This window comes from Zeugodacus cucurbitae, chromosome 3 (genome assembly GCF_028554725.1).
Source record: "Zeugodacus cucurbitae isolate PBARC_wt_2022May chromosome 3, idZeuCucr1.2, whole genome shotgun sequence".
Taxonomy (NCBI): Eukaryota; Metazoa; Arthropoda; class Insecta; order Diptera; family Tephritidae; genus Zeugodacus; species Zeugodacus cucurbitae.
Genome location: NC_071668.1, coordinates 21,806,775 through 21,950,953, shown reverse-complemented (window position 1 = coordinate 21,950,953; position 144,179 = coordinate 21,806,775). Strand labels below are relative to the sequence as shown.

Sequence of the window (144,179 nt, the reverse complement as noted above, 5' to 3'; positions counted from 1 at the left end):
GCCTTTGCGTAGCGCGTGCAGAAAAGCTTATTCATTGCATTTAGTAGAAATATTCAAATGAAACAAGTAAGCACGGGCTAAGTGAGAGTGCAACCGCATATTTTATGCGAAGTGGCAACGTTGAGTGTATTACTAATACCAGTTGATGCCAAATACGCAAAGTAGAATATTGGAGGGTTTTTTGAAAATAAAATATATTTAATAGTTATGCTCTGGTAGCCTAAAGCATTAAATGATTTAACCGTATTTAAGAGAGAGAACTCAATTTAATATACAGTTAACTAAGCGGAGATTATTATATTTATAACAATACGTTTGTCTTGAACGATTTCTCCGATGGATCTTAAAGCTTAAGTTAGCGAAAGGACATTGACCTCGATCAAAATTTAAACAAACGCCGACTGAAGGTCACTAACCTTGACCAAATGTAAACAAACCTCTGTTAAAGGTCAGTGACATAGACCAAAATATAAAAAAAAACCGTCAAAGGTCACTCTATCAAAATGTAAACAAACCCCGTCAAAGGTCACTGATCTAGATCAAACATCATCCGAAAGTCAATGACTTCGACCAAAATGTAAGTAAACCCCGGTCAAAGGTCATTTACCTCGACCAAAATGTAAACAAACCCCGTCAAAGGTCACTGACCTAGATCAAACTTCAGCCAAAAGTCAATGACTTCGACCAAAATGTAAGCAAACCCCGGTCAAAGGTCACTGACCTAGATCATACTTCAGCCAAAAGTCAATGACTTCGAGCAAAATGTAAGCAAACCCCGAAAAAATGTCATTTTCCTCGACCAAAATGTAAACAAACCCCGGTCAAAGATCACTGACCTAGATCAAACTTCAGCCAAAAGTCAATGACTTCGACCAAAATGTAAGCAAACCCCGGTCAAAGGTCATTTACCTCGACCAAAATGTAAACAAACCACACCAAAGATCATTGACCTCGACCAAAATGTAAACAAACCCTGTCAAAGGTCATTGACCCTGCCAAATTTGTTTGTTTATGTATCGAAGGGCCACCTGTTTAGAATATTTTAAATTTTGGGGAGTCACGTGATCGGGTTTGCTTACATTTCGACGGGGTCAATGACCTTTGGGAGATTTGTTTACATTTTAAGGGTTCACGAGAGGTCAGATCCGTTTCTATTTTTAGCAGCCTGTTGAAATCGGATATACTTATATTTGGGGGGTCGCGTGAGCAAAATTTTGTTGACTTTATCAGATCAAATTTGTTTAAAACTTGAAGATTTATGTGAGATAATTGGCAAGGCTCGCCTGAGTATGTTTTTTGTACATATCTCGTAAGCTATTAAAGCTTTGTAAACCCAAACTCACTCGACTCTCTTTCAGTAAATATAAAATGGAGATAATCTCGTTGGCCTTTTCACCATTTACTTTTCGCGGTTTGGAAGACTGTCTCCAATCACTGTCAAACCGAGTGGAATAATAAAATGGAGTTATTACCATTTATAATGAATATTTCAGCCTACACCTTTAATCTCGCGATAAATAAAGCCACACAAATTGCCTGAGCAAAAACAATAAGAACAACAAATTATGCAAATGCTGGAAAAATAATAATTTCAGTGTGGAAGAAACCTGTTTCTTTTCTCCAACAAATAGCCAACGGTAATTCTTGTAATGGATTTTAAATGAAGTCATCAAACTCATCTCGGCTAAAGTGCGCCTTCACAGCCAGTCGGCAGCGGGCTTCAGCGAGCGAGCGTTGAAATGTCGCGTCACTTTTACTTAAACTTGTCCATTAAACATCCTGTCAGCCAAGTGAACCGCAATCGATTGCATAGCTGCGCCGCGCTTCTTGAAATCATTAGAAGTTGAAGTGCCGTTATCTACAGCTTTGCGCCGCGACGCAACATCGACAGTGAGTGAGGCAAGCAGGCAAGGAGCAACGCTTCAACGCTGATCAAATTTCTTCTTGCTCGCATTGCAATCATCGACTGCCGTCATCAACTGCTTCCGGGCTTGGTTGTTGCTGTTGTTGTTTTCGCGTATGCCATCATCCGCTTGCCGCTCCCCATCAACCGCCATCAATCGACCGTTGGGTCGCGTTGCTTTTGTGTTGCTGCTCTGCAATGTGATGCTTTATTGATACTCATTTGCATTTGATCCCCGGAGGGCAACCGCGCGATACGAATTGATGAGGATAAGATGAGCTCTGCTGCGGTGGCTACCAACTACCAGCCAGCTACGACAGCGACTTTTGTTTTCAAGTACATACATATATATATACATATACATATAGATATATGCATTTATTGTTTTTGTTTTCTTATATGGCCGCCACTTGAGGCTTTTCGACAAACAACATTACAGGCATATCATTTGACTGCCCTTTGGGTATTAGAAGAGGCTTGAGTAAATTAAAAAGTGATACCTTCGGTGGTGTGATAATTGGAGGTTGACGTCGGTGAGTTGCTGTCACTTATAATTGACTAGCTAAATACCTGTTTAAAATATAAGCGAGTCGAAAGGACTTCAAGGCATAGATCTATATTAATATATACTTATAGTTTTATACATATGTAGTTATGAATAATTCATATTATAAAATGAATTCTCCGGAAATCCATGAAATAGTTTGCTGACAGTTTGTTCATTGAAATTTTCCATTTATTGAACAAAAAGCTGAATTCTCAGTATTACAACGCCGTTAGATTTAATTTGAAATACCATTTCTGAGCTACAATTTATTCAAAAAGTTCGCTTTGACATAAAATATACTTTTACTGCGAAATATTTTAGTTCGAAGTGATTTACTGATTCTCTGAATTGCCCACTATTATACGTTATATGGGAGGTTAGGGAAGATTTGGGCTAAAACACATTTAATATAACTTAACTAGCATTCGTGATATAATTTTGACATGAAACTGCTTTAAGCTTGGTAGTAAAAATTATGCAGTGCAACGAAATTGTGTTACGCAACGAAATTCCGTCACAATCACAATATATGTAGATAACAAAATATTTTATATTGAAGGACTTACCAAAAACCACTGCAACGAAATTGCGTTACGCAACGAAATTCCGTCACATTCGCAATATAGATAACGACATACTTTATATTGAAGGATTTACAAAAATTAAAATTATTTTTAAATTGTTCGATTTTTTTAGAAGAAGAAAAAATACGACCAAAGTTGCCACCTATTTAAAAATTTCTGATTTAAATTATTCAATAAAATAAAGACGCACTCCTGTATCGATATTAAACTTGAGAGATTTTGGACAGCTTACGGGAAATTAATATTTTTTCTGTGCAGCGTTGCCACCCATTCAACATACTAGTCTTTATCATATACAAAAAACCTATAATAACTGTAACTGTAAGAATTAACTTTAAATTAATTAACAAACATAAGTTTAAAATATTTTATTGAAAGCGTTGCCATCCGTTTGAAATTATTTTTTATAAAATGTATTAAATAAATAAACACTGCATTATATAAATATATATGCATATCAAACTAAAATTTTTGTAAGAAAGCTAAGAGTTTAAAATTCTTCTAAGACAGGTTGCCACCTGTTAAAATTATTATTATTATTAATTATTATCAATTAAAATTATAAAATAAATAAGGTATTAAAAAAATAATAAGTGGAATATATAAAAAAAGAACTCTTAGACTCCATCACTACCTGGGACTAACTCTAGACAGGAAGCTCTCATGGAAATCAAACCTTGAAGCTAGGGTAAGGAAAGCTGCTATAGCACTCTACATCTGCAAAAGGATGGTGAGATCTAAATGGGAACTATGTCATTCTTTACTTGCTGCCTATTGACTTGTTTTGCAAGCAAATGGCAGTTAATTCTGCTATTAGACTGAGGGAATCTTCCCTACTAGTCATTCATAACCAGGGACATTCTAATATTCTTAGTAAATTCCCGTTTCAACCCAGCTCCACGGATTTCCTTAATCCACTAGAATTAAATCTACATACGTCCCTCAATATTGCCTTACCCACTAGAGAGATGTGGGACAGAGGTAGACAAGGAAAAAGAAGTATTTTTACGGACGGATGTAAATTAGATAAACGAGTTGGAGGTGGTGTCTTTTCAGAAAAATTAGATACCAGAATCGACTTCCGATTACCAGATCAGTGCATCGTCTTTTAGGCAGAGATTACTGCAATAAAAGAAAGACTAAACGTGTTGTGTTTACTATACGATAAACTTCCAGTGGGCTCCTGGACACAGTGATATTCCAGGTAACTGTAAAACAGACGAACTAGCCAGATTGGGCATGACTTTACAATTGGATCCCAGTAAAGGGGATATATGCATGCCGCTGGCCACTTGTAGACACTTAATCGATAAGCAGGTCATAGACTGGGCCGAATCCCGGTGGAAAGAATATGTGACTTGCTCAACTAGCAGGAGAACGTGGCCTGATTGGAATAAATGCCGCATGTGCCGGCTACTGAAATTTAAAAGGAAGGACATATGAACTGTAGTTGGAGCGTTAACTGTTTATTGTCTGATAGAGAGACATGCCGACAGACTGGGGTTACCAAACAATGACTACTGTAGGAGCTGCCAAGAAATAGAAAAAGAAGAGACTGTGGTACATCTTCTATGTGAATGCAAAGCATTGTACAGGAAAAGAATCGCAACAATCGGACACGGTTTTCTCGACGATATCTCAGAGATTGCGAATATCAAACTGGTTGAGTTTCCAAACTTCTTAAAAGCCACAGAGTGGTTCAACGAGGACATTCTAGGGGGGGTAAGGGGATTTGAGTGGATGGAATATTGGGCCTTCTAAAGGCCTAGTTGCGTCATCGGACATGCACTTTACCTACCTACCCTAGACTCCCTCACAGAAGAAGCTAGAGAAAGCTTACAACTGACATTATATTTTTACGAAGGCAAATATTGAAGATTCTCTAAATTCAATTTTTAATACAAATTAAATATTATCATAACATAATTAAGGTATAAATATGCTTTAGTCAGACATCTTTTTATTAAAGGTTTGCCAGCTATTTAAGAATTGGGTGACTAAAAGTTAAGCTATTACTACATTTATGAAAAGGACATATTTTAAGACATCTCACGGATCAATTTTGATCAAAAAACTTCTGCAACAAAACGCTAGAGAACTTTCAACTTTTTTTCATTCCATCGGCAGCCATGCATATCTCGCCCTCTACAAGAACTATACTCTTCAAAGAAGCTATGTTTTAACGCTTGTATGCCGCTATGGTAATTGTTTCGAACTTCATTACCTCTTTATACATTTATGGATTTATGCTAATTTAATAACCGCTTATGCCAAAGCTTTTTTGAAGACGTTCAACCATATGTGAAAATAACCGTCCACTTATATGGTATATTAACTGACTCTGATTGTGCGCACAAAGATAATTAATATGAAACGGAAACGTTTCTTAATGAATGCAAATGAAATGCGACACTGTCGCTTGTGGCAATGGACATAACATATATTATTTACAGTGGCTACAAAGTAAAGAGGTGAAAGACGTCAACATTTGTTGTCAACTATAGTTTTTATTCGTCAAGTGCAGACAGGGTTGCATTGTCGTTGGATAGCTACTTAATTACTACAACTTGAGCTACCGTTGCATTTATAAATTTTGATGAATTGAATTTTCATTATTGAATATCATTGGAAGGGTCAGCCAAATGGCGATACAGCGATCACTGGCTATATATTATTTTAAGTTAACGCTGTCTTAGCTGGTTATTCTTAGAGCTTGAAGATAGGTTAAGCTAGGTTGTAAGGCGGTTTCCCAAAGGGAGACACACGTAGACGTTAAAATATAGTCCTTTGTGAAGCCTGGATCCCCCCTAACAATTAGAAGTCGACAAAGCGCCCTGAACCTTCTACAAATCTACAGCTGTTTTTCACTTCTATATTCGCTATTTCGCGAGCGTGCTCTAAGAAGTGAGATCCAAAAAAAACTCTTTCTTGATCTCGCAAAGGCGGGACACTCCAGAAGAAAGTGATGACACGATTCCACCTCATCCTCCTCCATGCAGCTTCTACAGCTAGTATCCAGTAAGATTTTTAACCTTACAGCGTGGATCCCGACTAAGGAGAGGTAAGGTTTACTGAGGGCAAAAAGTTCAGTAGACCTACCGCGGTTTACCTTAGGACAGAAGGATCTTGCGTCTAAGCATATGTTGGTGACTGACCAGCGCCTACCCAGCTCAGCGGAGGCCCATCTGTCCATTAGCAAACCACAATAGGACCACGGTGCTCCTACATGATTCCATGTTTCTAGTAGTGAGTCCGTCGTTCCCGCGATTCCGCAGTGGCCAGGAATCCAGACTAATCTAATTGAAAAGTATAATGATGCCACCGACCGTGAGGATATGCATTCCTTAACCAACCCTGAGCGCATGGTCAATGAACTCAGGGCTAGTATCGCCGCTCTACTCGACACCTCTCTAAAGATTGTTGCGCTTCGAAGCAATATATCCGTCCTGTTTTAATAGCAGCCACTTCCGCCAGAAGATAGTATGAATTATTTTTCTAGAGGAATAACTGTCAAACTCGCTGTCATAACTAAGAAATGTTTTTAAGTTTTTTGAGTCTTAGGAAAATTAATATATAAGTCTTATACTGATACAAAGTTCGAGAACCTAAGTTTAATTCCAAGAACATTTCAAATACTTTTCAAAGGTGAATGACCTTTGCCATAACGGGCACCCAGGTGCACGAAACTGCCGTGTTGAACAGCACTGAAGAGAATCTCCAAACTCTTTTACAACAAGCGAAAGTTACTGTCTGGTTTAGTTTGGAAGCCGTCGAAGGGATTATTGATCGCCATTTTTTGAGAGCTTGCAATGAAGTTAACGTTACATTCGCCAGTTACAGGCGAAATGCTGGAACGAGTCATCGAAAATTGGACTCAACGGACTCATCTGAGACGTGTTCTTTCAAATGATAATAAACATTCCACATTAAATTAAATTTACTGTGTTTTTTCTTTAAAAAGTATGGAACCTCGAAATGGATCACCATTTATAACATGTTTGGGAGATAGGACCATACGTAGAAGTTGACGCAATTAAGGAAAGCTCTGACCGTCATTCACTTGAGAGTGGCCACGAACGATTCTTTTGCATATAGCTTAAGCATCTCACGATTCCTGGTCTGAGATCAAATATCCTCTGTGTAGCCAATAGCCCGTTTGGGACTGATGAGACGTACTAGGAGTTTTCGAGAGATAGGTTTTGCGGAAGATTTATGGTCCTCTAAACATTGGCAACGGCGAATACCGGAGACGATGAAACGATGAGTACGATTTATACGACTCCATAGACATAGTTTAGCGAATAGAAGGACAGCGTCTACACTGACTAGGTCATGTTTTTCGTATGGACAAAAGTTCTCCAGCTTTGAAAGTGTTCATTACAGTACCCATTCCGTTGGAAAGACCAGGTGAAAAACGACCTGGTATTTCTAATTGGCGCCAAATCGTCAGATAAAGGAATCGAGTTCACCTTGGTAGGTTCTTACCTGAAAAGTACTATTAGCTTGAAGATAACCCAGAGAATTGAAATTTGCCTGAAACGGTTTTCTAAAAAGCGGCCTTTATATCGGAAGGAACTAGTCAGAAAGGACTGAACTATATAGGTTGAAATGTGACCTTCAAGTTTGAGTTACTTCTCTGTCGATCATAGTGTGGGTTGCGTTATTCTATTCCATGTACAAGTTACCGTTAATGCGGTATTGTAACCCCTTCTAAACACCCTTCGCGAGTATTCCGCGTAAATTTGGAGAATTTTTTTCTGCATTTTGCATGTTTTGTAAAATAAATAATGTTATGTTATGCAATAAAGTTTAGTGTCTATTATTAATAAAGCATTCATATTTGCCAAACATTTTACGAGTGCCGCGCAGTCAATAACTCAAACAACAATTTTTGTGCGCTTGTGTGTATGTATGTATGAGTGTGTATGTCTGCGAAATCATCAAGAGTTAAGCCGCGCGAAAATTCAAATACCGAATTCCACGACGCAGCAAAATTTGAAATTCTAGGACAGCAAATTTATAACAGTAGACTACGCACACACACAGCTGCACATATACATACATACAAGTATATTTATTCTACTTTTTTTATTGAGAAGCGATATTTGCAAATTTTCAAAGTTCAAGAATGTTCTTATGTAGGGTTATTTCGGCTGCGCTTAGAGAGAGGGTGCACAGTAAACGCGAAATTTCAACCGCGCACACACCCCCTCAGGGCAAATTTACTGCCATTCCACATCAACGACTTTGGATCGATCAAAATTTGAAATAAATTGAAAATTCCTCAACTTGCAATATTCGCTGTCATGGGCGCCGACTGATTGACTTTCCATACACTAAACGGACTACTACACTTGCGAACAGCTGACATACATACAGTTATGTGTAGTATATAAGCAGACGCTCATGCATATAGACATACATACACTCATATGTATATATAAACATGAATGTCTAGCTGTCATCTGTCAAGCAGCTTTTCGTTTGGGGAACACAGCAAAGCGCTCGAATTGATTGTCGAAGTGCTTACAGTGCTTGAATACAGTTATAATATGTGTGTGAATGGGTGTGTATACTATGAGACTGAGGTTTCACTGGAATTCCACAAATGTTGTTTGCTTAGCACAATTTGATTTTTTATATGTTTATTAAGTATGCTTTATCGATGCAGCACAAGAAAATTAACTGCAGACACACGCACAGACACACAATACAAATACAAAACCAATATATGTAGGTCTTCGAAAATTTGTTGGAATAGTCTCTGAAAAGGGTACCCCCCAATTACCCTCGTATCAGAAGTTCGCATTAAACACAGGTGTATTCCTTTTGAGTATTCAAAGTGGCATTGATGCGATGCTTCACTGTGACTCATCCCGGATTGGTCTCGGTCTAGTCCATTTAGGGGTACTATAGTGTAAAGAAAAATCAACTTGTTTTCTTGGTTTTGGACCAAACCATTGTTTTCAGGTGGTTCAGTAATTTCTCCACTTTCGAAGTTAGCTTCCAATATCGAAATATTTATCTTTAAATTTCGAAATTTTTACAAAATTTTTTTCGAAATATTTGCACAACTGAACCAACCCAATATGGAAATTACTTTTCGAGTTATTCGACAAATAACAAAGAGCGCTCAGGCACTCCAATACACTAGTGTCAAACTTTAAATGCGTTTATCTCAAAACTATGTTTTTTTGAACTGGTGACAACTGTAACTCGATAAGCGCTCGGTAGATTTTAATGAAATTCATACAGCTTTTAGAACACATAATAAACTCAGGCCTGATCCGAAGGATTTTTTTCCAAAAATTTCGATTTTTTAAGACCATAAGACCATAATCAACAGTTATTTTTTCCCGAAAATCTATTTTTGAAAAAAAGCTTCAGATCAGGCCCAGGATTATCTATTTATGAAACCATTTTTTTTATTCGATTGATTTTAGATGAATCTCCAAGGACTTATGATTGTCATCTTTTTTTGAAACTGGGTCAACACAGACAGCTATAACTTTGGAAAATATAATTATACACTCGCAACAAAAGTTGCTAAGAGAGTATTATAGTTTTGTCCACATAACGGTTGTTTGTAAGTCCTAAAACTAAACGAGTTAGATATAGGGTTATATATACCAAAGTGATCAGGGTGACGAGTAAAGTTCAAATCCGGATGTCTTTCTGTCCGTCCGTGCAAGCTGTAACTTGAGTAAAAATTGAGATATCTTAATGAAACTTGGATCGGTTCACAACTACGCCTACTTCCCATATAACTCAATACATCCTTCTGATTCGTTCACTTTATAATGTATACATAAGGAACCGTTAAAGGTAGCGAAATAAAACTTTACACAAATACTGTAATTGAGCTGTGACATCACTTGTGGAAAAAATTGTCAAAATCGAACCATGACTTTTCAAAGCCCCTGATATCAAACATGAAGAACTCAGTATCTAAGGGTAATTTTTCACCGAAAATATTGGTAAATCTCTAAATAAATTGCGAGAGTATAAAATGTTCGGTTGCACCCGAACTTAGCCTTTCCTTACTTGTTTTTTTTTCAAAATTTCGTGACTTTAAGTCAAAACCTTGTATAATAATGCCATATTATTACTTTTCCATATTATTCGTGTCTCTGACTACCCCTAACCCCTTCAAAAATAACGGTAATTTTCAATTTAATTTTCAAAAAAAATTTTATGAAATTTCAAATTTTACAATTCCCGTTATTTTTGAACACGCTCAGTTGGTACATATGTATGTAACTTAAGAATTTTTGGAAAAAGGGGTCCACCTTTCATATAACGCTATTTTATTATTACTAAAAATGTATCTCTGAGTAGCGAAGTCAAAACCGGAAAAGGATTATTAAACCGATTCTTAATTGAGCAACTAAGCTTATTTTCGAAATTTAACTACTAATTGTCATGCAATTAACTAATTGTTTCATTTATATTCAATTGCCATTGGCATTAGTGCATAAGTTCCTTTGCAACTCTATGAAGACTCTATATAAAAAAGTACCAATGATTACAATAAAAACAATATATATGGAACACCTATTTCCAACTGCCTTCTTGAGTTTCGAATAATTGCTAAAATATTACTATTTATCTTCATAAAGCTAGATAGTAACAGATGCGAATTTAATCATTGAAAATAATTCAGCATTTGTTACTTATGTCGATATTTCTGAAAACCAAATCGTGATTTCTACTGACAGCTGACAAATACAAATAATTTAAATAAATTATATAGTAAGGTTTAGGATCATTGATTTGATATCATCCACTTCAAAATAAAATAATAATAATATTTGCTTAAAGCCTATATTAACATCTATCTGAATCATTTGCATTGGATTTTTAGCATAATTGCAAATGGACGAATTTGGACTAACTCAAACACAACCCAAGCCACTTAAAGGCATATAGCAAGGTCAGTGATTATCGTTCTCGCTTCCTATTCCCAAATATTATCCACACCTCTGTTTGATTTTATACTGTATTCGTAATATGTGAGATGTCTTAAAATATTATGTGGATCTCTTCATTGTGATTTGAAAGCAATAATGAACATATAATATTGTCATCATCAGCTTTAACACGAGCTCTACATACAAAGGATATTTTTGAGAATATAAGAAAATATATGTAGTTTTAAATCACAATAAAATCGCAAATATAATATAACCGTGCATTTTAATTACTTTTTGTGTAATTTCGTTAAGATCTTTAATATTTTCACCTATTTAATGACTGCCGAACTCTTTGAAAACAAGTGCCAACTGAAATCGCACACCGGAACAAGCATTTCAGCAATAAATCTAAGAGTTTACGAGGCGTAAAACTTAAGACTCCTCTTCAATGCTTGGTCGTATGTGACAAAGGCAACATCGCAGCTGCCAAGTGTCAAAAAGTAAAACAGATTGCAGAGATTTGCGTAAGAGCTATTCACATTTTTATATAAATAGTTCATTTACATATAAAACCTGTAGTAAATAGATGGAAAAGACAGGTAAATTCGCGAAGGGTTTGATGAATACGTGAGAATTGATGCAAAAAAGGATGCAAATTGAGTCAGTTGATAATCATTCGGAAGGAAGCAGCGAAAATGTGGTAAACGCGCCTATATGGAAAACTAAAATATTAAAATCAGTCTGAGATTGGCAAATATCTCCCTTCCGTTTTTTTGCTCAATGCTTTATAAAAAGTGTTACAGTGATCGGATTTAGTTCAAACATGTGCCCTTTCGTTCGATAATCTGTTTCCATCTAGACGGCAACTTCATAATACCCCCCTTGGACAGCCACTTTTAACAAGCCTCTTTTGAGTTAAACTTTACACCACTAAGGGCGTTCGCCATGGACAGGAACGGTGGGTAATCACTTGGCGCTATGTCCGGGCTATATGGTGGATGCGATAAAACCTCCCGAGCCCCCCTAGCTTCTGACGAGTCATCAACAAAGTGTGTGATCTGGTGTTGTTCTGGTGGAACACTACACACTTCCTGTTGGCCAAGTCTGGATGCTTCTGGTCGATCGCCTGCTTAAAACGGTCCCTTTCAAACCCATCAAACACACAGAAAAATCTTCCTGGGCATCAATACCGGCTTGGCCACTGTTTGGGACAATTCACCGGTCTTCGACCAAGACCGTGTTCGCTTGAAATTGTCGTATGTGATCCATTTATCGTCGCCAGTCACCATCCGCTTCAAAAATGGGTCGAATTCGTTCCGGTTCAGCAGCATATCGCAGGCGGTGATTCGGTCCAGAAGGTTTTTTGCGTCAAATCATGCGGCACCTAAGCATCAAGCTATTTTATGTATCCATCCTACTGCACATGGTTTAAAATGGTCACGAGATGCCACATGCCGGTCTAACTCGATATTTTCCATGAATTGATCGGTATTCGTCTTCACAGGTCTTCCTCCGCTGGCTTATCCATGGTGTCGTTCTCACCCGATCTGAATCGTCGAAACCATTCCTCCGTAGTTCGAAGTGATAGAGTACCATCCCCCAAAACACCATTCATCTCACGGAACGTTCCTCTAAAGGATTTGTCTTTAACGAAGGAAAACTTTAAAATAGCTCGAATTTCGGCATCGTTTTGTAGGATTTGACAAGACCTTTCAAAGATGTGTCGTATTGCCAGATACGAACTCTGTAGCGCTTTATACATATAATTGGACCATATGCACCTTAAATCTATTTGAGAACGACGACATTAGACAAATTTTTGTTTTATGCAATTGAATTACCACAACTCGAACTGCTATGACTCGAAGTTATCCATAACTCAAACTCTTGAATTGGCAATATAAGTAAAATTTCATAGAAATTACCTTCCGTTGCTCGAAGTTTTATTGAGGATAATGATGATTCGATGAGTTCAACTGTAATTAAGACAGTGACGAGTCAAGTCAATCTCGAGTCTGTATGAGACTTCTGAAAATCGATCGGACAATTGTTGTTTCGATTGATTGCCACAATTAAAAAGGTTAAGGCAGTAGTCGCCTCAATGGGCCGTTGATATCCGAAATTTATGGATCTAAAGTAATTTAAAAGAAAAGGTTGTTGAGCAAACCTATGTGAAAATTGATCGGGTTCAGAAAATTCAGAATTGACCGTTACATAGTATGAAATAGAGGTATTATACCCTACACTACAATCGCCATTTTTTTTCATTTTTTATAATTTTTTTTTTTTGTTTTTACAAGCCCCTCTTTGGTTTAGAATATCTGCATGCCTATAAAATGCCGTAATAAAGGTCTCAACACAATTGTTTACATGCAAATGTCCCCTAAAGGACGATATGTGGCTTATTTGCTGGCAGTCTTTTTTGAGTCGCATTGTTTGCGCTTTGTCTCTGCAACATCCTATTGTTGTAATCACTGCGGACCAAAACAAAAAAAAAAAGAAAACACAAAAAGAAGCGGTGTAATGGTCAGCTATGGCATTGTGCTATCTTTGATATATTGAATGTCTGCAATAAAAATAGCAGAGATATCAAATATAACCATGTCTGGGCGAACAATGCAAGCCTTTGGTGAAATTTACGCGAAATCGCATACAAATAAAATTTGTAGAGTCCTAACAATTAGAATTGTAGAATTGCATGTACCCATTCTTTCTCATTCATTGTGTGAAAATAGAATTGACTTTTTTCAAATGGTATTCTATGCAAATGGGAATTCATTTTTTTGGTGGTAAGATTCTTTTTATGTGTCCGAAGGATTTCGCTATTGTCTGAAATGGACTCATGGATGAAATTGCTATTACATGACAATTTTCTAGCTAACAGGTCAATACACTCATTCTTAAAATTCTTTTATAATAAATTTTCCTATAATTCTATGGGTCGAGATGTCTTGGACACTTATCTGATATCAACAGCACCTTCGTTTGACCCGAAGACAACCAAGTCTAACAATATTAATAAATACCGACAGCATAAATACTATTTTTAAGAGACGATTAAAGCATAATATTCCCCAGACTATTTTTAGATTATAAAAAAAATATTCTCCAATTTTGAAGAAGTTTCATCGAAGATAGTGAAGGAATGCTTTAAGCTATTAATAGTACTAACTGACTATATCACGTTAAATCTTTAGTGGGTTCCAAGACACAGTGACATGCCAGGAACATGTGAAGCGGATAAACTAGCCAGACTAGGAACCACCTTACAAATAACCCCGATAAATAGGGAATATACATCGACAAATCTATCGTAGACATAGCCGAATCTCGGTGTAAACAATTCCTGACTTGCACAACAAGCAGACAAGGCTTTGCACACGAAAAAAAATATATCGATGGGTCACGATTTTCCTGACAATGTCTCCGAAATTGCATTTATATAACGTGTTGAATTGCACAACTTTATTAAGACCACAGGATGGTTCAGTGCAGACATGGCAGTGACACACAATGGGCCTCTCAAAGGTCTTAGTACGTCGTATGACATCCACTTCATCTACCAAACTACCTGGTTATAAGGAATGGAGATGCAAAGAAGAACGTAAAGTGGCAATTTTAAATCCAAAAATGTATAGGACCTCTATATGAAATAAGAAATAGTGGTTCTAACATGTGACAACATTAAATCGTTTCAAATCGTTCAATAGTTTCGACTCTTCTCAACACACCGATTAGTTTGGTTGATGCAGTATTTATACCAAAAACCCGATGAAAAGAGTTTACATCTCTCCTTACAGTAGGTGCACTGGAATTATTTTCGACCTAGATGTAGGAAAAGTCCTCTCTAGACGAACCAAAATCAAACTCTACAAGTCGCTTATCATTCCCGTCCTGATTTAGGGTACAGAAGCTTGGACGATGTCAACATCAGATGAGACGACACTAAGAGTTTTCGAGAAGAAAATTTTGCGCAAGATTTACATTGGCAACGGCGAATACCGCAGATGATGCAACAATGAGCTTTACTACTACACTGACATATGTAGTTCAGCGAATAAAAAGACAGAGGCGATGCCTTACGTGTCGGGGAAGCAGAGGAAGCGGAAGACCACCACGCCGTTGACAAGATCGGGTGGAAAACGATATTTCCAATTGGCACTAAATAGCAATATATATGTATATATGTATGTGTCCCTGTCTTTAAGTGTTTTTTATATTCTCGCAACAAAGTTGCTAAAGAGAGTATTGTAGTTTTGTTCACATAACAGTTGTTTGTGTCACCAAGAAATAAAAGAGTGAGATATGGGGTTATATATATACATGATCAGTATGACGAATGGGTCTGTCAGTGCAAGCGATAACTTGAGTACAAATTGAGATATTTTAATGAATCTTGAAACACATATTCCTTAGCACTCCGAGGAGGTTGGTATTGAAAATGTGCGAAATCGGATCATTGCCACGCAACAAAATGGCGAAAACTAAAAACTTATAAAGCGTCATAACTACGCCATAAATAAAGTTATAAAGGTAAAATTTGGAACAAAGGATCTCACTAGGAAGGGGCATGTTCGGATAATTTTTTGGGGAAGGGGGCGTGGCCCCGTCCCCAAATCGGTTATTTGTAAACCAAACCAATTAAAACATATAAACCAAACTACCTGCAGTCGGTTCTCTTACGTACCCCACCACACACCATGAAAATAGTTGAAATCGGATAATAACCACGCCCAATTATTTCAATTAGGTTGAAAATTACTAAAAGTGGGTTAACTCACTAAAGAAAAACGTCAGAAACAATAAATTTTACTGAAGAAATAGCAGAAGGAAGCTTCACTCAGATTTTTTTATAAAATTAAAAATAGGCCTGGCATTGCCCACTTATGGGTCAAAAACCATACCTCAGGAACTACTCGACAGATTTCAATGAAATTCGGTATATAATATTTTCTTGACTTCCTGACAACACGGATAAAAAATGGGCGAAATCGGTGCACAACCACGACTACTTTCCTTATAACTCAATTTTGAATTTCATCTGAATACTTCTCTTTATAATATATACATTAGGAACCAATGAAGATAGCGAAATAAAACTTTACACAAATACTGTATATGATCTGTGGCATCCCTTGTGAAAAAATTGTCGAAAACGGACTATAACTTTTCAAGGCCCCAGATATCGAACATGTTGAACTCAGGGACTAAGGTTAAATTTTAACCGAACATATGGGTAAATATCTCAGATAAATTAATGTAATTCAGAGGAAATATTTTTCTTCTAATAGTGTTCTGTTCCAAAAATTATTAAAATCGGATCATAACACTCCTAGCCCCCATATACCTAATTATATGTTTTTCAAAAATACGGTGGGCTTTATTCCGCATATATGTTTGGGTTAATATGTGAGATATCTTAGCAAAATTAAGTGAGCGTGGATATAGTGTACCTTACTGGTGAAATAATTGAATGAAATCGGTTCAGGAATTACCTCAGCCCACATATCTATATATGACGATTTTCGTTTTTCTATTGGGCTTTATACCGAATATATGGGTCAAATTGTGTGTTATCTTAATAAAAATATAGCAATAAATTGCGACAGTATAAAATGTTTGGTTGCACCTGAACTTAGCCTTTCCTTACTTGTTTTACTTAACTTAACTTAATGTAATACAGTGTAAATACATCTTAGCAAAAGATAAGCTAGTACCCAAAAATTCGAACTATTTATACCTAAGTGTACTGCGTGCTGAGCATATATTGACTTGGTATTTGTTTAACAGAGAAAGTTGGATTTTAAGAAAACGAAAAGGTGAGTTTATTTGTTTGTTTTAGAAAAGTTTGACGTGTCTGTAAAATTGAGAAAGTTCACTGGAGTCGTTGCTACTTTTAACAACAAAATGAAGAAAAGAAGTGCGAGTAAAGGAGTGCATACGACACACGTGACACAAAAGTATGAGGAGAAGTATTGGACTTCTCTAACTTCAAACTATTGCCGAAATAACAAAGTAAGTAAACTCAAAGTATTTAGATCATTTATTACATTTAAACAATAATTTTTACTTTCACCCATGCGTTTAAGTCTATAAAGAACTCACCAACATTGTACACGCCTTAGCGTATATCTGCTCAGTGACTCATAAAATCCGCGGCTTTCAATGCAAATGTTTTATTATGACAGTCAAACTTAAAACACAAAAAGCCCAAAAAAAAATATTAAAATAATGAAATGAAATCCCACAATCTAACGCTACTTTGGTAAACATTGCGAATATTCAGATCATAAAAATTTCAGCTTCGTGTTCATTGCTTAATTGCCTGTGAAATTGCTAAACATTTTACTTTACTTTTATATTTGTCAAAAATATTTCCAAATGTTGATTTTTCGCGCATCAAAGAGTTGTTCATAAATGAACAAAACCGCGTACAAACCGCTGGCCACAGTAAACGGTTATGCGCATCTGCAGAATATATGCCTTCATGCTGCATGCACATCACCACCAACAACAACACAGTTGCACAGTTGTATATTTGCTTGTATAAATTTCAATATACACAATAGTATACATTTACGTAGCGTATTTAAATAGTGTTGTGCATAAGTTTAGTTTAACGTGATAACCCAGTGAGCGAAAGGAGCTAGAAACATTGAAAGAGAGAGATGAGTATAGAGTTTCCTAAAGGAATGGCTGTCAAATCAGCTGTCAAAATACACACATGATCTTTGACATTTACGTGCAGTACACGCTGTCTTTATGCCGAGACTTACCACGGTAAAACGGAAAAAATATTAAAAACTGGATATTCCAGATATTCAATTTCCTAATATCGAAAAAAGTTACTGCCCGGTGTAGTTTCCCTGCCTTTGATATTATTGTTTCATTATTTTTAAAACAGAAGCTCGATCTATTGTAAAAGTCGGTGATAAACTCTTACATAATATCTTACATAATTCTACTAGAACGGAACAACAATCCATACACCGCATAAAACCAGCACAATTTTGTAACGAGCTTTTCGTGATCAAGTCTCACTAAAAAAAGGGACCTGTCCATCGGTGAACTGGGTAAAGTAATTTTCCTCCTTTAGACTACTTTTTGTGAGAGTGTTTTAAGTCAGTACATTGAAAGCGTACAAAATACAGCTTATGTAAGAACTGAACCCGCTCGATCTTCCCGACCGACGTTTTCGAGCTAAATTCTGTTCACTGATGAGGCCCACTTCTGGCTAAATGCCTGAAATTGAATCTCGTGATCTCGGCGAAATTTGGTTTCAACTAAACGGCGCCACTTCCCCCACATCGCACCAATCAATGGATTTATTGAGAGAACACTTCGGTAACGGCATCTCAAACTCATTGCATACCGCTGCAGCCGAAACAATTGGTCTACGGCAACGCCAAAAAACCAGTTGGTACGATGAGAATTGTCGTTCCGCAGTGGAGAGAAAACAGACTGCCTACCTCGCAACGTTGCGATCGACCACAACACGTTCGGGGTGGGATAGATATCGAGAACTGAAGAGGGAAGCGAGACGCATTTGCAGACGTAAAAAGAAAGAGGCCGAAATGCGTGAGTATGAAAAGCTTGAAAAGCTGGCCGACATGGGTAATGCTCGAAAATTTTATGAAAAGATGAGGCGATTAACAGAAGGTTTCAAGACCGGAGCATTATCATGTAGGGACCGAGAAGGTAATCTGGTAGCGGATGTCCAGAGCACACTGGGATTATGGAGGGAACACTTCTCCGACCTGCTCAATGGCAGTGAAAGTACAACACCAGGAGATGGCGAACCCGATTCCCCAATCGATGACGATGGAATAGATGTTCCATTACCCGACCATGAAGAAATTCGAATAGCAATTACCCGCTTGAAGAACAACAAAGCGGCGGGGGCCGATGGATTACCGGCCGAGCTATTCAAATACGGCGGCGAAGAACTGATAAGGTGCATGCATCAGCTTCTTTGTAGAATATGGTCGGAAGAAAGCATGCCTGACGATTGGAATCTTAGTGTGCTCTGCCCAATCCATAAGAAGGGAGACCCCACAATCTGCGCCAACTACCGTGGTATAAGTCTCCTCAATATCGCATATAAGGTTTTGTCGAGCGTATTGTGTGAAAGACTAAAGCCCACCGTCAACGAACTGATTGGACCTTATCAGTGTGGCTTTAGACCTGGAAAATCCACAATGGACCAGATATTCACCATGCGCCAAATCTTGGAAAAGACCCGAGAGAGAAGAATCGATACTCACCATCTTTTTATCGATTTTAAAGCTGCCTTCGATAGCACGAAAAGGAGCTGCCTTTATGCCGCGATGTCTGAATTTGGTATCCCTGCAAAACTAATACGGCTATGTAAGCTGACGTTGAGCAACACCAAAAGCTCCGTCAGGATCGGGAAGGACCTCTCCGAGCCGTTCGATACCAAACGAGGCTTCAGACAGGGTGACTCACTATCGTGCGACTTCTTCAATCTATTGCTGGAAAAAATAATACGAGCTGCAGAACTAAATAGAGAGGGTACAATCTTCTACAAGAGTGTACAGCTCCTGGCGTATGCCGATGATATTGATATCATCGGAAGCAACAACCGCGCCGTTTGTTCTGCGTTTTCCAGACTAGATAAAGAAGCGAAGCGTATGGGTCTGGTGGTGAATGAGGACAAGACGAAATATCTCCTGTCATCAAACAAACAGTCGGCGCACTCGCGTCTTGGCTCCCACGTCACTGTTGACAGTCATAACTTTGAAGTTGTAGATAATTTCGTTTATCTGGGAACCAGCATTAACAACACCAACAATGTCAGCCTTGAAATCCAACGCAGAATCACTCTTGCCAACAGGTGCTACTTTGGACTGAGTAGGCAATTGAAAAGTAAAGTCCTCTCTCGACGAACCAAAATCAAACTCTATAAGTCGCTCATTATTCCCGTCCTGATGTATGGCGCTGAAGCGTGGACGATGACAACATCCGATGAGACGACTCTTGGGGTTTTCGAGAGAAAGGTTTTGCGCAAGATTTTTGGTCCTCTAAACATTGGCAACGGCGAATACCGCAGGCGATGGAACGATGAGCTGTACGATTTATACGACGACATTGACATAGTTCAGCGAATAAAAAGACAGCGGCTACGCTGGCTAGGTCATGTTGTACGGATGGAAGAAAACACTCCAGCTCTGAAAGTATTCGATGCAGTACCCGCTGGAGGAAGCCGCGGAAGAGGACGACCTCCACTCCGGTGGAAAGACCAAGTGCAAAGTGACCTGGCTTCACTTGGTGTTTCCAATTGGCGCCAAAAAGCAAAAAGGAGGAATGAGTGGCGCGCTCTGGTGGATTCGGCTATAATCGCTTAAAGCGGTTCCTACGCCAAATATATATACTTCGGTGAGTAGATAATTTCACGTTTTGTCCAGCAAGATCTTCAGCTTCTGACGAGTCATCAAAGAAGTGTGTGGTCTGGCGTTATCATGGTGGAACACTACACCCTTCCTATTGAACAATTCTGTTGTTCGCAGTAGACGGTGGAATTAACCGTCTGGACTTGCCTGGGCGCAGCTCATAGTGGATGATTACCTTCTAATCCCACCAAACACACAGCAAAACCTTCCTGGCCGTCAATACCGGTGTGTATGTGATCCATTTTTTGTGCCCAGTAACCATCCGCTTCGAAAATGGGTCGAGTTCGTTCCGTTTCAGCAGCATTTCGCAGGCGTTGATTCGGTCCAGAAGGTTTTTTTGTGTGTCAAATCATCAGGTCTTCCGCTGGCTGGCTTATCCATGACGCTCTGAATCGTCGAAACCATTCCTCCGCAGTTCGAAGTGATAGAGTACAGGAACGTTTCTCAAGCGGATTTCTCTTTATCGAGGGAAAACTTTAAAATAGCGCGAATTTCGGCTTAGTGAACTCCATGTTTACACGTCTATACCTGTTGAACTCAATATCCAAAACATAGCGTCGTTTCGTAGGTTATGTCAAGACCTTTCAAAGAAGTATAGTATTGCCAGATACAAACTCTTTATTGAATAGAAGCGAAATTCAAAAGACAAAAAGGCGGAAGGGAGATATTTGCCAACCTAATAACATTATCAACGGTACTAAAACTGAGATGACTGAATATCAAATACTCTGGAACGCCTAGAAGAGTCATCTGTTTAGATCGTAGAACTGATAAAAAGTTTGTTATAGAAAAAAAAATATAGAATGAGCTCATAAATATACTATTCCACCGAGCAACAAAGAGCATTTGAAAGATGTGTCTTCTTTTTTACTTTTGTTTGCTTTATCATGTTTCCATTAGTTTCACTCTCCAGCAGATCATTCTCCCAAATATATTGTGCGCTGGGTTCTCGCACTCTCTCTCTCTCTCTCTCTCAGTGCACACACTAGCAAATAGTGGCCGTAGCCGCTAGTTTGCCATGGCTTCCGCCATAAAAATTTTAATACACTACGCATTGTATTCAAATTGCTGGCATACCATGTTTATGTACCATACATATGGACATACAGTTGTGGTAGTTGGTAAATGTATGCCAATTCGTCCGTAAATCCCCTAAAATATTTAACGTATAAAATATTTTACGCAAGTACGAGTACATATAAAGAGTGAACAAAAAAACATCACATGTTCACGAGTACGACTGCAGATTCTACTCTAAACTACGTATGTACATATATCCATATGTCTGTATTAAAATATGTAAAAAATGAAAATATTTTTATGGCGCACTTTTATGATATCCGTTATGCTTTTACACATGAAAAATGCACAAGAATATTTAAAAACAAACGTTGAAATAAAGGAAATCATAAAATTTTAGTTAGGAAATTAGCAGACATTTGACATTTTGGTATTAAAGAGAGTGCTTCTGAAATCTCAAGATTTCTCCTTTGATTTACTTCAAATATTTTAAATTTCTAATATCTTTAGCTAGAAGTTCAAATTATTTTTATAAACCAACCCTATCAACCTTTCCACATTAACTCATAAGGTACATGCTACAGCCTCAAAGTTAGCAGATGGAGCACTCAATATTCATTGAGCATCGCGAAGCTGTAACGTATGGTATACAATAGTAGAACCTACGGACTCTGAAAGACCAAAAATTATTCAGCTTTAGTATTCTTATTTCTACCAGGAATATGCGGCTTCACTTCTACTGGGTGCCAGATCATAAAGATATGGAGGGAGATCATAGACGGGATTGCCGATCAACCGGATTGTAAAACCGAAAACCGCAGCGAATGTCCAGAGCGAGGCACCAAGGTAACATGGAGTATCTCTTGTGCCCTTATACTCGAGGAGATATCGTTAATGAGGCCTCATAATCTCTTAAAATTCAAGACAAGCGCTTGTATCCTAAAGGATGACTGAAGGCACTTTTTCTGGTATCGCTAAGGACACTCTTACTGGTCTTGTCAATGTGAAAAAGTTAAGAATTTAAATTTCTAAATCCAGTCTTACTTGCATACCCATATCCATGCCAGCTTAGGAGTACCATATGTTACTTGAATTCTCTATATATATATATATATATATATTTGGCGTAGGGACCGCTTAGGCGGTTATTGCCGAATCCTCCAGAGTGCGCCATTCATTGCTTCTTCTTGTTTGTCTGTCGCCAATTGGAAACACCAAGTGAGGCCAGGTCACTTTATACTTGGTCTCTCCAACGGAGTGGAGGTCGTCCTCTTCCGCGGCTTCCTCCAGCGCGTACTACAACCACATCGAACACTTTTGATGATTTTGTTTTCATTCATTCGAACAACTTGACCTAGCCAGCGAAGCCACTGTCTATTTATTCGCTGAACTATGTCAATGTAGCGACTTGTAGAGTTTGAATTCTAGTCCATAAAAAGATACTAGTGAAGTCTGAGACAGCGCTAAAAGTTCATCTTCTCAAATCCTTAGTCAATCGGATTCAGTCTCAGTGCCATTACGTACACTGTATCTTACTGCATCCTGTTACCAAACTCGCGCTAGATGGTCCATTCGAATGAAAAATAGTCAACAGAATAGTTTAAAATCATAGCGATCTAAGTATTCACCAATGGTCCAAAATATCAAATGGGCAGAAGAGCTTGATTATTCTGTGGCGGATTCAGACTACATGACTACGACTTTCTATTTCAAGAGGGGTATAACTAAAGGCTCCGTTTTAGCTTTCTCGAGGATCGTAAGACTGAAATCAAGGCGATTTGATGAGTCAACAATAAATTACGTAAGGTTATGTAGTCAAGAGAAATTTTGAGATGAGTTCAGTAAACAATAATTGGTTCGGGTCCTGGTTATACGAAAGGGCGTTCATGCTATCGGAACTTTGTCACTCTAAACTGCTCTACACCGCTAAGCTTCTTTGATGTCTATTCAAGCAATGGAAGATAAAAATATAACTTGGAATACCATCAATCAAGGTGTACCAGGAAATTATCTAGGTCAGAGGGAGTTCAGCAATATGGCTGGAATTACCCCATGTCATTTACTCCTAAGGTCTCTCTTTACGAAAATAGGTAAAGAAACCGAAGATGATGAAACAATGGAGACGGAATATCTCCCAGAAAGCTATGACTCAATATAATAGAACTGATGCTACAAAGTTGGAGAAACTGAGAGTTCAACGAATCTAAAGATGACCAAATTGATGATAATAAGCTATAGCAAATTTGAAAAAAATTTCTTCACACGTTCGGGCCTCCGAACGATATTGAAATAATGAAAGAACCAAAGGATAAGGTCCAAAGCTCGAGTTTGAGGTGTGTTTCGGGCAATCGGAAGAAGATATGGTATAAGTGCATAATATCGAATGGGACTATTGATATAGACTAATAAATAAATTTTTTCGTTATTTTTTTAACACACCGCGTAATAGAACGATCGCCACCTAACGCCATAATATTTGGTGATAATATAGTATAAAGTATAGTAAGCATTCTTTTTGAAGTCATCTATCTGTCGGATTTATACTACGCTTTATTGGATAAGTGGAACGCTAGTTGAAATAGTTAGTTGAGATATACTCGTATAGGTTTGTGGGGTCTATGACTTATTTCCAATAAATATTATAACACTATTTTATCTTTGTGCAGGATTACAGTACGAAGGATGAAGTATTGGTTATTTCAGTTAAAAGACCACCTAAGTTCCAAGAAAATTCCACCTTCCTTCATAACGAAAAAAAGCAAGTTTCTTTTATCTACTTAATAAAAAACTATGAAATACGACACTGTCAACACTTGAAATTGTTATTGTCACCGAACACGCCTACTCTATATAGCGCACCACGTCAGCAGTTCATGTCAACGTTTCGTGGCAAAGCTATATTTTCAATTGATTATGGCGTTAGTACGAATTTGCTGCGCTATTTATTACCCACAATCAAAACTAGCAGTGGCGCTGCACCCAGAACGCCAGGCTATTGATGAGTGTCGATTCGTGCTAGAAAGCGATTAAAAGTGTTAAGGAAATCGCCACGAGCGAATAAATCACGCAAAGTCGTGCATGGGAAATAGCAAAACTTCAATAATATCGCATTACAAGCGTGGGAGACATTGAGGCAAATGTCTTGCTGACAGGATATCGGCACATCAAAGCCATTAATGGCAGCGAATTTAGGCTATACTTCGTTAAGCGTGCAATAAAATGCGACACCATGGAAATCTTTTGTCACCAAATACAAACAACAACAACCACAAGCATATGACATTTTTTTTTCATATTAACTAACGCATATTGATTTGCTAGGTGTTTAGTGTGTCACTAAAGTTGCGTGTGTTGAAACAATGCTGTAATTTATTGATTATTAAAGAAGTGATTGTAGCGTTTTCTAAATATAAAATACATACATGCTTTAATACATATTTGAAATAGCGTAAGAAAGGACTGCGCATTTAGAGACGTTTTTATTCATTTGGAGGAATAGTATTTCCTGGTGAGTTAGCTTTCAAATCGGCTGCCAAAGTAAACTCATGTGTTTGACATACGCACAATATATTGCTGACTATACATTCTCTGACAATTTATTATGCACAGATTTACAAGAAATCGATGTTCATAAATCGTAGAAATATATTTCATAACCTCACTTTCTAAGAGACAAACTTATAAAGTGAAACCTCTCTTGGGCGGACAAAACTCACTCGACTGTGAGAGTCCGCCTAAGAGAAGGTCACTTGTTCTAAGAATTTAACTTGGTGCATGAAAAAACGTTCGCTCAAGGGAGGTGTCCGTCTAATAGCGGTGTCCGTTAAGGGAGGTATTTTATTTTTTTTATCGAATCATATCCAACTGAGAAGCAAATCTCTAACCTAACCAAGTAAAAATGCAGTAATTAGTCTACAAACAAACTTGAGATGATTCTCCAGGCTCGTTTACATCGATCAAAGGTTATTCTATCGTAAGGCTTGCATCTCGAACGCACTGAAACTACATATTAACTGAGCGTGGAACCAATGTTACAGTCAATGGTGGGCGGAGCGGACCAATTATTCCCGACTTCTCGGGAATTGAGCAGTGCAGTGGTTGTAATGAGGATATTATAGCTGAAAAACCTACTTTTCAATTACAAGCCAATAGTAAAATTAGTAAAACAGTTTTAATTTACCATATTCATAGTATTTATTAGTGCTCAGGAAAGGACCGACACATGAGGTATGGAAATGTATTCGGTTATTCTATGAGAAAAGGTATAGTGTAACAAGTAAGGAAAGGCTAAGTTCGGGTGCAACCGAACATTTTATACTCTCGCAATTTATTGCTATATTTTTATTAAGAAAACACACAATTTGACCCATATATTCGGCATAAATATATTTCACATATTAACCGATTTATAAGCTATTAAGCTCATCGTATTTTTGAAAATCCTATAATTAGGTATTCTCATATATTAATATATAAGGGAAGTTATGACCCGATTTTAACCTTTTCTGGTACAGAGACACACTATTAGAAGAAAAATATTTCCTCTGAATTAAATTAAGATACCTGAGAGATTTACCGAAGTTTTCGGTGAAAAGTTACCATGGGGCACTGAGTTCATCATATTCGATATCCGGGGCATTAAAAAGTTATAGTCCGATTTCGACAATTTTTTTACAAGTGATGCCACAGATCATATACAGTATTTGGGTAAAGTTTTATTTTGCTATCTTCATTAGTTCCTTATGTATATATGATAAAGTGAAGGAATAAGATGGAATTCAAAATTGAGTTATATGGGAAGTTGTCGTGGTTGTGAACCGATTTCGCCATTTTCCACACGTGTCATCAGGGTGTCAAGAAAATATTATATACCGAATTTCATTGAAATCTATAGAATACTTCCTGAGATTTTTGAGCCATAAATAGGCGATGCCACGCCCATTTTCCATTTTGTAAAAATATCTGAGTGCAGCTTTCATCTGCCATTTCTTTTTTGAAATTTAGTGTTTCTGACGTTTTTCGTTAGTGAGTTAACCCACTTTTAGTAATTTTCAACCTAACCTTTGTATGGGAGGTGGGCGTGGTTATTATCCGATTTCAACTATTTTCGTGGTGTGTGGTGGGGTACGTAGGAGAACCGACTGCATAAAGTTTGGTTTATATAGCTTTATTGGTTTGCGAGATACATACAAATAACCGATTTGAAAAAAATTACAACCAAATATGCCTCTTCCTAGTGCGATCCTTCGTTCCAAATTTTACTTTTATAACTTTATTTATGGCTTAGTTATGACACTTTATAGGTTTTTGGTTTTCGCCATTTTGTGGGCGTGGCAATGGTCCGATTTTGCCCATTTTTGAAAGCAACCTCCTCAGGGTGCCAAGGAATACGTGTTCCAAGTTTCGTTAAGATATCTCAATTTTTACTCAAGTTATCCGTTGCACGGACAGACGGACGGACAGACATTCGAATTTATGGACATATTTGTATACACCGATTCCATACATTATCGAAACACAAGCTATTAATCGATTTGAACTACTATATATAGAAGTAGATTTGCCACATGCCAGTTTAACAGTTACTTTAGAAAAGTAGGTGCGGTTATTCTGCGGTTTTTCCCAATTCTAGATTTCAAATATATTTGAAAGCGTTGGTACTACGCTCATGGTCCAATTTTTGCAAAGATATATGTATAGTGTATTTTTTCCAGAGAGTTATCCATATTTGAGCAAACACGTTTTGAAGGAGGTTTCACATATTAGAATGGTTCCTATTGTCTGTGGAGAGATAATTCAATATTTATGCTTCTTCGACAATTCTCTATTTTTTTTGGATTCAGAGGGGTTTGAGCACGCGTCGGGATTCAGTAAGGTTAAAGGTGGACGCCAGCATAGAGGTTACTCGTTAAAACCCCATGAACCGTGTTTCCATCGGCGAACTGCTGCTGAAGCCCAACAAAATCAATCCATTCGAGCGATGAAAAGTGGATCACTTACGACAATGTTTAAGGAAAACATTCGTGGTCGATTCGGACTTGAACTGTTAAGAATAAAATGGGCTGAATTATGTAATCGGCCAGAAGCGGTTAGCCAATGGTAACAAAGTTGGGTTCCATCAGAACGAATGCCAAACCACCCACATTGGTAGTGACTTGCCAAAGCTTGTTTGGGAGGTTCTTGAAAACTTCCTAGAAGGTACGATGTTTTCGAACCAAATTTCTTGCCATGAGGCCAATTTGGTTCATTGTGTATGTAAATAAACAAAATAGCCGCATTTGGGACGAAGAGCAACCTGAAGAGATTCAAGAGCTGCGATTTCTTCAAGAAAAGAACAACGGTTTGGTGTTGTTTGTGGACCTGTGGAATCATCGATCCATATTTCTTCATAAATGATGCCGTTTTCACCGTCAATGGGGACCGTTATCGCGGCATGATCACCACACATCGCATCAATCAATAGATTTATTGAGAGAAGACTTCGGTGAGCAGATAATTAACACGTTTTGGGTCGGTGGATCGACCACTTACTGCCTTCCCTAAATAAAAGCGTCTGCGGCAAATGACTGTCAAAAAATCCTCATGCCCATACAATTTGTATGGCGCATACCGAAATAACGCGACGGTGACGCTGAGCGGTTGGAATTTTCTATTTTGACAGAGCGTTCCGAAGTAAAGTTGGCTGCGAAAAACGAAGTTTCTCTGTACAATAAAATTCCACAACAACAATTCAAGTAAACATTTTGAAATTTGACGTAAAGTTGCCGCTTTTATTTAGGGATGGCGCATCGACGTTAACGCTGAACTGTAAAAAACAGTTAGATCGTGTGATTTCACACCGTTAGACTTTTTCTAGTGGGGATATATATCTAAAGGCTATGCGGACAATCACGCTTAGGATAAAGATATAATCTTTAAAAAATAAATGTGCTCAATTGGTACTTAAATCATATGCTGCATGACGGACAAAGGATTGTTATATTACATTACTAACAACCTAAAACACTTTGCAACATGTTGCCAGTACAGAAACATGTTGTTGAGCGTCAAAGCCCAGCATAAACGCCATATAATTATTGGATTTATGCAAGCAATAATCCCGAATTTCCGAATTTCCAACTGCAACAGTTGCCATCAACAAACGCAACACTAATATCCATATAACTCCGGCATGTTGGTGCATAAATCTCCAATGCAGATGCGTGCACAGCCGTTTTGTCAATGCTATATTGCTAAATTTTAGTTGAGGATTTCATCGGAAGTGTTGATGCATACAAATGGTGGCGCAGCAATTGGCGCGTACGCCTGCCGAGCAATCGCAAGTGTCGAAATGGAGCACACACACACATACACACACGCAAATAAATGCATAAATGCATAAACATAAATATGCAAAGTGGAAATGAAATGGCGCGCGGCGCGGTGGTGTGTTGCCTTCGAGTTGTTGATATTACCGATATTCGCTCTCGCAAAGCGCATTAGCATAAATGCAGTTTAAAATTTGAATTATTCATGAGCGCCAGCCATTTGACCACTTGTGGCATGCGATGCTGCAATGCTGTGCAGCTGCCGCCGCCGCCACCGCTGCTGCTGCTGCTGATGCTAACGGGCAAAGCAAATCACTCTGACAATGCGCAAACCTCACCATCGCACGACGGCTTCGCAGTTGCACGAAAGGGTGTTGTAGGACGTGCGTGGCGCTGCATACCTGAAGGACATTAAATCTGCAATACAAATGTGTGGGCGGTGATTTTCGGCAGCAATGATGTTGTACTTGTTGTTTTAGTGATTTTTTTTTGTTTGTCCTTCCTACTGCCAACGAAACGAACAGCATGGCAGCGCCAATATTTCATTTATTGTTGCTATATTGAGTTGAGTGATCATAGATTAGCGCTTTCTTTTTCAAAGATTAATCAAAGCACAGCGCTACTTGATGCTCAAGGTCATATAAATTGCTCAACAAAAGAACAGGAGTTGGTTCTCATGTATTTACAGAGTGTCTCGAAAACATCAACAGTGTGTTGCGATATTGTAAATCTATTATTTCTGGTTCCACTGGTTGGCTGAAGATGTGAGCTCCAAAGTATTTCAGCATTAAACTCGAAATTCTCGAAGACAGTCAAGAAGGTGTTAGGATGATACTACCACGTCTTCTTCGAAACAACCTATACAGTTAGTAACCGTTTAGATAGTGGTCGACGAAGACCATTGCATATAAGTTAATTCAGACTTAGTTAACAACACCAACAATGTGAGCCTCGAAATCCAACGCAGAATCACTCTAGCCAATAGATGCTACTTTGGACTGAGTAGGCAATTGAAAAGTAAAGTCCACTCTCGGCGAACCAAAATCAAACTCTACAAGTCACTCATTATTCCCGTCCTGATTTATGGCGCAGAAGCGTGGACGATGGCAACATCCGATGAGACGACTCTTGAAGTTTTCGAGAGAAAGGTTTTGCTGAAGATGTATGGCAATTTCAGCATTGGCAACGGCGAATACCGCAGAAGATGGAATGATGAGCTGGTCGAGTTATACGACGACATAGACATACATATGTAGTTCAACGAGTAAAAAGACAGCGGCTTTGCTAGCTAGGTCATGTTGTTCGAATGGATGAAAACACTTCAGCTCTGAAAGTGTTCGATGCAGTACGCGTTGGAGGAAGCCGCGGAAGTGGACGTCCTCCACTCCGTAGGAGAGACCAAGTGGAAAGTGACCTGGCTTCACTTGGTGTTTCCAATTGGCGCCAGAAAGGATGTAGAAGAAATTAATGGTACGCTCTGATGGATTCGGCTATAATCGCGTAAGCGGTTCCTACGGTATAGACACTCGGCTATACATCAATAACTTATGTCAAAGGTCATATATCAGTAATGCATTACCATTATTTCTGAAAGCTTCCACATTCCTTTCTTGGTTATCGTCGATGTATAATGTTTTTGATTTTCCCAAAGAATGGAACATCTGATTGACATTCGCCTTAATAAATTATTTTATAGCGTCCGTCTCCCTAAAGATCCTACAAAACTCTGCAGATCCAAAGGCTTTTACAGCGGTTCATAAACTTGTCTTGCAAAAAAGAGTTTGATTTAGTAGTTGTGTGACACCGAATTTGCAGTCATGCAGTTGTCATCGCTCTAAACTTGGCACCATAAAGCTAGCTGAGTATACACCAGAGCTCCGCGAAGATAGCGGGAGATTTTTTTCATAACCTTAAACCTATTTGGTTTAGCTGAGAAATTCCCTTGACTACTTTCTATACCCACCATCGAATCAGACGAATGTGTGACTAAAATCTGAATCTCAAGTCTCAAACCGTCAGGTTAGACTTCCGGTATCATCCAGCTTGGGATATTAAAAAAATCCCTCTTGAAAATTTGAAACACAGAACCGGTGTGATGCAAAAATTTGGATGAAGAAGTGTCTATCATTATTATACTAATCAGTTTGCCACGGTTCACCGAAGAAATTATTTTCAATATTTTAAAACCTCAGTCTAGTGAGCGCTACACAGCCGCAAAGATTATACAAGTAATTATTATAAAAATTATGATAACCTTAACCTCTCCAACTTTTCTGATGTAGTTGTTATCGATGTGGGAAACCCAAAAGTGTTGATTCATTTGTCTGTATATAAAATTATTGATAACGACGGCTATGACTCTTTCCCACATCTCCAATCTCAACATCTCTGACTTTTCAGTTGTAGTTGTAACTTTTTGGCGATTACACGATTGTTAATGATGTGGAAAACCCAAAAGCGGTGACTCATTTGTCTGTCTATAGAATTATTAAACTATTGATAACGACGGCTACGACTTGTTCCACCATCGCCGAACTTAACCTCTACAACATCTCTGCTGTAGTTGTAAATTTTTGGCGATAAGACGATTGTTTATAATGTGGGAAACCCAAAAGTGTTGGTTCATTTGTCTTTAGCGCACACCATTGATAGTCACGTTGGCGCCATGGCTCAGTAATGAAAACATTGAGTTAAAAATAACTTCAACAATCTCTTCAAAATGAATTTAAAGGTCAAACACGAGTGTTTACTTTGACGACTGATTTGATTAGCTATAGCCAATATAAAAAACTCAAAATTTACAATCTATAAAAATTCTCACAACTAAGTGAGTGTGTCAACACAATTGATTAACAATGAAATAATTTTGTTTTCAAATTCATTAAATAAAGTACTCACCGATAACGGCTCTGTTAATGATTTCTTATAATCGCAACTTGCAGCTGAAGTTTGTTAGTGTGTATAATGTATTAAGTATTGTCTCTCGGCATTACCTGTCATGTGAGCGCGCTGAGTATTTCGCTTGAATTAAGGTTACAACCTCACTGATAAGGCAAGCGCGGATAGATTAAGCGTCGCTATAATATTGATTCAATAAGCTAGTCTTTACCCGGACCTACGCTTGTTAATACACACAATTTCGGAAGCAAAATTTTGTCAAAAATGCAAAAATTATACGCCGTGCTCTCAGTCGGATTTCTGTGCCTTTTTATGTGCATTACTTTCACGAATGGACAATTGCTGCTTACAGCTGACCGCGACACGATTGTGACATTAACTCAAGTGGATCTAGAAAGTCAAGATAATGAAGCGGAAATTGTACAGGATTATATTGTCGACAAATTGGAGTTACCTCAGCTACGTTGGCGTGTGCTACAAGCCAGAAGTCCGGAAGACAAACTTATCATATTCGAAATGGCGAGTGTCGATGATGTCAAGCAAATATATGAAAAAGCTGCAAAGCTGGAAGATAAGAAAATTGTTATCCGAGATCTCAAAGCCAAAATTTAAAACAGTAATATTGAAAGTGTAAAGAAAGAATAATAGAGAATAAAGAAATTCAATGAATTAATGAAAAACATATGTACATATGTGATTTGTATTTTGATATGCTATTAGTCTAAATATTTCAAGTTAACGAAAGCAACATTAAATCAAAGTAACATACATGAGCTAGTGCAGCATTTGTTGGAAGAGCTCAGCAATGTGAGCTAGTTGAATAGCGCACTCGGTATTGAAAATATAACGAAAATTTCAAAAATTCAATTTTTTTCAAGTGTTCAAAAAATAACGGGAATTTTAAAATGTCATTTTTTTCAACAGTGTTGAAAAAGTAACGGGAATTTCAAAAATTCAATTTTTTTCAAGTGTTCAAAATATAACGGGAATTTTAAAATGTTATATTTTTTTTCAAAAGTGTTAAAAAATATAACGGAAATTTGAAAAAACGCTTATTTATACATACATACTACAATCCCCCGAAGTACGAAAAAATTCAGCCCTATTCATTGCACACTTTGTCTGTAACAGCCGCTGAGATTAGATGTCTTCTTACGAGTATGGCGATTTGCATTTATTAAAAGCTCACACTTCGTTGCTTGTTCGTGAATTCTTGGCCAAAAACAATATTGCTTCGCCAGTTTCCATATTCGCCAGACATGACTCCGTGTGTCTTTTTCTATTTCCGAAAATAAAGAGAACCTCAATGAGAACGTCGTTTTACAGGCATGCGAGAAATCGTTGAAGAAGCCAAAGGCTATCCCAAAAATCCGAGTTTGAGAAGTGTTTCGACGATTGGAAGAAGTGCAGGATATCGAAAGAGGACAATTTTGGTGAAAAAATTAATAAATATTTTTTCCAAATTCCCGTTATTTTTTGAACGCACCTCGTATATGCCTAGGAACTCTAAAAGACTTAAACTTAAACCAGATTAATTGCCTCAAAGTTGGATACAACATTTCTTTCAAATAATTTCCGTTATAAGCAAAGAATTTCCAAAAATACAATTATTTAAAGAATTCCTCACAGTAGGACTAGTGAATAAAATACAATATTTCCGCGATTCCTCACTAAAAAAATCGGTTTTTCCATAGCTACCTTAAAGCCTCTGTATGCTAGAGCGATTACATAATTAGGGAAGCAAGCTTTTACGAAAGTGCAGTTTTTATTTGCCTGCGAATAACACAACTTTCTTCAATGACTTTACATGCAAAAGTAATTTCCCATAAAATTCTGTGACGCACGCAATTTCTACATTTGCAAACACACGCACACACACATACACAATTATAACGGTTACTGCATCGACATTATGCTCATTAAAACACCCACACCTTGGCGACTACTGCCATTTGTTTCAAGAAACGAAAAACGAAACTCAGCAACTCATTTCCTCAGTCAAAATGTCAACATACAGCACAATTTCCTTTCATCATAGATTAAGTTTTTTTCGGTAGACAGGAAGCTATTGTGTAAGCACAGGCGGCAGTGCGGTATTTTTGTTAAAGTCAGAGTTGCATTGTCGTGATTTACCGTAACACAAATTTAGCCAACACACTAACTGCTGAGAAAATTTATTGTGTTGTGTCATTAATATATATTATAAGAAAATATTTATTAGTTTCTATTTGAGTTTATTAGATTTTAGGCCGCGCTGCTGTGCATCGAATGAAGGGCGCTATTAAAATTAAGTCGGAAAAGCTTGTTAAATCCATAGTATAATCGTTAGTTTGTGTTTGACTGCCGGAGCAGCTGCTGCTTAAATCAATAATAATGAAGATTTAAGGTTTACTGTATTTTATGGGATTTGAACCTACGACCAATCGTGTAACAGTCACGCACTTAATATACTTTCAATTTCATACGACTACTATTTTGGTCAAATGCTAATATTTTGTAAAATAATAATTCTAATCTGGTCATCAAGTAATTACCGAGACTGCGGAACTATTGGTCATTAAAAATTACATTAAGCATAAAGTGGAAGTGGCTAAGCGTTAAGCAAATTCATTTCAAGAAATTGTTCGTTATTAGTAGGGTAGGTGGGTTGAAGACTAATTGAAAAATAAAAGGTGCCAAATAATTTGTTAAAGCAAAGTTATTTAGAGTGATATTGGGGTTGGTGGTGAGTTGGAATTTGTAAAGTGTTCGTCAAGTCTTTATATTATATATTTAACTGGACAACAGGTAAGCCTGGAAAATATTTATTGAATAGCTTATAAAAAGACTGTACTTCTTATTAGAATAAAACTTATTTCAAGAAAATGAATTTATTTTACAATTTTCAGTTTAGTTAAATTACAACTCCAACGAAGCGACTGAATCTCTAGCGATTTACAATGAGACACAAAGTGTTTCGGAATTACTTTAAACTTATATACTAGTTTCGTGAGAGTTAGAAGATTCCCAGATATGGCGAAATCTGCAATTTATACTCTAGAGAACCTATTCAACTTCAAAGTGAAGCATTGAGTTCTGTAAGACAAAATAATTAAATGAAGAAATATTTCTTCAATAAAATAAAATCTGTATATGTGATGTCAAAACAGAACTCGGGAACACAATTTTTGAGTTCACTTGACTCTATTTTTAGTTTGTTTAGTTAGTTTTCTTTTTTAGAATTACAGTAAGACCCTGCTTAGCTCTATTTCGTTCTGCTCTTTTATTTCACGGCTTATTAGTAAGCAGGAGTTTGAAAAAAACATACGAAAAAGAAAAACAACATTAAGGAAATTTTGAAGAAAAAAACTACAATATAATGAAGAGGGTGGTAATGAGATAACAGTTAGATCTTTGACAAGAGTAAGAAAAAATATTTGTCCAAATGAAAATAAGATACAGTAAAAACCCGACTCGGCTCTGTTTGTCTATTTTATTCTATCTAATTTTTCAATTAAATCGCACGAGCAATGAAAATCCTTAGCATTACTGAATGGGTGCGATAAAGAGAATATTAAGAAGTGGCTAAACTGCGATAATAAAACCCTAGAATCCAAATATTACCTGATGAAGAATTCAAATACGATTTGCACAGAAAGCAAGGAAAATATGATGAAGCGATGATGAAGAAACTGGTGATATATTTCACATACATATATCACCAGTTTCTTCATAATCGCAGAAGCTTTTGAAGCCCTAGATGTTGGTTTTAAGTGGTTTGAAAGACAGGACGAATCAGATCTCATATAGAATTTACAATTGAAGCACTTGACCAAGATCAAATTATAATATTGTTTGATTTGCTTTGAAATCCATCACCCGGATTTTCGATTATACGGATTACCCCTGTTTTTATTTGATCCGGATAATCGGAAGTCAAACTGGTTTAGAAGTGGTATGTGGGGAAGATGTATAAGAAATAGTTCAATAAACAGCAGCTAGTCTTTCTAATGATGCGGTCAAGGAATCACATGTACTAGAAAAATGCAAAAGTATTAATAATAGAATCATTTCGAATTTTTTCATGGTGTTTGTAAAATGAAGTTGGATCAATTTGACCAATTTGATCCTCATTTTGACAGGAGTTCAAAGGCAAAATGTGGTGTTATACGAGTACATATGCTTTATCCGCTTATCAACAACTTCTACCAAGACTGAAAAATATGGAAAATGTACACGGCATATCCCACTTTTGGGTCAAACACACACCATATCTCAGGAACTACTTGACCAATTTCAATGAAATTCGGTACATAATAATTTTTTGACAGCCTGTTTTTACCGATGGAAATCGGTTCATAAACACGCCTATTTACCACATAACAAACTTTTGAATTTCATCTGATTCGTTCACTTTATAATATATACATTAGGAACCAATCAAGATAGCGGTATAAAACTTTACATAAATATTGTATATCATCTGTGGCTTCACTTAAGGAAAAATTGTCGAAATCGGACTAAAATTTTTCCAGGCCACGGATATCGAACATTAAGTACTCAGTGCCCAAGGGTAATTTTTCACCGAAAATATCTGGAAATCTCTCAAATATTTTAGTGTAATTCAGGTGGAATCTTTTTCTGCTAATAGTGTGTCTCTATACCAAAAATGGTTAAAATCGGGTCATAACTTCCCCTAGCTCCCACATATCTAATTATAGGTTTTTCAAAAATACGATGAGCTTCATACCATATAAATCGGATATTGTGTGGAATATTTTTGCCAAAGTAAGTAAGCGTATAGTCTTGGATACAGTGAACCTTTGTGGTTAAAAAGGGGTGAAATCGGTTCAGGAATTACCCACACCATATATGATGATTTTCGTTATTCTGTTGGATTTTATGATTTTATTATATACATGTTGAGATTGCGTGTATTTTGATGGAACGTTTCCCCCCGTTGTATATATTCATTATCTACATTAACAAAAACAACAAAAGTATGTCGGGAGGTCAAAAACTAGACTTAGTGTCACTGATTCTCTGTTGTTTTTGAGATAGTAAACAGAGTGCTGATTTCGTATACATACATATATTTATATAAAACAAAGTTTGGATTTAAATTAGTTGAAATTGAAAAATAAAATAGTTTGACGCACTTAAAATTGCTCTAAAGTGTAATGAGACTCTTTACAGCACCTGCAAGCGCCTAAGTACACGCCAAACCTGCATTTAACCAAACCCAAAAACTACTAAATTCGACAAGTGACAGCCATTTCAATGTATTATTTCGTTAAGATATTGAAACAGACGCACAAAGAGATATTAGGTAACCTAACTCTCCATAACTTTATGTTTTATTCATTTGTGCTCTTAAAAAAGACATACATTTGGCCCATATTTACCCCACACTAGACCGCAACAACAAACAACTCAATCGAGAACACAACATCAACAAGTAAGTCAACTGTAGAATAACGATAAATAAACATGCAGAAAACTCGCATTAAGTAAGTCAGTATGGCACGATACAGTGTCTATCAACACTTCTTTATTTTTTGCCACACTCCATTTTTGTTGTAGCACCCACACATATACACAAACACATACACTTTACGACACATTGAAGCATCCCTTTTCGGTAGCACTTGCCTACTTGCCAATGCAATTTTCTGATATTCTTATTAATGCGCAATGCTCAAAGGAGACTTTGATGTTGTTTACCGTTACGGCTACGGTCGACTCTCAACCCACCCACTTTAGGTCATATCCTGCGGTGGGCAACCAACCTTTTTTTTTTGCTCGCTTCATATTTCATCGTCTCCAATATGCGCTATACATTTTTATTTTCACACTGTTTGTCGAGGTGTTGACGGTTAATACGATACATTCAGGCGAACACATACACACGAATACACACAAACGAACACCCACACGAACACAAACGGACGGACACTTTGCTGCCATAAAATGAAAAAAAAACGACAAGCATTTGGTTTATGTAGTAGGTGAGCGTGCGGACGTGTGAAATTTTAAAATTCAGTTTAGTGCGCATCGATTAGATGCGAGCGTTCGTTAGTGTGGTGAATTTCATTTGATAGCCAATAAAAGTCAATTGAGTAGGAATTATGCAGTAGGCGGTATTTTGGGTGTGTGTATGCCTGTGTGCTGTTGCGCTTTTCACTGGAATTGTATATCTTTTGGGGGAAATAACCATTTTTATTTTTATTTTTTGGAGGAAATGTTATTTTTTTATTGCCACATTTTTAATATATTTTAGGTATACATATGTGTTATCGTTGAAGTTTATTTTTCTGATATTAAATTTTATGAAACTCGTGAGGAGTAGAATGTATTTGGAATAATAATTTTAGTAGCTTTCTTCAAAGTTTTTTTCGACCAAAATAAAAATACGTTAAAATAGTTCGCAGGCAAAAATTTTTTAGTCATTATTGATTTGCATAGGTGTCTTATTTTTACGAAAAGTGCAAAGAAAATAATGGAATACTCATGATATCCAAAGACCCTTCATAAATAAGTCGAAATTACCAAAATCGATTTAAGGAAGTGTGTTCAAAAAATAACGGGAATTTTTCAAAACTCCAATTTAGTTTTGATATTTTAATATTTAAAATACTCATGATATCCAAAGACCCTTCATAAATAAGTCGAAATTACCAAAATCGATTAAATAAAGTGTGTTAAAAAAATAACGGGAATTTTTAAAAACTCCAATTTAGTTTTGATATTGAAATCTTTAAAAGACTCTTGATATCAAAAAACACTTCGTAGACAAGTTAAAATGAGCCAAATCGATTAAACGAAGTGTGTTCAGAAAATAACGGGAATTTTTTGAAACTCCAAAATACTCATGATATCGAAAAACGCTTCGTAAAGAAGTTGAAATTACCAAAATCGATAGAACGAAGTGTGTTCAAAAAATAGCGGGAATTTTTCAAAACTCCGATTGTCAATTATTTTAGATTTTTTATTATGTTGATTGTATATATAGTACACATATGCTACATCGAATTTTCTTAGCGATTTTCGTTTGTTAAAAGGTCACACTTTGTTGCTTGTTCGTGAACAACTTCGTCAAAAACAATACTGTAACGATGCCGCATTCTTTTTCCAAAAATAAAAAGAACCTTAAAGAGCCATCGTTTTACAACCATAGATGAAATCGTTGAATGAGTCAAACCAAAATTAAGTTTGAGAAGTTATTCGACGATTAGTAGAAGCGCTGGCATAAGTCCAATATGTCCAATGGGGACTATTTTGAAGCCGACAACATTAATATAGACAAAGATTTATTATCAAATAACTAAAATTCCGTTATTTGTATTTATTTATTAAGAGATTCGACTGGTGAGATAGCAGTTGGATTATGTCGATCGAAAAATACATACGTCATCTCTCATCCGAAGCTGTTGTTTCCTTTTCATTGGGGAGGTTTTTTATTGATGGATCCCAAACCCCTATGTACAACCGGGTAAGCGGGATTGGCCTCCTCACTTTAGCTCCTCTTCAAATGGATGTCTAAAACCGGAAGTTGTGAGCTGCTTGAGCCACATGCAAAAGAATCGTACCTGGCCACTCCCAAGTCAATAACAGTCTGGAACTTTTCTCACCTGAACTTCTACACATTACTCTCATCATCATGAGAGAGCAGTTAGATTATGTCCAACGAAGAATATATAATTCTTAGAAATTATGAATAAAATGTTTAAAGATGAATATTAATCATATGATTCCACAAAAAGCATCAGAGTGAACAGAAAAGCAGCAAAATACTGCGATAATTTTACATAGGATTTGTTACCAAATTTTGACCGTTTTTGATGGATGCTGAAACTTGCTCTAAGGCAAAACATTACTACGTCACATCTGATTTGATTTGATCTTGGTGGTTTATTTAATTTTAAGAATGATAGGAAACCATATGACCACATTTACCTCACCTTTCCAATAGCCTTGGGTCCATTTGTATTCTGAGATATCTTTCGCAGACATTTTTGGTATTTTCGAAATTTATCTAAACATACAGTGAATCAAACATAAAAGAGGATAGTCATATTTAAAATATTCAAACGTATATAAAGAGACTATTCTCATCCGATTTAAAATAAAAAAATTCTTATCTTCCTTTATTTTAAGAATAAGTAAAAGTGTTTGCTTTATCAAAGCCAAGGAAAAAATGGGACGCCATACATTTTTTCAATTTCAGCTATTATCTTGTCCATTCCAATATGAAATATTATGTCCCGAGAGAACTGTTCTCCGCAAGATCATTGGAGAAATGCGCGTGACAGAGAGTACTAAAGTAATTGGAACCGTGTACCGTTTGAGATATACGACGATATGGATGTTGTTGAGCGTATAAAAATCCAACGAACGCGCTAGTTAAGCCATGTCGTACGTATGGCAGACGATGCTCCAGCGAAAAGAGCCTTCGATTCGGTACCCATAGCTGCACAACGGAAGCAAGGGACCCGGCTGCACTTGGAATGTTCAACTGGCGTGTCTATGCAAAGGATATAAGCAACTGGTGAAGTTTTGTGTTCTTGCCCCAAACCGACTCACGGTTGTAGTGCCAAAGAAGAAGAAGAAGGAACCATGTATGGTCACGCCCATAAAATTGTTTTACTTAAATATTATCCAATTACTATATTTAAGTTAAAAATTAAGTCGGACGAAGTACTTTTAAAAGTTTAACTTGCTCTCTTAGAAATTAACATATAAAACATTGGCGCTATCTCAACAAGACTTGTAACTTTGGACAACTAACCTTTTTGAACAATCATCGAAAAGACGTTATGTGGAGTCCTGAATACTTCAGGCTCATAAGTTTCAAGATCTCCAATACCCAATACTGCTATTTCTTATCACTACTATATATTTAATAAATTGGTCATATGGCAGATTTCTTAAGAAAATTAAGTTGGAAAGTTTTCTCAGCTTCAGTGTGACCAAAACACTCTCGTTGACATTGTAATCGGTCCACACGTTCCCCTAGTTCCAATACGAAACCAAAAAGACTTTCAATAATTGTTAAAATTGGAGGTTTCTCTTTAACCGAACTGGGCTTTATATTTGAAATATGAAAAAAAGCATTAGTTTGTGGCTAACTTATCATGCCATAACTTTATAGACGTTCCAAAAAACATTCGAAAAATAAAAAAAAATTTTTGAAAGTCTACATAATTGAGTGTGTTAAGCCTCTGCCCTAATTGCTGTAATCTATATACAAGTTTGGAACAGCCCATTTGATAACATTGCTTTAATAAAGACAGCGCTCCAATCTTTTTAGCTCTCTTCTTCCGTAAAGTTCATCGACACACGACATAAAATAGAAGTTGATACTGTTGAATGTCTACCTGCAACTTATGGACTTAAGAACACAACTGAATTATTTATTTTACACTCCTCGTCGTACTTATAGTTGAAAGCAAGCAATTCGTTGAGCTCTTTCGCCAGTGCGCGTCGTAAAATCACTCAAAAACAAAGTTGTTTGTAATTAATTTAAAATTCCTCAAATGACAAGTGTCACGACTTTTGAGCTGTCAAGAAACGTGATCCAATAATTTGACATGTGGCGCATGAGCCAACACATATTTCTTTTTGCCACCGCCATACATTACGAGTATACTCGTATAGCACGTTACGGCTGTGTGTTTCGAGGGTTTATATGGTAGTACGTACTGCAGTCGGAGCTTGTAGCTTTTGGCCACTGCCATCAATGGCGCTTTACATTTCTGCAACTATGCACGGCACGTACGCCACAAGAACTGAAACAAAACCCAAGGTTAAAGCGGTGGTAAGAGTCGGTGAGCGGACAGACGTTGGACGAGTCAACACAAGAGGTGGTATGAGTGGCACATCAGAGCCATCGTGGCCAGCCAGCTGTTGCATGTGGCATTGCGCTGTTGCTTAACAAAATACGGCACTGATGAGAGAGGGAGGTGGGCTAGAGAGGAGCGAGCTGCTACTGTGACACTAATACAATTTTTCATAATGTGCAAGTGACATTTGCAATTTTGTACACCCACCCGACTGGAGTGGCCAATACTATCAACGCCGCGCTACTGACATTTTGCGTCTGACGGCTGTCAAGTCAAGGCGTCCGGTGTTTGTCTCTCACACACACACACACTCTTCCTCTCTCTCTCTCTCTCTCTCCGTGTGTGTGTGTGTTTTTGCGTGTTTCCATGACGAATACTCGCACACGTCTCGTCCATTGACGACATTGATGCCTGGCATATGATGTGTTTTGCTCGATTGCACGTTGACTCTATCGATTTTCTTTATTGACGTACAATTTTTCTTTGCTTTATTAAAATGCAAATTGAATTTTGACAGGCAGCATGTTAAAGCTAACAACGCAAGTCGTGTCGCCGTCGTGCCTTGCCTTTGTGGCATGTTCTAAACATAGACATAGAGATATGTATCTAGTATAAAAAATATATGACTTCATATTATTCAATAATTTTTATTTGCATGATTTGCACAAATTGTGTGGGTCTCCGTAGAGAACATCATCTTCTTTGAGACTGCAGCTTCTTTTCAAAGCAATACTTAAAAGTCATCAATGTTTTTATTAAGAACTCTGCGTGGTCGTCTGACTCTCATTATCATATTAATTAAATCTCTTTGACTGTCAGCAATTTTTATGCATTTTTAGGCTTGTCATATCTTGTGATGGACTTGACTTGGCTTTGGTGGAATGTCAATGCTTTTATTACTCTCACTCATTCAGAATCTCTAGATAGTGTTCGGCATGTCGTATTTCCCTTTTCCTTAAATTTATAAGTTCAACAGTTAATTATTTTAAAATTCAATAAATTTAAAGAATATAATTCCTCTTATAAAGATAAGTAGGCGTGGTCGTGTTACGATTTTGCTTAACTTGTTATTTCTATTGTAAATCGACTTACAGCATACGAAGTAAAGGGTTTTTCAATAGGGTAGCTACAAAAGTAAACCGATAGGGACACCAAACGAAGCCATATTTTTTCCGCTCTTTTGACATTTCTCTGCAGTAACGTTTACCATTTCATCATGGAAAGCTATACGATCCAACAACGAGTTGAAATTATTAAAATTTACTACCGAAATTCGGTGTCAGTGGCCTCAACTTTAAGAGCGCTATGTCCAATTTATGATGAAGCTGATTTCTGGCTGAATGACTCCGTGAGTCACCATTGCTTCCCTAAAAAATTACAGTTTGATGTGGCTTTGATCCGTACTTCTTCCGTAATGATCAATTCCGAATTTTTTGGGTCCGAATTGGTTGATATGGACTGGGACAAATGTGGTTCCATCAGGACGGCGCCACAAGCCATGTAACGAATGTCACAATCGATTTATTGAAAACCAAGCTTGGTTAATGTGTTATCTCACTGATGGCACAGTCAATTGGCCGCCTCGGTCGTGCGATTTGACGCCAATAGACTACATATTTCCTGTGGAGCAACTTTAAGTCTATGGTCTATGGCAACATGCCAGCGGTGATTGGATGAACTTCGTACCAATATCGAACGTGAAATTGCAGCGGGCCCGTGGTGGATATGCAAAAGCATCGAATGCCCTTTTATAGGAATAAGATTTTCTTTGATATCCCAAATCGGTTTTGTAGTGCTCTTATTGAAAAACCATTTAGTTGGTAGCAAAACTCTTTTGAGGTCGAGGCCACGCCCACTTTTAAATTTTGTTTCTAAAACTCCATCCTATCCTACTCACTGTGCCACATTTGACTATAACTTAGTTTTTTCTCAGAGTTTTAGCGTCTTATGTGACATAAAATGATATTATTTGGTCGGCTTAGTGACCTGGTCTCCACCTAGATCTCCACATTGGACTTCCTGTACTTAACTTTTTGGATTTACTTCTTAAAGAGAGTGTACGCCAGGAATTTTCGGACTAATGTTGAGCACCGGCTAAACAAATATAAAGATTTCTTCTAAAATCAATGGGACTAGCCCGATATTTTGTTTTATACCCTCATAAACTATTGAGAATCAATCTAATATCCATTAATGACGGTATTTAACTGGCAATAAAGTTTGTTCCGTCGTGTATCAACTCTCGGTACTACCATTAAACTTTTCGTCGATATAAGCTTTAAGTTCTCACAACCATACTGGTTCTTACATCTCCAAAGTATTATACTATAAGTTGCAAGTACTAATCCGCCCCAACTTTGGTTAGTTTGTATTCCCGTTGTACGTTTTAAGGTTGTAGTCTAAGGGTTTGCATTACTTAATATATGTCGTTATTCAGGGAAGTCTATTATAGGCTTGACTTTTGTTTCCCGTTTGTTTTGAAAATGCTTCATAGCTTTCAACATAGCTGCTGTTTTCGTAGTTAAATCGTCTGAAATATATTTAATATATTTGACTAAAGGATATGTCTAAGGTCTTTTACGTCTACCAGCGGATTGTTTCGGCAAATCTTGCAGATATTTATAAAGGGATTCATGTAGCAGGTCTTCAACCACTGAAATGGTCTAAAAATTAACAGTGAGAGAAAGGAAGGACAGAGCCGCTTAGAGCGACTAGTTGTCTGGCTATCCATCTATTATTCCATCTGAAGATGAATCTAGCAATAACGTTACCTTGAGGATCAACCTTAATAATCTGAGGCTAAATAAGAGACAAACCGGAACCTTGGTAATATCATTAAATTCATTTTTCTGACGTTAAACCTACTACTAAAATAGTAAAATCGCATCTCTCAAAGAACCTCCCTAATGTGTAAATTGTTAGTCACATATGCCAAGCATATTCATTGCAAGTCGGTGACATGAATTCTAAATGTTGTTTTAAAATCCGGTAAACTTGGTGTTTCTGCATTTGTTGCATGTTATATGTCTTTGTTGCTGTTGCACATTAGATACTCGTGATGTTGTTGCTTGTTAGATACCACTGTTGTTGTTGGCATTGTTTATAGTACACGAAAGTGTCATACAGATAAGAGCTATGCGATGGACAGTTGGGAATTAGAAAGTTAGTATCTACTGTTGTCTGCTTGCTTGACCGGTTAGGTCTGTTGCATGTTCAAGCTTCCGGTTTCCGTGAGCACTGTGCCAACTCAGCTCGCAGTGCCACAACAACTGTGTGAGCATAATTCAAATGATGTATCCATTTTCAGTTTAGTTTTAGTTGTTAAACAGGAACTCTTTTCAGGCAGCACATTGTTTTGCTTTGTGGTGGAGACAATACATGTCACAGTCGCATAAGTTACTCAGACATCATTGATAAGTTGTACTAGAAATTGGTAAGTGGAAAATGTTTTCGGGCTCTTTCTTTGTCAGCGAGAGGGGGCGTAAACGTGACCGGGTTTGTTTAAGTGAATGAATATGAATACGAGTTATCAGTTGATCTTTAAGCCTTGAACAGTTATTTAGTTGGACACTCTATTTAGCTCTACAGATTGTATTATTTTATCCAGCAACGGGTTAAAGAAGTCACACGATAGTTAGTCACCTTGTCTGAAACCTCGTTTGGTATCGAACGGCTCGGAGAGGTCCTTCTCGATCCTGACTGAACTTTTGGTCTTGCTCCACGTCAGCTCACACAGCCGCATTAGTTTTGCAGGGATACCAAATTCAGACATCGCGGCATAAAGGCAGCTCCTTTTCGTGCTGTCTAAAGCAGCTTTAAAATCGACAAAGAGATGGTGTATGTCGATCCTCTTTTCACGGGTCTTTTTCAAGTTTTGGAGCATGATGAAGATCTGGTCAGATTTTCCAGGTTTAAACCCACGCTGATAAGGTCCAATCATTGTTGATGGTGGGCTTTAGTCTTTCATACAGTATGCTCGATATAACCTTATACGCGATGTTGAGGAGGCCTATCCCACGGTAATTGCCGCAGATGATGGGGTCTCCCGTTTTGTGGATTGGGCAGAACACTAAGATTCCAATCGTCGAGCATGCTTCTTTCCGACCATATTCCGCAAAGAAGCTGATGCATGCCCTTATCAGCTCTTCGCCGCCGCATTTGAATTACTCGGCCGTCTTGTTGTTCTTCAGGCGGGTAATTGCTATTCGTATTTCATCACAAGAAACATCTGCTCCGTCGTTGTCGATTGGGAATCGGGTTCGCCATCTCCTGGTGTTGTACTTTCACTGCCATTCAGCAGGCTGGAGAAGTATTCCCTCCACAAACTCAGTATACTCTGGTCATCAACAACTAGAACACCTCAGGCGGTCCTACAGGAGTATGCTCCGGTCTTGAAACCTTCAGATTGTCAAGCTTTTCATACACACGCATTTCGGCCTCTTTCTTTATAGTCTGCAAATTTTGACTACTCCATTAAAATTTAAGTTTTTCCGTCTACTATATATTAATTATATATTAGATGGATAACAGAAGGCAACTATATTTAAAATCTCAAAAATAGTCTTGTAAATTCCCGGATAATAAATATAATCTAGCACCTTTAAAAGACTAAAGTTGACTTCGCAGATGTCATAAAGGCTCAAAATGATTCGCCAATACATCAGCATCATCCATCAGATATTTTCTTTGGGAATAACCAAGATAATGATCTCCATGAGGGATTATATCGAACGAGAATCACCAACATTACCTATAACATTTTATATATTTTGGAAATACACATATTCTGGCTAATTTGAGATATTTTCTCAATTTTTCAGTACAAAGCATTAAAATTAGATATAGATAAAGTTTAAGGATGATTTAAAGGTTTATTTGAAAAAATGTCCTCTCCAATCAATTAAACCTAAGACACAGTGATATAATGCTCCAGCATGTAAAGCACCAAAAAATAGAGTGAGTAATTGAAAATTGTCGAGTATATTATTTCACACCCTTATCCCATCTAAATTTTACATAGAAAGCAAATAATATACGAATTTAGATTTGGTGGCCTTTTTAGGGCCTTTGTTGGCCATTCATTTTGTGACGCAATCACATGTGTCAACCCACGATTTTTCGCCATTCAAATAAATTTATACCAACGATGGCATTTCCCTTTTCGCTAGCACCACTTTGCTATCTTAACGGAATTTTCTGCGTTGTCACACCTGTTTGGCTGCGCGAAAACATGAAATTTCCGACTAAAGTATAAGCTTTTGTTGCTTTTCGTACCCAAGTGAGTGCGTGTGTGTGTCATGTGAGGGTGTAAACCCAAAGAGAAAATCTATTTACATTATTGATATGACAACATTTCATGGTTAAAAAAATATTGTCACATTGCAACACATCACTGGCACTGGCACTGGTAGTCATTCTCACGGCGGCGCCGCTGACAGGTGTGCACGGGTACACCTTCCATTTTTCTGTGTCATTTTCCAACGTTTTGCCTCGAAGAAGTGGTAACGGAAGTCCTCCCACGTTTTATGTTAGGTTGTCAGGGAATACAACGTGTGCTATCTGTTATAGATATTTAATACACTCAGATATAGCTTTTGTTGTGGGTGTGACTAGAACTTAACCATTTGAAGTGGTATTGGTAGTAACAAACGGAACTGGATTAAGGGCAAGAGCACGTGTGCGGCACGAGTACAGTGGGGTTGGAAATTATAGCACCGTTGAAGAATAAAGCGATTTGAATTTCTTGGTTGGAAAGTTCGGTTTCGGAATTGTTTTCTCACTATCTCTTTCCCTTTATCCCTATCTCTTACTATATTTCAATCTCTTTATCTCTCTTTCTTGATCCCTTTTCTCATTGTATATATATATTTTCATCTTCTTCTCTTTTCCTATCCATCATTGGCTCTCTCACTTTCTTCTTTACGTTTCCTCTCTTACTTGCTTCCATTACTCTCTCTCTCACTTTATACCTGATATCGTAAGAACAAATGATCTCTGTATCTTCTAGTGATAGTCCTCACAGTCACCTTAGCTTTTACGGTAAAGCGGAAAATAGTTTCAGAACTATCAGATCTTTATTCTCTGTCGGCAATACCGAACCTTTTTTGACAAGCTTCACAGCCTTGCAGTTTAGGATGGGTTCCTTGTTAGTCTTGCCGTCCAGAGATCATTGCGAAAACCTACTTTACTACCTGAAACTGTCATTCAAAGTTCTGGCAATCATGACTTGGTCTAACAGCCTGAATCTATAGTGGAATTCCGTTAAGAATTAACCTCAAAATCTAATAACATTAAGTTTGTGTTCGTGTTAAAAGTCTAAAACCCCATTTGTACACCAAGAGGCCCTAGGCGTCTATGTAGCATACACTCGTATACTCATCAAATGACTGGGCATATTGAAGAATATAGAAATATCACAAGATCCATTTAGTTTCTAATAAAATTTTGCATTACAATTATATTGCTCATCACTGTAGCAGCGCATATGTTATGCCATGCCATATTCTATTTTATTGCATATGTAAATGTACACACGTCTGTAATTTTTCATATTGTAAATTCGATTTGATAACAAATCGAGCGGAAAAAAGTGAATTATGGTGTGAAGTGAAAAAATGTTAGATAAGATAAAAATTTTGACGCTTGAAATATGAGTATAAGCTACAGCTAAGCGGAAATAGTAAGAAGCGCATAAGAATAGATACAAATTGCATGAACACACACAGACAAATGTGCTGACGATGGATATTGTAGTGCGTATGCAAAAGAATATGGGTAAATTAATAATGGGCGTCTGAAAATAAATTTCAACTTAGAAAATTATTTATATGCTCTCGCACATATTACATTGGAAACGAAGTTCGTTGGAATTTAAATTTTACAAGAATTTGGACAGCCTGAATGATAAGCAGGGGGTAATGAAATAAAATAACCTTTGAAAATATTTTAAAATATGTAAGGCAAGTTGGAAAATATTGCAAAGGTTTTCTTGATAGACTACGACTGTATGCTTGATAATAACTCTCGCCAACAGAGATAAATATTATTTTTAAGATTAATTTAGAAATACAAATCTATCTCACTACAGTATTATATTTTCAGAAAATTTCGAATACTATCAAACAGGAACGAGAAAAGCCACCTCTTGACTAGACTTCATAAATATTTTACCATATTGGTATCTTTTGAAGGTAAGATCTAACTAAAAACTTGTAGATTATCTTCCATTGGCGCCTTCCCATAGAAAAGATACGATCCTTTCATCTTAAGATTGCTTCACATATATTCGGTCAAATTAAATGGAGCGAGAGTTCTTTATAAAGTTCGACGAATCATTAATGTTTACTCCGCAAACTTGTTCGACTGAGCCCGACAGCTGCAGCGGATTTGCTAATAAGAATATCTGTCGAGATTTGAACTATCTAAGACGAGATCTTCAGTGGCTAGTTTGGTACCAGTATCCATATTTAAGGCTTATCTCTACTATGTCACAATAAACCTTGAGAAAGATGTAGGATGGCACTTATAAAGGGTGATTTTTTAAGAGCTTGATAACTTTTTAAAAAAAAAAAACGCATAAAATTTGCAAAATCTCATCGGTTCTTTATTTGAAACGTTAGATTGGTTCATGACATTTACTTTTTGAAGATAATTTCATTTAAATGTTGACCGCGGCTGCGTCTTAGGTGGTCCATTCGGAAAGTCCAATTTTGGGCAACTTTTTCGAGCATTTCGGCCGGAATAGCCCGAATTTCTTCGGAAATGTTGTCTTCCAAAGCTGGAATAGTTGCTGGCTTATTTCTGTAGACTTTAGACTTGACGTAGCCCCACAAAAAATAGTCTAAAGGCGTTAAATCGCATGATCTTGGTGGCCAACTTACGGGTCCATTTCTTGAGATGAATTGTTCTCCGAAGTTTTCCCTCAAAATGGCCATAGAATCGCGAGCTGTGTGGCATGTAGCGCCATCTTGTTGAAACCACATGTCAACCAAGTTCAGTTCTTCCATTTTTGGCAACAAAAAGTTTGTTAGCATCGAACGATAGCGATCGCCATTCACCGTAACGTTGCGTCCAACAGCATCTTTGAAAAAATACGGTCCAATGATTCCACCAGCGTACAAACCACACCAAACAGTGCATTTTTCGGGATGCATGGGCAGTTCTTGAACGGCTTCTGGTTGCTCTTCACCCCAAATGCGGCAATTTTGCTTATTTACGTAGCCATTCAACCAGAAATGAGCCTCATCGCTGAACAAAATTTGTCGATAAAAAAGCGGATTTTCTGCCAACTTTTCTAGGGCCCATTCACTGAAAATTCGACGTTGTGGCAGATCGTTCGGCTTCAGTTCTTGCACGAGCTGTATTTTATACGGTTTTACACCAAGATCTTTGCGTAAAATCTTCCATGTGGTCGAATAACACAAACCCAATTGCTGCGAACGGCGACGAATCGACATTTCACGGTCTTCAGCCACACTCTCAGAAACAGACGCAATATTCTCTTCTGTACGCACTGTACGCATTCGTGTGGTTGGTTTAATGTCCAATAAAGTAAACTGAGTGCGAAACTTGGTCACAATCGCATTAATTGTTTGCTCACTTGGTCGATTATGTAGACCATAAATCGGACGTAAAGCGCGAAACACATTTCGAACCGAACACTGATTTTGGTAATAAAATTCAATGATTTGCAAGCGTTGCTCGTTAGTAAGTCTATTCATGATGAAATGTCAAAGCATACTGAGCATCTTTCTCTTTGACACCATGTCTGAAATCCCACGTGATCTGTCAAATACTAATGCATGAAAATCCTAACCTCAAAAAAATCACCCGTTATATAGCATTTCGACCATCCAAACACCATTCAATGAGTCTTTGTTGTCTTATTGAATAGAAATTTATCCATGAGATAGAGGTTATGTATCCTACAGTATTGGCCTTTTATACGACCAAGGAATGGTAACTTGGCCACATTCTACAAAAATATGTATCGCATATGCCGCTACAACAAGAACAACGATAAACTACGAGTGATCGCTTATGTTACCGAGGTCTTCTCACAGATCGTGTTATGTTTGTGGATATCACTCTAGTGAGCTCAAAATGCCTTATAGTAGTTGATAAAAATAAAAACCAAAATAAATGAATCCGAAAAAAATAGAACTCAGAAATCGGCATTACCGAAACCATACTCCAATTACTAAGAGGGTCCTCAGTCGGTACACTAAGGATATAGCCCAGTCATTCGGTTCATTTTATAAATATTAATGCATTTATCGGGTCTAACAGTAGATTCGTATGGTTTGTCTTTAATATTATTTCAACCCTAAACGCAAGAAATTATATGTGGGTCTTAGCAAACCAGCTGAATCAACGGCAAAACCGAATACCCATAACGTCAAAGTAATGCTTTGTATCGCTCAACCGTTAGACTTTGTCCAGTGGCGATATGTAAAGTCTACAGTCTATGCGGACAATTACGCTTCAATGCAGGCCTTGGAGAAAAAAACATCACGCATATCATTCGCCAGTTACCAGTCGAAATGCTCGAACGAGTCAACGAAACATTTGTAAGAGACAATCCTTAAAAAATAAATGCCAAAGAATGTTCTTTCAAATGATAATAAACATTCGCCATTGAATTTGAATTTTCTGTGTTTATTTCTTTAAGAAAGTAGGGAACCACGAAATGGATCACCCTTTATAAGTGAATGGATGTCCCATAGCACTACAACAATGACAACAATAGTGAACTAATGTATATAACCAAGTCCTTTCCATCAATCACGAACTCCTTCGAGGTATCCCACTAGTGGGCATACCAAGTTAACCCAAATATTGCGGTCCCTGGAACTTGAATGAATCGAATGAAGTAGATTCCAGAAATTAGCATTTCCACAAGTCATCTCCAATTACCATGACTTATTTATGGTAGCCATGAACAATAGACTACGTCTACAGTTTGCTGTCCGACTATTTGAATAAATATTAATACATCCACAAACTTATTCCTTCGGATTGTAAATTCACACTCGTTTCAGTTATTGAAACTGCTTCCTAATATGTCCTGCATAGATAAGAAAATTCATACCGAGAGCTCAAGGCGAGCTCCTCTCAGCAGAAGCCGTCCGGGCTTCAGTGGTAGTTCTGTAAGTGCTAAAGCTAGGGTTCAGCTCCTTATTGGAGTTTCATAGAGTTTAATGCTATGTTCAATTGACTTTAAAGTCTCGAAACAACGCTACATCCAAGTTGTTTGCTACTACGAGTACTATGAGACATCTCAGCGAGAGATGACCGCAAATCAATCATATATGGAATGTGTAATGTGGCGTCTGCTTTCTGGCACACACACTTCCCACACCGCTGCGGTAGCAATTTTCTGCCACTTTAAGCATTTTCGATCAAAATTCATTTCGAAAAAGTTAACTGCACTTTGTTAGACAAATGACTTACCCGTTCATAACGGATGTACAACACAGCACAAAAAAAAGAGGCAAAAAGAAACAAGGTTTCTTCTGTTTTTGGCAATTTATTTAAAAAATTGAACAAGACCATTTGCTAAAAGGCACAAAGAGTAATGACTGACCAGCGGAAGTAATTTCAACGCTTTGACTTTCCTTTTATCTTACGCGCTGGCACTGCGGTTGCCAAAATACATATGTATAAGATTCATGCAGATACATACATACATACATATGTCATATAAGGCATGTTTGTATGTATGTGTGCGTGTGTGGTTGAAACGATGAAACGCCCATACCAGCAAATCAAACAACCATAGCAATTTTCTGCTAATATTTCATTCACATCCGCTTAGTAACGGCCCACCACTCATTGTTCTTCATTGTTATGCGTTCGTAGCGATGGTTTGTTGTTGTTGTTACAATGTTGTTAATGTTGTTGTTGTTTTTTCCTGTATTTCCCCCAAAAAGTAAAGTTCACTTTAACGCCAGTGAGTTTTGTGAATTTTTGGCTTTACTTCCGCACCTCGAGCCATTGCTGTTGAAAGGCACTCTTCGCCTTCTTCGCCTCATTTCGACAAGCTTCCGTTTGGCAATAACTTTGTTTTTCTTCAGTACACAAACTGCGGACTGCTGCTGCTGCTGCTCTCAATTGCAAAACAAATGGCGGAAGCGGAAGTTGATCATGCAGCGGAAACCACTGCATTGCTGCCACCTGACTTCGACAATTGGTCAGAGAGCTCGCGACCGAACGACCAACCGACCACCACTTGCCCGCGCAGCCATCACTGTTACACATACACACACCTTATCTAAGAGTATGTCTAACGGTATGTTTATATGTATCCGCTCGACATACACAGATTTTGATTAAGTGCACATTTCGACATGGCGGCCGGCGTTACTCCCCGCTGCTGTTCTGCTGCTGGCAACGTCCATTGTCGGCTGCCAGTGGCGTTGATGGCGGTTTCGGTGGTGTTAGCGGTGTTGGTTCGAGTGGTCAGCATCGGTCAGCAACAGCAACAGCAACAGCAGAGGCAGCAGCCATCACTGCACGCTGCCAAGGAGCGCAACGGAGCAAAGTGTACAAATGAGCTTTTCGCATGGAAGATTGCATTTTTGGCTGAAAATATTGATGCGAGTCTACTGGATTAAGCGAAATTTTGCCGTAGCGCGGCATGGCGTGGCGTGTGCGAAGCAGAACAAATGATACGGAAAACCACACCATGCTGGCGACTTACGGTTTATTGACCATAACCACAAATGTCGATAGAAACAAAAACAGCAGCAAATTGTTGCCTTCACATGCGCGGCAACTCGCACATTTGAATTTCATGTCAATAAGGTGACTGCGAGAGTTCAACGAAATTTGTAAAAGAAACGAGTAAGGTGGAGGTTGGCTCGGGTGGGGGGCCGAGTATCAAATATTCTTATAATTAAGACTAAAGTTTAGCGTAAGGCACGAACGATTAGGTTAATATACTTGATTGGATTTCAATATTTTCAGTGCAAGAAATCAGCATAACCCTCGAACTCGTTCCGGAAAAGAATATGAACGAATCATATATTGGTGCTTAAAGTAGAATCGATTAATTTTAACGAGAGGTTCCAAAACCAACAAATTTTTGCAAAAAAATCGACCTCATCAAAAATATTAGCGGATGGTGAAAAGGGTGAAGACCCCATGTTAGATCTAGAAAACTAGGTCAATAATAGAATACCGAATCGGACTGTTATTTTGGGAAATTCATTTTATAAGATTGCGTTGCCACGCCCATTAATTTTTTTTTTTTTAATATTCAAGAAAATCTATATCATCTCTTGCCACGCCTACTTTCCCCATCCTAAATTCCATAATCAACTATGATCCTTCCGTCGAATTTACTCTTAAACTCAATGATCCGATTTCGCCTATTTGAAATACTATCGACCTCAATGGGTCTACAATAAAACTTCTCTGCCTAGTTGCCCGTTGAGTCCAATTTTCGATGACTCGTTCGAGGATTACGACTGGTAACTGGCGAATGACACACGTGATGTTTTGTTCCAAGATCTGAATCGAAGCGGCATTGTATCCCCACAGGTAAAAGTCTAACGGTGTGATATCACACGATCTTGGTGGCCAATGGACCGGCCTAAAACGTGAAATTATCCATTTACCCAAGTGTTCTCTCAATAAATCCATTTTTTGATGTGATGTGTGGGAAGTGACACCGCCTTGTTGAAAACAAATGTCGCCGAGATTACGAGCTTACATTTCAGGTATCAAATAGTCGCTTGTTATGGCGCGATAACGGTTTTTGAAGAAATATGAATAAGAATAAGAAATAGAAGATGATTCCACCGTCCCACAAACCACACCAAATCGTTGTTTTTTCTGTATAAAATGGCAGCGCTTGAATCTCTTCAGCTTGCTCTTTGTCCCAAATGCGACAATTTTGCTTGTTTACATACCCATTGAACCAGAAATGTGCCTCATCTCTGAACAGAATTTGAAATCTTGGAACTTTTCGAAAACCCATAGAGCGAAGCGATGTGAGGGTCGAGCGGCTTCAGTTCTTACACAAGCTGTATTTTGTACGCTTTTAATTTAAAATCTCAACATGAAATGCATCAATTCGTTCCTTAAGTCCGAGCCCGAGTTGATGCGAATGGCGCCGAAGCGACCCTCCGCGGACTTCGTGTACAATCTGAGCTACGGCTGCTATATTTACTTCACTGCGTGTTGGACGTGATATATTCGGTTAATTATCAAATAATTAATGCTGTGTCTCAAGATGGGTGACGGTGTTGAGAGTACTTGTACGTTCAGTAGGCCGATTATGTGGACCATGAGATGAGCGAAGCGCGCGAAACACATTCTTTACAGAACGTGAATTTTCGTAAGAAAGTTGAACAATTTCTAAACTTCCCATTACTCCATTGACAGGACTCACGCGTGTCACGCATACATTATTAAATCTCTAATACTCTCTTGTGATTTGACGTCTCAGTAATGGACCAAGTTTTTTAATGACAAAAATCACTTGATCTGAATGGCATTAGATCTGACTAACATCCAGTAGTTTATCTGGCAAAAGATAGACTCAACTTAAAATCGCCGTGGATATTAAAAAACTATTCGTTAAAGCTTTTTCGAGAACTCCATATAAAAGAACTCTGTATAGAAAAATGTCTACTCTCTCGAATGTATCTGGTATTGAGTAAGTTGTGACTTTTTATATCTTTAACCTAATCATAGCTTGGACTATGAAAATGGAAAGCTAAGCGCTCGAAAAATAAAGCGACAGTTTTTAAGGGTAAGGTAAAGGTACTTTCGGTAAGTAAACGATCTGTTGGCAGAGCAATAAATGGTTCGGTAGAACTAACACTGCGTCAACCTTTACTATTAAGAAGAAAAAATATCTAATTCTCTCTCTCTTCCCTCCCTCTCTCTATCTCTTTTTTTCTCTCTCTCTCTCTCTTTCCCATCTCTTCCTTTCACTCTCTCGCTCTCTTTATCTGTACTGCGATTTACCATATTAAAAGTGACGGAATTTAATAAAATATCTGATGTGTGGATGCAACTTTTTCACGCACACATTTTAATAATTGTAGGCTTGGTTTTCAACCCACAGAGGCTGTGTATAATTTGTTGACAAAAAAATGCAATATAATGGTACAACAACTCAAAGTAACATATACAAATACTCCAGCTACCACTTGAGAGATTTATTGATGGAAGGAAGGAAGTGAAATTGAAACGCTGCACTGTGGTTACCGTAAGACCCGCAGTCGTACGACCATTTGGCGCGTGTCAACAAGCCGCTCACAGCAAAGGCGTTATTAAATACTTACAGAACTATCAACGATGGAGAAAGCAATAAAAATACATTTCAGGCGAGTAAACGGTAATAAAAACAAATAATATTCAAGCGGCAAATATCAAAAAAAAATTAAAGCGAAAAAATCTCTTACGAAAAAAAGTGCACGGTCGAAGCCAAAGTTGTAAAAGCAAATTAAATTGAAATGAAATGTTAGGCCGCACACGAGTGAAATGGCAACAAAATGAAATGGGTAAAAGTTTTAAAATTAATTTCGCGGCCATTTTGACGCAATGAAAAGTGGCGCGGCTGCCCCTTCTCACCCACCGCCACACTTTGCCACTCACATCAAGAAAGCCGGAAAATATTAATATTATGATGTTACTTTCACTCACCTGGAAACCACGCGCGGTGAGTCGAATAAGCGCTGTGGCATCGTTGCTCCAACAGTTGTTTAACGTAGTCAAAGTGTAGCCACTTGCCGTCTGTCCTTCCGTCTTAAACGTTATTGCATTGCTTCGGATGCGGTAAAGTCAAAAGTTAAAGCTATAAAAAACAAATAAATACAAATTATTTAAAGCGCTTGTGTAAGGCCTGCTAACGCAACAAATCTTTATATATATTACAACATAACGGTACTATGAGAAACAGCGTGATTTTCATGCGAGATTTGCGACGCTTCTCGGAAGTATGCAATGGCACGAGGACGTTTAAGTACACAAAGTTTTGCAATTTCACTCAAATTTGTCGAACACTTGACGATTGTTGGAAAGCTTTCGAAGGCTTTTATTTGTTCGAATACAGAGGTGTACATACACCTGTATTTCTGTGTATAAATATTGAACCGTGTAGAGCAAATGACTTAACTTTGTCGTTGCTTGTATGATATTAATACAGTTTAGATTTGGTTTTATACCGAACTCCATTACAGTTGTGCCTATCAATAACAATAATTTGTCGTTTAAGCTCTCACAGCTTTTGCTTCTCAAATATTCCAGGTGTTTAACTTATTAAAAAAGGACCCGATAAACAAATCCAAAAACTAAGCTTCTTGTTATTTAACTCGTACGATTACTTCTACCACAAGGTTGAGAATTTCGTATGGATTCCATGAGAATTGAATCTAAAGATTTTGTAGTTAGGCCTCATTTGACCTCAAGAGCAAGGTACCAGCGAAACAATGGAGCAAATCTTGGATCAAGGCAACGGCTCCAGTATTTGGCGGTCTCACAGTATGAGAAACTGGAGGAAGTACCGATAGTGAAACCACATAACCTTTTAAAATTCGCGTCAAGCAAAGGCATGCTAAAGGATGACACTCCTCAGGGACTACGTAACGGCACTCCATCTGGACTCTATCCCAAGGAACCAAAACTGATCTATGTGTAGCTTATTGGCCTACCAGACTAACATATCAGAGATCTCATTTGTATCTTGGGCTGTATAACTGCGATCGGGTTATACTATATGGCGTTAGGAACATACAATTTCGTTCTTATGAATATTCTCAGACAGGTTTGTGATTGCTTGACTGAGTATTTTTTTGAGCAAGCGTCAAAAATGAGCCAGTATAGACGTTCAAGTTGTGTCTGTTGGCATTGGCAGGAAATTATCTAACATGAGCTGCTAAACTACGTCCATTCGGACCTATACTGTGTACACTTCAAGGAAGTAAGTGCCCAGAAGTAGTTGGCTCAAGGGAAGCGAAGTTCCGTTCAATCAGGATAACACCAGATTACGCCAGATCGATAGCGACTCGCCAGCTATCGCAGCTTTTCATTGAAATGGACGACGAATGCAGTGGACGTTCAAAAGAGGCTTGATCAAAAAAATGATCTACAAACTGAAGTAAAATAACCCTCAACTGAGCTCAATAAAAACTGAGCAAAATAAAGTGCTCCAGCTCAGAAAGTGTTCCATGCAGTACCGGTTGGTTTAAGTAGAGGAAGAGGGAGACCTCCACTCCGATGGAAGGACCAGGTGGTGAAGGACCTGTTTTCGCTTGATATTACCAATTGGCGCCAAACTGCCAAAGGAGATGTGCGTGGCGCGCTGTTGTGGACTCGGCTATAACCGCGTAAGCGGTGTCTACGCCAGTCAAGAAGAAGTAGAAGAGCTCAAAAAATAATGCTCAAACTTCAAAAATGTCGAAGATACGTTATGGAAATTTCAGAATTCATTCTTTATTTTCCATTTTAAAGGAAAGAGTCCTAAAATGAAATCAAATTATTTCTGGATTCATCAAGTTCTCCGGATCTTATAACCACTGACTTTATTTTCTCAGAACTCGAAGGTAATACTCACTGAATATAATATATTTAGCAAAAATGAAGTGGTGATCGGAGATGCTGAGGCTTATTTATAAGCAAAAGACAAATAGGAGTTCAAGAATAGTATCGAAAAGTAGAGAGATCCCTATAGTCTGGGTACCGCCTTCGATAGCAACCATGATATATATTATAATAGCGTCAAATTTTGTTTGTATTTTTTGTGGTCTCTCAAGGATCTCATCACTAATTTTATATATAATGGATCTAATTTGCGAGAAGTGAAGATTTGTTACGCTGTCTTCAATAGACAAGTAGATTGATATGTCTTTGATTATGACATTTAAATCACTTTAAAGACTGGTTTTGACGTTTCTAAGTATGAGTCAAGAAGCTAAGTCAAAGCCAAGAAGCATGAAGTTGAGGTTAAAGCTTAGACTTAGCACTGTATATGGAGAATTTATATTGAAAGTATGAAATATTTCCACTTAAGCTAATATTTCGATTTATGCTAGTCACGTCTAACAAGAAAATATACACATATTGCCCCAAAATGCATGCCATATCTAGCGATTTCGCAACTGATACTAAGTTCCATCTTATTTGTCCACAAACGTAGCAATTCTTAGCGCATTTGCCGTATAACTTATATTTACTGCCACATATAACGGTCCGTACGTATAATTGTGTTTCGTAATTCAAGAGCATGAAAACACCAATCTATGCTGCCTTAACGGACACAGCAGCCGTCCGTCCGTCGTGCTGTGCGACAATTTCTCACAGCTGCCAAGGCACAAAATTAAATTGTAAATTTTCTATCTGCTATTTTTCTTTTAGTAATCGAAAAATTGACATGCCAAATGGGCATAAATACCAAATATATGAGCTCAACGCCCGACACATGGCTTTGTACACTTTGGCAACAGCAAAAATAGCCACTCTCATACATTTTTATGAGCCCATACATACATACATATGTATGTATTTTTGTATGAAAACACTGCATAAATGTATGAGGCACTTCATCTTCCAGTGCTGCGGTTGGTTGGTTGGTGGTCCCCAACACTATTTGGCTGTTATTGTCACCAAACGCGCATACCGCAGGCTCATTCAAATGTATCTTTTTGTGCACACGCAAAATCTTCCAGCGTGTGTAGAATTTTTTTGTACAACTAACGGTTGTTTGCAGTGTCTTAAGTTCAGTGAAAGTCTTTCCAAGATGATTTGGCAAAAAATACTGAACCTAAGAGAGTTTGACAGCTATCCATCTAGAAACTTTAAATTACATTTTCCTAAAGAAACACCCTATATATAGTGTTCATGGTGAACTGAATGATGTAAGAATTCATTGTTTAAGTCCCATTTGGGAGCAAAATATTACAGCATTAAATTAAAAATCACGCCTACTTCGTATTTACCGCCCACTTTTACTATAATTTTTGTTCCACGCAAATTAGATATAGACTGGATGTAATTATTCAAAAGCTCGAAGAGCTTCATATCTATGTACATAATACAAGGATCTACTTGTTTTAGGTTGACTATATATGTATATATATAATCTACATATTATCATCGATTAAATGTAACGTTAAAATGTTAAATATTTCTGAGATCGGTCCGGATCTTGGCCTAATCTTGATCTTGATATTTTTTTACAGTTCACTTTAAATAAATTTTCTTACAGTTCACTAAAAAGTATTCGTTATGTGAAGTCTTTTCTGGAACTAAAAATTTAAGATATCGACTGGGAGCCCTGAGGATGTATAAAATGACTCTTTAACAGAAACCGTTTTAAAAAAATATATTCATCAAATTTAATAATAATCATTCGTATTGCTATTGAAATCTGTTGCTAAATATGTATATGATCAGTCTGGTTCCTGCCCTTACTACCAAGTAATGGATATACTTAATTTTTGTTTAAATAAATCTTCAATCTGTTATATCCGGATAATGAGTATAAAGTTTATATTTCCTTCGGCCCACTTTAAAGAACTTATCTTGGTTTACCAACGACATAAGCTAATAGGTCTAGCTAATGGAAACTTTTCACTAAATATAGTCGCCAACAGTCTATGAATTCGTTTCGACTAACCTGGGCGATCTAGGTAAATTATTGCCGAAAACTCAAAATATTCCAATATTTGTGATTTAACTCAGTAAGCAATACATCAGACAACCAAAGTCGAGTAGTGAAGTTGATGTAGAAGAGCTTCACACATAATGGTAGAAAATTTATAAACCCACTTATAATCAAAAACCAAATAACGGGTGATTTTTTTGAGGTTAGGATTTTCATGCATTAGTATTTGACAGATCACGTGGGATTTCAGACATGGTGTCAAAGAGAAAGATGCTCAGTATGCTTTGACATTTCATCATGAATAGACTTACTAACGAGCAACGCTTGCAAATCATTGAATTTTATTACCAAAATCAGTGTTCGGTTCGAAATGTGTTTCGCGCTTTACGTCCGATTTATGGTCTACATAATCGACCAAGTGAGCAAACAATTAATGCGATTGTGACCAAGTTTCGCACTCAGTTTACTTTATTGGACATTAAACCAACCACACGAATGCGTACAGTGCGTACAGAAGAGAATATTGCGTCTGTTTCTGAGAGTGTGGCTGAAGACCGTGAAATGTCGATTCGTCGCCGTTCGCAGCAATTGGGTTTGTGTTATTCGACCACATGGAAGATTTTACGCAAAGATCTTGGTGTAAAACCGTATAAAATACAGCTCGTGCAAGAACTGAAGCCGAACGATCTGCCACAACGTCGAATTTTCAGTGAATGGGCCCTAGAAAAGTTGGCAGAAAATCCGCTTTTTTATCGACAAATTTTGTTCAGCGATGAGGCTCATTTCTGGTTGAATGGCTACGTAAATAAGCAAAATTGCCGCATTTGGGGTGAAGAGCAACCAGAAGCCGTTCAAGAACTGCCCATGCATCCCGAAAAATGCACTGTTTGGTGTGGTTTGTACGCTGGTGGAATCATTGGACCGTATTTTTTCAAAGATGCTGTTGGACGCAACGTTACGGTGAATGGCGATCGCTATCGTTCGATGCTAACAAACTTTTTGTTGCCAAAAATGGAAGAACTGAACTTGGTTGACATGTGGTTTCAACAAGATGGCGCTACATGCCACACAGCTCGCGATTCTATGGCCATTTTGAGGGAAAACTTCGGAGAACAATTCATCTCAAGAAATGGACCCGTAAGTTGGCCACCAAGATCATGCGATTTAACGCCTTTAGACTATTTTTTGTGGGGCTACGTCAAGTCTAAAGTCTACAGAAATAAGCCAGCAACTATTCCAGCTTTGGAAGACAACATTTCCGAAGAAATTCGGGCTATTCCGGCCGAAATGCTCGAAAAAGTTGCCCAAAATTGGACTTTCCGAATGGACCACCTAAGACGCAGCCGCGGTCAACATTTAAATGAAATTATCTTCAAAAAGTAAATGTCATGAACCAATCTAACGTTTCAAATAAAGAACCGATGAATTTTATGCGTTTTTTTTTTAAAAAAAGTTATCAAGCTCTTAAAAAATCACCCTTTATAAGGAACTACTCGATCGATTACAATGAAATTCTGTAAATAACATTTATTTGGCATCTCAATGATATACTTTGAAAATGCGCATAATCGGTTCACAACCATGCCCACATTCTATATAGTACAATTTTGAAATCCATCTGAGTCGTATCCACGTACTTTACAATCTCTAAATGAAGCACTATTTAAGAAATCTGAACCCAACTTTGCACAAATACTGCATTCATGGTATATAGCCGTAATCGGACTATAACTTTTCAAAGCCCTAAATTCCGAAAATGAGGAACCCAGAGCTTGTGACCGGAAATATCGGTAAGTCTCTCAGATATTTGAACGAAATATAGAGGAGATGTTCGACTTATGATAGTGTGTCTCTGTGCCAAAAAGGAACAAAATCGGGTCAATATTTCCTCTAGTCCCAATATACCTCATTTCTGGATTTTCATACTTCCGGTGGATACTTCTCATACTTCTGTTAATATCTGAGATATGTTAGCAAAATATCATATAATCTTGGATATTGCGTAGGTTGGTAGGTAAAATGAGTGAAAACTTTCCAGGAATTACCTCAGCTTCCATACAATATAATAGGTTGGCAAATAACTCCCTTCCGCCTTTTTGATAGGCGCTCGTATCTGACAATACTATACATCTTTAAAAGATCTTGGCATAACCTACAAAACGACGCTATGTATGATTAGTTTGGATATTGCTTTCAACGTGTAAACATGTAGTTCACTAACGCCGAAATTCGCGCTATTTTAAAGTTTGCGGAGGAATGTTTTCGACGATTCAGAGCGGATGAAAACGACACCATGGATAAGACGGCCGGCGGAAGACCTGTGACGACGAATACCGATCAAATCATTTAAAACATCGAGTTAGGCCGCCATGTGGCATCTCGCGACATCGCCCAGGAGATGGGAGTTAGTCACCAAACCATTTTAAACCATCTGCAGAAAGCTGAATACACAACAAAGCTTAACGTTTGGGTGCCGCAGGATTTGACGCCAAAAAACCTTCTGGACCGCATAAAAGCCTACGATATGCTGCTGAAACGGAACGAAATCGGCCCAGTTTTGAAGCGGAAGTGACTGGCGACGAAAAATGGCTCACATACGACAATATAAAGCGAAAACGGTCGTGGTCGAAGGCCGGTGAATCGTCCTAAATAGTGGCCAACCCGGGATTAATGGCCAGGAAGGTTTCAGACGCTTAACTCTACCATCTACTGCGAACAACTGGACTGCTTGAAGCAGGCGATCGACCAGAAGTGTCCAGAATTGGCCACAGGAAGAGTGTACTGTTCCACCAGGACAACGCCAGACCACACACTTCGTTGATGACTCGTCAGAAGCTACGGGTGCTCGGATGGGATCGCATCCACCGTATAGAGGGGACATAGCGAGTCAAGTGATTACCATCAACAAATTGCGAGAGTATAAAACCTGCGGTTGCAACCGATCTCAGCCCTTCCTTACTAGTTATATATACATATTTTTTTTTGCCTCGAACACTTGTCCATTTGAACTGTGCCGCGTTGCCAACCACTGCCAAACCACTTTATTTTGGCAATCACACATAACACATAAATCCTTTAGTTCTGTTTTTTTTTGTATATTTATTTCGGGAGTACAAATATTTTGCCGCATCATAGCCATAAAAATTGGTATTGCCCTGTGACATTTGTACTGTTTACCAGCAAGTTTATTTATATATATACATTGTATATATCTCTCTGTCTGTGTGTGTATGTGTGTATGTGTGCAAGTCATTATTTTTTATGAGCGAAATGTGAAAGTGTGTACGAGTGTTACATGCTGGCAGCATTTTTGGCAACAGTACTTCAAATATTTAACGGCACACAAACAATACAAAAACATACATGAACCTTTACTCTTACATATAGAAGCGAGTGAATTCTTACATGTAATCTTCTATTTGGTCTCACATTCACAGGGGGTAATGGTGCAAACATTTTTCATATTCGAAAGTAATAAAACGCAATTCCGTTTTGAAAATTTGCCAATTTCGAATGCATATTGTGATTGCGATTTTGTGTAAACAAGTACCAATTTACATACATACTTGCATACTGTTTGTGTATAATCTGCTCGGATTAGGTGGTGTCAAAATAGTGTTTTCACGATATTTTATTATCTGTCACTGTGCCTTTGAGATAAACAAGTATTGCTTCTCAGTGAATCGATGTGAACACTCTCAAAACAACAATCATAAATATATCTCTAATCTGCTGGGAAGAGATGTTTGTTAGACCTGCGGTTGTCTATGATATGAGGAAGCGTATGGATTTTTCATAACACAATCCGACTAGGAAATATTTCGAAATAAAAGCTTCAGAACCGTTACTGAACACTTCAGATGTGGGGTCTTTTAGTCTAAGAAGTACTAAATCTAAAAAGTTCTAACAGAGAGAGGGCTTCCCCACCATTAAATCATATCCTCACCTAGTATAAAATCTTTGAACGGACTCAAAGGAAAAGTTTTCTTCGCTCACCACATTCTTACCGACTTTAAAGCCACTTGCAATACTGCGATATAGCGAAATATCGACGCCTTTACGCCGGTATATTCCGAATTCGTATCCTTCAAATACTTAAACGGCAAATCAATCAGATTAATAGAGGTCCCCTCCAACCAATTTGGTACTAAGAAGATTCACAGTTCGACTCCCCGTCATTTCTTGAATCTTTTCTGAAATATACTATGCTCTATTTGATGCCAGCTATTTGTAGCGCAAGCTCCTCGACGTTATATAGATCATATGAAGACGTTAAACTTGGCTTCATTTGGAGTCTCTAATTTACAATACATTGTGAGTAGAAGAAACAGTAGGAGCTTTTGTGAAATCAATCGAAAAGTTGTCTCCGTCTAAGAAGTTTTAAAACGAATTAATTAGGTGTAGGTCTCCTCGGCGTTATATAGATCATATGAAGGCGTTAGACTTGGCTTCATTTGGCGTTTCAAATTGACAATACATTGTGAATTGAAGAAACATTTGCTAAATGTTTGTGGAATCGACCGAGAGGACCAGAAGAACTTTTAGAATAAACATATTAGCTTAGGTTTAACCCATAAATTTCCTAGTTCTAGCTCTCGTCTCAAGATCATCAAATCCATCTGCTTCTCCTCGTTCATCTTAAAAATGTTGGAAGGAAGGAGGAACCTCAAAACCTCAATATGATTGAAGGTAAAGTACGTCAGTACATATCGTCCTGTTATATTGGATAAAAAGTTCTTTCCTTCTTTAAAATCCAGGCTAGTATAAAGGATATATTAACAGAGACGCTAAAGATATTATATTTTGTAAAAAGATCCCTGAAGTTCATCAAGAAAAATTGATTGCTTGAATGACTCTCAGTGTGAACACTCTGGAGTCCATGAAAGCTTCATGTTCCTCATTGATTTTTCAGAGCGGAATTCTCTAAGCATCTCCTCTTGACTTTGCCTGTTTCCCTAGAACAAGGTTATAGCATATCGGCTTCCTTTCTGGATTCCGGACTTTTCTTCGATACAAAAGTTTATTCTTCGTCTTGAACGACATGTTTGGAACTCTCTAAGTGTAATCTCCTATCGAAATAAGACTAGTCTTTATTTAAATATTTGCACAAAGAAGCAATCTCACACGAACATTCTGAGAACTAGGATACAATTTCTTTAATTATCTGCGATTGCATAATCCATTGAAAAGTTATTTCCTAGTAACTCTGTACACACATATAGAGGATATTGATTCACTTCTGAGAAATCTCAATCAGACACTTCACAGAATTAAAATACGCCAAGATCCCATATGTATGCCCCTACATACATATCTCTACGGACAATAATATCAACAAACACTCGTACGGCGATGACAATTCTTGCCACTTCAGTACACTTTCCAGTGAAAATTGAAAATTATTGTTGCACACTTCAGAAGTCAAAGAGAGGACGCGGTTTGAAGTGCCGTTGAGTAAAGTCGTATAGCTTTCGTAAAGGAATACGCGTGTAAAGCGGAACGCAGAGGTATCTCCGGTGTAACACAACGTTCGAAATTGTAAACTCGCAGTTCGTATGGGTAAGTGAGGGGAGGTGGCGCGGTTGAACGATCAAGCGAAATCGTCTATGTGGACGTATGTTTGCTTGCGGCTGTTTACCGTTATGCGTTGTGACGCGTGAATTCCATTACTTTACGCTACTTAATACGCGTACACACATGTACAATAACCCGGCAGTGAAATGAACTACATAGTTACAAACTATCTCGGAAGTGGAGTGAACTGAAAGCCAAGCTGTTAAATTAGTTGGTTCTAATTCTTCATGTAAGTAACTGGTAACTGATACTTTTGACTTGGTAATGCCTTATGTGTTGACAATTATCAGATTTAGTCAAACAATATACTAGCTTCGTACCAGTTCAAAATGGACAACGAAGTATATAGTTCGAATATGTTCCGAAACCATTAGTTGTACTTAAAAAGTTTGAAAGAAAAGAAGATGGAGTTTAAAAATCCGAAATTTGAATTTTCAGTTTGTAAACTAGTATTTTTCGGATCACTTTGATTTCAACCAGAAATGTCTACAAGCAAACAAGTGTTTTCAGAACAATTCGATTACAGTCCGAAATATTTAACGTACGGTATATTTTATATAGTAATTTTTCAAGTTCGATTCTTCTGCTTGATCCAGGTTAAATTTATTACCATTTTATTTTCTTTATAGAGACTTTTAATATTTTTAACTGTCTATTTCAAACCAAACTGAGGCTGATTACTAATCAGAGTAGAGGGTTTTTAAAAGGAACGCTACAAAAGTAGACCGCAAATGACGTCATATTCTTTTCCACTCTTTTGACATTTCTCTTCAGTAAGGTTTGCCATTTCATCATTTCATCATTCAAATTTACTAACTAAATTCGGAGTCAGTGGCCTCAACTTTAAGAGCGCTACTTCTTACGTCGCTGTGATGCACATTTTTGGCTGAATGGCTTCGTCAACAAGCAAAATATGCGTTATTGGTCAGACAACAATCCATACGTACTCCATGAGTCACCATTCTATCCCGAAAAAACTTAGGTCTGGTGTGATTTATGGGCGTCATTGGGCCGTACTTCTGCCGTGATGATCAAGACCGACGCGTTACATCGCTACCGCTCAATAATAACCGAATATTTTTCGCCCGAATTGGATGATATGGACAATATGTGGTTCTAACAGAACGGCGCCACAAGCCACACAGCGAATGTCATAATCGATTTATTCAAAACCAAGTTTTGTGAACATGTTATCTCACGGAATGGCGCAGTAGCGGCCGATTTATGCTTGAAAACTATCGCAAATTGAGTTCAGCATCTGGACGTGCTCGTGGTGGCCATGCAAAAGAAATCGAGTTCCATACATAATGGCATCGAATGTTTTATTTAGAGTCTCTTATTGAAAAACCCTTTATATGGCAGCAAAAAGAGTAAAGAAAAAAGGGGTAGACTTTAGGTTCATACCGGTTAAGAAGAGTCAAATAAATAACTAATACATTTCACTACTTGATGCTTATAGGTATTACAAATGTATTCATACCTATGGACCAGTTCGTTATACGATTTCGAAAGTTAGATAGTTATATATATTTAAAATCGTTAGCTGGCCAGTATATCATATATCAAATATAAAAATTTAATCATTAAAAATCAAATTTTGAAATAAGCCTTTGCCTCAACCTAACCTCTTGTGACTTTTTCACACAAATTTTTATTCGTAGTTGTAGAATTTGTTGGTTCTTCCATTCCAACCTAGTAACTTTGTGGAAACATATACATACTTCTCGAAACGCCATAAAAGTGTTGACACCCACATATGTTAAAGGATACATATGTATGTATATTTATGTATAACCATTTATCTTAGGAAAGGTCAAATGTTGAAATAAATCTTAATTTTCAGTTGTTGTCTTTCGATTCGCAAATCTCTAAATATTGTGCCTCCAAATCGATCAACTGTTAAGAGGATGCTTGGAACTTGATGAGGACGCTTAGATTTTATCCCTTGAATAGTTGAAAGAGCTTCTATCTTATTAGTCTCCCTTATCTCCACCGGCTGTTCAATTTGTGGGTAAACGTTCAGATCTATACAGTATCATTAAAGAAAGTAGAGATTTTATCATGTTAAAGATTTGGTTTCGGATTATTTGGTAAGAATAGCTTATCAGCTCTTTAGGTTGATTATTTATTTATATGGTCCGCTATACATGCAACCGTCTGATGACCGTTATTAAAATCCTATTCAGTTTCAGTTATGTAGAACCGATTGTCTGGTTGTTAAGCATGGAGTTCTCTTGCAAGCTATGATTGTTTTGGAAACCCCTGATTATATGGCAGCTATATTTGGAAGATGATAAAAAGTTAGAGAGTGAGAGAGACTGGAAATGTGAGAGAGAGTGTAGTGAGCGGGAATCAAAAAGTAAGAGAGAGAGAGAGAAAGTTTAGTTTTGCAACGGAGAGTATATTTCAGTGATAGAACTTAGATCCTTATACATTTTACAACCACTAAATCAAAAGTAGTTTTTGTTTTTCAAAAAGAATTCTTTCTTTGAAATATTCGAAAGATGAAGTTCAACTTTAATTTTTTTTAAATTAATTTTAATCTCTGGATGGAGAGTGAGTAAATTTATATTGAAATTTACCAAAAAATACTCTGTTAAAAAGCAAAGTCACACCCCTTATACAGACATACTATTTATGTAGTATATGTATGTATATATTGCCCTTTCACAGCAAGAATATCAGTAGAAGGCAGCACAAACCTGTGTAGCATACACCACTTGAGGTCATTTTTCACAACATTTTCAAGTGACTGGCCGCGCCTGCTGTGAAAATTGAATATAAATGACGAAAAATCGAATGAAAATCGCTATTCGATTGGTGATGTAATGAAACGAAATCGCGCAAACGTTGGACAACGCTCGCCTTCTGCTTTATGTTGGTTGCGCCGGTAGATGGATGAAATGGTTAACGCTTTGAGGCAGGTGGAGTAGGGTAAATGAAAATATGGTTGAAAACACACAATTTCATACCACATACATTTGGTATATGCTGTTAGTAGGTTGGGAAAAAAATTGTGGCAAATTTTTGAAAATTTTGTGGGAACTAACGAGATTATATCGAAATATGAAATATGGAGTAATTTGAGGATGGATGGTTACAATGTTCATAGAAAGTATTTTATACGCCTGGTAAAGCGGATATCTTAAGTATGTGAAAAAAGAATTTGTTTTTAATTAGAGCTGCCACTCATCGAACGATACAAAGAAAGTTGCAAAAATATCTGAAGTTAACCAAAGCTAAGTAGCGACAATTTCATATTAGACCTCTCGTTCTCTCGTGGTTCGGGTCTACAAAACCAGAAAGGACCCGGATTTATATCCAACCAATGATTTTCAACTCGACAGTGTATCCAAAACTATATCCATATGTCTCTTCCAGAACCTCCATACTCTAGTATAGAATAAACACTAAAAGACTGATATTTTTAGACTACTTCATTTTTAATTAGGAAAAGAAAGTTGCCAAGGATATTGCTTTTTCTGAATTTTTAGGAAAATTTGTCTAATATCGGAATTAACCCTAGCTTTAAGCATATTAAGTTGTCAACAAATTTTAATGGACCTTATTGGGTTTTTAGGTGTCGTCGAGCTGGAAACAATCTTGTATCCGAGAGCTTCAATAACATCTACAAAAGTCAAACACGCCCTTCGGACACAGCTTGTAGAATTTAGTATCCATCAATAGTGGATTGTCCCAAGGAGTCTTTGAAAATCTAGAAAAAAACAACCAACAGTTTATCAAAACGAATTAGACTTTAATCTTGTATCCGAGAACTATAAAGTCCACAAAAGTCTCTCATGTATCCGAGACTCCCATAAACAACCTCCTATCCTAGACGTTGTTGAATTCGAAACTCTCTTGTATCCGAGAGCTAGAAAGACTCCCACAAAAATCTCTCTTGTATCCGAGACTCCCATAAACAACCTCCTATCCTAGAGATTGTCGAATTCGACAGTCTCTTGTATCTTGGAGTTAGAAAGACTGCCACAAAAGTCTCTCTTGTATCCGAGACTCCCGTAAACCACCTCCTATACGACATCCTAGACGAAACTCTCTCTTATATCCGATAGCTTGAATAACCTCCACAAAAGTCAAACACACCTTTCGTACACAGCTTTTATCATCAAATATGGATTACTTCCAAGGAGTCTTTGAAAATCTAGAAAAAACTCATCAAAAAGATGACAAAGCATGAAGAGCTCGCTATCTTCAAAGCATCCTTTTCGAACTCAACCCTTCCTCTGCTGGGATAGACTGCATATAAGTAGCTAGCACATAGTACCAACTGATTTGAGTTGAAGTAGTCAATAACTCGCTTTGCTTAATGCATTTTGTCACATAATGAACATTGCCAGACTCTATCCCCGCTTGCCGCAAGCACTTATAGGCAGAACATGATTTTGGATTTACCGAAATTGATTTCACATCCTATACAGATGATTGATGACTACGTAGTTGCCATCATTATTATTAATATTATTATTACCCACTACCCGAGTCGGTTGCTACTGACAACAATGCCGGCGACATTAGCTATGCGGTGCTTATGAGTATGTGACTTACTAAAACATAAAATGTAGTGGTGGCTTGTGGAGAGCGGAGAGTCTGACGGTTTACGTTGTAGTTTGTCCATAAGTCATATTGTGATTCTCTTTCCGTATGTTCTTTCTGCCGGCTGTCGTGTATGTAGTTGCTGCTTTGAGCTCAAATTTCAATTTCGGCTTTGCCTAAAAAACAAGAACATACGGAGCAAGGACATGTAAACATAGACATTTATACATAAATATGTCTCACAAATGTTCTATACTAAATTACGTTAAGTATGTGGTCATAAGTTGTTCCTTTGACAGCACACGACCCGTATATTTACTTTGTACTCGATATTATGGCATAATGTCATTAAATTTTCAATATTCAGAAGTACAAACTGAGAAAGAGAGAGATAGAGATAGAGTGAGAGTAAGAGAGAAGTAAGTAAGCTCACACACTCTCATAATTTCTCTCTCTCTCTCTCTGTGCCTCTCTAGTTTTAAGCGAGCTGCAGTGTAGCGTTCTTTTGTAACAGAGACTACACAACAGCTGTTGGATACTCGGCGGAGATTTATGTTTTTCGAAACAAAAACTCTTTTGAATACTTTGTGACTGCTTCTTCGTAAAGTTTTGGACTTGAAATTTGCCAAATGAGAGACTTCAAACCATAAAAGGATTTGCGGAATTACTTGTTTGGAATTTTAAGTAAGTGAAATGTGAAGTAAATAATATAATCCTTCAATCATACATTTCCACAAGATTCTCTTCCCAACTTTGACCTTGAGATCTCAAAACATAAAGGGGCTAATTTAAACTATACTTTCTATACGTCTTAGATTTTAGATATCCGAAGAACAGTGAGACTTTATAGCAATTGCAAGAGTTAAAACTCAACCAAGTTATCATCAGTTAACCTGGCTACTTTATAGCGTCCATTCACAATGGAAATCTCTTTTTTTTTTGAAAGCTTAATGGAGCCTGTGCTACCGTCTCTCAAACAATTAAAGTCTCCCTTTGTGACTCGCTTACAGATGAAAGGTAAGGTGTAAAATTATAATAAACTTTCTAAAATATTTTCTGTTTCTGTTTTACTTGTTCTCTCTTCACTACTTAATTTTTCTCGCAGTGTAAAATTGCTTAAATGTAAGTAAGAATGTATATATGTATGAATCCATGTGTATTATGTGTTTATGATTTATGTCATTAATATAATTATGCTTTTCATTTACATAAGTGCGCTGTGAGCAACATTTTGGCAAGAAGAGTGATTGCCAAACGCTATTCAAAGTAGACTTGTGGTGTAATGCATCAAATGGCTCACTGTAGGAATAGCTTTTAATCTTGAACGTTGTGCAATATATTAATTTATTGTTGTATAATGTGTTTTATCGCTTTCTGTTGTGGAGCTGAAAGCATGAGAAGTCGACAGGCATTCAATAACTGTCGAATTTTTTAAATTTCATTCAGCTGGTGTCATTGAAATATGTACAATAAATTGGCAGGATGTTACTGCAAGGGAATTTGAAGTATGGATCTTGGATAATATGTTTCCATCTAGACGGCAACTTCATATTACCCCCACCGGACACAGACTTTTCACAAGCCTCTATTAAGTTCAACTTTGCACCATCAAGGGCGTTCGCCATGGACAGAAACAGGAGGTAATCACTTGGCGCTATGTCATGGCTATATGATGGATGCGATAGAACCCTCCATCCGAGCTCCCATAGCTTCTGACGAGTCATCAACGAACTGTGTTGTCTGGCGTTGTCCCAGTGGAACACTATTTCAAGCGGTCCAGTTGTTCGCAGTAGATGGTGAGAGCTGCTCATATTGGATGACTCCCTTCCAATCTCACCAAACGCACAGCAAAACCTCCCTGGCCGTTAATCCCAGCTTGGCCACTGTTTGGAACGATTCACCGGTCTTCGACCAAGACCGATTTTGCTTGATATTGTCGTATGGGATCCATGCGGCACCCAAACATCAAGCTTTTTTGCGTATCCAGCCTTCTGCAGATGGTTTAAAAGGGATGGTGACTAACTCCCATCTCCTGGGCGATGTCACGCGAAGCCGGTCTAACTCGATGTTTTCCATGATTTAATCTGTATTCGTCGTCACAGGTTTTCCGTCGGCTGGTTTATCCATGATATCGTTTTCACCCGCTCTGAATCGTCGAAACCATTCCTTCGCGGTTCGAAGTGATAGAGTACCATCCCTCAAAACACCATTAATCTCCCATTTCGGCATTAGTGAACTCCATGTTTACACGTCTATAACTGTTGAACACCAAAGTAATCATGCATAGCGTCGTTTTGTAGGTTATGTCAAGACCTTTCAAAGATTTTTAGTATTGCCAGATACGAACTCTGTAGAGTGTATAAAGCTCTAGCGGATATATCTGCCAACCTAATATAATATTTCATTACTTTACAGCTCGGTACAAAAGGCTTCAGGTCCATCTTAGTACGTACTAAAAAGAATGACTACTGGTAAAACTGGTATAATTTTAAGTTCCATCCTTAATTACTATATTGTAACGGATTTTCAAAATCTGTTGTTAACGCTGAAACTCTACCCTGAACTCGATCACTGGACTGTCAAATAAAAGTCACACTTTAATGGCTATACACTAATCTTTATTCCTGATTCCTTATAACTTAACAATTTATTACCCAATACTCTACTTCATAACTTGTTTATACTTTGCTCGACAACTCTCTCTTTAGAATTTTCCTCATTCGACAACTCTCTTAATAGAACTGTGTCTTGCTGCCAGCAGTCCGGCAGCCCTTATATAGTCGATTGTAAGCGATACATCACCACTCGAACATTCTGGCAACTACGAATATCGTTCTCTAGATACATCTGACAACAATCGATTTCGATTATCAATTCTAGATTGTTCTAGTACCATTTTCGTTACAATATGCTTTGCCTTTAACTTTATTACAAAAAGCCATAAGAAACTTACTAAGAAACAGATTAACCAATCTACTTATGACAAAATCGAATTGTTTCTTGAAATAAGAATGACCCTCGCGGAACTTCTATCTGGTTATTGTAGCAGGCTAAACTTCTACTTATCCCGACTACATCCTGGAATGCCAAATGCATGGCCTGTACCCAATGAGTTCCTCATGTTACTAACCACCTTTTCGCATGTCCAATAAACCCGATTTGTCTTACTCCCTCTTCCTTTGCTCTGGACTCTTCGAAACCACTCGCCTCCTGCGCCTCCCGTTAGATTAGCGTGATGTCAATTAATTTTACACTTCCATCAACAATAACAAAATTTAACTAAGTTCACTGGTCTTCTTACAAACATTTTCGAACAACATGGTGCAGAGATCGAAGAAAACTAAATTGTCTTTTGCATGGCAACCGATATTTTGAAATCAACTCGTCATTCCGATTTTGATACATACAACTCTGCATCGATCCAGTTTTAGGTGTTACAAGCAAGTATTAAGGGAACTTAACTGTTATGTACTCTGGATATGAGAGTGTTAAGAGCGGTATTCCAAGAAAAAGATGTATTTTTGTTATAGCAACTACCCAGAGATTGCTTAATGTTATGAGAACTGTGGGTATTATTAAAGGTTATTCAAGGGTCCTTCAAAGATTTAGAAATCTGTTACATCTTTGGAGAAAGAGTTGTATGCTGAGTACCTTTAAAATACTAAACCAATAGATGACCTGCTTTTAGTATACTGTTCCTAGAAGCTGGAAGAGATAGAGAAACTGTTTTCACCTCGTTAAATAGCGCGTTTTGTGAAAGAATTTGAGACGTCTTCGAAAGGTCTTATTAACGCCGTTCAAAGAAAGGTGTACTACTAGATCTGAAATTTCTTACTTCCTTCTACCAAGTACCGCCGAAGTTATCTCATCTAGGAATCATGATATTGAATACATGTGTGACACCAGACTGACAAAGAAAAAATCGTCTACTTTTGAGTTGTCTTAACTTTTACTTCAGAGAATGCACTTCATCGTCCGTGGGGTCACCCTGAATTTTCTTGGTAAGAGACTAATGTACTTCAAACACATTGGATTCGAAAGTTACAATTTATGTGTCTTTCAAAGCGATTTTTAGCGATTAAGGGTTTCAGCAGTATTCCTGGCAAATTCTCCGCATTATCAACCCCTTCCAAGTTTCAATATTTATGATTTATATGTCACTGCAGTATAATTACAGCAAAAACTTATATATGTATACAGTCATACCTGTTTGTAAATATATTCGGCAGCATTTTGATCGCTCCATTTCATAACATCTTAATGGCTACCGCAAATATTTATGTTCACCTGAAAGAGTAAGTAAGCACATATTAGATATATTTGTTTATGTATCTAACGGTGCAGTATAGAGTGTAAATAGAAATATGCATTTATGGTAATTAAATCAAATCAGTTTACTTTGCTGATAACAAAAGTCCATGGCCAAAGGCCAATATAAAAAGCAAACTTTAATAATAAAGTGCAAAAGTCATCTAACTGATGACATTACCATGCAAAAATAGCAAATAATTATTTTTTGGTAATTAGAGAGTTAAGCTTAAAATCTCGGTTTATGTGAATTTTGTAAATAACGAGTGATCCAAGTAGAGGTACTTTTTTCAAAAGCATTTTTCATTATTGGCTAATTATCGACCGAATAGACCAGGTTCAGCACGCAGTGAAGAAAATATAGCAGCTGTAGCTTAGAGTGTACGCGAAGACCGTGGAAGTCGATTCGGCGGCGTTCGTATCAACTCGGTGGGACTCATGGAAAGAATTGATGCATTTTACGTTGAGATTTTAAATTGAAATACAGCTTGTGCAAGAACTGAAATCGCTCGACCGTTCCAAGCGATATCGCTTTGCTCTATGGGCTCTTGAAAAGTTTCAAGAAATCCGACGTATTCGAGTCATATTTTGTTCAGCGATGAATCACATTTATGACTCAATAGGTATGTAAACCAGCAAATTGTCGCATTTGGGACGAAGAGAAACCAGAACAGATTCAAAAGCTGCCATTCATCCAGAAAAAAGAACGGTTTGGAGTAGTTTGTGGGCCGGTGGAATCAGAAGTCTATATTTTTTAAATTATGCCGATGAGAACGTACCCGTCACTGGCCTGGAATTGAAGATAGTGATTTTGCCGACATTTGGTTTCAACAAGACGGCGCCACTTCCCATACATCGCATGAATCAATGGATTTATTGAGAGTACACTTCGGTGAGCAGATAATTTCACGTTTTGGGCCGGTCGATTATCCACCAAGATCATGTGATATTATACCGTTAGACTTTTTCCTGTGAGGATATGTTAAGTCTAAAGTCTTTACGAACAAACCCCGCTTCGATTCAGGCCTTGCAGCAAAACATGGCGCGTGTCATTCGCCAGTTACCAGGCGAAATGCTCGAAGAAGTCAACGAAAATTGGACTTAATGGATGGACCATCTGAAACGTAGCCGCGGCCATCATTTTAAAGAGATAATCTAAAAAAATAAATGCCAAAGAATGCTCTTTCGAATGATAATAAACATTCCACATCAAATTTGAATTTTCCGATCATCATACTCATTGCAGAATGTTCTCTGTGGCAGTTTCTTCAGTATGATAGAGTTCTTTAAACAGATTTCTATAGCTCAATGTTTGTGGTCCCTCCCACGGCTCATTTCACAAAATATTCGAGCTGCAGTTAATTCGACCAATACTTAATGGGACCATATGCTTTGAAGAAGTATCTCTGTATCTACCGCTTCGATGCTCAGACATAAATGCTTAAGCAACTTTTATAACGGGTGATTTTTTTGAGGTTAGGATTTTCATGCATTAGTATTTGACAGATCACGTGGGATTTCAGACATGGTGTCAAAGAGAAAGATGCTCAGTATGCTTTGACATTTCATCATGAATGATGAAACGATCTGCCACAACGTCGAATTTTCAGTGAATGGGCCCTAGAAAAGTTGGCAGAAAATCCGCTTTTTTATCGACAAATTTTGTTCAGCGATGAGGCTCATTTCTGGTTGAATGGCTACGTAAATAAGCAAAATTGCCGCATTTGGGGTGAAGAGCAACCAGAAGCCGTTCAAGAACTGCCCATGCATCCCGAAAAATGCACTGTTTGGTGTGGTTTGTACGCTGGTGGAATCATTGGACCGTATTTTTTCAAAGATGCTGTTGGACGCAACGTTACGGTGAATGGCGATCGCTATCGTTCGATGCTAACAAACTTTTTGTTGCCAAAAATGGAAGAACTGAACTTGGTTGACATGTGGTTTCAACAAGATGGCACACACAGCTCGCGATTCTATGGCCATTTTGAGGGAAAACTTCGGAGAACAATTCATCTCAAGAAATGGACCCGTAAGTTGGCCACCAAGATCATGCGATTTAACGCCTTTAGACTATTTTTTGTGGGGCTACGTCAAGTCTAAAGTCTACAGAAATAAGCCAGCAACTATTCCAGCTTTGGAAGACAACATTTCCGAAGAAATTCGGGCTATTCCGGCCGAAATGCTCGAAAAAGTTGCCCAAAATTGGACTTTCCGAATGGACCACCTAAGACGCAGCCGCGGTCAACATTTAAATGAAATTATCTTCAAAAAGTAAATGTCATGAACCAATCTAACGTTTCAAATAAAGAACCGATGAGATTTTGCAAATTTTATGCGTTTTTAAAAAAAGTTATCAAGCTCTTAAAAAATCACCCTTTACCAAATTTTTGGTGAATGGCTAATGGAGTTGATGAAAAGCTGAAAAACAAGATATTCTAAGAACTACATCAAAACGCTGGTCGAAGTCTTAAGTTCTTCTTAAACATACATATATTCACCAACTTTATGTTGATGCTCTTGGGATCACCATATTCATCTATCTTACTTAGACTTGGGATTATTGAGATCACCATATTCATCTATCTTACTGGTCTAATATAGTCTATAATCAGCCACACACTTTCGTATCCCTTTTGAAGCAGCTTTTGAGACATTTTGTTTAGTGACGATTGTGAGGATACTAGAGGATGGATTTTGAATTTTAATTAAAAATATTCCAAGGGTGTTCTTCGAGTGAGACAATGTATAGGTATATGTACATTTAGGTATTAAGGTACTAAAGTAAAGCACTTGGACCACAAATTTGTTTTTTTCTTTTTTTGTTTTAGTCAATTAAGATATTCAAGGTCTTCTCCCTTTTGGAATTTAACAAAAGTTTTAAAGAAGAAAGATTCAAGCATTCATTGGAATAACGTTGAAAGATAATACAAAATGCGAGGTTCTCAGTCATATTTTTAGTAAAAATCACACTGCTGTGGTTCGGCTTGTATGAAGGTGCGGTCATAAATACTTCTCGTTGAGATATAGCTTTGAAATTTTCACCAAAAATCTTGAAAATTATTTTAAATATATAGTAAAAAAATTGGGCCCATCGGACTACTAGGTCATATAGCTCCCATAGAACTGTAATTGCCATTATATGGCAATCATGCGCAAAAATACTTCTCATGGTCATGGTCGGAGCGTCAAAACTTTCAGTAAGGCTTTGTAAAAACATTTAAGAAAGCGATAAACAAGCTGAACATGATTATATCGTTATAGTTTCACCCATCCAACCCCCACATTCAACCTGTAAGAATAATATCATATACACAAATTTCCTACATGATTTGCAAATTATCAACCAATTTAAAACAGTTCACTTCTTCACTGCCATTCTACAGCCATTATAATTAGAACAAAAACTTATAATACATCCTCTAGTAAACCGTACATAGATTGAAATAAAGATGGTTTATCCTTCTATCCAAGCTTTTTTAGTCCAATTATAATGAGTTTGAACTTAAAAATAGTTAATTCAAAGGCCATTATTATTTTGACGATTACTTCTACATCTGCAAATCTCCGCACCTAACTTTAACACTTTTATTACCTTAAGACTCTGGTAAAGACAATGTAAAATAAATTTAACGGGGGATCGCGGGGGAACACAACAAAAACTTTATGTAAACGCATTGAAGACGCAGAAAAAGGTACAAAAAAATAGGTAATATAAAACACTAATTTCACAAAAAATACAAATCACGTTGGTCTTAATTAAATTCACAAGTTAAAATAAATACCGTTAGCTTCAAAAGCCATTAAAAATAATCTTGATTCGTTAACCTGAACAATTACCAGAACAATTTGACGTGCGTTGTTGCTGCGAATTAAAAAAAAAATGTCTGATGTGCTTTAAAAAAATACAGTTGTTCATGCGTTTAACTATATTTTTAGAAAGTACCGTTAGATTTTTGGGAAAACCCGGTTTGAAAATAAGAAGTTTGGACAATTTAGAGGCCATCGGTTTACATTTTGTCAAAAAATCGAGAGATGGATTTTTTGATTTTTGGCCTACGGCGCAACCACTGTGCACTGCCTCGGCTCATTTGAGTGATTCTTCTACAGAAGCTGATGTCGCAAATTTCATTTCGTCACTTAACACAGAAAATACGTTGCCTTCCGATAGTTTCTACATCAATTCTGAAAAAAATCGTATATTATTAAAGAATCTAAAAGCTAAAACATCTCCGGGCATTGACGGTATTAACAATAGCTGTCTAAAAGCTCTCCCCAAAAAAAGGGTACGTTATTTTGCTAATATAATTAATGCATGTCTACGGTTGAGTTACTTTCGTAAGGTATGGAAAAAAGCTAAAATCATAGCAATTAAAAAAACTAATAAACCACCAGACGACCCATATTCTTACTGTCCCATAAGCTTACTCCATTCACTTAGTAAACTTCTTGAAAAGGTAATTAAAGAAAAATTAACAGATTTCATTGAAGACAATGGTATTCTTCCAAACCAACAGTTCGGTTTCAGAAATGAGCCTGCTCAGCATAAGAAAAGTCATAAAAAGCATTTTTACAAGGAACCAATCTACAGGCATGGTACTAATTGATATCAAAGCTCTTTTGATTCAGTTTGGCATGATGGACTCCTTTACAAAATGAAACAATTTAACTTTCCGACTGAACTAATTAAAATCGTAGTAGTTTTTCAGTATATATTGGAACCAGTCAGTCCCCATATCTCGAAATCCCAGCTGGATGTCCCCAAGGCACTTGTTTATCCCCTATGTTGTACAATATCTTCACAGCTGATTTTCCAAAATTAAACGAATGTAATACATCAATATTTGTTGATGGCACTGCTATCCAAAGTTCTGGAAAACTTTCTGTAGATATTATTACTAACTTACAATCAGCTCTTAATGCATTGACCAACTATTTTACTAAATGGAGGATTCTTATAAACCACCAGAAAACTCAGGCTATTTTTTCAGTAGAAAACGAAAACCATGTTACTTGCCCCAGAACTGCGTTGTACTGAGCAATATCACTGTTCGTTGGGATGATACGGTAAAATATCTTGGTGTTATTCTGGACACAAAACTAATTTATAAAAATTATTAACAAAATTAATATTTTAATTAGAACTTATTCTTCTTCTTCTTCTTAACTGGCGTAGAAACCGCTTACGCGGTTATAGCCGAGTCCACAACAGTGCGCCACGCATCTCTCCTTTTGGCGGTTTGGCGCCAATTGGTAATACCAAGTGAAGACAGGTCCTTCTCCACCTGGTCCTTCCACCGGAGTGGAGGTCTCCCTCTTCCTCGGCTTCCACCAGCGGGTACTGCATCGAAAACTTTCAGAGCTGGGGCACTTTCATCCATTCGAACAACATGACCCAGCCAGCGTAGCCGCTGTCTTTTTATTCGCTGGACTATGTCTATGTCGTCGAACAACACATACAGCTCATCATTCCATCTTCTGCGGTATTCGCCGTTGCCAATGTTTAAGGGACCGTAAATCTTCCGCAAAACCTTTCTCTCGAAAACTCCTAGTGCCGTCTCATCGGATGTTGACACTGTCCACGCTTCTGCACCATAAAGTAGGACGGGAATGATGAGGGACTTGTAGAGTTTAGTTTTTGTTCGTCGAGAGAGGACTTTACTTTTCAATTGCCTACTCAGTCCATAGTAGCACCTGTTGGCAAGAGTGATTCTGCGTTGGATTTCAAGGCTGACATTATTATCGGTGTTAATGTTGGTTCCTAGGTATACGAAATTATCTACAACTTCAAAGTTATGACTGTCAACAGTGACGTGGGAGCCAAGACGCGAATGCGCTGACTGTTTGTTTGATGACAGGAGATATTTCGTCTTGTCCTCGTTCACCACCAGACCCATTCGCTTCGCTTCCTTATCCAGGCGGGAAAAAGCAGAACTAACGGCGCGGGTGTTGTTTCCGATGATATCAATATCATCGGCGTACGCCAGGAGCTGTACACTCTTGTAGAAGATTGTACCTTCTCTATTTAGCTCTGCAGCTCTTATAATTTTCTCCAGCATCAAGTTAAAGAAGTCGCACGATAGCGAGTCACCTTGTCTGAAACCTCGTTTGGTATCGAACGGCTCGGAGAGGTCCTTCCCGATCCTGACGGAGCTTTTGGTGTTGCTCAACGTCAACTTACACAGCCGTATTAGTTTTGCGGGGATACCAAATTCAGACATCGCGGCATAAAGGCAGCTCCTTTTCGTGCTGTCGAAAGCAGCTTTAAAGTCGACAAATAGATGGTGTGTGTCGATCCTTTTTTCACGGGTCTTCTCCAAGATTTGGCGCATGGTGAATATCTGGTCAGTTGTTGATTTTCCAGGTCTAAAGCCACACTGATAAGGTCCAATCAGTTTGTTGACGGTGGGCTTTAGTCTTTCACACAGTACGCTCGATAGAACCTTATAAGCGATGTTAAGGAGGCTTATCCCACGATGGTTGGCGCAGATTGTGGGGTCTCCCTTTTTGTGGATTGGGCAGAGTACACTGAGATTCCAATCGTCGGGCATGCTTTCTTCCGACCATATTTCGCAAAGAAGCTGATGCATGCACCTTATCAGCTCTTCGCCGCCGTATTTGAATAGCTCGGCCGGCAATCCATCGGCCCCCGCCGCCTTGTTGTTCTTCAAGCGGGTAATTGCTATTCTAATTTCTTCACGGTCGGGCAATGGAACATCTGTTCCATCGTCGTCGATTGGGGAATCGGGTTCGCCATCTCCTGGTGTTGTACTTTCACTGCCATTCAGCAGGCTGGAGAAGTGTTCCCTCCACAAACACAGTATACTCTGGTCATCAACCACTAGATCACCGCTGGGGGTCCTACAGGAGTGTGCTCCGGTCTTGAAACCTTCAGTTAGTCGCCGGATCTTTTCGTAAAATTTTCGAGCATTACCCCTGTCGGCCAGCTTGTCAAGCTCTTCATACTCACGCATTTCTGCCTCTTTCTTTCTTTTTCTGCAAATACGTCTCGCTTCCCTCTTCAGCTCTTGGTATCTTTCCCATCCCGCTCGTGTTGCGGTCGATCGCAACATTGCGAGGTAGGCAGTCTGTTTTCTCTCCACTGCGAGACGACAATCCTCATCATTTTCATCAATTAGAACTTATTACTCCCTCATAAATCGAAAATCGGGCCAAGCACTTACAACAAACTACTCAGATTTAAATCAGTTTTCCAACGTATAATCTTTCATGGTGCACCAGCTTGGTCTAATATTGCAAATTGCCATTTAAAAATGTTGCAAGTCATACAAAACAAACTGTTAAAAATGATTTTGAACCTCCCATGGTATCACTCCACTATTAAACTTCACTTAATTGCTAACATAGAGCTAGATAAGCTTTTATATTTTTCCTTAATTTTTTTTTTTTTTTTGTTTCAAATGGGATTTTTACCTTAATTTTGCCCCCGATTATTTATAACAATTTAAAAAAAAAATTGGATTATAACAAGTAAGGAAGGGCTAAGTTTGGGTGTCACCGAACATTTATACTCTCGCAATTTATTTATTTAATTTTATTAGTATAACAAACAATTTGACACACATATTCAGCATATATGTATATATATGTATATATTAGGTATATGGGAGTTAGGTGAAGTTATGACCCGATTTCACGTATTTTAGGCACGGAGACATATTATTAAAACAAAGATATTCCCACCGAATTTCTTTAAAATATCTGAGAGACTTACCCATACTTTCGGTAAAAAAATAATTAGAACCTCTGCGGTTCTCATGTACGATACATGGAGCCTTGAAGATTTATGGACCGATTTCGACGATTTTTAGAATGGCGATGCCACACTATAAATGTAGTATTTGTGCAAAGTTCTGCACCAATATCTTCACTAGTGCATACTTTATATATTGTAAAGTAAACGATTCAGATCGACTTCAATGTTCTGGTATATGGGATGTAGGCGTGGTTGTGAACCGATTTGGCCAATTTGCAAAACATATAATTGGGATGCAAGGGAAATATTACAAACCAAATTTCATTGAAATTGGTCGAGTAAGTGGGCGGAACCACGCCTATTTAAAATTTTGTGTACAATTTTGAATGCAGCTCTTCTGTGCCTTCTTTATAATGAAATTTAAGGCTTCTGTTCGTTTTCCTTACTGAATTAAAGCATTTTTAGTAGTTTGTATCAAATTTTAAGTTCCTAGCTTAATTACATGGCTTAGTTATAGCTCTTTATGTGTTTTCGGTTATCGCTATTTTGTAGGCGTAGCAGTGGTTCGATTCCGCCCATCTTCGAATTTAACCTTCTAATGGTGTCAAGTAACGTGTGTCTCAAATTTTATGCAAGTTACAGTTTTCACGGACGAACGGACAGACAGACATCCGGATTTGAACTTTACTCGGCACCCTGATCATTTTGATATATATAACCCTATATCTAACTCGTTTGGTTTTAGGGCTTACAACCAACCGTTATGTGGACAAAACTATAATACTCTCGTAGTAACTTTGTTGCGAGAGTATAAAAAACGTTGTTATAATAAAGCAGAAAAGACAATTGTTTGTTTCAACTCTTATATAAACATAAAGTATTATTAGTCGTCAACAATTTTGTATATAAAAATCTTGACAATTTAAATTAAATTAATAGATAAAATATTCTTTTTTAAGGTGTTTTTGATGTTATGGAACGAAGATTGTTCTTGTATATAAAGCTGCTAATTAAATGTTTATCCCCTACGAACTGGTACAAAGAAATATTAAAATAAATATTAAAAACACAATTATTTACGAAACAAAACGAAAAAGTAAGCTAAACGTGCTGAGACACAGTAATCTAGCCAAAAATACGCTGCAAAGAGCATGTAATTCTACAACACTAACTAACCACTCACACATACAATAGTCGGCAAAACCACAAGAGGCGCCTTTGAGAAAACTTGCTCATTAAAAGTTTGCAGTTGAGGGAGCAACAATATGGCTTAAATGCTTTAGCGCTGACTTTCGCCAAAAACCGAAACCAGAAGAAAAAAGAAACAGAGAAAAATGGAGAAAAACCTTAATAAGCGCACAAAACGCGACTTGGATGAATGCTGGCTGGCAGCTGGTATTATTGCACAGCGGCGATAATTAACACCTTTTCAACATCTTACTCATACAATTTGGCAACGCCATTTTCGGTCTCGGAACGTGCACGACACGACTCTATGGGAAATGTTCGACCAAAGAAAGCAAAGAAAATGAATTACAGCATCTGTTTGTTGGTGTGTCTGTGAAGATGGTAATGCATATTTTAGCAAAACGCAACCAAGCAAAAATTTGTAGAAAGATCAAATTAAGGCCGGTAAGCACAATTGGCAGAAGGCTCTAAGTAGAATAATGGTGGTGTCAAAAAGAGATGTTATGTAAGAAAAGAATCATTGTTGCTGATGCTGATTTGTTGTTGTTGCTTTCGTTGCTATTTTTCGCATTGTTATTGTTGTTGTTGTCATTCTACTTGTTCTTGTCGTTGCGTATATTGTTATTGTTGTTGCTGCCCACCAGCTTTGAGCTTCTCATGTCCACCGTACTTCGTTAGTGAAGCAGCAGTGAAGCGTTAGTGAAGAGACTGTCTACTACCATTTTGACTAACGCTGACTGGTCTCGACTTTCGGTCATGTTGCCATGTAAATTAAGTGCCTTCATTAGGACGGCAACGGAAATACCCACTGATTGGAAGTAATCACGCAAATCACGTACGCTTAACTGCTCAGCTCACACGAAGCCTGTCCAACAAGGTCTGATTTGCAGCCCATTCTACTAATACTACATGGGCTATGTATTTAGAATGCATAAGGTTCGGCTGGCTTTAATTGAAGCTTTGCGAAGAGAATATTCAGCTAACGCTTCATTCGGAGCGACTACAATGCCTGCAAAACGGTACATGTAGATATGTATGTCCTTTGAGCTGCTTAAGATGTATATTATCGTGCTACTTGACCGCTACCCACAAGTTATACACCTACAAGTGGTACATATATGAGGACCACCTGCTTTAGAGGTGTTAAGTAAAAGTAACCTTTTATATCTTTTCAGCCGTGAAGGGTGGTCGAAAAGTATTACTTGGAAGTCGTGTTTAAACTGAAGCAATTATTTCTTGTATTTTTGTGTTATATGAATACCCAAGCGTCTCGAATGACAACTGTCAGAACTTTTCCACGAACAACTACGACCTCATAAATACTAAACTAACTTATATGAACCCGTTGAGAATTATAAAATCATAAAATACGATGAATGTCGCTTCACATAACGGTATTATTTTATGTTTTTATTGTTTTAGTAATATAAATACTTAAGAATTTTAAAAGAACGGGATGAGAATATTTAAAACCACACCTCATATAACGGTATTTTTCCGATTTTAAAGAAATTGTAATAATGCAAGAACCCTGCCCTTAGTAAAGTTCACCTTTCCTTTGTCGCAGGGGTTCGAACTTACCATTGTCCCTTAGGTATCCAATCGCGCGAAATAGCAGATGTAGAAGTGAAGAAGCAGATGCAGATGAAGAAGCTCTGCGGATTTGTTTTAAGATCAGAGCGCTTTGTCGAATCTAATCAAAGGGATGATCCGGGCTTCACATAGGAGTGTCTTTCATAGTCTACATGTCTTTCTCCTCTGGTGAATAGCCTTTTGTAAATTGTAACTTGAAAAAACATTCTTTCAACTGCTTTTAATTTAGGCTAGTTGGGGGGACAAGCTCATAAAGTCACCTACTTAGATCTTGAGTTATCGGTACTATTATATGTATATAAAAGCTACAACTTCGATGTCATTACCATTGAATCCAATTCTGTTTTCTCATTCTTCTCCCGATTTCATTTAATATATTACTGTTCCCAGTTCAGTATAATGGTCTTTCATAATATATTTTTGAAAGGAAAGCGGAGGAATAAAGAAGACTTTTACGTAATCTTTCTACAAATATTTAATGTATTTTGAAAGAACTTTTTGTTAGAAGAACCAGAAAGCATCTCGAAAATGTTCTAGACTCTTTAGGAGCGGTTTTGATATCATCGAATGACCAAAAGACCCAAATAGATCAAACTTAAAATATTAATAATTTAAATTCCTATTAATACCACCGAACGCTATTTTCAATGGTTTTTTGAACACCACTAACTTCACATTTCTTGCATGTTCAAAGAGAGGAGCAAGCAATCACACGCAAGTGGCGTATACATATGTATGCCTATGTACGCTTATCTGAGTGAGGTTAAATATTATTAATACGTCACTCATGTGCCTCTGACAACAGCTTCGCTTTCAGCGCCGTAGCAATAGCAACAACTAACTCATCGTTCCATCTTAATCGCCTAAAATTAATTGTTTGAAATTTTAATTCTTTTCAGCAGTTCCATACACACATACATATGTATGTACATATTTACATGCTCAATAAATTACTAAGAAAACAAAATTAGAAAGAAGTACGAGTTGACGGCTGAATTCAAATGGATGGGAGTGTAATTAAAATTTTATTCGCGACATGTTCTCAGTTACATAGACAAAAATTATTTATTTTAGGCGCTTGCGACTAGTCTCACAGACAGTTTAACTAACGACTATTTCTAATACCTAAATTGGTCGAAAATAATTAATAATGAAACAACCAAATGTCCCCGATATAACACCAGGTATCAAATAATTGGTTATCATGGCGCGATAAAAGTCCGAGTTGCTGCGAATGGCGCCGAATCGCCACTCTACGCTACGACTGCTAGATTATCTTCACTACGTGCTGGACGTGGTCTATTCGGTCGAATATTATCCAATAATGAATGCTGCGTCTCAAGATGGGTGATGGTTTTGCGAATAGTACGCTCAGTGGGTCCATTATGTTGACCGACCAATTAGTTGAGGAGAGCGTAATAACGTTTATCAGTTTGTAAACGTTGTTCAGGCGTAAGTCTTTCCATGATGAAATGCCAAGAAAAAACTGAACAAAAATACTATGACAGCTTGACACGACTCATGTGTGATCTGTCGAAAAAGGCTATTGAAAAAGTTGAATAGATAATTCAAGCACCATGATTCGAATTCGGTCCATACCTTTTCATACCTTATAACAAATATAAATATTATGTTATCCAATGTCTACCTTCCACCTTTTTGTTCGCTGCTATATATAAAGCGCTACAGAGCTCGTATCTGGCAATATTTATTTGTGAAAGGTCTTGACATAACATACAAAACGACGTTTTGCATGATTACTTTGGATATCGCGTTCAACAGTTATGGACGTGTAAACATGGAGTTCACTAACGCCGAAATTCGCGCTATTTTAAAATTTTCCTTCGTTAGAGGCAAATCCGTTATAGAAACGTTCCGTGAGATTAATGGTGTTTTGGGGGATGGTACTTTATCACTTCGGACTGCGAAGGAAAGGTTTCGACAGTTCAGAGTGGGTGAAAACGACACCAAGGATAAGCCGGCCGGCGGAAGACCTGTGACGACGCATACTGATCAAATTATGACAAACAACGAGTTAGACCGACATGTGGCATCTCGTGACATCGCCCAGGAGATGGGAGTTAGTTACCAAACTATTTTAAACCATCTGCAGAAGGCTGGATACACAAAAACGCTTGATGTTTGGGTGCCTCATGATTTGACATAAAAACCTTCTGGACCGAATTAACGCCTGCTATATGCTGCTGAAATGAAACGAACTTGACCCATTTTTGAAGCAGATGGTGACTGGCGACGAAAAATGGATCACATACGACAATATCAAGGGAGAACGGTCGTGGTCGAAGGCCGGTGAATCGTCCCAAATAGTGACCAAACCGAGATTGACGGCCAGGAAGGATTTGCTGTGTGTTTGGTGGGATTGGAAGGGAATCATCCACTTTGAGCTGCTGCCATATGGCCAGACGCTTAATTCTACCATCTACTGCGAACAACTGGACCGCTTGAAGCATGCGAGCAACCAGAAGCGTTCAGAATTGGCTAACAGGAAGCGTGTAGTGTTCCACGAGGACAACGTCAGACTACACACTTCGTTGTTGACTCGCCAGAAGCTACAGGAGCTCGGATGGGAGGTCTGTCGCAACAACCGATAGCCGGGATATAGCGCCAAGTGATTACCACCTGTTCCTGTCCTTAGCGAACGGCCTTTGTGGTGTAAAGTTGAACTCAAAAGAGAGAGAAAAGTGGATGTCCGAGTGCTTCGCAAATAAGGAGGGGGCTTCTACGAGGGAGGTATTATGAAGTTGCCGTTAACCCGTTGTTCCTAAAATATTTGACGCAAATTCTATTAAATCATTTATTTATATTAAGAAAATAATAACTTTAATTTATGGAAGTGTCAATGAGTGAAGGTGTAAATGCATGAACATTTGCAAGTAAATTGGTACGAAAGCTTACAATAAGTATTAAATTTCTGAAATATGAATTTTTCGTTGAATAGATACAGCACTATATAGAAAGCATTCACACATAATTCTTACTAGTTTTTCATATATATGTATATATATACATATATACATATCTATGTAATATAGTAGATGAATAAATACAATTTTTACTACTCTCGACTTTATTACAATTCTTGTTGGTTCTTGCTTGAATGAACAATGTTCATTTGCAAAGCGAATTCGAACCAATTCATCTATGTATGCTTCACATACATATTCGTAAATTAAAGAAAGAGAAATATTTCAATTTCAAATTTTAAAGAATTTTGATTTAAAGAAATCGAGAATTTGCCTCAACTTATTTTTTTTTCTTATTCTTGAGCGAGATGGGACTACCGTAATTCAATATAGCTTTCGTCGGATTCGGTCCAAGATCTTCATATTGTCGAAAATGAAGTAAGAAAGCCCTTGAACGTTTTTTTTATTAGAAAACAGTGCTGATGTTGCCGTATGTTTGAAAATTTTAAGTCAAAAATTTTATCGGCTAAAAAAAACAGAAAGGTTACCATAACTTTTATCATTTTTTTCCGTTCAATGTTGCCACCTGTTTATGTTTTTATGTTCAAATAAATCAATGAAATAATATATTTTAGCACAATATATGCATCGTACTAAATTTGTATAATATCAAAATATACAATCTGAATATAAAATCTTGAAAAGCTGGCCGACATGGGTAACACTCGACAATTTTATGAAAAGATGAGGCGATTTACAGAAGGTTTCAAGATCGGAGCATTATCATGTAGGGACCGAGGAGGTAATCTGGTAACGAATGTCCAGAACATACTGTGATTATGGAGGGGACACTTCTCCGACCTGCTGAATGGCAGTGAAAGTACAACACCAGGAGATGATGAACCCGCTTCCCCAATCGATGGCGATGGAATAGATGTTCCATTACCCGACCATGAAGAAATTCGAATAGCAATTACCCGCTTTAAGAACAACAAAGCGGCGGGGGCCGATGGATTACCGGCCGAGCTATTCAAATACGGCGACGAAGAACTGATAAAGTGCATACATCAGATTCTTGGAAAAGACCCGAGAGAGAAGAATCGATACTCATCGATTTTAAAGCTGCCTTCAACAGCACGAAAAGGAGTTGCCTCTATGCCGCGATGTCTGAATTTGGTATCGCCTCAAAACTAATACGGTTATGTAAACTGACGTTGAGCAACACCAAAAGCGCCGTCAGGATCGGGAAGAATCTCTCCGAGCCGTTCGGTACCAAACAAGGTTTCAGACAAGGTGACTCACTATCGTGCGACTTCTTCAATCTATTGCTGGAAAAAATAATACGAGCTGTAGAGCTAAATAGAGAAGGTACAATCTTCTATAAGAGTGTACAGCTGCTGGCGTACGCCGATGATATCATCGGAAGCAACAACCGCGCCGTTTGTTCTGCTTTTTCCAGACTAGATAAAGAAGCGAAGCGTATGGGTCTGGTGGTGAGTGAGGACAAGACGAAATATATTCTGTCATCAATCAAACAGTCAGTCCCATGTCACTGTTGACAGTCATAACCTTGAAGTTGTAGATAATTTCGTTTATCCGGGAACCAGCATTAACAACACCAGCAATGTCAGCCTCGAAATCCAACGCAGAATCACTCTTGCCAACACTCGCTCATTATTCCCGTCCTGATGTATGGCGCCGAAGTGTGGACGATGACAACATCAGATGAGACGACTCCTGGGGTTTTCGAGAGAAAGGTTTTGCGCAAGATGGCGAATACCGCAGACGATGGCACGATGAGCTGTACGATTTAAACGACGACATTGACATAGTTCAGCGAATAAAGAGACAGCGGCTACACTGGCTAGGTCATGTTATACGGATGGAAGAAAACACTCCAGCTCTGAAAGTGTTCGATGCAGTACCCACTGGAGGAAGCCGCGGAAGAGGACGACCTCCACTCCGATGGAAGGATGAAGTGGAAAGTGAGTTGGCTTCACTTGGTGTTTCCAGTTGGCGCCAAAAAGCAAAAAAGAAACGAGTGGCGCGCTCTGGTGGATTCGGCTATAATCGCTTAAAGCGGTTCCTACGCCAAATATATATATATATATATATATACATATTTCAAAGAAGCAGCATCACGGTTTTGATTTCAGATCTCACGAAAAGAGATCACATTATCTATAACAATCTTGGGTCTATAGTTTTAAAGAATACCTCAGCTATTGGAAGATATTTAAAGCTTTCATTATAGCAGATATTGGAGATTACCTTAATTATCTGGAGTCTATAGATAACACGGGTCTGCAACGTTTGAGATCTCGAGATAGAGAATCACATTATCTATAACTACCTAGGGTTTGTAATTTTAAATCTATTGAGAGATATTTAAAGCTCTCAATTTTTATATTATTCTTTTTTATTTTAGTTTTCTACAAAACACATGTTTAAACAAGCACCCTTTATTGAACATATAGGGTGTGTCAACTGTAATACACAAAGTTGAGCCGCATAATTTGCTCTTTCGTATATGTATGCCATACACACACTACGACTCATTCCCTATATGCTGGCTAAAGTTATTGCAACATGTCTGTTGGCCTCGCTTTGTTATCACACGTTTTTAATTTCCCAAAAGAACGATATCAGCAGCACTATAGTGCACAATGAAGTACACTGATTGAAATAAAGTCACTTGGCAACCTTACAAACGGCGTAATTACAAAAGTAAAGCCGCCGCCGCTGCCGTGCCTCCCGCCACTGCCACAGCTTGCGACGGATATCAATACACACAGAGAAGAGAGAGTGAAACATAGAACTTTGCCAACAAAAGGCGTGCTTTGCTTTTGCTTTGCGCATGCATTTGATTGAATTGTCGACAAAAGTTTAAACAAATTCACCAGAGAATGAAACACCGTTGCATGATGACATATGTATACCCCACACTCCCAACACCAACACCAGCACAGGGTTCCCCACAGATTTGCTTCGACGTATAACACAATATAACTACAAATACAGCAACATATACAAAGCAATGACGGCAAATAGGAGACAAACTGAAATGAAATTCGAACAAAAAGTAAAAAACAAAAGAAAAGAAAAAAAAAATCGAAAAAGAAACTATACAAAATGAAATGCTGAAAAGATATTATAGAAGTTAAGCTTGCTGATATGGAGCACCTCGGCACTCGTACTCGTACGTCGACACAACAAACCAAAACAAGCGCCAAATAAATTCAATCGAAAATCCGCAATTGAATCGTAATTCAGGCCAGCCTATACACCGTATCTGTGTATGTATGTGTACAATAGCTGTGGCGCGGCGAGCGGCGTAGGCGAGCTTAAATCAGGCGAAAGCAGAGCGCATCGAGCATACTAACGGCCACCTCACCCGTTGCGCCTTATGCACAAACCACACGTGACAAGTAATTCGTTAAAATCGCTTCGCAAACCGAAAATTGCACGAAAAAGAGTGCTGCATGCAAAGAGGCAAAGAGCTATTAGAAAAAAACGAACATAGATTTCTCTATTGGTGTTTGTGAGCATGAGGAGTGAAGGTGGGTAGTGTTGCAAGCAAACTGCCACGTTTTCAGCAGACATTTTCATTAGTCCTAAACGTGAATTGTGGCTCCCAAGAGGCGTGCACTTCGACTTGCGCTCACATCCCTCACGCGCGTTGCACTGGCTTGCATGACTTTTTGGTCATGGAAAAAATGTGAACCAGCAAGCAAAAAATATATACATATATATATATTGACTTGAACATATCTAGTACAGCAATGCGATTAATAAGAAAACTACAGTTGTTATTACAAATTTGAATAGAGCAGTTGCATTGGTTTTTAGTTAAAACATAGTTTCTACAGTCGGAAAAGCTTCGTGGATCAGGTGAAATTTTCTATGAAATGTATAATTCGACTATTATTTAATAAAATTAATTTGGATTTTATAAATAATAAGAAAGGAGAAGAGCTAGACTAATTTTATTAAGTGTAAGTCTCCAAAAGCTCACTTAAAGCTTCGGTGAAAGCTTAGATATGCCTTTTAAACTCTATATATTTTTAAACATATAAAAGACGAACAAACAGAAAAATGAGGCAAAAGGTTAAATCAAATGAAAGCTTATATATTAGGTTAAAGTTCCCAAAAGCTCACTTAAAGCTACGGTGAAAATTTAGATATTACTATATATTTATTTTTACACATATAAAGACGAAGAACCAGAAAAATGCGGCAAAAGGTTAACTGAAATGAAAGCTGCTAAATTAGGTGAAAGTTTCCAAAAGCTCACTATAACCTATAAGCTTAGATTTATCTTTTGTATTGTATATTATGTTTATACATGCCAAAAAAGTGCAATACGAATGTAAAGAAAACATAGGTGAAATCACCCAAAAGCACACTAAAAGCTATAGTGAAAGCTTAGATATACATACCTTTCGTAAGTTGCATATTAATATATTATAAATAAAAAAAAACAATGAAAGCCCAAACTAAAGTTTTTATAAGATAAAAGTTTTCAAAAGCTCACGGTAAACTCCCTAGATATATATACAATAATGCAATGTAAATATTTACTGAAATAAAAGCTTTCAAATTGAGTGGAATTCTCCAGCGAGCCTTCACTCTATCAAATACATAATCCAATAAAAAAGGTAAAATTAAATGAAAGCTTTTATAGTGAGTGAAAGTTTTCAGGAGCTTATAATAAACTTTAACGTAAGCTGAGCACGTGTGTCTAATAAGCTAGTAATTGCAGCAGTCTTTTATTAAAAGATTTATGTTCAACTGCTGTTGCAAGAGAAAGTTTTCGAATTAAACATGTTCCAGAGGAGCTTTTCTAAAAAGATGACGAATATTTTTTTTTATTTGCACACAATTGTTTTTCGAGAAATAAACTTAAAAAGCTATTGATTTTGTGTTCTTATTACAAAACTATATATATATTTTTTGTATGGAGTTGCCAGATGTTCAACAATTTTTTTTGGAAATTTAATTCAATTTTATGATTTTTAATGTGTGATTAAAATTGAGCTAATTAAGAGTATATTGTTAAACATTTGATTTTGTGGTGTTGCCATATTATTTCAAATATTAAAAATTAAAAATAAAATATTTAATTTCAAAAGTAATTCAAAATGTGATTGAATTGGAGATAATTGGGAGAATGTTATTAAACATTTGATTTTGTGGTGCTGCCATATTATTTCAAATATTAAAAATTAAAAATAAAATATTTAATTTCAAAAGTGATTCAAAATGTGATTGAATTGGAGATAATTGGGAGAATGTTATTAAACATTTGATTTTGTGGTGCTGCCATATTATTTCAAATATTAAAAATATAAAACAAATAAAATTTTCAAAAGTGATGAAAAATGTAATTTAAATAGAACTAATTAAGAGAATATTATTAAACATTTGATTTTGTGGTGTTGCCATATTATTTCATATATTAAAAATAAAAAAAAAATATTTGAATCCAAAAGTAATTCAAAATGTGATTGAATTGGAACTAATTAAGAGAATATTATTAAACATTTGATTTTGTGGTGTTGCCATATTATTTCAAATATTAAAAATTAAAAAAATATATATTTGATTTTAAAAGTGATTCAAAATGTAATTGAATTGGAGATATTTGGGAGAATATTATAAAAAATATATATTTTTATAGTGTTGTTAACTTCATATTTTCCACTATTTTACTTAGACTACTATATTGCTGCAATTTTTTTAAATTTTTTTTTTAGTTTTTTCCTGTACCCAAGCACATTTGCCTGCGTCCCTTGTTGCCGCCAAAAGCAATCGGTAAAACATTACAAAAACAATTGCAACAGCAATGACATATCACAAATTCCCAATTCAAATCTGCAAATTTTCGCCAAAGTAAAGTAAATAACACACACACACAGCCAACCAAATGCCAAGCAAAGCGCGCTGCCAAATGCAACCATGTTGCGGTTGTTGGTGTTGCGCATACACCATGTTGGTCGCTTTGGTTGCACTGCACTGATTTCGGGTTTAGATATTGAATTCAACTTGGTTAGCCCAGTTGGGGAGCAGCTGTAACTTACATGTTCCGTTGTTCCTGCAACGCTGAGGCACAAATTTGCCGTTACTCTAGATTTTTTTTTAATTTTTTTTTTTTTTTGCCCACCCTTAACATATAAAATGGTATATCTGTATGTAAGGATGCTGGAATATTGGCGCTATATTTACACTTTTGCACTACAACTTCTACCCCTTCTCCTCCTTTTCCTCCGCACCACTCTCATTCGCTACACATGCGCTTATTTTCGATTTTCATGTTACACTTTGAGTAAATTGAGTATACCGTGCTGGCGTTGGTGAGTCCAAACATCGATTTGATTTGTAAATTACACCAGCGAGACTTCAAAGTTCTCTTCAATACTGATTACTAGCCAGTGCAATGCATTTGCGTAGTCACTGCCGCTACGGTGGCTGCATAGCTGCCGGTTTTTTTCGTTCACTGCCTGCAATTCTGCTGACAAATGACGCTAATTGGACTGGAGTCGCTGCCACTTGGCTTTGGGATTGTGATTTTCAACAAAAATCTAACTATTGCACAGCGATCACTTGTCAACACAACTGAAATAGTCTTCAATGTATGAAAAATCGGCACTACATCCATACTTATATTACAACAAACATACCAAGACGTGATAATATAAAAAATATTTTGACTTTGGTGTTATCAGTGAACTAAAATTGCTTAAATTTAGTATAGTTGTTGTTAATGTTGTTGCGAGATGTATAAATAACAAATCAGTCGTGAGTTGAGTTGAGCGAAAGACCTTATCATGCAGAAATTATATTCATCGGAATTAGTTGTGATTATTTTCATTGTCTTAGTAGTTGGTAAGCATGATCAAAAGGTCATTTGTTATCACAACTAGATTTTTTGTGAACAATATATGGCGCACTGCTTCCAGCATAATTGAAGATTAGCTACATAAAATTCAGTCAAGATTAAGACACCAAGATGGCACATCGTTTTCTATATTTTTATTGCACCTGTGCGTTTATATTGCATTCGCAAGGGTGTGATATATTACTTCAAGTGAATTCTCAAACACCGGTATGTATTATATATATTTATTTACGATTTTTAACACTTCCGGGGCTTTATAGCAAATATAGCATACTATGTCAGGTAGCTTAGCCAAATTAAGTGAGTGTATTAGCTTGCATGGACATTGTGTACGTTCTTCGTGAAAATAGTAGAAATCGATCAAGGCATTAACCTAGGCCTCATATATAATGATTTGCGTTATTTTAGTTAACTTAATGCCGAATATGTGGATCGAATTGTGTGTTATCTTAAAAATATTAAATAAATAAATTGCGAGAGTATAAAATATTCGCTTGCATTCGAACTTAGCACTTCCTAACTTGTGTGAACATAAATTTGTTGCAGAATTCTTCAATAATATGTAGACACCTCGCATAGCTATTTACATACACATGAGTGTTAATATGTATATTCATAAATTTGATAAGAAAGAGTCGTCATTTAGTCATCATAATATTCTTGTTTTTTTCTTGTTTTTGTAATCCATTCCAGGTATTCAGCAACAAGCTTTGTGATGATGCCGTCAGCACTATCAAAGAGCTGAACAACAAATTAACCGAGTATGTACCCAGAGTGCTTAACGTTTGCTTTTCAATAATTGTTTTTGTTTTTGTTTTATTTTTATTTTATTTGTTTATTAGTTTGCAAAATGAGTTGTTGACAATAAGGAAACGTGATAACGAAACAAACTCCAAATGTCAGTACCTAAAGTTAATAGAATCTCACAATGAAGGCTACAAAATTATACTAACAACGGCAAAGAAATGTTCAACGTCCTGTGCTGAAGCGATGCGTCAGCCAAATGGCACATATGCAGCGAGCGGCGTTTATGAACTTTACTTAGCTGAATTCTTTTCCCACCCATTCCAAGTATATTGCCTGCAAGATCCCGATGGTGGTGAACCATGGGCTATAATTCAACGTCGACAAAGCAGAGAGACCGACTTCGACCGCGATTGGATTGATTACGAACACGGATTTGGTGATTTGAACGCAAATTTGTTTCTCGGCTTAGATAAAATACATGCGCTGACACAATCGCGACCACATGAGCTGTAGATTCACTTAGAAAACTTTAAGAATGAGACAGGCTATGCTATGTATGATAGTTTCGCAATTGGCAATGCCGATGAAGAGTATCCGTTGAATAAACTTGGAAAGTATAATGGCACAGCTGGAGATTCTCTGAAATATCTACTTGGTCAAAAATTCACAACTAGAGATAGTGACAATTACAACTACGATCGGTTTAATTGTGGAAAATTTCTTTCAGGAGGTTGGTGGTATAATGAATGTGGTTGGAGGTAAGAGTAAATATCTAATATTTATAGATCACTTTTAACTCATTTGGTAATTAATGATAGTTCAATTTGATGTAATTTGCAGCAATCTTAATGGTCAGAATTTGAGACAACCAATATGGAAAGTGTTATCCCATGGTATAGTGTGGAGAACGTGGCATGATTTTCGCTATCCTATTAAACATGTGCATATGGCAATAAGGCCGCGTTCCTAAGTTAATCTTTTAACCTCTTCTAATCCGACGATGCCTGAGACCAACTTCACCAGTTTGATGAGCTGTGTTTTTATATTTTAACTTGATTCGTGTGGCTACAATTCTTTTTTCTTGTAACTGAATTTAATAGCAAAATAAAAATACATTTTTGTTCGAAAAATTTTAAATAATACTGATTGGAAACTGAGTCTGTTTTTAGTGGTTTGTGTATTAAGTGTGTATTTTATCAATATTACAAGTTGCTTGTGGACAACTTTGGTCCATAGTGGTGAACAATTTTTTTTTTCAGTTATGTGCCCAAAAGAGAAAGTTGTTCTCAAAATGAAATTATCAACATTTTGCAGTTTGTTTGAAATATTTCGAGTTATGAAGCCAGTGGAGAAGATGATTCGGTGAGGTTAGGGCGAAACTTCGAAGACATTGCTGTAAGCGCAGAGAGTCGTAATTGAATAGGACTTTTTGAAGAAATTTGTGAAGAGAGAGCACTGAAAGAATTGATCTTAATTCTTTAAGATGGAGGCACCACACACCACACAGTTTTTGGGTAACATGCTTACATCTTATAGGAATCAATCTTATCATGAATCAAAGCAATTTGTTTCGCCTTCAACAGTTTGGCATTGAACTCAAATGCACTCACGAAGAAATAATTTGATTTGAAAAGCTAGAGAGTGCCTTCTGAATTGGAAAAATATAGAATAGGGTCTCAAGTGTGGTGTTCCTCTTTGCAGCTGCAACAACAAAAAACTTTTTTTTTTTTTAATTTTCACACATAAAACAATAATACATTTAAATTTTTTAACTCTTCGTACCCATAACAACAATACATAAAACAAGTAAGGAAAGGCTAAGTTCGGGTGCAACCGAAAATTTAGTACTCTGCCCATTTATTGATGGAATTTTACTAAGATAACACAATTCGACGCATATATTCGGTATAAAGTCCAATAGAATAACTAAAATCATCATAAATAGTATATGAGCGCTGAGGTAATTCCTGAACCGATTTCACTCGTTTTCACCAGCAAGATACAATATATCGAAGACTATACGCTCTCTTAATTCTGCTAAGATATATCGCATATTAAACGATTTATAAAGCCCATCGTATTTTTGAAAAACATATAATTAGGAATATGGGATCTAGGAAAAGTTATGACCCGATTTTAACCATTTTTGGAACACAACATTAGAAGAAAACAAGTAAGGAAGGGCTAAGTTCGGGTGTAACCGAACATTTTATACTCTCGCAATTTATTTATTTAACTTTATTTATATTATATTGTAAAAAGGATATTGAAAGTTCGAAACCCTAATATTAGGTTAAAAGCACCGAGGTCCTCATGTTCGATATATGGGGCCTTGAAAACCCATTGTCCGATTTCGACGATTTTTAGAAAGGGGCTGCCACACTATAAACGGAGTATTTGAGCAAAGTTCTGCACCGATATCTTCACTAGTGCTTACTTTATATATTGTAATGTAAACGATTCAGATCGTCTTCTAAGTTCTGGTATAAAGAAAGTAGGCGTGGTTGTGAAGCGATTTGGCCTATTTTCACAACATATCATTGGGATGTAAGGAAACTATTACAAACCAAGTTTCATTGGAATCGGTCGAGTAGTTCCTGAGATATGGTTTTTGACCCATAAGTGGGCGATGCCACGCCCATTTTCCATTTTGTAAAAAAATCTGAGTGCAGCTTCCATCTGCCATTTCTTATGTGAAATTTAGGGTTTCTGGCGTTTTTCATTATTGAGTTAACCCACTTTTAGTGGTTTTCAACATAATATTTGTATGGGAGGTGGGCGTGGTTACAATCCGATTTCCTCCATTTTTGGACTGTATAAGGATTTAATTTAAGAATTTTACTTCCATAGCTTTATTTATGGCTTAGTTATGGCACTTTAAGTGTTTTCGGTTTTCGCCATTTTGTGGGCGTGGCAGTGGTCCGATTTTTCGAAAGCAACCTTCCTATGGTGCCAAGGAACACGTGTTCCAAGTTTCATTAAGATATCTCAATTTTTACTCAAGTTACAGCTTGCACGGACGGACGGACGGACAAACAGACATCCGGATTTGAACTTTTCTCGTCACCCTGATCATTTTGATATATATTACCCTATATCTAACTCGTTTAGTTTTAGGACTTACAACCAACCGTTATGTGGACAAAACTATAATACTCTCGTAGCAACTTTGTTGCGAGAGTATAAAAAAATAGGGTTTCTTACCAAAACTCCGATAATGTAAAAAAAAATACCAAAAAACTTTCTTTAATCGCGAATGCTGCGACAACGATTAAAGATATAACAAAGTGATGTACTACAATTTTGTAGAACTTATCATTATCTACAAAAAACGTCGCGACATCACATCTCTAACTATTATAGTTTTGTCACTATAAGCGATTTTATATAAAAAAAATTAATTAAAATACCACTACTTGAAAAGGCTCTTTATTTGTACCTTAGTATTAATCCTTATCGAAATAAATGATTTATTATTTCACTTTTTAAATTATTAGATTCTGACATTCCATTCAAAAGATATCACGAGTTAAAAATTTTAAAAGCCGCTCGGCGGCTAACTATGCGTTGTAGAGTTGTAGGCGTCACTCGGGCACGGGGGTACGGGAGGGGGGTTAAGATCACTCGCGCGATCGGTTCCCTATCGCAAAATGTGTTACTAAGCGCATAACTCGAAAACCGCTAAACCGTTTTCGCAAATTCTTGTTTTAGAATGTTTTCTAAAGGTACCGGGATGGTTGTTATGGAGAGAAAAATTTAAAAAATTTGCCTGGAAAAGTCTTAAATCCACAATTTTCTAATCTCCCATACAAACAATTTGCGTCGTTAGTCTCGCAATAAGTATAGAAGGGCCAAACCGATCTGGCTATTTTTAGTTTTGAAATATTTATGGAAGGTCAGGGAAGGATTAGAAACTAAGTATGGAAAAATTGTGAGGAAGATAACAAGAAGATGATTTTATTTGAATTGACAACAAAATTATAAATAAAAGAAAACAAAAAATAATATTATTTTCAAAGTTGTCATTGTTGCTTTGTTAAAACCTTTATATCATTGTTCAATTGTATAATGCTGTATTGATAGGCCAAAACAATTTGTAACAAGTAGGGAAAGGCAACCAAACATTTTATACTCTCGCAATTTATTGATGTAATTTTATTAAGATAACACACAATTTGACATATATATTCGCCATAAAGTCCAATAGAAAATCATCATATATAGTATATGAGGGCTGATGTAATTCCAGAACCAATTTCACTCATTTTCACCAATGTTAACGGGAATAGGGGCAACTTGGCACCTGTTAGTAAGCAAACAAACGGCACATTCGGCCTTGAAATTACTCCTAAATTGCAAATGAACGAAACACCAGTGGGCAAAATCGCCAAAAATAGCGCCATAACGAAGATTTTCCAAATATTCAAGAAGTCGCTGGAGGTACTGCACAGGACTTTAAAAGATCTTGATTGTCGATGAACATTTTTGGTGGAGCCAGTATTCTGTTAGCGGGTGATTTACGCCAGACTCTTCCAATTATTCCTGGATCAACTGTTACTGACGGTCTAATCGCATGCCTAAAATCATTTAATTTGTGGCGACATATAAAGAATCGCCAATTAACAACTAACATATGAGTGTTTTTGCAACAATATCAAATTGCGTTTGTAGAAGCAGTTGGCAGTTGACACCTCGATGGATTAATAGCATTTCCAACAGATTTCTGTCACTTCATTGACTCGAAAGAGAAGTTTTCCTGACATTAAACCTCAATATAATAACCTAAAATGACTTATTGAATGACCTATATTGGTGGTAAAAAAAACAAAGATATCGATGATCTTAATGCGACAATTTAGAATTTCGGTCCAAGGGAGTTGACACAGCTACAAACCAGGATGACGTAGTCAATTATCCCAAACTATTTAAAATTGACTGTACTATCAACACTCACTTTGCAATTAAAAGTAGTGTGAGTTGTCATCATGCTACGTAACATAAATCGACCTCGAGTAATCTATATCGTCGCCGAAGCCAAGATTAGACCAACTTAATTTAATGTATACCTTAACCACAAAAACGTGTGGCCGGGTCTGCTAGTTATTTAATTAATGTTTAAAAAAAATGGCAGTTCCAGAGAGTTTTGTTTCTTGATGTCGATAAAAGTAGCCTCAACTATTTTCAGCAATTTAGCGAGCTGCATTAGTTCGTCGCCTAAGTTGTTCTCCAAATCATCTTGGTAAGCACTGACCATACTTGAGGCGTTTTCGAAATCTCTTCTGTTTGATGGGATTTCAACTGTCGAAATACTCCAAAAACATCAGTAATTTTATGGTATGCTCCCATACGTTTAATGAAAGCCGAATGTGCGATATCAATAATGAATTTCAAAACGTTGTCCAGGGGTTTGATTCACAACAAAGTCGTTGAGTGTGGTAGAGCCGGTGAAATGGTCGTACTTTCACAGCCTGCCCAACTTTTGACTTTTTCCTGAATATCTGAAAATGTGGATCGCTTTGCTTGGACATAATAATGTAATAATTCATAAAGGGGGTGTCCTATATTAAGGTCTTGATCAGACGACTGCGCGGAACACTAGTCATACTAGAATTCTGTTCCATGTAATTGTCATTATTCCTGTTTCTAACTTATACAGCGCTGAAACTAGTTCTAATGTTTTATTATGGCGCTCTGCCGTGGATCAAAAACATTATTGAGAATGTCATTCAAAACATGCTTAATACTAGATTTACGGAAGCCGTCAATTTGAGCGCTGCTTTTATGTACGTACAGTTATGTGAAAAATAATAAGGACAGTGCCATAGTCTAGATGAAGTCAATGTCAATCTAGAAATGTGGAGGAATCAAAGACAACTAAAGACGCAATTTATTGGCAACATATTCAAATTAACTGTTTTTTTAGTTTTACGTAGTTTCAGCAAAGCTTTGTATTTTATTTTAATTTTTTTTATAATTACCCGTTTTCGACATGTGAAAAATAATAAGGACATCTCTAGTTTTACTAAAAAATTACAATATTAAATAAAAAAATGAAACTTGGTTTCCTTCAATTTTGTTAATATTAGTTTCAAATTAGTTTAATATGTCTTTTGGATATCTATGCTTGTTTAAATTGGATCCATATCGCTTCGGCATGGAGGAAACTAAGTTTTGACAGATTAAAACCGAAAATGCCTTCCAGCATTCTGAAAAATTCCCAAAGCTCATCATTATTCATTGAGAACTTTCTTTTTTTTTTGTATTCCACAAAATTTTCCTCGTTCAGAACCAAATAACCTTACATTTGTTTTGTCAGATTAGGAAATGTCTAAGCACATGTCCTTCAGCAAAAATTAGTGTTTGTTACACGTTCTTTCTTGGCAACATAGGCATATATCTTGGGCTTAGGGGCTTAGGGGCTTGAGATCTTTATTTGTAAGCACCCTGCGGATAGATGATGGGTCAACATCACTATTATAATTATATTGAATTTGTTTTGAAGAAATAAATTAATTATTCTTATCACAGCGAAATATATTTTTTTGACGGACAATGATATTTTGGGCTTTCTAAATTTGCTGCTTCTCTGTACAAATTTCAATGTTTGACCATTTTTTTTTAAATGTTCTCAAATTTTCGGATATCTCGGCTGACCCTTTCCCATATTTATTCAATAAAGAAATGAATCAGGTTCTCATAGATTGATATTGAAACTTCAAGTATTATTCTTACATTATCTTTTAAACACGTTTTAATAAAAATACTTTCGTTATTATTATTGAAACGACAGACTGTCCCTATTAAAACGCACACCCGTATTTTGACCTTGTTGAACAAAGAATGACTTGGTTACGAAATGTGTGCAAAAGCTTTAAATATTTTTATGGAATCTGTTTTTATTAATATTGAGTGATAAAAAAAGGCCCATAGCTGGCAAAAATTTCCATCCTTTATTACAATTGTATTGAAGTTACTTTTTATTCATCGCTGTCCTTATTATTTTTCACATAACTGTATATTACGTTTAGGAAGTAGACTTATTAGTAATAAGCAACGCACAAAAAAAAAAAAACAAAAAAATACGAGGGCTGCTATATATATTTCTGGCCTAGGCAACACTAAGTGTTGCCAGGTTCAATCTGACATTTCCATTGGAAAATTTGACATTTTTTAGCATAACATCACTCAGAACGTTTTGTCATTTAATCGTGAATTGTTTTATTTACAGGGAATTAAAAAATTCATCTCGGCCAAAAAATGGAATTAACTCGTGAACATTTTCGTGCGATAATTTTTCACAACTTTTGACGTGGATTATCGCGACAAGAGTGCATCGATGAACTAAAATCTTTGTATGGCTATGAAGCACCATCCTATAGCACTGTGACAAACTGGTACAACGAATTCAATCGTGGCCGACGCTCGCTCAAAGACGAATTCCGTGAAGGTCGTCCAAAAACAGCCTTTGTACCAGAAAACATCGATGCCGTACGTGAACTGATAATGCAAGACCGTCATGTAACATAGCTTCAGATAGACACCTGGCCGTAAAAAAGGTTTGTTCTCGTTGGATCCCGCACAATTTGACAATCGCTCAAAAAAATTGCTTCGAAAATTGGTTTGAGCGCATGCAAAAGTGTATAAATCTTGATGGAGAATATTTTGAAAAACAATAAAACCATTTTCGTTGATAAATATTCCTATTCTCATTATTAGGCCAGAAATATATATAGCAGCCCTCGTACACAAACACAATATAATAGAGCGTAGTACACGCGCTACTGGTGATGAGAGTTTCTTGCTTTTGTCTTTGAGCAAGATCGCCACAAGTCAGTGAAAATCAAAAAGAAGAGTGTGCAAAACAAATACAAATACTCTACGACAGCAAATACACCAGTGGCTCAGTAGCTTCATCACTCCTAGCTCCGTGAGCAGATATTAGGTCGGAATGCATCTATGAGAGTGAGTGGACACTGCCATCGCATTTGAAGCGTGTTTACTCTGAGTAATAAAATTAGGCATTCATACAGTTCTCTGAATCATGAATTTGATAAGAAAGAGTCATCATTTAATCATCACAATTTATTTGTTTCTTTTTCTTTTTGAAGTGAAAACTTCTTATGGCGCGTTAGGCACTTTTGTGGGTGAGCATTTTCAGCCGTTTTCGCGGTAGATGAGATTTTACACAGATATACACCAGATTGAGTACTAATGAAATTAGTGCACTAACTCATGAGCCAAACAAATTCGTGCAAATGAGTACTAATACTAATATCAAAAAAAAACTCATAGTATTTCTACACTCATATGTGCCGTCAATTTATGACTCAAACGAGTGTATAGTAACAATTTGATTTACTCACTTATTCATTGGTTGAATGAGTTCGGTACACTGATCGGAATGAGTGGAATTGTGACTTCGTAGCTGAGCACGAAAGTAAAGATACCCAGTATGAACTTTGTCACATTCCATTTTTCATTTTTTCATTGAATTTGCATTTTCGTGCGTCTTTATTCATTTTCAATATATTAATATTAAAAGAAATTTATTTGAATCTAAAAGTATTAACTTTACTGCCATTAAATAACTTAAAACATTAAATGTAATACACAATATGAACGAACAAAACACATCGTTAGTCAATTCCCACACGCCACATTTGCCTAGCGGCGGCACAGACTTCGTCAGTTTTACTTTGATCATATTCGTATCACTTTATTCATTCAGCTATACTCTTGGTGTTTTTTGGTGGTATGGCTCATTTTGGTTTAGCTTGACTGAATTATTGGCTCATGAGACAATTGAGCACTTCAACGAAACGTTTTGAGTAGAGATTTCAACATAAACTTTGCAGATGTCAAAAATCAATCATTAATTTAAGATATATAAATAGATTTAAATCAAAATTGTTCATTTCATACTTTAGTTACCATAGACCTATTGTTTCAGTTTTAGAATTTGATGAAAATCCTGATAAAAATGATGAAAATGCTGATAATGATGATATAAGAGTTGTTGAAATTATGGATGAGAATTGATAAATTTTGTATTTGCTAATATTTAATCTTTTGAATAAAACCACTTCCTTCGAATATAGTTTCTGTATTATTATACTTCATGTCCATTTAAAAAGTGCCCACATTGCTTTGATAAACTTGATTTTTTATGTACAATTTCTCATGTCGAGAGCGCACCTAAAAATGCTCACCCAACGGCGTTTTTGTCATCCAGAAGTCTTAGATATGGGGTAATATATATATACAATTGAAAAGTAAAGTCCTCTCTCGGCGAACCAAAATCAAACTCTACAAGTCGGTTATCATTCCCATCCTGTATGTATGTGTTATACGACGTCATTGACAAAGTTCAGCGAATAAAAAGACAGTGGCTACGTTGCCTAGGTCAACGGCGCGTTCTCATCGATTCGGCTATAACCGGCTAAACGGTTCAACGCCAATCACATACATACATGATGAGGATGACGAGGATGACGAGTGGAGTTGAAATCCGGATGTCTGTCCGTCCGTCTGTCCATGCAAGCGATAATTGAGATATCTAAATGAAACTTGGTACACATATCCCTTGGCACCCTGAGGAGGTTGGTATTGAAATCGATATTTAATGCAGTATATAACGCAATCGAAATCGGACCATTGCCACGCCCACAAAATGACGAAAACCGAAAACTTATAAAGTGTTATAATTAAGCCATAAATAATGTTATAAAAGTAAAATTTGTTATAAAGGATTGAAGGAGAAAGGGGCATATTTGGTATTTGTGGGCGGGGCCCCGCCCCTGCAGAGTTTTTTCTACATATCTCGTATACTACCAAAGATATGTCAGCCAAAGTTTCCGCAGTCACTTCCCTCACATATCTCATTACACACCGTAAAAAAGGTGAACTCGTATGATAACCACGCCCACCGACCTTACAAAGATTAGGTTGAAAATTGCTAGAAGTTCGTTAACTCACTAACGAAAAACACCAGAAACACTAAATTTTATATAAGAAATGGTAGGAGGAAGCTGCACTCAGATTTAAAAAAAATTGAAAATGGGCGTGGCATCGCCCACTTATGAATCAAAAACCATATCTCAAAAACTACTCGATCGATTTAAATAAAATTGGGTATATAATATTTTCTTAACACCCTACTTCCTATATAATAAAATTTTGAATTCCATCTGATTGCTTCACTCTGATGAATCACATCATCTTAATGTAGTGTATTAAATAATATTAGAATTTACTGCATAATTAACGCAATTTTTTCTGAAATTCCTTACAAAGTCTAAAAAAGTCTCTCCCCTGGCTTGTCCCCTTGCTACTTTATATTTAACTTTCGGACAATACATATATTTTTTGTATGAGATGCTAAACCTGAACTAAGTTCAAGCGGACGTAAAATAATTAAAATTAAGTATTGTTAAAAAAAAAACAAAATTATTTTGTTTATTTCATATAATATTTTAAATAAACTTTTGCCAAATTTTGTTTCGTTTGTACGACATAAATTCAAAGACGATCGCATTGAGATTAGTGCTCATGGGCTCATTTCAGCCTGAAGTTAACAATACTAAACGCGAAATCCGTTTGAGCGCTGTAGTTTTTTAGTTATTGCGGCCCGATCGTGCGGTGTACTGGATTTGAAAACTGATTTTGTCTCTCCCCTGGCAATTCATATAACGTATATTATTCATTTAATTTATTTGCCTTTATTGTTCTAAATTACTAATACTGTGATAATTAAAGTGAAATAAATAATTAACCCAAAAAATAAATCAGTCAATTAAAACAATAATTTTTTTCATGAAAAAGTCTTTCCCCTGGCAAAATAACTGCCACCCGGACCGGAAGTCATGAGCTGCTTGAGTCTTGAAACTCTTTCTTGCTAGTTTGGACTGCTAGTTTGAACTGAGTGGACATTTAAATGTTAAAGTCCTCTCTCGATGAACCATGAACGATGTCAACAACCGATGAGACGGCACTAGGAGTTTTCGAGAAAAGGTGGAAGATTTATGGTCCTTTGAACATTGGCAAAAGCGAATACCGCAGATGATGGAACGATGAGCAGCTATACGCCGACATAGTTCAGCGAATAAAAAGACAGAGGCTACGTTAGCTAGGTCATGTTGCTTGGAAAGTGTTCGATGCAGTACCCGCTGGTGGAAGCAGAGGAACTGTAAGCCCTCCATTCCGTTGGAAAAAAACCAGTAAAAAGCGACTCTATTTGTATTTCCAATTGGCGCCAGACAGCAAAAAGGAGAGAAGACTAGCGCAAAACTTGATTCGCCTATAATCGCATAAGCGGTGCGTACGCCAAATATGTATAAATATATATGTATGAATATATAAATAAGATCAGGTTGGCCAGACTCTCCCCATGCCAAATCATCTTTTGAAAGGGCAGAGGATATAAATATTACGTCTTTAAAAAGTCAGATATGTTTCTGAAAGATCTTAAGATTTTATATTTAATATTTGTTTCGTTTATTTAGGATAAAGAGTGAATTTATTGATTTGTTATTTTAATTTTATGGTTTATTCATCTAGGAAAGAATACTATTGTAATACTATTTTAAATTAATTTTTTGCTTTTGGTAAAATAATTATCTACCATAAACCTTACGTCACTCCCCTGGCCGATGTATTTAACCTGGTCGTCGAAAAAGTAATAAAATATGTATTAAGTGACTTGCCCTTACGTGAGAAAATAAATAAAAGGTACAAAAATCATAGTATAGAGGTTTCATGAAAAAAAATCCCGTTTTCTCTATGAAATTGAAACCTCTTATCGTAGAATCACCCATACATAAAGAACCGATGAAAATAGTGAATAAAACTTTACACAAATACTGTATTTGAGCTGAGACATCACTTGTGGAAAAAAAGAGAGATTGGACAGTTAGAAAATATGGTATGTGCGGATTTATTTAAAGTCGAATTGAGAAACCTCTACTAACAGCCACATCTATTAGAGGGATACCTAACTTGAAGTTCTATGTTCACTTTGTAGAACAAATAACCCTCTCTTGGGCGGACTCTCTCTTGAACGAACAATTATTTACTGTAAAATTGAGCAAAGAACCGGAACCGTCCGGCCGACGTTTTTTGAAGTTATATTGAAAAATCTTGATAATTGATTTGAATCATGACTCATTTGTATAAGGGGTGTCTATATTCGAAAAAAATGTAAAAAGTGTTTTAATTAATAATGTAAAACTCAGCAATTTTGTTTTGTTTTTATGATTCAAAAATGTATGTATGCCTCAAACATTCCAGTGTTTGTTGCGATATAGGATTTGTAAAGTATGAATCAGAGCGCTTGATACTATACTACACAGTAAATTGAGGAATTTACATAGTAATAAAATTGTTGGTTATTATACTATTTTATACGTAAATATAAATGTAAAACGAAATTATATGAAATAAAACAATATTCTCAGTAAATTTCTGACAAAAATCTTTCACTTTGGAGGGACCAAAAATGCGAAAATGCGCAAAAATACTGAAACATTGACCGAAACCATTCGCACAAGTATTCCACAATATAATGAACAACATAGAATTGCAAGCGATGGTTTAATGCAAACTTTCAATAGTGGATGTGGAGGAATTTACTTTCTTGATGCTCTCGGGGGTACTGGAAAATCATTCATAATTTCATTGCTATTGAAATTACCCCTAAATGACCTCTACATTGCAAATCAAGGAAACACCAATTTGTAACATCACCAAAAATAGCGTTGTGGCGGAAATAATCCCGATATGCAAGTTGATAATTTGAACGCATCTACAATGGCCAACAAGAGGTCGCTGGAGGCACTGGACTGGACCAATTTCTGGTGGAGCCATCTAACTCTAACATACGACTGTTTCTGCAACAATATCAAACTGCGGTTGTGTTAGTTAACGCGAAACGCTGGCAGTCAAGTTACACAGTCTGTATTGTCTGTCTAACAGAACAATCTGAAAATAGTAACTTAATGCCAACAGCAAGCATCGTGGGATTCGCTGACTCAACATACTCCCAACGGCTACGACAGGTAACTACAGCGAGTGCAGCGACGGCAACGTAGGTTAAGCTATAGTTGTAAGTGAATTGTATCTTTAGTTTTAAAAGAGACTCTATAAAGAGCACTTCAAATAGAATAATTGGCGCCCAACGTTGGACTGGCAGAATCGTAGAAGGACAGAGAATTATCCACTAAATCTAAATAAATACAATGGACCACGCAGCATTAAAATTGTAAGTAGAGTGCTCAAAAAAAATTCAAAGCTAAAATTAAAGTGTGCAAAAGCATTTAAATATTTTTGAGGTTATTATAAATTAAATTAAATAACTTGAAATAAATTTATAAAAAAACCAAATAGCTTTAAAAAAAATTGTGACAGTGTTGTTATTCAATTTTATGTAAACGACGTTTTAATGAGCCATAACGACAATTTAGAAGATTTGATTGAAAAAATTAGTAATTTACAAACTTCTCGACGAAATATAATGGACGCAAATCAATTAACGGCCTTAATACATGCTGCCATGACTGGCGCACTTCAACAACAACAACAATCATTTGACCTTAAACTACAACGATTGACGGACCAAATGACCACTCTGACCACTGGAAAAACTCCACAAACATTTGAGCCAGTAAGAATATTACCCCACGTGAAGTGTGAGGAGCCCCTTGATCTGGTAAAATCATTACCAGAATTTGATGGGCAAATAAGTTCCTATGTGTACTGGCGACAGGCCGCCCATACGGCATATGAGGTATTTAAAACATACCAAGGCAGCTCGAGACATTTCCAATCAGTTGGAATAATTAGAAATAAAGTTAAAGGCTCGGCTGATGCAGTTTTATCATCATTTAATACAGTGTTAAATTTCGATGCTATAATAGCTAGATTAGCTAGATTATATGCGGACAAACGTCCGATATATTTAATTGAACAGCAACTTTCCACTTTAAGACAGGGTAATCTTTCTGTGATCCAATACTTCGATGAGGTTGAGAAGAAATTGACTCTCCTCCCAAATAAGACTATAATGACTCATGAAGGTCCAATAGCCGATTCCATTTGCGAAAAATATAGGGCAGATGCTTTACGAATTTTCATATCAGGTCTAAAAAGGCCGTTATGCGACCAGTGACCGACCTAGTGACCTACCTAGTGCATTAGCATTAGCACAAGAGGTAGAATCAAATAGAGAGAGATATTTATTCGCTTCAAATTTTGCAACATCCATTGAAGATCAAAATAAAATTAAAAAAAGTATTAACGCAGAGAAAAAGATAGAACATCAACAAAAAAACCCTCACTTTCCAAACAAACAATATAGAACAAATCAAAATAGATTAGTGGTAAATCCCTTCTCCCGTGGATTGAGCGTGGAGTAGGAAATCATGGGAGGAAAATAAAACTACTGGTAGACACAGGAGCATCAAAAAATTATATCAAACCAATACCCGAAATAAAAAATATCATTCCCACATCTAGACCATTTTTATTAAAGTCTTTACATGGCAATAGTCCTGTAAGGCAAAAGTGCAAAATTAAAATGTTCGGTGTAATTACAGATTTTTTATTTTACCTAATATATCAACTTTTGATGGTATAATTGGATTAGATCTATTAAACCAGGTAAATGCTCAAATAGACTTGAGCAATGGAATAATACGACATGATTTTGGAAACGAAAACCTGTTGTTCCATGAATGAAAAAATGTTAATTTTATTAATGTAAGAAGGGAAGAGATTCCTTCTTCTGTCCGAAATCTGTTTTCTAAAATGATAACTAATAAAAAGAAGGCCTTTGCAGATTCTAACGAGTCTTTGCCTTTCAATACAAATATTATTGCTAACATTAGAACAAAAACCGGAGAACCAGTTTACTCCAAACTCTACCCATATCCTATGGGCATAGCAGACTTCGTAAACAAAGAAGTAGCTGACCTTCTTGCCAATGGCATCATTCGTCCTTCAAGGTCCCCCTACAATAACCCGATTTGGGTTATTGATAAAAAAGGAATAGATAAAGCAGGGAATAAAAAGAAACGTTTGGTGATTGACTTCAGAAAACTGAACGAGATCACAATCGAGGACAAGTATCCGATGCCAAGTGCAATGGTGATATTGTCAAATTTAAAGGGTGCTGAATTCTTTACCACACTTGATTTGAAGTCTGATTTCCACCAGATTGAGTTAGCAGAAAGGGACAGGGAAAAAACCGCCTTCTCTGTAAATAATGGCAAGTATGAATTGTGTGAATAATGGCAACTTGCCTTTTGGGCTTAAAAACGCCCCGAGTATATTTCAAAGAGCAATCGATGATGTTCTAAGGGACCAAATTGGCAAAACATGTCACGTTTACGTCGATGACGTTATCATCTACTCAAAAACAGCCGAAGATCACGTAAGGGACATTGAATGGGTGTGTTACGAATCTCTACAAAGCTAATATGAGAGTATCAGTAGAAAAATCAAAGTTTTTCAAAGAAGAAGTAGAATATTTAGGCTTTGTCGTATCAAGAAATGGTATAAAAACAAGTCCTGAAAAAGTCAACGGCATAAAATGCTATGAACAACCGACCACACTTCGCGGACTTCGTTCGTTTTTGGGATTAGCAAGCTATTATAAATGTTTTATCAAAGACTTTGCCAGCATAGCACAACCACTGACAGACATGCTAAAAGGGGACAATGGCAAAGTAAGTGCTACCCAATCGAAAAAAAAATTAAAGTGGAATTAACACCAGAAGGTGAAGACGCCTTTAACAAACTTAAAGAAATTCTGTCATCAGAGGATGTCACGTTAACGTATCCAGATTTCACTAAACCGTTTGATTTGACAACCGATGCTTCCTCAAGGAGTTTAGGAGCTGTGCTTTCACAGGAAAAGAAACCAATAACCATGATATCGAGAACACTTAGAGAAAAAGTAGAACATTTAGCAACTAATGAACGAGAACTCTTAGCAATAGTGTGGGCACTTAACAGTTTGAGAAATTATCTATATGGTGTAAACCATTTGAACATTTATACAGACCACCTACCTCTAACATTCGCAGTTTCGGATAAAAATCCAAATGCTAAAATTAAACGCTGGAAGTCACTCATAGAGAGTTTCAACCCAAAAATCTTTTATAAACCAGGTAAAGAAAATCATGTCGCCGACGCATTATCAATAAAGAGCACTTCAAATAGAATAATTTGTTTTCGAAACAGTTGCTAGATATTGGAATTGTTAAGGTCGCAGTTGACACCTCGACCGAAGGAATAACATTTCCAACAGATTTCAATCACTTTACAGACTAGAAAGAGCAGTTTATTCCGCGTGTTTTCCGGACATCAACAATATAAGAACCATAATTGGCTGAGTGAACGGCAAAGAATCAAAGATGTCGTTGATCTCAATGTGATTATTTAGAATTTCCTTCCGGGAGAGTTTACACAGCTACAAACCATGGATGACTGAGTCAACTATCCCACAGATTTCTTTCATTTCTTTCATCATTTGCATTTGCCTGAACTGCTGCGTAAGAGAAATCAACCTCGACTATGCAAGGGAAAGAGGCTGGCTCTTAAGAAGCTAATGAATATCGTCATCAAAGCCAAGATCATCATGAGAAAGTACAAAGGAGAATTTACTAAATATAATTTAGCTCCAACTTCTTTAACCCTTTGGTAGTGCTTTTCTACTATAATGGCCACAGAGGGACAGCAATAAATGGTAATTGGAGGCAGCCACATTGGGAGTGAACACACAGACTCAACATAATCGCTCCAAAAGACAGATATTAGAAAGCTGCTGAAACTAGATTTCCACACATTCGAATTCTCAACAAAGAAGCGATCTATGAGAAAGATAAAGTATTGATTTCGCTCTCATGACTGAGAAATCGAAGCCCGTGAAGACAAATAGTTCTGCAAGTAGTTTCAAACAATAGTCTATAATAATTTGCTGTGAGATCACCGTTTCTCTCGAGTACTGAGAAAAGCTAAAAGTCGACATCCAGAGAATATAGTGAATGTAGAGGAAATTCAAAAGTGAATTCATACAATTTTCGATTATCGCTAAGAATTTTATTGATTTCGACGGTGATTTCGAGGGTAACAGCCTCCACCGTCTGAACTAGCGAACGGTTGCTTAATCTAACGCAAAGCACGGAATTCAGTATTCAAGGTCTTTTGTGTTTTCTGACAAGCCCACCTAATCGTTTTATTCGAACGTAGCATTAAGTGCTATAACTCAATCGTGAGTTGAGTTGAGCGAAAGACCTTATCATGCAGTAATTAAATTCATTGGAATTAGTTGTGATCATTTGCATTGTCTCTCAGTTGGTAAGCATGATCAAAAGGTCATTCGTTATCACAACTAGATTTTTGGTGAACAATATATGGCTGCTTCCTGCTTCCAGCATAATTGAAGATTAGCTACATAAAATTCAGTCAAGATTTAGACACCAAGATGGCACATCGTTTTCTATATTTTTATTGCACCTGTGCGTTTATATTGCATTCGCAAGGGTGTGATATATTACTTCAAGTGAATTCTCAAACACCGGTATGTATTATATATATTTATTTACGATTTTTAACACTTCCGGGGCTTTATAGTAAATATAGCATACTATGTCAGGTAGCTTAGCCAAATTAAGTGAGTGTATTAGCTTGCATGGATATTGTGTAGTTTCGTGGTGAAAATAGTAGAAATCGATCAAGGCATTAACCTAGGCCTCATATATAATGATTTGCGTTATTTTAGTTAACTTAATGCCGAATATGTGGATCGAATTGTGTGTTATCTTAAAAATATTAAATAAATAAATTGCGAGAGTATAAAATATTCGCTTGCATTCGAACTTAGCACTTCCTAACTTGTGTGAACATAAATTTGTTGCAGAATTCTTCAATAATATGTAGACACCTTGCATAGCTATTTACATACACATGAGTGTTAATATGTATATTCATAAATTTGATAAGAAAGAGTCATCATTTAGTCATCATAATATTTTTGTTTTTTCTTGTTTTTGTAACCCATTCCAGACATTCTGCAACAAGCTTTGTGATGATGCCGTCAGCACTATCAAAGAGCTGAACAACAAATTAACCGAGTATGAACCCAGAGTGCTTAACGTTTGCTTTTCAATAATTGTTTTTGTTTTTGTTTTATTTTTATTTTATTTGTTTATTAGTTTGCAAAATGAGTTGTTGACAATAAAGAAACGTGATAACGAAACAAACTCCAAATGTCAGTACATAAAGTTAATAGAATCTCACAATGAAGGCTACAAAATTCTACTAAGAACTGCAAAGAAATGTTCAACGTCCTGTGCTGAAGCGATGCGTCAGCCAAATGGCACATATGCAGCGAGCGGCGTTTATGAACTTTACTTAGCTGAATTCTTTTCCCACCCATTCCAAGTATATTGCCTGCAAGATCCCGATGGCGGTGAACCATGGGCTCTAATTCAACGTCGACAAAGCAGAGAGACCGACTTCGACCGCGATTGGATTGATTACGAACACGGATTTGGTGATTTGAACGCAAATTTGTTTCTCGGCTTAGATAAAATACATGCGCTGACACAATCGCGACACCATGAGCTGTGGATTCACTTAGAAAACTTTAAGAATGAAACACGCTATGCTATGTATGATAGTTTTGCAATTGGCAATGCCGATGAAGAGTATCCGTTGAATAAACTTGGAAAGTATAACGGCACAGCTGGAGATTCTCTGAAATATCACCTTGATCAAAAATTCACAACTAGAATTTGTACAAAATGTACAGGAGGTTGGTGGTTTATTGAATGTGGTTGGAGGTAATAGTAAATATCTAATATTTATAGATCACTTTTAACTCACATGATAATTAATGATAATTCAATTTGATGGAATTTGCAGCAATCTGAATGGTATTTATTTGGAAGAAGCATTAGCGAAAACGTGGTACAAATACGGTGTGTTGTGGAAAACGTGGGATAGTTATTCTCTTAAACATGTGCATATGGCAATAAGGCCGCGTTCGTAAGCCAACCTCTAACCCGACGATGCCTGAGAACAACTTCACCAGTTTGATGAGCTGTGTTTTTATATTTTTCCTTGATTCATGTGGCTACAATTCTTTTTTCTTGTAACTTAATTTAATAACAAAATAAAAATACATTTTTGTTCGAAAAACATGTAATAATACTGATTGCAAACTGAGTTTGTTTTTAGTGGTTTGTGTATTAAGTGAGTATTTTTTCAGTTTCACAAGTTGCTTGTGGACAACTTTGGTCCATAGTGGTAAAAAAATGTTGTTTTCTGTTATGTGCCCAAAAGAGAAACTTGTTGTTTGGAATATTTCGAGTTATGAAGACAGTGATGATGATGAATATGATGATTCGGTGATGTTAGTTCGAAACTTCGGAGACATTGCTGTAAACGCAGAGAACATAGACTTTTGGAAGAAATTTGTGAAGAGAGAGATGAGTCGCCATATTGGTAGAAGATAATAGCCTTGAAAATGATGTTAATTCTCTAAGAAGGATGCATTTGAGGTTACATACAATTTTTGGTAACATGCTTACAACTTACTGTAATCGATCTTATCATGAATCAAAGCAATTTGTTTCGCCTTCAACAGTTTGGTATTGAACTCACATGCACTCACGAGGAAATAAGGCGATATGTATAAATTCTTCATGAGATAAATTTGTCAATTGATAGTTTATATTTTTTGCAATCACCATGTGCTCCAGATCTAAATCCGCAACGATCTTTTGACTTTCTCCATTCACAATATATACAATTGCTTGCTGAACAGACAGTGGGGAAATAGCCGCCGGGGCTGTGGCCTATTTAGGAAAGAAAATAAATATGATACTACGACGAAGAGATTCGAAAGCTAGAAGAACACATGAATGCATCTAGAAGAATAGCAGATCACCATAATATGTATGTCTAGAAATATATCTGTTACATACATATATACAAGTAGATGACTTTGTATGCTCTCCAATAATATGTAGACGCAGCGTCACTGAATGTTCTCCATAAGATGCAATATAAAATTTCGCTCTCGTAAACTCAATTTTCTACTCAATTGAATGTCACACATTACGAATTGTGTTTATCTAACGAGTTTGTGAGCAAATATTTGAGCATGGCTTTGCTGGCAATATTGTTTCGCACGACAGCAACCAAAGTAAATATATTTATATTGTATATAAGCGAGTTTCGTTTAAGATGCAACATTGTGTAGATTACACAAAAACGGTGGAAAGAGAGAATTGCAAAAAAATAAATAAAAATCGCAAGTGGACTAAGCAACTCTTCAACCTTGGTAAAGTAAATACATATTTCCCAAGTAATGTTAAATAGAAATTTCGGACACTAGCTGCAGAAGCTACTTGGATCATTTTAACATTTCCATCAAAAATGTCACGCCTTTACTAGATTAGGGTACAAATTGTGGGAGCTCACTTTTTTGGACAACCATATGAATATAGAAGTAAAAGATATATACAGCTTTCTAATAGATTCCAGGCACTTTACGGAAGGATTGTTCTTTACAGTTGACTTATATATGTTCCCTCACTGAAGAAAGGTCTAAGAACCAAACTTAACATCGGCGTTGAGCTCAATCAGTCATCCGTATAATATTTGTACAAAGGAACACAATAGGGCGGGGCATATTTGGATGGAATTTCGTTTTTTGGAAAGCGGGCGTGACGCCGCCCGCAAATATATTTTTGTAGATATTATCTCCCAAACTACTTCAGTTATATAAGTATCCAAATTTACTGGATATATTTCCCTTTAGTATCTGATTATGCATCATCAGAACCACGCCTACCTCCCAGACAAAGGTTGAAACTACTTAAAGTTAACTCACTAAAGAAAAACTTCGGAAATATTAAATTTCACTGAAGTAATGGCAAAACCAAAAGCTTAACTCCGATTTAAAAACAAATGGAAAATGGGCGTGGCGTCAGCCACTTATGTGTCAAAAACTATATCTCAGAGACTACTCGACCGATTTCAATGAAATTCGGTAAATAATATTTTCTTGACACCCTGATAACACTTATAAAAAATGGGCGAAATCGGTTCACAAGCACGCCTACTTCCCATATAACTAAGTTTTTTTCCATCTGATTCCCTCACTTCATAATATATACATTAGGAACCTATGATGATAGCGGAATAAGACTTAACACAAATATTGTATATGATCTATGGCTTCACTTGTAGAAAAATTGTCGAAATCGCCCTATAACTTTTCAAGGTCCCTGATTTCGAACATGAAGAACTCAGAGCCTAAAAGTAATTTTTCACCGAAAATAGCGGTAAATCTCACAGATATTTTAATATAATTCAGAAGGAATCTTTTTCTTCTAATAGTGTGTCTCTGTTGCAAATATGGTAAAAATCGGGTCATAACTTCCCAAAGCTCCCATATACCTAATTATATTTTTTTAGATATCTTAGCCAAAGTTAAGTGGGCGTATTGATATGTATATAATCTAGCTTGGTGGTGTAAATAAATGAAATTGATTCAGGAATTACCTCAGCCCTCATATACTATATATAATGATTTTCGTTATACTAGTGGACTATATGCCGAATATGTGGGTCAAATTGTGTATTATCTTAATAATAATTGCGAGAGTATAAAATGTACGATGACACTCGAACTTAGCCCTTCCTTACTTGTTTTCATATGGTATTAATAGAACGAAACTATAGCCTTAAAACATTTGTGATTATATTCCTTCGAATTTCCATCAAATATATGTATGTATACATGAATCTCTATTTTGTATCCCAGTGTTTGGCAGACTTTTTAAACAGTCTCTTGCAACTTTGCTCATATTTTTTCAAATATTGATTATACACCAGATATAAACTTAATACCGTCAATTACGTAAATGCCACGCACAATTAGTGCCGACCGAAATTCATATAAACACTGCGATGGCAAATTGTTTGTAGACGAACGTGCTTTGGCGTAAAATAATGAGATTATTGCTAAGTGATGTTGGTATGCGGCACACTCAATATGGCTTCACTTAAATGAATACTAAATTTGCATCAATTATTTAAAGGAATACCGAAAATCCTCATTGCTTTGTTGTAGTGAGTGGGCTGTGTGCCACCACACTCGCCGTTATGTGTCGTATAAAACAAGTCATAGGGGACTTTTGGGGTCCAGGAAGAGGTCTCTACTGTGGTTGGGCACCTCCAATATTTGTCACTGAATCAAAATACGTCAAAACTTGTTCAAATAAAATACATTTCATCCAGTAAAAAGGCTCATTTCGCATCAAGAACTTTAAAGGATCCTCCATAGTTTTCATTTTTCTCACAATCTCCACTCACTCACTCACTCAACCTCACTCCAGACGTGAACTGTGTGAAATCTTAGGCAGTGTTTTATTCCATGCATTTTTTTTGCGTATGTGAGTTGAGTGGAACCAAACCAAAAATGCCAAAGTTTGTATGGAGGAAGGTGAGATGGAAACTGCATTCGACAGACTGTGTTTGAAAGACCTCAGTAGTCATACTTTCGGTGTACCGACATCAATAAATTTAAATCCAAGGGCGTTCGCCATGGACAGGAACAGATGGTAATCACTTGGCGCTAGGTCCGGGCTATATGGCGGATGTGATAAAAGCTCCCAACCGAGCTCCAGTAGCTTCTGACGAGTCATCAACGAAGTGTGTGTTCTGGTGTTGTCCTGGTGGAACACTACACCCTTTCTGTTGGCCAATTCTAGACACTTCTGGTCGATCGCCTGCTTCAAGCGGCCCAGTTGTTCGCAGTATATGGTAGAATTAAGCGTCTGACCATATGGGAGCAGTTTATAGGGGATGATTCCCTTCCAATCCCATCAAACCCAAAGTAAAACCTTCCTGACAGTCAATCCCGAGTTGGCCACAGTTTGGGATGATTCATCGGCCTTCGACTACAACCGTTTTCGCTCGATATTGTCGTACGTGAACCATTTTTCGTCGCCAGTCACCAGCCACTTCAGAAATGGGTCGAATTCGTTCTATCTCAGCAGCATATTGTAGGCGCTGATTCGGTCAAGTAGGTTTTTTGCGCGGCACCCAAACATCGTTTTTTTTGCATCCAGCCTTCTGCAGATGGTTTAAAATGGTTTGGTGACTAACTCCCATCTCCTGGGCGATGTCACGAGCTGCCACGTGCTGGTCTAACTCGATGTTTTTCATGATTTGATCGGTATTCGTCTTCACAGGTCTTCAGCCGGCTGGCTTATTTAGCCAAAATAAGCAACGAAGAAATCTTCAACAGCGGAAGCCAACGCGTGTACAGAAAATGTTTGTAATAATCATAAACGCTCATTTAGCCAAAGCAAACGTTCATTTCAGCTGGCCTTCATCAGTGTCAATTTTAATCAAAAGATTGGCCAAACAGATAGGACGATGATTGTTGACTTTGCAGGTAACACTGTAACGGTGGATTGCCGTATGCGTGTGTGTGTGTGTATTTGCCACGGCAACGTGGAAACTAAGCAAATGCTTAGGGAATGATGTGGCATAGTATTTCATTACAATGATAACTTTTTTTGACTCATTATATACGTAGATTATCTTCGAGGTTTCCATTTCTTGTTTCCCATTCACCAGCTGTAAGGATATGAACAATATTTATACCACACCGGCAACATGTTGCATAGTGTATGATGCCCTAACGCTAGTTTGTAACAATAACTAACCGGGATATATATAGGTTTATCTATAAATATAAAGATGTTTTATATTATATAAACTCGGAAACGGATTTTTGCCATGTCCACAAAATGCCGTTATTGTAAGAAAAGGGAATATCGTATCCAAATTTGGCTCATAACATCCTTATATGAGCAGTGCTTCGTACACATGATAACCCTGCTTCAAAACTGATAGCATCATTCTCGCTAGCTCTGTCTACCGTATATGAAGCTCACGCTCCCTTCAGTGATTTTATACTATATATATTTATCGGTCAGAATCGAAGATATATTAATAAAATTAGGTAGACGTGTAGCACATAAAATGCTGTGATCGGTACCAAAAATGGTTGAAGTCAGCGCAAACATTCCTTTAGACGGGGAGACTCCTTATACCGGTTACTTTATGAGTTATATATTAGTCAATATGAACCCCATCTCTGTATAATTTAATGACAATGTTTTGCTTAACAAGTTGTTATTTTCTACAAACTTGAAGAAAATCTGTTCTCAAACCTTCATATAACTAACTTAATCCCACAGACTGATCATGTGAGAAAGATATCTCAATACTATTTCTTGGAAATATAGCTCTTGAGAATCATGGGTCCATATTTCTACAAAAATGATGTCAATGGCGATCGTTATAACCGACTATTTCATGCCTGAAATTGAAGCTCGTGATCGCGCCGACATTTGGTTTCAACAATACGACGGTGCCACTTCCAATAAATCGCATCAATCAATGGATTTATTGAGAGAACACTTCGGTGAGTAGACCGTTTCACTTTTGAGCCACCAAGATCGTGTGATATCACAACGTTGGATTTTTTCTGCGGAGATATGTAAAGCCTAAAATCTATGCGGACTATCCCGCTTCGATTCATGTGTTGGAGCAAAACATCACAGTGTCAGTTACCAGACGAAATGCTCGAAGAAGTCAACGAAAATTGGATCACCCTTCCTTTAAAAAATCACCCTTGTGTACTAACGGTGCAAATTCCAACTAAATCCCATCAATTTAACTATGCTAAATAAAACCTACAGTTTGATGCAGAAAAAAATATATGCGAGAGTAAGTGCCGCACGAGCTTAGCCCCACCTTACTTCTGCTGTTAGTGAAATTTTCATTTGCTGCGTAAATACTTGGCAAAATGGCGCATAATAAATAAATTAGTTTTGCTGCCACAAAAACGCACGACCGTATCTCAAGTACAGCATGAAACACACACTCACACAAAGAAGGAGAGAGCGAGAGAGAGTGAGAGTGAGAGAGACACAAAGTATGCGCTGCAAGCGAACCAACACGCGCCTAAAGGTTATTAACGTGCGCAGTTGGCAATGAGCTTAAAGCTTAGTAGAAAAAAAAACAGTTATGTAACTGTGTGTGTGTGTGTGTGTGTATGTATGTATGATGGCAAAAGTAAAGTCAACTCAAGCGAGTGAGCAGCTACTCTAATTCGAATTCTAGCCAACATAGCAAATGGTACTTTGTGTCATTATTGTTGTTGTTGCTATTGTTTTTGTTGTTGTTTTTGTCAACTCGACTCAGGTAAATGGTGTGTATTTCAATTTTCTTTAAATAAATTACCCGCAATAATAAAAAGCAAGAGGATAATTTGTTTGGTCGTCATGCTGCTATGAGCATAATATGGTTAAGCGCACAACCGTGTAACCGTTATAACGGTATATATGTACGTGTATATAGGCGCTTATGTAAGGCTCTGTGTGTTTTTGTGTGTGTTTATGCAATGACTACAGTTGTCATATTTATTGTTGGCAATGTAATTTTCCATGTAGTAGCCTTTGTCGCTGTCATTTGTATGGAATTTTACATTGTTGTTGTTGTTGTTGTTGCTGCTGCTGTCTTAATGCGCGCATTTATACGCTCGTCTTCTCGGTGTGTGTGCACGTACTTATAGCCCACACACAACGCTTTAGCTAGTCACTCAAGTCAACCAGCCACGCGGCCAGATAGTCAGTCAAGTCGGCAATCCTTGGTAACAACGTTACAGTGGGTGTATGAAATAACTACAGCAACAACTTAGGTTGACATTGTGTCTGTGAGTTATGAACATCGTTTACCTCAGCAAAAAGTCAGTCAAAGCACAAATGATTTCTGTTCTTTTTCTACTCTCTCACACTCTACTTTTCGCTATTTCTTTTCTAAAAGCGGCTTAGTGTTGCTGCCTTTTCAGCTTACAAGCCCCACCCTCTCTAACTACTGGTCGGCCGTGGTAGCTTTTGAAATGAATTTCCTCAATGTTTTTGGTTCACTATTTGAAGATTGTTTATGATTCTGTGAATAATGCGAGATTTGCTACGTTTCCACTTTTTGCATCTCAATGCTACAAGTACGCAGTCGACAACTGTCCGAATATGATGTCTTGCTTACAGTTATGTCATGTACTATATATATACTTACAGTTCTATATACTATACATACATATATACTAAGTCCGATTGAGTGACAGTTTGTAGCGCACACTATTGTTCAGTAGGGAAATGATATTAATATAATTATAATTTTCGAATCTTCCACGTTCTTTTCCAAAGACAAAGTGAAAGGGAGAGAAAGGTCAAACGGGAATTCTAACGTCTACCCAGTATATGACTATCCCAACTTCAGCGTTGGGAACGCTCAGAGCTCGACGCCCTCCCTAGTGTGAGCTTGTATATTTCTAATAGCGTTGTCTTTTCTCAAAATAATGTAACATTTATTCTGCCCTGTACTCGGATTTTCAAATTGTGGATGAAAGTTGACCAGCATAATAGGAAGACATTTGTTTGTTCTTTTATCATGTAAGAAAAGAAAAGAAACAGGAAAGAAAACACCGTAATATTTTGTTCTTCAAGACGCTGCACACGCTCTGCACTCGTCTCTCAAGCGCGAGCGCTCGTTACTCGACTCTCTGGCACGCGATTACGTTGCGAAAAGAATGACTTCCAAGACAATTTTCAGTTTCAGATTAAGATTCTCCATCACGGCTTACCGGGTAACCATTTTCAAAAAGTTGTGAATATAGCAATAAATATAGCCTATGTTACTCGGGGTGAATATAGCTATCCAAAGATGAAAGAATTTTTGAAATCGGCACAGTAGTTTTTGAGTTTATTCATTACAAACATACATACAAATCTTTCCTCTTTATAATAGTAGTATAGATTAAGCCCATTGTATTTTTGAAAATCCTATAATTAGCTATATGAGAGCTAGAGGAAGTTATGACCCGATTTTAACAACTTTTGGTACAGAGACACGCTATTGAAAGAAAAAGGTTCCTTCTGAATTAAATTAAAATATCTGAGAGATTTACCGACATTTTCGGTGAAAAATTACCATAAGGCACTGAGTTCTTCATGTTCGATATCAAGGACCTTGAAAAGTTATAGTCCGATTTCGGTCCGATTTTTTCACAATTGATGTCACTGCTCAAATACAGTATTAGTGTAAAATTTTATTTCGCTATCTTCATAGGTTCCTCATGTATATATGATAAAATGAAGGAATCAGATGGAATTCAAAATTTAATTATATAGGAAGTTGTCGTGGTTGTGAAACGATTTCATCCATTTTCCATGTATATATGATCCTCATGTATATATGATAAAATGAAGGAATCAGATGGAATTCAAAATTTAATTATATAGGAAGTTGTCGTGGTTGTGAAACGATTTCATCCATTTTCCACATGTGCATTCAGGGCATCAAGAAAATATTATATACCGAATTTCACTGAAATCTGTCGAGTAGTTCCTGAGGTATTATTTTTGACCCATAAGTGGGCGATGCCACGCCCATCTTCCATTTCGTCAAAAAAACTGCGTGCAGCTTCTTTCTGCTACTTCTTCTATAAAATTTAGTGTTTCTGACGTTTTTCGTTAGTGAGTTAACCTACTTTTAGTAGTTTTCAACCAACCTTTGTATGGGAGATGGGCTTGGTTATTTTCCGATTTCAACTATTTTCATGGTGTATGGTGGGGTACGTAAGGGAACCGATTGCAGAAAGTTTGGTTTATGTAGCTTTATTGGTTTGCGAGGGATATATATTAAAAACCTATATGGGGCGGGGCCACGCCCATTTCCCCCAAAAAAATTACATCAAAATATGCCTCTTCCTAGACCGATCCTTTGTACCAAATTTCACTTTCATAGCTTAATTTATGGCTTAGTTATGACACTTCATGCGTTTTCGGTTTTAGCCATTTTGTATGCGTGGCGGTGGTTTTCGAAAGCAACCCTCCCAAGGAACATGTGTACCAAGTTTCGTCAAGATATCTCAATTTTTACTCAAGTTATCCTTTGCATGGACAGACAGACATTCGGATTTTAACTCGTCTCGTCGCCCTGACCATTTTGATAGATATAACCCTGTATCTAACTCTTTGAGTTTATGACTTTCAAACAACCGTTGTGTGAACAAAACTATAATACTCTCTTAGCAATTTTTGTTCAGCTGATCGATTAACGAGTAGTCGACTGGGTGAAAGGCAAAAACTGGTTTCTCAAACAAAATTTTAATTGTTCAATTAATTTGGCTGTGTGAAGAGGCTATTAGATGACATAGATTGTAGTAAAGAGCCATAAAGTCCCATTTACAGACCAGGCACCAAGTGATTATTACCTTAATCTATGATGAATGATGATGCCTGTGAAAAATTTGTTTTTATTATTATTATTTGTCAAATATTACAAGTTTTTGGAAGTTTTTCCTTTCTCTTAGACAATGCATTTAGGAGAATCTCAATTATAGCAAATAAATTTGCACCACCGTATGTCGAACAACATTGCTTTCTATAGAAATTTTCTTTTGAAGCCAAGTGAGTTGGTGTTACGAAAACCCAAAGTGAGACAGCAAACTATGAGTGCTATTTTTTAGCAGAAACTGGCAAGCACAATTTTAATAAACAATGATAAATTCGAAGTCACGCACAATATGCGACAGATGGCAAAATTCAGACCGAAAATCCTACGTAAAATACAGGCTGACATTTTCATATAGCTCACTCACAACATGACACAATCCACTGGTGGTAAATAGTGTTGACATTTACATATGAAAATACCCAACCGTGACGAAATGTCACGCACTCACGCACCCACTGGCTAAATATAACTGTGTTGAGTGTAGAAAAAAAATAATATGCACTCGCATTTTGGCAATTAAAAGAAACATGACAACAAAAGTGTAGACGACTTGCGAAGATATGCAGGAAATTTTATTGTTGGTAGAAATTTATATGGAAACTCATGGATATAGTTACGAAGAAAATATATATAAAATTTGGCTCTGTGATTCACATACCCCTAAAATTTTGCATCGAAAGTGTGAAATTTCGCAAACAGAAAGGGTCTATTAGCTATAAGAGGTACTATAGGTTACGAATAACTAGTATGATTATGCTGACAGGCTACAAACCAGTTCAAACACTAAAACTGGGTAAGACAGGCATTTTCCGATTTTTAGACGCTTAAAAACGTCTTAACACCAGCAATCTGAGATACCTGATTAGAATTGGGTAAGAAGAACGGGTGATCCAAGTAGAGATTTTTATATTCTCGCAACAAAGTTGCTAAGAGAGTATTATAGTTTTGTCCACATAACGGTTGTTTGTAAGTTCTAAAACTAAACGAGTTAGATATAGGGTTAAATATACCAAAGTGATCGGGGTGAAGAGTGGAGTTCAAGTCCGGATGTCGGTCTGTTCGTCCGTGCAAGCTGTAACTTGAGTAAACATTGAGATATCTTAATGAAATTTGGAACACGTGTTCCTTGGCACCATAAGAAGGTTAAGTTCGAAGATGGCCACTGCCACGCCAACAAAATGGCGATAACCGAAAGCACATGAAGTGTCATAACAAAGCCATAAATTAAGCTATGAAAGTGAAATTTGGTAAAAACGATTGGTCTAGGACGATTGGTCTTATGTGGATGTAATTTTTTTTGGGAAAGTGGGCGTGACATCGCCCCCTACTAAGTTTTTTGTTCATATCGTAAACTACTAAAACTATATCAACGAAACTTTGAGGAGTTGTTTTTTCCAGGTATTTCCTTTTATAGTCCAAAAATGGATAAAATCGGATTATTATCGGACCACGCCCACCTCCCATACAAAGGTTATGTCGAAAACTACTAAAAATTATTTAATTCAGTAAGGAAAACCAACAGAAGCCTTAAATTTCATTATAAAGAAGGCACAGAAGAGCTGCATTCAAAATTGTATACAAATTAACGGGCGTGGTTCCGCCCATTTGCGTTATTCTAAAGTCTATGCGGACATTACCGCTTCGATTCAGGCCTTGGAGTAAAACATCACGCGTGTCATTCACCAGTTACCAGTCGAAGTGCTCGAACGAGTCGTCGAAAATTGGACTTAACGGATGGACCATCTCTGAAGTAGGCTAATTAAATTTGAATTTTCTGTGTTTTTTCTTTAAAAAAAGTAGAGAACTTGGAAATGGATCACCCTATAATTTCCAAAAAATATGTGATTTGTTCATTCATTCATGTTCATAAGACAAATCGAATCGTTAGATTTTTCAGGGATTTCATACTTCCGCAGAAACTATTTCGCCAGAAATGACCTTTCGAGTCAAAAAAAGTTTTTAAAGAAGGATGAGGCGACTTCGCTTTCTAATTTGTTAGCGACTTCTTCTTGAAAGGTACCATAAGACCCGAACACTCCGAATTGACATAATTAAAGCACGAATTTGAAGTTACAAAAAATTTTAGGATATTTCAATACTCAAGTCCTAAGTCAAGACGGTTCCCATTCCTCGCTCTGTTATAAGTCTTAAGAAAAGCAAAGCTTATTCAAATGAACTTCGTTGACGGAATTAGTCTCATACTCATGTGTAAATATTCCCCATCTTTTGAGTAAAGGAGTACCAAAACTAAGCACAATTAACAACAGAACACACCGCCGACTTTTGAGACCCATATTGTAGTACCAACACCCCTGTCAGTACACAAATCTCCTACACAACTCGTTTATGTAACCAATTTTTCGTGAACCCAGCACAGCCTTTCCACTAAACGTGACCTGTATGCATAATCTACCCAATTCCATCTGTCCAATTCTCTGCGCAAAGCAAATTCCGTGTACTCCCCACTTTAATGCTAAATGCTTATATTAATTTGTACGCGAATTGTAAATGAAGTAAGGAAATTAAGAAGCACTCAGCGACAGCACAAGCCGACAGCAGAGCAATGGCAAGTCTGGCATTTTAATTCTTCTTGTAGACGAGTAGTTGCTTTCATTAGACGCAGCCGCGTGCGAGAGCCGCGCATGTGGACAAAGTCATTAGTATGCGTGGTGTAAAAGAGGTTGGTGCAAATGATGGTTGAGTAATAAATAATTTTAATAGATAGCAGGAAGAGCAAAAATATGTGACAATTATCTTAAAGCTATGTTTACTAATGACACTGCATTCATAAATAAATGTAGGAAGGAGATGCTTTTGACGCTTATTTTGCTATGAGGTGAGTGGGTGGCATTATTTTAATTACATATTTACATAGATGACAATTGGCGAATAAAGAGTGATATCTTGCAGAGAACAAAGTGGTCCTTGGTACTCTATGAAGATTGTTTGAGATCCTAAACGGAATCGGAGGCTCTCAAGAATTACTCGACCGATTTAAGCTCTTCAAATTATATTTTGAAAATCGCAAGAGGATTTTATATCAACAACAATCAAAACCCTTATAGAAACTATAATATACAGTGACCCTGAAAAGTATCTCGCCTTCAAAAAATTATGAAATAGGTTCATAGCTTCCCGCAGACACCAAATTGTCAAATCCAACCAGTTGAGTTTTTAAACAATTTATCTGATTGTTCACAAAATAAAAATAGCAAGTCTGTGTTGGTACTAAAATTGAGTGAAATCGGTTTATGCGTGACTCTGGACTCCACAAAGGAATTTCATGCTTTCTTTCAGTCTGATGCTAACTAGTATATATCGGACAATATGTCCGATATATTAATTCAAATTCAAAGTCGAAATCAATGGACACCTCTCTCAAACCCAAAAAATAATTACTCTGATATGCGACCCACTTCCCGGGTTTCTGTCATAATTTTCGAAAGAAGATAGCTAATAAAAAATTAAACGTAACTATTCGAGACTTCCCGCTGGAGCAAGCCGCGGAAGAGGACGGCCTCCACTCCGATGGAAAGATCAAGTGGAGAGTGCAAAGCAAAAAGGAGAAACGAGTGGCGCGCTGGTGGATTCGGCTATAATCGCTTAAAGCGGTTTCTACGCCAAATATATATATATATGTATATATATTTCATTTAACATAATTTGACTTGAGACCAAAAGTTATAGAAGCCAGTCTGTGTATACTCCTAGCTTTCTTATGATCCCTAAAGATTTATGAACCCCAGTTCGTCCTTTTCACAAATACTTAGAAATTTAAATGAACTTAGGTCGGATTGTTTGTTAAGCGTGTCCTGCGGTTTGGTCCTAAATACAACTGAAATCGGTTCAGATCTTCCCATATCCGTTACATATCAACTGCAATTATTTTCGTCCTTCTATATGTCTTTGACAATGTTACTTGAACCCACCCAATACCACGAATTTCCGAAATCCAAATTCGTCTCTCAATATTGCCTTTCCCACCAGAGAGAAGTGAGACAATAACGACGTAGACAAGGAAACAGCAACAAGTAAATCTACTGACCGATCTAAATTAGATAAACAAGTGGTAGGTGTACCAGATCACTGCAGCGTTTTTCAAGTAGAGGTTACTGCAATTAAAGAAAGCCTAACAAATAGGTTGCTTACGACAAGACACGTATACAATTTTACAGACATCCAAGCGGCTTTGAAATCACTCAAGTCCCTAAAGATTTCCTCTAAAGTCAAAGAATGCCATGAACTATTAGTGGAACTGACTTCCTATTCACGACAAACCTGCAATGGCTTCTTGGACACATTATTCCAGATACTTGCAATTACAATTACAATTGGATCCCAGATACCTTTGACCACTTGTAGACGCTTAATTGAAATAAACATGCCATAGATGGGGCTGAGTCTCGGTGGGAAGTAACTTATGACTTGCTCAACAAGCAGACAAACTTGTATTGAATGAAATAAGGGCCGTATATGCCGGCTATTGAAATTTAAAATTACATAAGGACTCTAGTAGGAGGGATAACAGGTCACTATCTGATAGGAAGACATGGCGCCAGACTGGGGATACCATTCAATGACTACTCTAGAAACCATCAAGAAGTAGAAGAAGAAGAGACTGCTGTACATTTGCTAAGCAAAAGCATTGTATAGGAAAAGAATCGCAACAATTGGAAACCGTTGTCTCGATGATATCTCGGAGATTACACACATAAAACCTTTTGAGTTGATCAACTTCATAATGGACACAGAGTGCCTCAGATAGAACATTGTTGCATGTGCGAATACCAGTCCCGGTGAATTCATAATGGGCCTCCTAAAGATCTAGTTGCGTCATCTGACATCCACTATAGCTACCTACCTACTTCAACTTTTACTTCCACATCACTTCATGAAATAAAAAATACTTAATAGTCCGTTCTGGAGCCTTTTCAAAGACTGAACTTTCGTTAAACATTATAATATTGAATGGTAGCAAAAATATTCTCCAAATATAATTGTGGAACTTGCTACTGAGTTTTCAGCCCTTGCTCGTATAAAAATCAGCTAACGTTCCGTGAACGAAGTCACAACTGTAGTGCGAACAGTGAAATGGTTGGATAACTTCCATTCGGTCTCTTTGTCGTATGCTGTGGAGTTGTCCGAGTCTGTGGAGTTCCGAAATATGTTGTTATTCCATTTTCCGTATCTTAGTCAAATGATGTCGAGGTGTCAGTCGGTGGACGATATCTGGGTCCGTTCGAAATATGTTGCTATTCCCCATCCTTCTGTTAGTCGAATGCTGTCGAGTTGTTAATCCATGGTCGGTTAAAAATTAGGATCCATTCCGAAATTTGTTGTCATTTCTCCTTCCGTCTCTTATTAGAATGCTGTCGAGTTGTCAATCCTTGGTCGGTTAAAATCTGGATCCATTCGAAATATATTGTTATTCCCTCATCCTTCTGTTAGTCGAATGCTGTCGAGTTGTTAGTCCATGGTCGGTTAAAAATTATGATTCATTCTGAAATATGTCGTTATTCTTTAATCCGTCTCTTATTCGAATGCTGTCAAGGTGTTAGTCCTTGATCGGTTAAAAATAAGGATCCATTCCGAAATATGTTGTTATCCCCCCTTCCATCGATGTCGAGTGGTAAGTCTGTGGTCAGTTAAAATCTGGATCTGTTCCGACTTATGTTGTTAATCTTTAATCCGTCTCTTAGTTGAATGCTGTTGAGTTATCTGTATGTGGAGGGTTAAAAATCAGGATCCGTTATCCGAAATATGTTGTTATTCCCCTTCCGTCTCTAAATGGAATGCTGTCGAGTTGTCAGTCGGTGGACGATAAAAAATCTGGGTCCCTTCGAAATATGTTGTTATTCTCCCTTCCGTCTCTTATTCGAATGCTGTCGAATTGTTAGTCCATGGTCGGTTAAAAATGAGGATCCATTCCGAAATATGTTATTATTCTCTAATCCGTCTCTTTGTTGAATGCTGTCGAGTTATCAGTATGTGGAGGGTTCAAAATCAGGATCCGTTATCCGAAATATGTTTTTATTCCCTTCGGCTATTTATGCGAAGAATTATTTGTTATGGTCCTCCACCAGATTTTCCGTTTAATAAGTGAGATAAATGTGATATACTCGTAGGTATATTTAGTACTCGTTAACAGCCGAGTTCAAACTATTTTACTTCTTTAATATTCTTATTCTTTTATATTAATTCATTATTGATATACAATACAGCCAAACCAACACAAAAAAAAAAACAGCAAAATAATGACGGTTAAAGTCAATTGCACTACGAGCCGGATTTCGTGTGGATTTTGGGTTTATAATTAAATTATGCGAAATTTTAAATTAATTCGTCGCAACGACAGTTAGCTGACCTACGAATTATTGCGCGGTGGTCAGTGGAATAATTTATGTACAATTTGTTGTTGTATTTTCATTTTTTTATTTTTTACTGATTGCACGCAAATAATGACTTGGACCATATGTACTTATGTATATACATATATAGCACCCAAGCAGCGAGATATATATGATGTATCTGTATATCAACCTAGCGATAATAATAATGAATAAACAGGCGACTGACTAACCGCATGCAAGACCTTAAACACCTGCATACATATTTAGTCATTCACCTACTAGCTATGCACAAAGTAACAGCACTTTTATGTAACAGTCAATAGCGTTATACGGAGTGGAGAGGGCGGCCTGCAGGTTATTGGCCAAATCGACTGCTTGCAACTGGCAGTCGCTCTGTTCGCTTATTTGGCATTGACTTTTTTATTGTTGTTCATAACATTGTTGTTGTTGTTATACATGTTGTTGTTGTTGTTGTTGTTGTTTGTATAGAGCATTTGCTGTAGATCAAAAATAAATTGCAACAGACATTGCGGTCAGACGCTGCTGGCGTATTGTGCAAATGTACGGCACATATGTAAGTGTGAGAGTCCTGCGACTCATTGCTTATTCGGTCGGTGACGTCAGCAAGCAATACAGGTTGAACGGTTATCTCTTCAGCTCTGTGTCACTTTAGTTGTTCTGTGTTGCAAATCGGCGTTACTGCTGGCAAGGCTGGTCGGTTGGCTAGCGGTTCTTTTGTTGCACGTGGGTTATCGAATGCGAATTTGTGTGTGTGTGTGTGTGTGTGCATGTGTAGCTGTATAGCTGCTGCTGTTGCTGCCACGACGATATGTTGTGGCCTGATGTTGCATTAACGTTGCTGGCATTAAAGGTTGGTTCGCGGTTTCAGACAACAACATGGAACATCAAAGCAATAACAACAACAAAAACAAAATATAAACAACAACAACAATGGAAATAAAAATACGAACAATAACAACAGCAACAGCAAAGACAATCAAAAGCTACAACAAAAATAACAAGAACAAAGAGTCAATGTACAAATGCAACAACAACAAGAAAATCAATGCATATCAACAACAACAACAACAAAAAGGTAACCTGCAACAACAACAACGCCAACAAGGCCAACAGCAACATCCAACAACAAGCAGAGTGACAAGCGTGGCGCTAATTGCTGCAACTGCAACACCATCACCAACAACAACAATAATAACAACAACAACAATATGCACTTTATTAATATTGGTAGTAGTGTGAAGAGGGGGGGTGGTGTGGTTGCAACATCACACAACCGGCACCGGCGAGTTGACATTTTTTGAGGCTGGCATTAACGGGAATTGTGATTGCAATGTCTACGCCTCGTTCCAATGCATTGCAGCGGAAATATAGCGGACACAGACACCTGCACACACACACACACACGCGCTACTGAAGGACAATATGTATACCAGTTTGACCGGCAGTTAATGAGCGTCAGTGTGTGTGTGTGTGGGTGTGCGAGGGAGGGTTGTGGTTAGTAACGGCAAAGCATTTAATGCAGCACAAATTAAAAGCGTCTGTGCAGCACATGTTGCATTATTGATGAATTAAATACAAATGTGCTGCAGCGAGGTGGAGCCAGTACTCCAACCATTATTGCGGCTGGTTGCTTTTAAAGCTATACTTTTGCCATATACAAATTACAGCGCTTTAAGCGTGTGGCAACAACGCGCAATGCAATACAAATGTGTTGCATTAAGCTTTGAGCTTTTTTTTTACTTTTAAATCGCACATTATGGTAAAGACAAGTAATTGGATCGCACTTATGGGTTTTAAAGACACTGCGGTGCAGTTGAGTAAATAATTGTGTAATGTGGATTTTACATGCGATAAGGACGGAGCACTTGTGTTAAACACGATATTTATGGACAACAAGCTATTTATGGCAGTAGTGTGTTCGATTCGTCATTCGCTGTAGACCACCTAGGCAACTAGGAAACAACTTCTACCGGAAGGACTGAAGTCGTACCTCTAATATGAAAGGATGCCACTGAAATATAAACACATTTTTTGTAGTAAGACTCCAACTTCAGAAGATAAGTCCATATATATATATATTTGGCGTAGAAACCGCTTTAAGCGATTATAGCCGAATCCACCAGAGCGCGCCACTCGTTTCTCCTTTTTGCTTTTTGGCGCCAACTGGAAAAGCCAAGTGAAGCCAGGTCACTTTGCACTTGGTCTTTCCACCGGAGTGGAGGTCGTCCAATGTTCAGAGGACCATAAATCTTACGCAAAACTTTTCTCTCGAAAACCCCAAGAGTTGTCTCATCGGATGTTGTCATCGTCCACGCTTCGGCGCCCTACATCAGGACGGGAATAATGAGTCCGTAGACTCTACAACAATCGAAGAATTGGCTCTCGAGATATAGCATTTTGAATCTCATAATTTGTATACTCTTACAACCAAAGTTGCTAAGAGAGTATTATAGTTTAGTTCACATAACGGTTGTTTGTAAGTCATAAAACTAAACGAGTTAGATATAGGGTTATAAACAAGAAAGTGATCTGGATGACGAGACGAGTTCAAATCTGGATATCTGTCTGTCCGTCCGTCCGTGCAACAGATAACTTGAATAAAAATATTTTGATAAAACTTGATGCACATGTTCCTTGGGACCGTAGGTTGCTATTGAAATTGGCGAAATTGGACCATTGCCACGCCCACAAAATGGCGAAAACCGAAAACCTATATAGTGTAATAACTAAAACACAAAAAATTATATATAAAGAATCGCACTAGGAAGGGGCATGTCTGAATGTAATTTTTTTGTAAAAGTTGGCATGGCCCGCCCCTAAGTAAGTTTATTTTGTGAATATCTCGCAAACAATAAAGCTATATAAACCAAACTTTCTGCAGTAATGTCCTTTACGTACCCCATCGTACACCATAAAAATTGACATACTCGGATAAGAATCATGCCCACCTCCCATACAAAGGTTACGTTGAAAACTACTAAAAGTGCGTTAACTCACTAAGGGAAAACATCAGAAGCATTAAATTTTACAGAAAAAATGGCAGAGGAGAGCTGAACTGAGATTTTTTTACAAAATGGAAAATGGGCGTGGCGTCGCCCACTTATGGGTCAAAAACCATATCTCAGGAACTACTCGACCGATTTCAATGAAACTTGGTTTGTAATAGTTTCCTAACAATGATATGTTGTGAAAATAGGCCAAATCGCTTCACAACCACGCCTACTTCCTATATACCAGAACTTTGAAGACGATCTGAATCGTTAACTTTACAATATATAAAGTAAGCACTAGTGAAGATATCGGTGTAGAGCTTTGCACAAATACTATGTTAATAGTGTGGCAGCCCCATTCTAAAAATCGCCGAAATCGGACCATAGGTTTTTAAGGCCCCATATATCGAACACGAGGACCTCGGTGCTTCTAACCTAATATTATGGTTTCCAACTTTCAATGGACTTTATACAATATATATGACGAATATGTGGGTCAATTGTGTATTAACTCTTTCAGTCGTGGTGGTTAGTTTCAATAACCACCTCTTTCCGAATTTTATATTAAAATCCACGCCATCTACCGACAATCGCGTGAATTATCATGACAAGGTGTGACCGGTTAGCGGCATATTCGATGATGACACTTTCAGTGATATTTCAGCTGTAGATAATGCCAAAACAAATAATCGAAACATTCAACATATTCTTAATCTAAAAGCGTGACTGAAAGAGTTAAATAAAGTTAAATATATAAATTGCGAGAGTATAAAATGTTCGGTTACACCCGAACTTAGCCCTTCCTTACTTGTTCAGGTTCGATTCTTCTGCTCGTTTCAGACAGTATTTATTACCATTTTCTTCTTTATAGAGACATTTATTAATTTTAACTGTCTATTTCAAACCAAACTTGAGGCAGAGTAGAGGGAGTAGAACTTGAAAATTATCCGGATTCTCATCGAAAAATCACCTTCAGCAAAGAGTCACATTTCTGATTGAATGGCTTGATCAATAAGCAAAATATGGGGTATTGGTCAGACAGCAATCCACATGTACTCCATGCGTCACCATTGCATCCCAAAAAAAATATATGGGCCGGCGTCGCACAGTGGTGCCAAAACGGAAAAAAAGGATTTTTTTCATCCTTCCAAATTTGTACCATCTTTTCAATTTAAGCTAAGAACTAATCAAATAACATTATCCGAATACTTGGGCTTGATATATTCAATGGTTTTTTGTTGGTAGAGCTTCAAAGTCCAACAAAGTATCAACACAAAGTTACTCAGAAAAATGTGATCAATATTGCAAAGGTTAAAACTCCAAAGTTAACCATAAAATATCAATTGTAAAGTTTTTATTTATTAAAACCAATGTTATAGATGTGATTTACATCATCAAATGTATACTTTCTTTTTCAAGATTTTTTTTAATATGATGTTTTTTCATGGTCCAAAAAAATCATATATTTCAAAACTTCAACAGAATATAACTATTGTGCGCAGGAGCGCGCAGGTTAGCCACTTACACAAAATAGAAAAAAAATCAGCTGCAATTAGTTGCCAATTCATGAGTAATTTGCGTACTTTTTTTAATGAAATTGTAGTTGTATTTTTATAAATGTTTTGCCAAAATAGGTTCATGTTGATGGTTTTTTGAATATTTTTTGCAATAAATTAAAAAAAAAAACATTTGTAGGTTCTTGCTGCTAAGAAGAAATGTTATCCTGAGAATTTGCGATCAGATTAAACTTACAGTGAAGTTGGTTTGTAAGACTTGCTAAACCACACAGTTAAGAGAATTTTAATGTCCAAATCTGAAAATGATTTAATAGATATCCCAAAAAATTTGAAGCTGACTTCGAAATGAGGATGTGATGGCTCGTCAGGACATAGTGTATACCAACAAAGCTTCACTGATGGAAATATTACTGATAAACATATGTTTTTAACATCTCTTGTGCCCCTCACTTTAACTGAAAATAATGAGGAGAAATTACTGTACTGGAAAAATTTAACACCATCATCCACTAGATTTTGTAGACCAGTAAAATTCGAGTTTGTGAAAGAAACAGCCAATGTTATTACTGAGGAAGTTAACCGTGTTGAAAACGAAATTCGTAATTTAAATAACAGTGTAGTAATTATTTCAAACCGAATTTTCGAAATAAGTCATTGCCTTGCTCTTACAATGATTGATGGTAAAGTTGTTAATACCGTAACTGAAACCTCAGCAATGAGTGTATGTTTCATATGTAAAGCAAAACCAAAGGAAATGAATGATTTAGATGGTATATTGAGGAGAAGAGTAAACGAAGGTTCCCTAAGATTTGGAATTTCTCCCTTGCATGCAAGAATTAAGTTTATGGAGTGTATTCTGTTTGTTGTATTCTGCATATTGCTTACAACAAACATTTTCGCAAATGGAGAACTGACGATCGTACCAAAAAACTGAAGGCAGATGAAAAAGCACGTATTCAAGCAGATTTGAAATCATCCTTGGGAATAAATGTTGATGTAGTGAAGCAGGGACTGGGTACGATTTAAAATAATATTAAATACAATTAATAGTCAAGCAGCAATAGATCCTCAAAAATTTGAAATTTATTGCATGAAAACTGCGATGTTATTTGCCAGCCTTTATGAATTTTACTACATACAGTTTTAATACATGGAAGTAAAATTGTTTCATCCTCTATTTTACCATTGGCCATGCTATCAGAGGAGGCTCAAGAAGCTCGCAATAAAGATTACAAGAAATATAGGCTTAATCATTCTAGAAAATGCGACAGAATTTCTACAAATCAAGATGTAATGCACTTGCTTTTAGCTTCATCGGATCCTTTTATTAATGGTTTCAGAACAAATCCCAAAAATAAAACTTAAGAATTGGACGATGATGTTAAAAAATTACTTGTTGAATAAATAATTAATAATATATGATCATTTATTTATTGGTTATGTTATATGGGAGGTGGGCGTAGTTGTGGGCGGATTTTAATAATTTTTTTTTTCATCTAATTTGGCAATACGAGAGATATGTGCCAAATTTCAAAGCCCTACCTCGATTCCTTCTATTTTTTTGCCGCGGCTTGTATGAAGCGGCACCACTGTGCGTCGTCTTTGGGACGTACTTCTTCCTTAATGATCAAGACCGGCACATTACGGTGAATGGGAATCGCTACTGCTCAATGTAACCCAATATTTTTGGACCGATTTGGATGAATTGGACTTTGACAATGTGTGGTTCCAACAGGACGACGCCACAAGCTACACAGCGAATGTCAATGAAAACCAAGTTTGGTGAACCAATTGCCCGCCTCGGTGGTGCGATTTGACACCGGTAGACTATTTCCTGTGAGTCTACGTCAAGTCTATGATCTATGCCAACAAGCCAACGACGATTGATGTACTTCGTACGAATATCGAACGTGAAATCGGCCAATTTATGCTTGAAAACCGTTGGACATTGGGTTCAGCGTCTGGACTTCTGAAAGCGTACCCATGGTGGCGATGCAACAGAAATCAAGTTCCCTACATAATGGCATCGGATGTACTTTCACAGGAATAAATAATTTCATTGATATCCCAAACCTTTTTTATAGGGATCTTATTGAAAAATCCTTTGGATTACAGAATCCAGACGAAGAGGATTTTTTTAATATGATTTTTTAAGTCCCTACTACTACTGCAATTAAAAATTGTTGTTTATTTCATACATGATCAGATAATACTAAGTGCGTTATAACACGGCTCAAAAGATCAAGTTCTGAATTGTACTTGTATTCGACAGTAAATGGACACGTCCACCTTAGTTAGGAGAAATCATGCTTTAGTTATAAAGGATTAATCAACTCGTCGTTGGATCTTCGGGCCGAGATTTCGGCAATTTCGTTATGTGAGACAATAAATTTCTACAATTATTTGAGAAACAACTTTTTGGACAGCGGAGTTTTCAATACTGTTCTCTTCAGTTTTCTTTTCATGGAGAGGTTAAGTTTTAAAAACGGAAAGAGGAAGTTTTAGCTTAGAGAATAATATACTGTTGAACTTCCCGAACTCTAATTACCATAATCCACAAAAAAACTACGAGTTAGAGAGACCTCGAGTTATGGTAAGGTTATTTGTATGAAAATTAACTTCTATTGCCAATTCAAGAGTTCGATTTATGGAGAACTTCCGAGTTATAGAAGTTCGAGTTATCGATGTTCAATTGTATTTATTTCAATGTGGCTTTGGAATCATAAAGATAATATAAACCCAAATTTATATATAATATTCTTCACAATATTTGAGTTCAACCAATAATCACTTGAGCTTTTTCCTCTAAATGTACTCACAACTCTTATATATAAACATTTCTTGATTAAGTGGCTGTGTTGGGTTATATTTTCGAGGTAAACTAAAAACTTTGAGCTCTCCATGTAGAGATTTTCTCAAAAAAACTATGAAGAGTTTTGTGTACAATGATATAAAACATCAAGGACCCTATTAGAGGTTTTATGTTGACAACCACGAAACCACAAAACCGTAGCAATTTAAAATCTTCCTCTACAGAGGCCGAAAAACAAATCGACAGTAGCCAACCGGTTATAACGACCTTTGAGTTTACTTAAAACCCGCTGATACAATCAGGCTTAGATCGTCGTTATTATAGCTTTTGGTCGGATAAAATCCGAGTCAATGCCGTTAACGTAGAACCGGCTGCTGTGGAACCAGATCCGTACTAACCATATTTTTGCTGCTCAATGAACCCAACGCATCTCACACCTCTCTTCCTATAGTCAGACCCTGTGGAAATAGCTCTTTTCCTGGATCTCCAGTTAGATGACCGCGATGACAACTGTATATATACTTCCTTCCAATTGGGATCTGGATAATCTTCACAAAACATCAACCTACTAATACTAGAAAGCAACAAAAAGCGAACATATTATGAATCCCAATAAGGGGCGTGAAATGCATAAAACCCACTTAGTAAATTTGAAGAATGCATTTGCCGCTGCTAATGAGCAATTGAGTAAATAAATGAAATTAATGAATCATTTGATTGTCAGTCAATCACTACAATCGATTAATACCCGCGTTGCTACTCAATCACAATGCAGCTTTAGCTTTTATACAAATACCATGCATGCATATAAGGTTTGGATAAATCGCTACATTAACGATAATACATTGGCATTGTACAATACAAAGCACAGCAAAACCACACACACACACTTACACATACACATACAGTATAGATATATGTACGAGTATAACCACAACGGGGCTTAAGCACTAGTCGAACGGCTGGCTATAATGGTTAAGTGGTAATATTGTCCATTTTCATTGGCGATTCTGGCAATTTGTGAATTTGCAGTGTAGCCTTTATTGTACAACGTTTAAAACCTCACACACAATACAATAGACAGACAACAAAGCTAACAAAAACTGCAACAACGACAATGGAATACTACTCTGGAATACAATGGATATAGAACAACAGTAAAGTAGCCAAAATTGCTATTAAAAGCAACAAATTTCAATAATGGACATGAATGGTGTGCGTAGGCAATGAATTACGTGCGCTCAGACAGATAGACACATATATACATACATATAGACGTACATATATATATATATATGTATACATATGTATATATAGACGAACATTCCTAAATGCTCATTTTGGTTAGCTTACACATGAATATCACAGTGATTGCGGTGGTCGATATATACATTCATACATACACATATATATAGCCAAAAGTATACTCTGTAATCTGAGTTGACAATTACTGGGTGTAGGAGGTTACCCTCTTTGCTGCGACAATGCGATTTAACCGCGGCATAGCCAACTGCGATCGCTGAGAATACTAATAAAGGTCGAATAAGTCCGAAATATACCTAATTTCATTAGAATATATCACTCTTCGATAAACATTGTGAGATAGATTTGAACTAGAAGATGAAAATGTTATTTTTGTTGTTGGTATAGCGACAAAAAACATTTCCCAAAAAAATTCTAAGGATTATTGCCAAGTTTTCAATATTTGGTTGAATAAAAATCCGGGTTACGAACTTACATAGATCCAACTGTTGTGGGAACGGAGTGGAGCGAAATCCACAGAACCACTTCCATTTCGTTCCCCCAGTTGATATATCAGTCTAACTAACCTATTGAAAGCATATGTCATCATAGTTTCATGCTCGAAAATGAGCTCATAGGCAGAGAACTCTGATAGAAATAAAGCAAGCGATCTAACTTCGACCTGCAGAGGTATAAATATAAATTTTTTTATTATAACTCGACCCACCGAATGGTTTTATTGAATACAAAATAATTCAGAGAATTAAAAAGAGAAGAGAAATTTTAAAAAGCCTAGAGCTCTTCGATAGTCAGAGATATAACTTCGACTTGTAGTGGAATAAAAAGAACCTTTTGATAGATTTACTCTTTGATCAAAACTCACTCTGCTCGCATAGGTTTATTGAATATAAAATAAAGCAGAGATTTAGAAGAAAAAGAGTAATCTCTTGGTTGAGTTGAATATATCGTTTGATATCGGAAAAATAGTTTGAAAGACCATGTGTTTAACCCAACAAAAATTTTACCGTTATTTAAAAATTTAGACACTAACAATGAAAACATGTTTATTAAATAACAAACCTGAACCAGAAAAACTGAATTATAAATTATATAAAGCAATTGTAGATTGTAAAAGTCTTCTCGAGAAAAACTAAAGAACTCACTTTAATCTTCATTGTAAATAAAAAAATATTTATTTTTATTATTATTTAGTCCATATGAAAATATATAAATATTTTTATATATTTATAATAATTTTTTTATATCAAAATTATATAACGGTAATTAAATTAGTTTATGAAATCTTCCCTTTCAACACCTCAGTTCATTTAACACATATTTTGTATACAAGTTTTCAACATTAAAAAAAATATTACCTACATTTAGGCGCATACGCAATAAAACTCAAAGTCTATGTCCAAGAAAGAACAAACGTTTAATTTAATTATACTTTTATGTACATAAAGATGTACTGTTATAACACACACTACTCCACAACCATGCCAACTCCATGTTTATTACTTCAAATGTAATATATCCCACTGTTTTATCTCTTTTAGTAGCTAATTATTATTTTTATGGTAATAATTCCATTTTATAATATTGACCCAAGTTACTACGCCCTTGGTATGTGGGAGAATAAAACACACATTAACTAATGCAATTATACCGACGCGCATAAATAGCGAAGAATACATATACTATACATATCGACAGAGACTGGACAGCAATTTGTTTAATGACTTTTATTAGGGAGACTCAGACACATCTACTCACACTTGCAAAACGCATTTTCCTTTTATATTGTGGCTATACACAGTTTTCGCTTGCACTTAACGCTGTGTAGGAGCTAATTACTATTTTTGTGGCAGAGGTTATGCGCATATTTGTTTTTGTGTTAGTTAATTGATATTGATGATATCGGCAAGGGCACGTACGTTCGTACGTACTCGTATATTTAGCTAGCACACATACAAATTAGAATTAATCCTTAATTGCAATTAAATGAAAATAAATTCAGTGGTGCGTGAATTGTTATGTAATATGTATATACAATTCTGGAAAATTGTGTCTATGACTTTTATTTATGTGTAGGCGTTTATATATATATTTACATGTACATATATTACACCGCGCTAAAGTATATAAAACGCGCACTAGTGCCTCAAGTAAGTAATGTAGGTATATAAGCAGGTCTCACAGAACGCCCGAGCATGAAAATCGAAGCAAGTTTTTACATACCAACATACCACACAAATAGCAAATATCTATATACTGATTTTTTTTTGCCTAGACGAGTATCTGACTTGCAGAAAGTATATTATTTTTGCTTGCTCCAGCGAAATCAGTAATTAGTTGATTAGCAAAAAAAGAAAATAAACTAGTGATTTTCTATGCTGACGCTCAAATTTAGTTGGTTTAATATATAAAAGTAACAAAACTCAACAACTACATACACAAAACTAATATTTGTTGCATAAAACTTTTGTGTTATGAATTTTCGGAAATTTATTTTATTACTTTTAATTATTTATTTTTTTATTTTATTATTAAACAATTTTCGCGTTATTTATTCATTACTGCACTTCATACCTTTACACAGTAAGCACACTATTTATCAAATTTCGATTAAAAATTTATAAATTTTCGAAAATTTATTTGATTACTTTTATTTTTTATATTATCTAATTTTATTATTGAAAAATTTTCGCATTATTTATTCATTACTGCACTTCATACCTTCACACAGTAAGCACACTATTTATCAAACTTTGTAAATTTGCTATATTTAATATTACTCTAACATTATACAAAATAGATAACATAAAAAAACAATTATCTCCTTAATCGCACTCCAGTACACTTCAGATTTAATTCAAATCCAAAGCAAGTTATTGAGTTTTCTTACCACAGTCAAGAAGTCTTGCAGTAGCGTCACTTTGAACAGTAAGTGCAAATGCACTTATATATTACCTATACATATGTATATGTAAATGTACAGCACAACTTTTATCATAGCAATTGGCACTTTAATCACACCATAAGTATTTGTTGAAGACACTTCAAACAGGTTGGTACTGCTTATCTACAGCCATCAAATAACCAAACACAGCAGATACGTTGTACACTTGATCTCAAAAACTAATTCAAACTGCTGCACAGCAATGCTTACGTATGTACATACATGCATGCATATTCAGCATCCCACTTATACACGAGTTGTATGCATATGCATAGTAGAAAGCGGCAAAGCAGCAAAAAATTTGCATTCAATGAAAGTACTTCAAATACACATACATGAGTGCGCATCGCTCAAGCCATCATATTAGTGGTTGCTTAAGTGCGAATCGCCTATTTCCAGCAAGTACCATATAACTCAAAAACACAAGTTTTGCAAGCAAACGCGGCACGCTGCGCAGTTTGATAGCACTTTTATCTATATAAGCAATTTAAGTTATTTCTTTTGTAGAGTTAATATAAAGTCACGCATTTTTGTTTAAACTAAAGCAAAAATTTAAACAAATTGCTCACAAAAATCTTAAATAATATTTGAGTTATAACTTTTTAGCGGCAAACAGCAACTTGCTGCTGCATGAGCGTATGCTATTCGGCGCAAAGTTTCTTGGCTATATAATCAATGATTTGGTAATTAACTGTGCACACTTGCGGCATTATATACATATACAAAAGCTTTGATTTACACATAACACGTCCTCAAGCTAAAATTTAGCCACATTTGTGGCCTTTTATCAATAAAAAAAGTTAAGAATATGGTATAATATTTTAATATAAAGTAATAATTATATATAATATATCAAATTCATTTAAAAAGTGTATATTTAAAACTATTAACTTTTCTAATAGCTCGTATTTCTATTATATGACTCCTAATGGATAGCGATTTTCCATAAGTGGAAGAGCGATAGTGCTTTAAGCAAAACATATTCATAATCTCGGAAACTCATTTCATAAAATTGTTAAAATATTAGTTTTTAGAATTGCCATGCTGATAATATTATTTAATCAAAAAATAATAAATTCTAAAAAAAATTAAATTAGCTTTTAAAGTAAAAATGTAAATACACAGTTCTGATTTTATAGTTAATTAGAAGATTTTCGAATATCAATTTATATAATTATATCTCTATGCAATTACTTGCTTTCAGTAATATAAAGTTAAACAAATTATAATTATGCAAAAAAATTCTGACTTCATACTGTGAATAAAATACGCACTAACCTTTTTGCTTCTTATAAACCGCTTGCTTGGAGTAAACAGCATGCGCCTCATAAAAGCACAGCATTAAAACAGTTAGGAGTTGCTATATGTAATTGTTTTTGTCCCTCCGATGACAATTTTCCATATTAAATTACACAGTTGCACAATATTGTTTATGTTCCACCGTCTTCTATATCTTTAAAATTACAAAAAGTTATTTATTAATTTGAATACAATACTTTTACTCAATAAATTTCAATTAAACACTTTAACACTTTCTATGCGCGGCAATTACTCGTAGATACGACGACATAATTTTTGCGTATTATTTGATCCACAGTATTGCACGAACATACATATGTATATGCAGTTTCATATACAAACATACATCAATTACAACAAGAACACTTATGATTGTTGCTGCTAATGTCCGATAGAGCTTAGATTACCTATAGATTAAATAAGCTATTACTCTCTAGTTCATCACGCACTGATATTTATTCTGTATGCAGAATACTTACACACACAATAGAAGTTCTGCACTAGTATTTCTTTGGTACACTTGGCTCTGCTGTTGTCTTCTTTGCTCACGCGGCAAATGTAGCTCGTTGTTTTTGCAAAATATTTGCCAAAAATTTGCATGCTCATAAAAATTCTGCTGCCGTATATATGTACGCTTGTATGTGCCTTTGTAAATATGCTACGCATTACCTAGGGCTCCGCTGGCATTTGAGGTTATAAACGAAGTTCGTAGATTGTCTCATTTTCTCTTGTAGTAATAGTTAATTTCTAAGCATGCAGTCAAAATTTTTATGTATACCATATTCAAGCTGTTATTTCTTTGTATTATGTATTATTGAAGCAACTGTTAGTTTGAAGAAGTATGCAAATTAATTAAAAATTCTTTATTGCTGGCTGCTGACTTACTTGCTGACTGTAGATAAACCTTAGAAAAAGAAGAGTTTCAAAAAGTTTGAAAATAAATACATTATGTACATACATGTACATCTATACTGAGACTCCCCAAAGGGATGTCGACGATTCTTCTAGGTTATGTACTATGCTAGCCGGTTGCTTAGACTCACTTTTCTTAAATGCAAATAGTTAGATCTTACAGCATTAA

At 36.8% G+C, this 144,179-nt stretch overlaps 2 protein-coding genes and 1 long non-coding RNA gene across 3 annotated transcripts; 2 read left to right on the top strand and 1 right to left on the bottom strand.

Moving 5' to 3' along the window:
- Window positions 1-55,689: 55,689 nt before the first annotated feature.
- LOC128920183 (uncharacterized) lies at window positions 55,690-143,499 on the bottom strand. The gene is made up of 3 exons (XR_008470299.1): window positions 143,078-143,499; window positions 74,354-74,434; window positions 55,690-56,212 (listed from the first exon to the last, which is right to left on the bottom strand). It is a non-coding gene; the product is annotated as an uncharacterized LOC128920183 (long non-coding RNA).
- On the top strand, window positions 94,566-96,829 carry LOC128920182 (angiopoietin-related protein 7-like). Its single transcript, XM_054226834.1, has 4 exons — window positions 94,566-94,979; window positions 95,466-95,533; window positions 95,615-96,277; window positions 96,360-96,829. The coding sequence occupies exons 1-3, from the start codon at window positions 94,884-94,886 to the stop codon at window positions 96,030-96,032; spliced, it is 582 nt and encodes a 193-aa protein (XP_054082809.1). The 5' UTR covers window positions 94,566-94,883; the 3' UTR covers window positions 96,033-96,277; window positions 96,360-96,829.
- On the top strand, window positions 112,852-114,730 carry LOC105217521 (fibrinogen C domain-containing protein 1-like). The gene is made up of 4 exons (XM_054226833.1): window positions 112,852-113,094; window positions 113,580-113,647; window positions 113,729-114,358; window positions 114,441-114,730. The coding sequence occupies exons 1-4, from the start codon at window positions 112,999-113,001 to the stop codon at window positions 114,565-114,567; spliced, it is 921 nt and encodes a 306-aa protein (XP_054082808.1). The 5' UTR covers window positions 112,852-112,998; the 3' UTR covers window positions 114,568-114,730.
- Window positions 143,500-144,179: the final 680 nt, after the last annotated feature.

Coding starts and splice junctions, on each gene's coding strand:
- LOC128920182 (XM_054226834.1), top strand. CDS start 94,884: ATGGCACATCGTTTTCTATATTTTTATTGCACCTGTGCGTTTATATTG. Junction 94,980..95,465: donor AAGTGAATTCTCAAACACCG/GTATGTATTATA, acceptor AATCCATTCCAG/GTATTCAGCAACAAGCTTTG. Junction 95,534..95,614: donor CTGAACAACAAATTAACCGA/GTATGTACCCAG, acceptor TTTGTTTATTAG/TTTGCAAAATGAGTTGTTGA.
- LOC105217521 (XM_054226833.1), top strand. CDS start 112,999: ATGGCACATCGTTTTCTATATTTTTATTGCACCTGTGCGTTTATATTG. Junction 113,095..113,579: donor AAGTGAATTCTCAAACACCG/GTATGTATTATA, acceptor AACCCATTCCAG/ACATTCTGCAACAAGCTTTG. Junction 114,359..114,440: donor TTTATTGAATGTGGTTGGAG/GTAATAGTAAAT, acceptor TGGAATTTGCAG/CAATCTGAATGGTATTTATT.